This window comes from Lepidochelys olivacea (genome assembly GCF_965140295.1).
Source record: "Lepidochelys olivacea isolate rLepOli2 genome assembly, chromosome: 24".
NCBI classification, from domain to species: Eukaryota; Metazoa; Chordata; order Testudines; family Cheloniidae; genus Lepidochelys; species Lepidochelys olivacea.
The window spans coordinates 17,004,176-17,145,874 of NC_140434.1; the positions used below are offsets into that span (position 1 = coordinate 17,004,176).

The following is a 141,699-nucleotide window of genomic DNA, read 5'->3' on the forward strand; positions in this document are numbered from 1 at the left end:
TCCTTTTCAACAATACAACACAAAACTGTCTCGAACCCCACCCAGTGACCTGGGACAATTACACACCACCCCCTGGGTGCCTCTAAGAATCAGTACTTCCTCTCTCACAAGCACAGAGTTTAAGTGTAGTAAAAACTTTTAATAAAGGAGGGAAGTAACTCAGCATTAATTTGGGAAAACACCGCAACTAGGGTTCATAAACACAAACCATGAGCAAAAGACCCAGCTGCAAGTAGGTTTGGCAGGGTGCTTTGGCCCTCAGGATCTTAAGTCCAGCAAACTCCAAAGTCCCTTTAATGTGCCCATCCCTTCTCTGTACCCCACTCACAGTTGCTGTCCTTGGCCAGTGCAGCCCCAGAGTTCAGAGGTTCAGCCGCAGAGTTCGCCACCCACCCTGGGTGGAAGGTGGGGGCGGGGGGTAAGGAGGCACCTTACATGCTGCACTGCTTGGGCACTCGCTGATTGCCATGCCTCTGCGGGGCTCTGCTCGGGCCCTCTCCACCAGCTTCTGTTGGGAATGGCTAGGGAATGGTGTCCCTAGACTCCGGGGGTGAGCGACGGGATGGATCACTTGATGATTCCCTGCTCTGTTCATTCCCTCTGGGGCACCTGGCACTGGCCACTGTCAGAAGACAGGATACTGGGCTAGATGGACCTTGGCTCTGACCCAGTAGGGCCACTCTTATGTTCTTCTCTGCTGGCCGCTTACTCCATCTCTCCACCAGCCACCTTGCCGGCCACTTTCCCCACCTCTCTGCCAGCTGGCCACTCACCAAGATGTCTTCAGGCCCCACCCCCCACTTAACACAACTGTCAGTGATTTCAGCTGTTTATGGGAGAGCCTCTCTGCTAGTGCACCTGGATAGTCTCTTGCAAGAGAGACACTGTCCCAAAGTAGGTCTAAGACTTAGACCTAGGTATCAGTGATTTCAGCTCTGCAGCATGTAACAAGACTCTCAATTGAGTCTAAATTAGCTCTTTTATTATTCTACAGAGAGAGAATAGGTCAAACACTGTCTGGGACCCAACCCACACCACCAGCTACCTATCCACACCCTCTCTCCACTCACTGGGCTTTGAAACCCATGTCCCCTGCCTAGTGAGTGCTGTTCAGTTGAGGGTGAGTCCCTCCATTGGGGTATGTGAGGTACAGTTCTGCTGCCCTTGGTTCGCACAGCAAGGATACCAATGTTTATTACTCCTTCCCCAATAACAAGGAGACTGGGGATCCAACTCCAGCCAGAACTGATCATTTGGACAAGCAATCCCATCATGCTGAGCGAAGCAGGGTGGGTGTGTCCATGCAAACGAAATCAGCTTCCACATCTCACCACTAGATGTTAGGGGAGAGCTCATGCAGACTCTGCTTACACTTGGAAAGTGGCACCAAGCCTCAGGGGCTCTGCTGGAGGAAAGGGTGAATGTTTAATTGGGGACTACATGAGATGCAACCCCCTGAAGGTGAGCTGCTGTTAATATTCACAAATTGCACTGACGCCCCCGTGCATGGGGCAATTACCTTGAAAAACGGGGCAGGGTTTGTAATGCAAATTTGGGGTCATTTGGTTACCGTTATACAGGCTCCCCCTCCCCGCCACACATGCTGATTGAACATTTTCAGATTGTTATAATGTTCTCGGTGCAAAGCGAGGAGAAATAGCAAAGAGGCCGGATTTCAGGAAACAACAAGCCTGGACGGCCCCTGAGAACAGCTACGCAAAAGGACCGAGGGCCAGTGCGGCCATACTGCAAAAGTGAGTCCGCTCCTCAAGCTGTTTGCACCCGTGTTTAACAGCAATTAGAATCATAGAATCATAGAATATCAGGGTTGGAAGGGACCCCAGAAGGTCATCTAGTCCAACCCCCTGCTCAAAGCAGGACCAATTCCCAGTTAAATCATCCCAGCCAGGGCTTTGTCAAGCCTGACCTTAAAAACCTCTAAGGAAGGAGATTCTACCACCTCCCTAGGTAACGCATTCCAGTGTTTCACCACCCTCTTAGTGAAAAAGTTTTTCCTAATATCCAATCTAAACCTCCCCCACTGCAACTTGACAATTCACCCCCTGTGAGGTACGGCTTCCAGCCGAAATTGAGGGTGAGTAACACACACATTGAGCTGACATGTGGGGGCCTAGAGACATGGCCACTGCTATTTTGATCTAGAAAGGGAGATGTTTGTGTTCTCGTCTCTATTATCGCCTTTGACCTGGTGTCTTCAGCCACAATGGGGCTGAATTGGGACCACTGATGGCGTGTAAGTCCTGTGCTAATAACCAATTCTTCGGGTCTCTGTTTATTCCAAAAAATTGGGAGAGGGGCACTTATTTGGAGATGACCCCAAATTATTATTTTTTGGCAAATGAAAAGGAGGGGGGGATTGTTTCAGTCCGAAGAAAATGGTTTTCTTTGTGAGCTTAGATTTTACACATTTTAAATAAAATTGAAGCACATTTCAAGACAAAGCCATTTTGAAAAAGAAAATAAAAATGTTTCATTTGAAAATGTCTGATTTGTGGTGATTGAGCGAAATAATCTGGCAAATTTTATACTAATTCATGAAATGTTTTGGTGTTACTAAGTTTGATCTAACTGCTAGAGACCACTGCCCTCCCAGAGCTGGGGATTGAACCGAGAAGTCCTTGCTCCTAGCCCCGCCCCCAGACCCCCCTGCCCTCCCAGAGCTGGGGATTGAACCAAGGAGTCCTTGCTCCTAGCACCCCCCCCCGACCCAGACCGCACTCACCTCCCAGCGGCAAGAGAAGAACCCGAGAACTCTGAAGTGAAGTCAACAAAGTTACACTGATTTACACTGGCCGAGGACCTGGCCTGTTCACTCCATGCCTTATTGCCTTACAGGCTTAATATTCCAAAATAATTGGTGATTATTTGTTATGCTTCTCTTTCTGGGGGGGTTCCCAGATGAACACTGTGACGGGGCGCAACTCACCACTGCGGTGCCTCCTGCTGGCTGTCCAGGGAATTAGCGCTGTGCCCTTTTCTGGTGGTGTCTTGCCTGCTGACACCTCTGTTCCTGGACCCACATCACTCCCAGGACCACGGCGTCCTCCTACGGTGACACTGTCCCCTGGCTGCGCCACACTCTGTCCCCCTCTTCCGGGGGGACCTGTAGTCTACTGTCCGGCCACTCCCTTCAGTGGCAAACTGCAGTCCATGATCTAGCCACTTCCTTCAGTGGCTCCAGCACCCTCTTTGCCCGTGTGTCAGGGCCTCAGTCTGCAGATCCCTGCAGCCTGCCAGGAGCTGCCTTTAGCTGCCTGGGTCTCTGCCTGCAGCACTGCTCTGCCCAGGGGGCTTGCTGCCCTCCTCCTGCAAGGCAGCCAGTCCTCCTCCCTTCTCCAGCTCCAGGGAGTGACTCCCACTGCTCTGTTCTGCAGCCCTCCATGCACATGTGATTCCATGGACCTCGCCCTCAAAGCGGAGAATGTTCTCAGTTCCAGGTATGCTGCCCCGAGGGGTCTTGCTTGTAAAAGGCTCGAGCTTCCATAGTTTTTTTTTAAATGGATTGACTTGTAACCCTGGAGTTTCTAGAACTAACTGCACATCTAGAATTCACACGATCCTACTGTTTTTTCAGACATATAGGTGTTTGGAGCCCTTGAAGTACTAGACCATGTCAGATCTGATTGGATTTCAAAACACTGTCACACCTAGAACTCCAGAGGTTTCAGAACTAGCCAAATATCTAGAACTTGTGTGGTACTACTCTGTGTGTGTGTGTGTGTAAGTAGATTGTAATAAATATAAAGGGAAGGATAACAACCTTTATGTATGCATCTGAGGAAGTGGGTTTTCTATCCACAAAAGCTTGTGCTCAAATAAATCTGTTAGTCTTTAAAGTGCCACTGGATTCCTTGCTGTTTTTGTGGATACAGGCTAACACGGCTACCCCCGATACTTGACAACTTTTATGTATGCAATAATATAAAATCCTTCCTGGCCAGAGGTACAGAATCACTTTACCTGTAAGGGGTTAAGAAGCTGAAATAATTTGGTTGGCACCTGACCAAAAGGACCAATAAGGAAAGAAGATACTTTCAAATCTGGGAGAGAGGTTTTGTTTGTGCTCTCTTTGTTTGTTCCCTCTCTGGACAGAGAGAGAAACCAAGGAGATAAACCATCTCCTGAAAAGATACCTGAAATGATACATCTAAACTAACAGAAATTGTAAGTAAAGGCAAGGAAATGCATTAGATTATCTTTTGTTTTAGCTTGTGAATTTTCCCTCTGCTAAGAGAGAGTTTTATTCCTGTTTTCTGTAACTTTAAAGCTGAGCCTAATGGGGAATCCTCTGTGTTTTAAATATTTTTATTTCTCATGTAAAGTTACCTTCCATCCTGATTTTGCAGGTGTGATTCTTTTAATTTTTCTGTAAATAAAATTCTTCTTTTAAGAACCTAATTGATTTTCAGTGTCCTAAACACCCAGGAGTTTGGGTGCTCCTGTGCTCACATTGTAACCAATTGGTTAGCAATTATTCTCAAGCCTCCCCAGGAGAGGGGGTGAAAGGGCTTGGGGGAATATTTTGGGGAAATAGGGACTCCAATTGGCCCTTTTTCCTGGATTTTTGTCTAAATCCCTTGGTGGTGGAAGTAATACCGTCCAAGGACAAGGAAGGATTTGTGCCTTGGGGAAGTTTTAACCAAAGCTGGTAGAAATAAGCTTAGAGGGTCTTTCATGCTGGTCCCCACATCTGTACCCCAAAGTTCAGAGTGGGGAGGGAACTCTGACATAGATATAGATAGATAGATATAAATGCAATAGTACCCCATGAGTTCTTGATATCTGAGTGGTTCTTGAACCTTTTGACAAGTTTTTTGACAACTACTTCTGACAAGTTTTTTAAAACCCAAACTGGTCCTATGTCAGCTAGGACATCATATATGAGGTTTGAAACTAAGATGTTCTGATCCACATCGGACCGATTGAGTTTTAAAATCTTCGCACACCTAGAACTCAAAGGTTCAAGAACCAGCCAAATACCTAGAACTCATAGGACCCTATTGGCTTTTGAAACATACATGGGGTTTAAAAACATAATGTCTAAATCCAGGCCACATCAGATCAGATCACATTCAAAACACTGACAGAGCTGGGACCCAAGAGGTTAACAATTGGCCAGGATTCCTAGAATCTATGAGATCCTATTGAATTTTGAGTCAGTGAGAGGTGGTAAGTGTCATAGTTGTCAGTCTTGTTTTGTTTGAACAGTAAAACACATATGTCTAACTTACCTACAGCCTCCACCCTGAGCTGGTGGTCTATGCAGGCCTGGCTTCCTCAGACACCCCAGTGGGCCCTAGGTGACAACTGGTACGCCACCCTGACAACATCTGCCTGTTCTCTGGATGGATTCAGAGATTCCAAGGCTAGAAGGAGCATGGTGGTCCCCTACTCTGACCTCAGGCAGAACGTCCCTGAATTAGTCCCTGGTTGAATTAGAGCAGATCTCTTAGAAAAACACCCAGTCCTGCCTTAAAAATTGCTAGTGATGGAGAATCCACCAGGCAGGTCTTTTCAAGTCTTTATTGTCCATTGGATCTGCTGGTCTCCAGCCTTGGCCAAAGTTTTATAACTTGGCTGGAGCTGAGAGGTGGGGTCTTCTTGATTTCTTGGATGTTACTTCTTTACCACCCTGAACTGTTCATGGACAGGTGGTTTCTGTGGAGCCGCTCTTTGTCCTGCTGGCTTGTTGTCCTTATTGGCCAATCTTAATCTAAGCCAGAGCCTCCACACACTAAATATCCCAGTGACCGGGTCACGCGGCGGTTGTAAAGTATTTCAGAGCCATCACACAAACTTTACAGAATCTATGTCATTCAAGGAATGCTTGGGAATGATTATACTTATTATATTTTATTTCAGGTAGTTCCAGGAGCCCTAGTCCTGACCCAGCACCCTGCTGTGCTAGGCGCTGTACAAACACAGAGTAAAAAAACAGTCCAGGTCACAGAAAGCTCACAATCTATGGAGATACAATATATAGAGACCTGGCTGGGATGCAGGAGACCTGGGTTTGTTTTCAGTTCTGCCACTGGCCAGACCAAAGGTTCTACTGGGTGTCTTTGACCAAGTCACATCCCCACTCTGTGACTCAACTTCCCCATTTGTATAACCTGGAAGACTGCTACTGATCTCCTTGATAAAGTTCTTTGAGATCTACTGATGACAAGAACTAGAGAAGAGCTAGATATCACTAAAGTAATACACAGATTCTTCTACAATATAGTACACCTACTGGATTAAAAACCATTTAGAAATCTAGAACCACAATGAAAATCTCAGGAAAGAATCTGAAATTAGTTGGATTCTATGTGGTTTGAAAACACTCTTGAATCCAGTGATGTCTTTGGTCCAGTCAGGAATCTAGAACCCATGGACTTTGCGTATGAACACACTGAGAGGCTTAGAATGAAGGAAATTCTAGAGCCACCTAGAGATGCAGAATCCAAGAGCATCAGTTAGGTTACACCACATTGAGAGTCCTAAAAGAAACAAGATTCTGGAGCTGGCTACTGATTTGGTGCCATTGATGGCCATTCAGTATGAAAAAAAATGAGAGACCTAGAACGCATGGGATTCCAGAGAGAGGAGGGAATCTAGAATCCAGGAACACTGCAGGGTTTATAAACTGTGAGGTGCCTGGAACCCATTAGGATTTAGAACCATGAGGAATCTAGAAAGAAATGGGATACCAAATGTTCAACTCTCCCTAAACCTAGGCATTTTCAGTCCATCACCTGTTTTCTGTTCTAGACTTCTGACCCCTGTCTTCAACTAGACTAGGGGAGACTGCTGCTGAGATCATCGACAAAAGCCGCTTTGACCAGCGTGAGAAGAGACGTCCTGAAGACCTGCCAGGATTTCTCCCCCACAAAGAGGTAGAGGATGGGGGTGAAGCAGGATGTGAAGGTATGAATGACCAAGAAAGCACCTGCCACCTACTCTGGCATCTCCTTCTTGTGGAGGTTCAAGCTCTGTTAGAGGTCGTAGGGCAGCCAACCGAGGAAGAAGGAAACCACTGTGGCCACCATGACTTTGAAGGGCTTCCCAGCCCATGCCAGCTTCTTCTCCTTCAACTTCAGCCCTACCAGCCATAGCATCCCATTGTGGTGCAGAAGGGCAGTAGGAAGCCCAGCAGGAACCAGACCATGAAGACGGACAGGTGGACCCATCTTCCCATCCCCTGCAGCTTGTCTCCGTTCCAGTCTCTGGAGAGGGCATAGTTGTTGATGCAGATGATTCTGCCCCCGTCCAGCATGTGGGTCTCCTGGAAAGCCAGGTAGGGAGTGCTGAGACAGAAGGAGACCAGCCACACACCCACAGCCAGCTTCTGAGCCTGGGGCACAGTGTGGTGATTCCAAGACCAGATGGGATGCTGAGTGACGGTATAGAGATCCAGACTGATGAGTGTGAGAAGGAAGATGGAGGTGAACATGCCCATGGAGATGGAGGTGTAGAGAAGCTTGCAAATGGCCATGCTGAAGACCCAGTGGAAACCCAGGAGGATGTAGACAGCGAAGAAGGGGATCAGCAGGGTGAAGAGAAGGTAGCCAGGTGAAGGAACCAGAGGATGGTCACCATCCTCCACATCTTCAGCCCCAGCACCCTCTGGTACAGCTTGTTTCCTATCACATCCACCAGGAAGGTGGGGAAGAGCAACACGGCCGCAGCCAGGTGAGCATTGCTCACAGCTGCTGGGGTCTTGCTGGTATTTGCCCCAGCAATTAGTGGGAGAGGTGTCTTGCCTTGGTCCATGGTGCCCTGGGGAGAGAGAGAAGAGGGATTGGAAGGGACAACAGAGGAGGGGACAAGGGTGAGGGCAAGAGGAAGGGAGAAATAAGAGGGGGTTAGGAAGGCACCATTGGAGAGGATCTCTCTGGGCACCCTCTGGTCCTCCAGAATATCCAGGCTAGATATTCCAAGCAACTGGGCTATAGCCGATGGAACTCACCCCTACAAGGTAGAAATATGGGCCAAGGGAAAGAGGAATAATAGATGTAGGAGGAGTGGGGACGGGGACAGTATAGTAGGTCAAATACACAGCTATTCTGATAATATCACCTTGCTGTGATCTGGAGGATGGGCTGGCTCATAGGGGTGGGGAATGGGATATGGGGCCTTCTCCTCCAGGAGGTGCTGGTTCCAATCTGGCTCCAGGGTGGGGACTGGCTGGCTCAGGGAGGTGGGGGTTGGTTCTGTTGAGCTGGTGCCGGTGAGGGTCCCCTTAGCTCTGTGTCTTCTACATGCTCGCCCGCAACCTGCTCTCTCTGGTTGAGAGAGCAAACCATAAATAAATATGATCATTTGGACACTGTCTTAGCAGATCAAACACCTAAGAAACAGCCATTACTTTAAACCAACCCCCATTTCCCTCTCACAGCTAGGGCTAGAACCCAGTGGGTGGTGTAGTCATGGCCCCATACTGAACTGTAGTAGGTGCTGTGTAAAGATAGAGGAAAAAGACAATTCCTGCACGAGAGAGCTTACTGTCTGAGGAGTCAGGATTGATAGAGACCAGGACTCAGGAGGCCTTGATCCTATTCCTGGCTCTGCCACTAGTGGACTGAGTGACCTTGGCCTCAGTTTCCCCATTTGTAAAAACTGGGAAACTGCTCCTGACCTCCTTGGCAAAGTTCTTTGTGATCTACTGTGGAAAAGCATGAGAGAAGAACTAGCTATTGCGTTTATAATACACAGACTCTCCTATAATACACCACACCAAATGGATTTTAAACCATTTAGAAATCTAGAACCCCCATGAGATTTTTAGATCTATCAAAGAAGCTGGAACCTGTTGGATTCTATATGGTTTAAAAACACTCTAGAATCTACTGGGGTCCTAGCACCAGCCAGGAATCTAGAACCCATGGACCCTATTGAGTGTGAGCAATTTGAGAGACTTAAAGGGAAGATTCCAGAGCCAACCAATGACACAGAACCCAGAAGAATCAGTTAGGTTAGAATACATTGATTCTGTAGCCAGCTAGTGATCTGAAACTCTCAACACCCATTGAGTTTTATAATGTTGAGAGACCTAGAACACATGGGATTCTGCAGATAACAAGGAATTTGGAATCCCAAGGACACTGCTCGGTTTATAAACATTGAGATACCTGGAACCCATCAGGTTTCAGAACCGTCAGGAATGAAGGAACAGGCGGGATGACAAGTTGCCAGTGCTCTCTGACTCCTGGCACTTTCAGGCACTCGTGACCAACCCTGGCAACGCATTCTTGTAAAACAGCAGGCCGTGGCAGAGGTGGTCGGGCAGCCAGCAGAGCAAGAATGACATCACCGCAGTCACCGTGACTTTGAAAGGCTTCCCTCTCCTCACCAACCTCTTCTTCTTTATCTCCAGCCCTGTCTGAACCTGGCATCCCACACTGGTGCAAAGGGGCAGCAGGAAGCCCAGCAGAAACTGCACCCTGAACAGCAGCAGATGGAGAGGTCTCCTCCAGGCCTGCATCTCGGCTCCCTCTCCCTCTCCAGAGAAGGTGTAACTATTCGTCCAGATGACCCTGCCCCCTCCATCTCCAGGAGTTCCAGAAAACCCAGTTAGGGAGCGCTGAGGGCGAAAGAAACCAGCTATACAACCGCGACCAGCTTCCTGACCCAGGTCACAGTGCGGGGATGGCAGCACCAGACGGGGGGCAGTCGAGAGTGCAGCGGTCCAGGCTGGAGAGGATGAGGAGGAAGATGGCAGAGAACATGCCCGGGGAGAGGCAGGCTTTGAGGAGCTCATACATGGCCATGCCGAAGACCCAGCAGGAGCCTAGGCAGAATTGTAAAGAACAGAATTATAAAGCAGGACGTGAGCAGGTTGGTGAGGACCAGATGGAAGATCAGAGGCAGAGGCAGAGGTCATCATTGTCCCCATATTCAGCCCCAGAGCCCACAGGCAGCAACCCCAGCAGGGGGTGCCACACGCAGCTGCCACTTGATTTCCTTTCCCGACCAGCTGGGGGTTGCTCCCATTGGCTGCCGGACTGGTGGGAAGGCAGAGGTGCGGTGAGGGGCCAGACTGGCCGGGAAGAATGAGGTTCCATGAGGGATCAGGCCGGTCAGGAAGGCGGAGGGGCCGTGAGACCCTAAGGAAGAGTAGGAAGAACACAAAGGGGATTAGAGGCAGCAGAGGGTGGGGAGAGAGAGAGACAGACGTGTGCAGCCCGTGCCCGAGCAGCGAGGAACACGCCGTTTCATTCTCCTCCCTGCACAAACCAATGAGGCTGTAGCCGCACACAGGGTAGAACCAGAATCCTGGGTCTCAGCACCTGTATCCCCGAATCTAACTCAGTGCCCTCCCTTCCCCTTCCCTCCCCGAGCTATGGCCAGAACCCAGGAGTCCTGACTCCAGGCCCCCTCAGTCTAGCCCTTTGGACCTCATTCCCCTCCCAGAACTGGGACTAGAACCACTGGTTTCTGGCTCCCCACACAGACCTGCTCTAACCACTTGACCCCTCTGCCCTCCCCTAGCCAGGGATAGTACCCAGGAATCCTGGCTCCCAGCCCCTTTCCCCCCCCCCCAACTCTAACCACGAGACCCCACTCCCCTCAGAATTCAACCTTGGTCTCGTGTACCATGCCGTTGGGGGCTGTTTTCCCAGTAGCGTTGGGTTCCCATTGGGGTTCTCAGGGTCCCAGCTCCGTGGATGGGGCCTGTGTAACGAACACTCTGGGGAGGGCTGGGTGTGACTGAGATTTTATCTAGAATAGGAAGGGGCCGCATTTCACAGGAGTTGTACCCACAACATGTAGATAACACAGGACTCCACACAACTATTGATCTGCTCTAACCACTAGACGCCACCTCCCTCCCAGAGCTTGGAACAGAACCCAGGGTCCTTACTCCCAGTGTCCCCCGCCCCACGTCAAACCACTAGAACCCCCCACCCACTCCTTGGATGGGAGCTGCATCATTTGTGACTCAGACTTTGTTGTGAGCTAACACTGCTGGGTTATTTCTGGGTCGAGTTGTGAGATACAGGCCCTTTCTCTTCATGGGGGCACACCTCAATAGTTGAGCTCCTGGCCAAGAATCTAGTGCATTGCGGGGGGGCCTGGGAACCAGGACTCCTGGGTTCTAGGCCAGGCTCTGGGAGGGAGAGGGGCTAGTTTTAAAGCAATGATTGTTGCTTAGGTGGTTTCTTTGCTAAGACGGTGTCCAATGATCATTTCCGTTCATGGTTTGCAGCTTGTGGATCTCAGAGAGCAGGTGGGGGTGGAGCATGTAGAAGAAACAGAGTTAAGGGGAGTGAACTCAACACACAGGGGAGGGCTCTGGGGTGCAGGGGACAGACACACGGACGCTTTGCTGGCCAAACACACAGCATCTGAGGCTCTCTCTGCGCTGGGTCTGTTTCCACCACCCGCTGCCCAGGTGAGTCAAGACAGTGGGCGGAGGGCCCCATGTTGGGTCTAAAGGGGAATTTTCTTGCTAAGCCCCACTAGAAGCCACAGAAATTTGCTATTGTAAAGGCAAATCGGTGGGACTCCCTGCCACTGGGTATCTGTGGGGTTCCCATGGGGCACTCAATAGACAGAGGTAGTAGGTGAGGTCAGTGACATGGGTAAAGTTTTTCCCCTTATTTCATGTTAGTCTGATGAGTTGATCCCCATTTACAAAGCTCTAAGCCAGCAGTTCTCAACCTTTCCAGACTACTGTACCCCTTCTATTGTGTACCCCCAAGTTTTCCCTCACTTAAAAACTACTTGCTTACAAAATCAGACATAAATATACAGATGTGTCACAGCTACACTATTACTGAACAATTGCTGACCTTCTCATTTTTCCTGTATAATTATAAATTAATTGCAACATAAATGTTGGACTTACATTTCAGTGTATAGTACATAGGGCAGTCTCAGCAAGTCACTGTATGAAATGTTAGTTTGTACTGACTTCGTTAGTGCTTTTTATGTAGCCTGTGGTAAAACTAGGCAAATATCTAGATGAGTTGATGTACCCCCCGACAGACCTCTGCGTACCCTTAGGGGTACACATACCCCTTGGCTGCGAACCTCTGCTCTAAGCCACAAGACCCCAATTTCCTCCCACAACCCAGGAGTTCTGACCCCCACCCCACTCCCAGAGCTGGGCGTAGAACCCAGGAGTCCTGGCTCCCAGCCTGCCCTTCTCTAACCATTAGGCCAGGCTGCAGAGCACAGAGGACACTGTGCTAACAAGGCCGTAAGGGATGCAGTCCCTGCCAGAGGCAATAGCCCAGAGGACCCGGCTGCAGGGCTGGCAGCCCGGCTTGGGGGCAGAGCAGCAGCTCGGTGGATTGTGGTTTCCTGTTGCAATGAGGGTGAGAAGGACCCTGCGCGCTCTCTCGAGTCAGGGTGTAGCAGCAGTTCCTGTGACTGGCAGATGAGCAGAAGAGATGGGGTGGGGGCGGGGTGGCTTTTTCTGCCTTGTGGCAGTGAGTTACACTGGCACCAGCTCCTGCATGCTAGGAGTCAACAGCACCGATCCCCCCTCAACTGAATAGCCCTGATCCCCTGCCCTGGGGCCAGATTAGAGCTGGCCACCCAAGAGTGGAAAGGCCCCGTGGCCCATTCCCTGCTCCCCTGAGCCAGCCACATCACAGCTACATGATATTCTCTGCATAGCTGTATATTTGATCTCCTAGACTGTCCCCTTCCCCACTTCTCCCATGTCTGCTATCCCCCTTGTCCTCCCCTACTGCTCACAGCTCTATCCTGCAGCAGTGAGTTCCACCGGCTATAGCCCAGTTTCTGGGAATATCTACCATGGATATTCTGGAGGACCACAGAGTGCCCAGCGACGTCCTCTCCAGTGTTACCTTACCAGTTACTCACACTGGTATTTCTCCCTTCTCCACTTCCACTCTCCCTTTTGGCCTCCAATGTTGTCCCTTCGAACCCCTCTTCTGTCTCTTCCCAGGGTACCATGGAACAAGATATCACGGCACTCCCACCAACCACAATGGCAAATTCCAGTAAGATCGCAGACACCACGAAGACCCATCACCTGGCCTCTGCTGTGTTGCTCTTCACCACCTTCCTGGTGGGTGTGGTGGGGAACGGGCTGTACCTGTGGGTGCTGGGGCTGAAGATGAGGAGGACAGTGACCACGCTCTGGTTCCTTCACCTGGTCTCCTGCTACCTTCTCTTCACCCTGCTAATTCCGTTCTTTGCCATCTACGTCCTCGTGGATTTCCACTGGGTCTTTGGCATGGCCATGTGCAAGCTTCTCAATGCCTTCATTTCCATGGGCATGTTCTCCTCTGTTTTCCTTCTCACACTCATCAGTCTGGACCGCTACACCCTCACTCACCATCCCATCTGGTCCCGGAATCACCGCACCCTGTCCCGAGCTTGGAAGCTGGTTGTGGGCGTGTGGCTGGCCTCCTTCGGTCTCAGCACTCCCTACCTGGCTTTCCGGGAGACCCAGGTGGTGGACGGGGGCAGAATCATCTGCATCAACAATTACGCCCTCTCCGGAGACCAAAATGGAGCTGAGATGCAGGATCTGGACAGACAGGTCCACCTGGCTGTATTCGTGGTCCGATTCCTGCTGGGCTTCCTGCTGCCCTTCTGTACCATCGTGGGATGCTATGTCCGCGTGGGGCTGAAGATGAAGGAGAAGAAGCTGGCGTGGGCTGGGAAGCCCTTCAAAGTCGTGGTGGCCGCAGTGCTTTCCTTCTTCCTCGGCTGGCTCCCCTACCACCTCTACCATGGCTTGAAGCTCTACAAGAAGGCGGTGCCAGAGTCAGTGACGGGTGCTCTCATGGTCATTTACACCTTGTCATCCTGCTTCAATGCCTCCTTCTCCTCCATCCTCTACCTCTTTGTGGGGGAGAAGTTCTGGCAGGTCTTCAGGAAGTCTCTTCTCACTCTGGTCAAAGAGGCTGTTGTCGATGATCTAGGCAGCAGTACCGCTGAGTCTAGTGAAAGACAGGGGTCAGAAGTCTAGAACACAAAACAGGAGATGGTCTGAAGTTGCCCAGACTTAGGGAGAGTTGAAAACTTGCCATCCCCTTTGTTCCTAGATTCCTGCTTGTTCTGAAACCTGATGGGTTCCAGGTATCTCAATGTTTATAAACCCCAGTGTCCCTGGATTCTAGATTCCCTGCTCTCTCCAGAATCCCATATGTTTTGGGTCTCTCAATTTTTTCAAACTCAGTGGGTCATTAATGGCACCAGATTGCTAGCCAGCTCCAGAATCTTGTTGGTTTTAGGTCTCTCAATGTGTTCTAACCTAATTGACTCTCTTGGATTCTGCATCTCTAGGTGGCTCTGGAATCTCATTTATTGTAAGCCATTCAGTATGTTCAAACTCAAAGTCTACTGAGTCTAGGTCCCTGACTGGATCTAGGACATCACCGGATTCTAGAGTGTTTTCAAACCACATAGAATCCAACAGCTTCCAGATTGCTTGCTAAAAGTTTCATCCTGGTTCTAGATTTTCAAATGGTTTAAAATCCATTAGCTGTAGTATATTATAGAAGAGTCTGTGTATTATAATAGCGATATCTAGGTCTTCTCTAGTGCTTGTCATCAGTAGATCTCAAAGAACTTTAGCAAGGAGGTCAGTAGCAGTCTTCCAGTTTTTACAAATGGGGAAACTGAGGCACAGAGTGGGGAAGTGACTTGGCCAGTGTCACCCAGTAGAACCTTTGGCCTGTCCAGTGGCAGAACCTGGAACAAACCCAGCTCTCCTGTGTCCTGGCCCAGGTCTCTATCCATTCTGGGCTCTCTGGGACATGGACTGTCTTTTTGTTCTGTGTTTGTACAGTGCCGAGCACATTGGGGTCCTGGGCCAGAGCTGGGGCTCCAAGCTCTGCTGAAATAAAGAATAGTAATTATTAATAATTCCCAGGTTTTGCTTGAACTACGTAGTTTCCATAAGTTTTTCTGTGGCAGCTCTGAAATAATTTCCAACACCATGTGACCCGATCACTGGGATATTTTGGGTGGGGAAGCTCTGGCTTAGTTTCAGAGCGGCTGGTAAGGAAAACAAGTCAGTAGAATAAAGAGCTGCTCCAGAGAAACCACCTGCCCATGATCACTTCAGGGTGGTGAAGAGGTAACGTCCAAGCTAATAAGAGTGACACTGTATGGAATATGGGTGATCATTCATAATGTTATGGATACAAAATTCCAATGGAACATACCAGATATACCATGTAAGCTATCAGTGGGAAAGTTATCATTTGATAAATATGATCAGCTTGTTTATGTGTATGTATCATCTTTGTATTGTGAGTTGTAAATATGTGTGGTATATTGATATCTCAGACCTGTGCTGTGTATCTGGGTGACAGCCCCAGACAGCTTGCATCAGCCCTGTCCAGCCCATTGGATGGGCCATGAAGCATTGGCTGGCAGTGTGGCGTTTTGGGTAAGATCCAAACCAGTATTGATCTGGGAATGTGGCTGGCCCTTTGGGGATCAGAAGAACATTTTGTGCAGTGAATAGAATTTTAAGTAACTTCTCACTTTACTGGACCTATTTGCTGACTGGGAGCCTAAGATTGGAATGCAATAAAGGGGGCTGTGGGATTTCTTCTTCTTCTTCTTTCTTTCTTTCTTTTTTTGGCTTCTTGATCACCAGTGTGGCGGATGAGGAGCACAGCTTGTGAGTGGTTGGTGAATCTAACTACAGTGGTAACCACCAGTTTTGGGATAAACTGCTCTCCTTTTTGCTGCCCACCCTGACCTTGGCATTTTCAGTGTGGGCTGCCCTCTGCACCTCTAGTCACAGGTCACAGTAACTGTGAAGATCTCACCTGCCAGCTTGAGCTAAGTTACAAAACCTTGGCCAAGGTTGGGGGGCAGCAGATCCAAAAGATGATAAAGAGTTAAAAAGATCCTCCCGATTCTCCATCACTGGCAATTTTTAAAGCAGGATTGGATGGTATTTCTAACAGGTCTGCTCTAGTTCAAATAGGGACTAATTCAGGGATGTTCTGATTCAGGTCAGACTAGGGGACCACCATGCTGCTTCTGGCCTTAGAATCTCTGATTCTATCCAGAGGTCAGGCAGATCTTGTTGGGGTACTGTACCAATTGTCACCTGGACCCACTGTGGTATCTGAGGAAGCCAGACCTGTGTGGGCCACCAGCCCCAGGTGGAGGGCTGTAGGTAAGTTAGACATGCACATAGCCCATCTGTTTTAAACATCTTTTCCCATTGCTACTGTTCAGAGGAAACAAGACTGCCAAACATGACAGATACCGTCTCTCGCTGATTCAGAATTCAATAGGATCTTATGGATTCTAGGAATCCTGGCCAGTTCTTAACCTCTTGGTCCCAGGTCTGTCAGGGTTTTGAATGCAATCTGATCTGATGTGGGCTAGATTTAGACATCATGTTTTCCAAGCCACTTTATGTTTCAAAAGCCAATAGGATCCTATGCATTCTAGGTATTTGGCTGGTTCTTGAAGTTCTTGGGTTCTAGGTCTGCCAAGATTTAAAAACCCGAAGAGATCCTATGTGGTCTTGAGCATCCTAGTTTCCAACCTCATACCTGACATCCTAGAGCGCATAGGACCCGTTTGGGTTTAAAATTTTTTGGTCAGAGCAAGAACCCAAAAGGTTCAAGAATCACTCAAATGTCTAGAACTCTTGGGATACTATTGTGTTTTTAAATGTGTGTGTGTATACATATACATATGTGTATATATATATAATATACACACACACAACAGTACTGCATTAGTTCTAGATATCTGGCTTGTTCTTAAACCTCTTGGGTTCTATGTATAATAGTGTCTTGAAACCCAATTAGATCTGCCAAGGTCTAGTAACTGAAGGGTTCCAAGTACATGGAATCATGTACTGACTTGAAACACTTTCCAAGAGGCCTGATGTTCACAAAGGGTTCAGCTATTTCTTCTGGAAAATCAGGCCTCTTTAACGGTGTTCATTTGGGACCCCCCCCATAGAAGCATAACAAATAATCACCAATTATTTTGGAATATTAAGCCTGTAAGGCAATAGGGCCTGGAGCGAACAGGCCAGCTCCTCGGCCAGTGTAAATCAATGTAGCTCTGTTGACTTCACTTCAGAGTTCTTGGGCTCTTCTCCTGCTGCTGGGAGATGAGTGGGCTCTAGCAGGTTAGCGTGGGGGGGGGGCTAGGAGCCAGGACGCCTGGGTTCAAACCCCAGCTCTGTGAGGAAATGGTGTTTAGCAGTTACAGTAGACTTACTGACACCAAAACATTTAATGAATTAGTGTCAGATTTGCCAAATTGTTTCACTCAACCACCAAAAAGCTGACATTTTCAAAATAAAACACTGCGATGTTCTTATTCCAAACAGCTTTGCTTGAAATGTGTTTAATTTTTTTATTCATTTAAAATGTGTAAAAACCAAGCTCAGGAAAAAAAAAACATTTCCTTTAGACTGAAACAATCTCCATCCCCACCCCCCACACCTTTTCATTAGCTAATAATAATAATTTGGGGTCATCCCAAATGAGCCCCCCCCCGCACCTCGGCTGTTCAGAACAACTAGAGACCCAAAGAATCGGTTATTGGCACAGGACTTACATGCCATCTGTGGTCCCAAGTCAGCCAAGTCACCAGGACACCAAGTCAAAGGTGATAATAGGGACGGGAACTCAAACATCTCCGTGTTGAGATCAAAACAGCAGTCTCTAGGCCCCCACGTGTCAGCTCAGCGTGGGTGTTACTCACCCTCAATTTCCGCTGGAAGCCGTACTTCGCAGAGGTGTGAACTGCTATTAAACACAGGTGTGAACAGCTCAAGGAGTGGACTCAATTTTGCTATATGGCTGCACTGGCCCTCGGTCCTTGTGCGTGGCTGAGCTCAGGGGCCATCCAGGCTCGACGTTTGGCCTCTTTGCTATTTCCCCTCACTCTGCACTGAGAACATAATAACCATCTGAAAATGTTCAGTCAGCACGTGTGTGTGTGTGGGGGGCTGTATCGCGGGAACTCCTGGACCAAAGGACCCCCAATTTGCATCACAACCCCCCGCTCCATTGCTCAGTGCTGATTTTCAAGGCAGTTGCCCCCTGCATGGAGGCTTCAGTGCAATTTGTGAATATTAACAGCAGCTCATCTTCAGGGAGCTGCGTCTCCTGACGTCCCTGATCAAACGACCGCTCTTTCCTCCCGCAGACTCCAGCAGAGCCCCTGCGGCTTGGTGCCACTTTCCAAGTCAATGCGAGTCTGTAACTGGTTTTCAGAGCGCTGTGAAAAAAAATTAAGAACGGCTCCTTTTCATGCAGCTTTAACTGAGGGCCCCGGATCACAAGCCTCTGAATCTGCCCCACTCACTCTGCCCCGGGCCTTCCTCAGAGACGGCCAATTTCAAGCCAAGCCGAGCGGGCACGTGGATTTCAGAGCACTTGGACTCGTCGGTTCTGACAGGAAAAGGTTTCTCTGTAGGCCCGGCTGCAGGAGCGCCCTTAGCAGATCTGAAATAAGTATCTAAGATTACAAAAATTGTAAGTGAGGGCAAGGAAATGCATTAGATTATCTTTTGTTTTAGCATGTGAATTTTCTCTATGCTAAGAGGGAGTTTTATTCCTGCTTTTTGTAACTTTAAAGCTGAGCCTAGAGGGGAATCCTCTGTGTTTTAAATATTTTTATTTACCCTGTAAAGTTACCTTCCATTCTGGTTTTGCAGGTGTGATTCTTTTCCTTTTTCTGTAAATAAAATTCTTCTTTTAAGAACCTGATTGATTTTCAATGTCCTAAAAACGCAGGGGTTTGGTCTGTGCTTACATTGTAACCACGTGGTTTGTATATTATTCTCAAGCCTCCCCCGGAAAGGGGGTAAAGGAGTTTGGGGGGAATATTTTGGGGAAATAGGGACTCCAAGTGACCCTTTTCCTGAATTTTTGTCCAACTCACGTGGTGGTGGCAGCAATACTGTCCAAGGACAAGGTAGGATTTGTGCCTTGGGGAAGTTTTAACCTAAGCAGGTAGAAATAAGCTTTGGGGGTCTTTCATGTGCGTCCCCACATTTATACCCCAGAGTTCAGAGTGGGGAGGGAACCCTGACATGGCCCCTTGAATCCAACAGCCCTTTCCTCTCTGCACACTTACATCCAAACCTGGGGCATCAGCCTGGCCATACTCATACCAGCCACCTCTGCTGCATCTCTGGGGAACATGGCTCTTTCAGAGCCCTATCGAAGCTCTAGTCCCTTTGGACACGCAACTCCCTCCAATGGGCAGCTGTTGGCATTGGTATTTGCCCTGGAGGTACCGCTGGACCCACATTTCTGTGCATCCCTGGCCCTCCGCGTCCAACTATCTAAGAAGCCAAGCTGGGCAGTAGCGGATTATTCAATGGTGGAACTTGGTGAGATAACTCACATGACTGGAGCACTGTCATGGATGGATATAAACTGTTCAGGAAGGACAGGCAGGACAGAAAAGGTGGGAGAGTTGCATTGTATGGAAGGGAGCAGTATGACTGCTCAGAGCTCCGGTATGAAACTGCAGAAAAACCTGAGTGTCTCTGGATTAAGTTTAGAAGTGTGAGCAACAAGAGTGATGTAGTGGTGGGAGTCTGCTATAGTCTGCTTTCTTCCAGCAACTAACAGAAGTTACTAGATCACAGGCCCTCGTTCTCATGGGGGACTTCAGTCACCCTGATATCTGCTGGGAGAGCAATACAGTGGTGCACAGACAATCCAGGAAGCTTTTGGAAAGTGTAGGGGACAATTTCCTGGTGCAAGTGCTGGAGGAACCATCTAGGGGCAGAGCTCTTCTTGACCTGCTGCTCACAAACAAGGAAGAATTAGTAGGGGAAGCAAAAGTGGATGGGAACCTGGGAGGTAGTGACCATGAAATTGGTCGAGTTCAGGATCCTGACACAGGGAAGAAAGGAGAACAGCAGAATATGGACCCTGGACTTCAGAAAAGCAGACTTTGACTCCCTCAGGGAACTGATGGGCAGGATCCCCTGGGAGAATAACAGGAGGGGGAAAGGAGTCCAGGAGAGCTGGCTGTATTTTAAAGAATCCTTATTGAGGTTACAGGGACAAACCATCCCGATGTGTAGAAAGAATAGTAAATATGGTAGGTGACAAGCTTGGCTTAACAGTGAAATCCTTGCTGATCTTAAACACACAAAAAAAGCTTCCAAGGAGTGGAAGATTGGACAAATGACCAGGGAAGAGTATAAAAATATTGTTCGGGCATGCAGGAGTGAAATCAGGAAGGCCAAATCATACTTGGAGTTGCAGCTAGCAAGGGATGTTAAGAGTAACAAGAAGGGTTTCTTCAGGTATGTTAGCAACAAGAAGAAAGTCAAGGAAAGTGTGGGCCCCTTAATGAATGAGGGATGTCAACCTAGTGATAGAGGAAGTGGAAAAAGCTAATGTACTCAATGCTTTTTTTGCCTCTGTCTTCACGAACAAGGTCAGCTCCCAGACTGCTGCACTGGGCAGCACAGCATGGGGAGGAGGTGACCAGCCCCTGTGGAGAAAGAAGTGGTTTGGGACTATTTAGAAAAGCTGGACGAGCACCATGGACTGAGGCAACATGACTCTCCCACCAACCACTGGGGCGAATTCCAGCCAGACCCCAGCAGCTGTGAGCACCTCTCACCTGGCCTCTGCTGTGTTGCTCTTCCCCACCTTCCTGGTGGGTGTGGTGGGGAACGGGCTGTACCTGTGGGTGCTGGGGCTGAAGATGAGGAGGTCAGTGACCACGCTCTGGTTCCTCCACCTCATGTCCTCTCTCCTCCTACTCACCCTGCTGATCCCCTTCTTCATCGTCTCCCTCCTCATGGGTTTACACTGGGTCTTCGGCATGGTCTTGCGCAAGCTTCTCAACACCTGCATCTCTGTGGGCATGTTCTCCTCTGTCTTCCATCTCACCCTCACTAACCACCCCAACTGGTCCCGGAATCACCGCACAGTGCCCCGGGCTGGGAAGCTGGTGGTGGGCATGTGGCTGGCTTCCTTCGGTCTCAGCCCTCCCTACTTGGCTTTCCGGGAGACCCAGGTGGTGGACGGGTGCAGAATCATCTGCATCAACAATTATGCCCTCTCCGGAGACTGGAATAGAGCCAAGATGCAGGAGCTGGGGAGATGGGTCAACGTGGCCATCTTCATGGTCCGGTTCCTGCTAGGCTTCTTGCTGCCTTTCTGCACCATGGTGGGATGCTATGTCCGCTTGGGACTGAAGATGAAGGAGAAGAAGCTGGCACAGACCAAGAAGCCCTTCAAAGTCATGGTGGCTGCAGTGGTTTCCTTCTTCCTTGGCTGGCTTCCCTACCACCTCCATCATGGCTTGAAGCTCTCCAAGAAGGAGATGCCAGAGTTGGTGATGGGTGCTCTCTTTGTCATTTATACCTTCACATCTTGCTTCAATGCCTGTTTCACTCCCATCCTCTACCTCTTTGTGGGGGAGAAGTTCTGGCAGGTCTTCAGGACATCTCTTCTCACTCTGGTAAAAAGCAGCTTTTGTTGATGGTCTCTTCAGCAGTGCCCCTGAGTCTAGTGGAAGATACGGGTCAGAAGTCGAGAACACAAAACAGGTGGTGGTCTGAAGGTGCCCAGACTTAGGGAGAGTTGAACACTTGGCATCCCAGTTGTTTCTAGATTCCTGAGGGTTCTAAATCCTAATGGGTTCCAGGTATCTCACTGTTCATAAACTCTGCAGTGTCCCTGGATTCTAGATTCCCTGCTCTCTCCAGAACTCCGTGCGTCCAAAGTCACTCAATTTTTTCAAACTCAGTGGGTCATCAGTGGCACCAGATCAGTAGCCAGCTCCAGAATCTTGTTGGTTTTAGGTCTCTCAATGTGTTCTAACCTAGTTGACTCTCTTGGATTCTGGATCACTAGCTGAATCTGGAATCTCATTTATTGTAAGCCTCTCAATGTGTTCAAACTCAAAGTCTATGGGTTCTAGACAGTACCGGATTTACCCTGGCCCCAATGACGGCATAGCGCTGGGCCCAAGCTCAGAAGGGGCCCCATAACACTCATTTCCTCCCTTCTCGCAGCGCTGCAGAAGTGGAGCCTCGGAGGAGCAGGGATCGAGCGTGGGAGCTGAGAACCCACAGGGCCCTGGGAGCTGTAGTTCCTTGGCCAGCTCCCTGCCTAGAGAGCCGGCCCTGGAGCAGGGAAGGAACTACATTTCCCACATTCCCTTGGCAGCTATCAACAGGAAAGTGAGGGGGAGGGAGTGAGGAAGCTGAGATCCCATGCGTTGCAGCTTGCTGTGAATGGAGAGCTGGCTGTTAGAAGGAGGTGGCACTGTGAATGGGGAGCAAGTATGCCCAAGGAGTAGAAGGCTTTGGCCCAGATATCACCCTCAGAAGACTTCCCCAGTCCTGGTGTGACCCCGCCTGGCAGCCCCCAAAGAAGGAATTGGGTGGACTAAATAGACAGTGCACCTCTCTTTTTGAAGCCTAGCAAGGGAGGTCTGTGGACCCCACTGGGAAAAGTTAAAATGAAAAGTAAGGGAGGGGAGGCTCTACTCGAGGACCTGGGTGGCTTTAGATACAGAGCAGGAGGATTTCCACTTCTGAGCCATGGAAGCAGAAATTGACTTTTCCTTTCCAGATTTATCTAATATTCAGAAAGGGAATCTAGCACCTGCCTTTCAGATTTGAACACCCGCAAAATTCAGGGATGCTCAAGCTCAATTTGGGCAGCTGTTACTTCATTTCTCCCAAATCAAATATGCTGATCCACTGTAATTTGCTGTAGAAAAAGTAGGATAAAATTGAGCAACCCATGCTGGAGTCTTCCCAGTGCTCACTAGGACAGGAATTACTATTTTCTACAGCCATTGCCATTTTTTTTTGTGTTGTTTGTTTAAAAAGAAGACCGTGATATTGCAATGGCAAATTCCCCACAGAAACGAAGAGTGGAAGAAAAGAATTTAAAAAGCACCTCAATTTCCCCTCATTTATGACAGGACAGTCTCACAATGTGGATCAGATATCGCCTCCAAACACGCAAGCCGAAAAGGGTTCCACCTGACTGCAGTTCTGAACCAGGGGATCCACAGCTTAATGAGAAACCCTGGGGGCGGAGGGAGCCGTATGTGGCAATGCAGATAGTCATGTAGAGGTGGGTGATCAAAATGAAAAATGTCTCTGAGATTCAGTACCGGGTATACTAGGCCACCAATGGCCCTGCCACACCAGGCCCACACTCGGAGCCCACAACGGCTACATGGGGGCCCACAAATATATTTGGCGCAAGGGCTCACAAAAGGTTAATCCGGCCCTGGTTCAAGATTCCCGACTGGATCTAGGACATCACTGGATTCTGGAGTGTTTACACACCACATAGAATCCAACAGGTTCCAGATTGCTTGCTAAAAGTTTCATCCTGGTTCTAGATTTCCAAATGGTTTAAAATCCATTAGGTGTAGTATATTATAGAGGAGCCTGTGTATGACAATAGCGACATCTAGCTCTTCTCTAGTGCTTTTCATGAGTAGATCTCAAAGAATTTTAGCAAGGTCAGTAGCAGTCTTCCAGTTTTTACAAATGCGGAAACTGAGACACAGAGTGGGGAAGTGACTTGGCCAAGGTCACCCAGTAGAAACTTCGGTCCATCCAGGGGCACAACCGTGAACAAACCCATGTCTGCTATGTCCCAGCCCAGGTCTCTATCCATTGAATCTCCCTAGACCATGAGCTCTCTGGGACAGGGACTGTCTTTTTGCTCTGTGTTTGTACAGTGCCTAGCACAGCGGGGTTCTGGGTGAGGATTTGAGCTCCCAGCGCTACCGAAATAAAAAATAATCATAAATAATCATTCCTGGGCATTGGGGTATGGCATTGGGGGTATGCCAGGCACAGTTCTGCTGCTCTTCGTTCACACAACAAGGATAATAACCCTTTCTTACTCCTGCCCCAATAACAAGGAGACTGGGGATCCAACACCAGCCACAAGTGATCATTTGGGCAAGCAATCCCACCATGCTGAGCACCTAGGCAGGGTGGGTGTGTTCATGCAAATGAGATCCTGCTTTGAGCAGGGGGTTGGACTAGATGACCTCCTGAGGTCCCTTCCAACCCTGATAGTCTATGATTCTATGATTCTATGATCAGCTTCTGAAGTCTTTTTCCACAGCTCAGCACTAGATGTCAGAGGAGAGCTCATCCAGACTCGGCTTACACTTGGAAAGGTGCACCAAGCCCCAGGGGCTCTGCAGGAGTCTGCTGGAGTGAAGGGTGGTCGTTTCATGGGGGACTTCATGAGTTGCAGCCCCCTGATGATGAGCTGCTGTTAATATTCACAACTTGCATTGACGCCCCCATGCATGGGGCAACTGCCTTGAAAAATGACATTCTGCAACGGAGGCGGGGGGAGGGGGAGCTGTAATGCAAATTTGGGGTGATTTGGTTCCCGCGATACAGACTCCCCTTCCTGCCCCCAGCACGTGCTGATTGAACATTTTCAGATGGTTATAATATTTTTGATTCAGAGTGGGGTGAAAAAGCAAAGAAGCCGAATTTCAGGAAACATCGAGCCCGGACAGCCCCTGAGCTCAGCTACGCAACGGGACCGAGGGCCAATGCAGCCGTACGGCAAAAGTGAGTTCGCTCCTCAAGCTCGTCACACCTGTGTTTAATAGCAGTTCACATCTCTGCGAGGTACGGCTTCCACCAGAAATTGAGGGTGAGTAACACCTACGTTGAGCTGACACGTGGGGGCCTAGAGACACGGCCGCTGCTGTTTTGATCTAAACACGGAGATGTTTGAGTTCTCGTCCCTATTATCACCTTTTGACCTGGTGTCTTCAGCCACAACAGGGCTGAATTGGGACCACAGATGGCATGTAAGTCCTGTGACAAGAACCGATTCTTTGGGTCTCTAGTTCTTCTGAAAAATCGGGGAGCGGTTATTTGGAGATGACCCCAAATGATTTTTTTGGGGCAAATTAAAAGGGGGACGGGTTGTTTCAGTCTGAACAAAATGTGTTTTTTGCAAGCTTAGATTTTACACATTTTAAATAAAATTGAAGCACATTTCAAGACAAAGCCATTTTGAAAAAGAAAATCAAAATATTTCATTTGAAAATGTCAGTTTTTTGGTGATTGAGTGAAACAATTTGGCAAATTTGATACTAATTCAATAAATGTTTTGGTGTTACTAAGTTTGCTCTAACTGCTAGAGAGATCACTGCCCTCCCAGAGCTGGGGATTGAACCAAGGAGTCCTTGCTCCTAGCCCCCACACTCTACCCTGCTGACCCCGCTCCCCTCCCAGAGGCAGGAGAAGAACCTGAGAACTCTGACGTGAAGTCAACAGAGCGACACTGATTTACACTGTCTGAGGATCTGGTCTGTTCACTCCATGCCCTACTGCCTTACAGGCTTAATATTCCAAAATAACTGGTGATTATTTGTTATGCTTCTATTTTTGGAGGGTTTCCCAGATGAACACTGTCCAGGAAATTAGCACTGTGTCCTCTTCTGGTGATGTCTTGCCTGCTGTCACCTCTGTTCCTGGACCCACGTCACTCCTAGGACCACGGCGTCTTCCTTCAGTTACACTGCCCACTGGCCGTGTCACATTCTATGTCCCCCCGTCAGAATTATAAACGGAAGGGTAACAACCTTTTTGTATGCAGTAACATAAAATCCCTCCTGGCCAGAGGTACAGAATCACTTTAACTGTAAAGGGTTAAGAAGCTCAAATAACCTGGTTGGGACCTTAACAAAAGGATCAATAAGGACAGAAGATACTTTCAAATGTGGGGGAGGGGGGCAGGGGAGGTTTTTTGGGGGGCTCTCTTTATTTATTCCCTCTCTGGATGGAGAGAGAGACCTAGTAGGTAAAACATCTCCTGAAAAGATACCTGAAATGACACATCTAAAATTACAGAAATTGTAAGTAAAGCAAGAAAATGCATTAGATTATCTTTTGTTTTCACTTGTGAATTTTCCCTATGCTAAGAGGGAGTTTTATTCCTGTTTTTTGTAACTTTGAATCTGAGCCTAGAGGGAAATCCTCTGTGTTTAAATCTTTTTATTACCCTGTAAAGTTACCTTCCATCCTGACTTTGCAGGTGTGATTCTTTTACTTTTTCTTTAAATAAAGTAGTTCCTTTAAGAACCTGTTTGGTTTTCAGTGTCCTAGGGACAAAAGGTCTGGTCATTACTCACATTATTCTCAAGCCTCCCCAGGGCAGGGAGTGAAAGGGACTGGGGGAATATTTTGGGGAACAAGGAACTCCAAGTGACTCTTTTCCTGAATTTTTGTCTCAATCACTTGGTGGTGGCAACAATACTGTCCAAGGACAAGGAAAGAATTTGTGCCTTGGGGAAGTTTTAACCTAATCTGGTAAAAATAAGCTTAGGGGATCTTTCATGTGGGTCCCCACATCTGTACCCCAGAGTTCAGAGTGTGGGACCTGTAGTCTACTGTCCGGCCATGCCCCTCAGTGGCAAACTGCGGTCCATGGTCCAGCCACTTCCTTCAGTGGCTCCAGCACCCTCTTTGCCCTTGTGTCAGGGCCTCAGTCTGCAGATCCCTGCAGCCTGCCAGGAGCTGACATTAGCTTCCTGGGTCTCTGCCTGCAGCACTGCTCTGCCCAGGGGGCTTGCTGCCCTCCTCCTGCAAGGCAGCCAGTCCTCCTCCCTTCTCCAGCTCCAGGGAGTGACTCCCACTGCCCTCCATGCACATGTGATTCCATGGACTTCGCCCTCAAAGCGGAGAGTGTTCTCAATTCCAGATATGCTGCCCCGAGGGGTCTTGCTTGTAAAAGGCTCTAGGTTCTATAGTTTTTTTTTTTAAATGGAGTGGCTTGTAACTCTGGAGTTTCTCCAACTAGCCAGATATCTAAAATTCACAGGATTCTACTAGGTTTTTTTCAGACATATAGGTGTTTGGAACCCTTGAGGTACTAGACCATGTCACATTTGATTGGATTTCAAAACACTGTCTCACACCTAGAGCTCTAGAGGTTTCAGAAGCAGCCAAATATCTAGAACTCGTGGTACTACGCTGAATGTGTGTGTGTGTATAGATAGATATAGAGAGTTATAGACATATAGATATATAAACCCAATAGTATCTCATGTGTTCTAGATATTTGAATGGTTCTTGAACCTCTTGAGATCTAGGTCTGACAAGTTTTTAAAAACCCAAACTGGTCCTATGTCAGCTAGGACATCATATATGAGGTTGGAAACTAGAATGTTCTGGACAACATAGACCCTATTGGGTTTTAAAATCTTGGCAGACCTAGAACCCAAAGGTTCAAGAACTAGCCAAATACCTAGAACTCATAGGATCTTATTGCCTTTTGAAACGTGCAGGGAGTTTGAAAACATGATGTCTAAATCTAGCCCACATCAGATCAGATCAGATTGAAAACACTGATGTAGCTGGGACACATGAGGTTAAGAACTGGCCGGTATTCCTAGAATCCATGAGATCCTATTGAATTTTGAATCAGCGAGAGGTGGTGTCTGTCATGGTTGTCAGTCTTGTTTTCTCTGAACAGTAAAAGACATATGTCTAACTTACCTAAAGCCTCCACACTGGGCTGGTGGCCTACGCAGGCCTGACTTCCTGAGACATCCCAGTGGGCTCTAGGTGATAACTGGTGGAGCACCCCAACAACATCTGCCTGACCCCTGGATAGATTCAGAGCTTCCAAGGCCAGATGGAGCGTGGTGTTCTCCTTTCTGAACTCCTGCAAAACGTCCTTGCATTAGTCCCTGGTTGAACTAGAGCCGATCTCTTAGAAAAACAGCCAGTCCTACCTTAAAAATTGTCAATGATGGAAAATCCATCAGGAGGGTCTTTTTAAGTCTTTATTGTCAATTGGATCTGCTGGCCCCAAGAGTTGGCCAAAGTTTTGTAACTTGGCTAGAGCTGGCAAGTGGGAACTTCTTGGTTACTTGGAAGTTACCTCTTCACCACCCTGAAATGTTCACGGGCAGGTGATTTCTCTGGAGCCACTCTTTGTCCTGCCAGATTGTTTTCCTTACCAGCTGCTCTTAAACTAAGCCAGAGCCTCCACACACTAAATAGTGTGACCAGTGACCAGGTTATGCGGTGGTTGTAAAGTATTTCAGAGCCGCCACACAGACCTTATGGAATATAAGTAGTTCAAATAACATCCGGGACTGATTATTACTTTTTATTTTTTATTTCAGGTAGTTCTGGGAGCCCCAGTCCTGGCCCAGGACCTGGCTGTGATAGGTACTGTACAAGCAGAGCAAAAAGACAATCCATGTCCTAGATATCTCACAATCTAAGGAGATGCAATGGGATAGAGACCTGTGAAGGGATGCAGGATACCTGGGTTTGTTCCTGGTTCTGCCACTGGAGAGACCTTGGTCAAGTCACTTCCCCATTCTGTGTCTCAGTTTCCCCATTTGTAAAAACTGGAAGACTGCTACTGACCCCCTTGGTAAAGCTCTTTGAGATCTACTGATGGCAAGCACTAGAGAAGAGCTAGATATTGCTATTATAATATACAGACTCTTTTGTAATATACTACACCTTATGGATTAAAAACCATTCGGAAATTTAGAACCACGATGAAAATTTTAGGAAACAATCTGGAACCTGTTGGATTCTATGTGGTTTGAAAACACTCTAGAATCCAGTGGTGTCCTAGGTCTAGTAGGAAATCTAGAACCCATGGACTTTGAATATGAACACACTGAGACTCTTAGAAAAAAGGAGATTCCAGACACAGACAGAGACATCTAGAGATGCAGAATCCAAGAGAGTCAGTTAGGTGACAGGTTTCAGAGTAGCAGCCGTGTTAGTCTGTATTCGCAAAAAGAAAAGGAGTACTTGTGGCACCTTAGAGACTAACCAATTTATTTGAGCATGAGCTTTCGTGAGCTACAGAGCTCATGCTCAAATAAATTGGTTAGTCTCTAAGGTGCCACAAGTACTCCTTTTCAATTAGGTGAGAACACATTGAGTGATATAAAACAAACAAGATTCTGGAGCTGACTCCTGATCTTGTTCCATTGATGACCCACTGAGCTTGAAAAAATTGAGAGACCTAGAACAGATGGGATTCTCGAGAGAGAGCAGGGAATCTAGAATCCAGGGACACTGCAGGGTTTATAAACAGTGATATACCTGGAACCCATCAGGTTTTAGAACCATAGGAGATCTAGAAACAAAGGGGATGCCAAGTTTTCAACTCTCCCTAAGTCTGGGCACCTTCAGGCCATCTCCTGTTTTGTGTTCTCGACTTCTGACCCCTGTCTTCCATTAGACTCGGGGGCACTGCTGCTGAGATCTTCGACAAAAAACGCTTTGACCAGAGTGAGAAGAGACAATGTGAAGTCATGGCAGAACTTCTCCCCCATGAAGAGGTAGAGGATGGGGGAGAAGGAGGAATTGAAGCAGGACGTGAAGGTGTAAATGACCAAGAGGGTGCCCATCACTGACTCTGGCACCTCCTTCTTGTAGAGCTTCAAGCTGTGATAGAGGTGGTAGGGCACCAGTCGAGGGAGAAGGAATCCACCATGGGAGAAGGAATCCACCATGGCCACCATGACTTTCAGGGGGTTCCCAGCCCACGCCCGCTTCTTCTCCTTCTTCTTCAGCCCCACGCAGACGTAGCATCCCATGATGGTGCAGAAGGGCAGCAGGAAGCCAGCAGGAACCATCCATGAAGATAGCCAGGTGGACCCATCTGCCCAGGTCCTGCATCTTGGCTCCGTTCCAGTCTCCAGAGATGTTGTAATTGTTGGTGCAGATGATTCTGCCCCCATCCACCACGTGGGTCTCCCAGAAAGCCAGGTAGGGAGCACTGAGAGCAAAGGAGGCCAGCCACACGCCCACAACCAGCTTTCCAGCCTGGGGCAGGGTGTAGTGATTCCGAAACCAGACGGGATTGTGAATAAGGGTGTCGAAGTCCAGGGTGATGAGGGTGAGAAGTAAGGAGGTGAACATGCCCAGAGAGAGGTATGCATAGAGGAGTTTGCACATGGCCATGCTGAAGACCCAGTGGAAACCCAGGAGGATGTAGAGGGTGAAGAATGGGATCAGCAGGGTAAAAAGAGGTAGCAGGAAACCAGGTGGAGGAACCACAGTATGGTCACCCTCCTCATCTTCAGCCCCAGCAACCACAGGTACAGCCCGTTCTCCACCACACCCACCAGGAAAGTGGTGAAGAGCAACATGGCCACGGCTAGGTGAGTGGCGCTCAAAGGTGCTGGGGTCTGGCTGGAATTCGTCCCAGTGGTTGGTTGGAGAGTCGTGTTGCCTCGGTCCATGGTGCCCTGGGGAGAGACAGAAGAGACGGGGTTAGAAGGGACGACAGACTAGGGTAAAAGGGAGAGTGGACGACAAGGAAGGGAGAAACACCAGAGAGTTAGGAACGTAACATTGGAGAGGACCTCTCTGGGCACCCTCTGGTCCTCCAGACTATCCAGGCTGGGTATTCTCAGAGCAACTGGGAAATGGCCAGTGGAACTCACTGCTACAAGACAGAGCTACGGGCCACCCCTTGCACTGAGCGTTCTGTGCCCAGGATTTTTGCAATATCAGCACCCTCGTACGGCCCTTTCCTTCCTAAGTGGGAGCAAGGACCCTGGCGTAATAGGGAAATGGATGGAGCCAGTTGGACACGTCAGCCATTTATCACCAGGAATTGCAAACCAGGTCAGGTTCCTTTTCAAAAATTTAATGCAATTTTTGTTGTTGTTAATGGAAAAAGTGGAAACTGGATTTTTTCAGGTTTCAGAAACTAACTGGGGTCAAAATTTGGGAGTTTCAGTAAATGTTTTGGGGGATGGATAAAAAATGGCAGTTCTGGTAAGAGAAAACGTGGGGTTTGAGTCAAATGTTCAGTTTTTATAAACTCTTTTAAGCCCAAATCTCAGGTTTTGAAAATGGATTTTTGGTAAGGGAAAAAAACCCAATCAGATTCCAATAACTGTATTTGGGGTTTGATTCAAAACTGTCAGTTTTGATGAAAACCATTCGGAGGCTTCGTAAACGTCTTGAGTTTACAGAAAACAGCTTTTAGCACAAGCTTCGATTATTGAAAACTGGTTTTCGGGGAAAAAAACAGTGATTTTTATGTTTTAAAAAATCCACTTGCCAGGCTGGCTGTTTGGTTAAAAACAAAACAAGTTCAAGGTTTTTTAAAAAACGATTCTTTTTAAACTGCAAACTCAACACTTTTACCCCCCAAATTTAAAAGTTTGTACATTTTAGGTCAGATGTTAGGAAACACTTTCTAATTCTCATGGGGGAGAAGCTCTGGAATTGGCTTCCAGGGGTGGTTTTGGGATCCCCATCACTGGAGGGTTTTAAGAACAGCTGGACAAACACCTGGTGGCTTTTCTGGAAGATGCTCTTGGCAAATTAGAGTGATTGGGCTCAGTATGGGGGGACTAATTGAGAACCCCTAGCCTGGGCTGTGCCGGAGACGAGACTGGAATGATCTAGGGGCCCGTCTGGCTTCCAGACAGACAGATTTATGAATGAGCAGCGGCAGGAGGCTGAGAGTTCAGAGCAACTTTGCCCTCAGGTCAGAGCCCTCTCCATTGGGTTCTCTTCTCTCTGGGGATAAATGCGTGTGACATCTGGCCAGCACAGATCTGAGTGTAACTGGCACACGTGAGGCTCAGGAGGCTGGGGGCAGGTAACGGGAAGGGGAACTGCCATCTGGTTGATGCAGAAAACCTCAAAAGCTGAAGTGGTTTCACAAAGGCACACGCCTAACCCAGCAGGAGAAAGTGCCGTGCGTCTGTGCCTGGAAGGGGCTTTCCACCTGGCAGCCTTGGGCCTTCTTAAGGGTTGGGACTCAGAACCCCTGGGTTCTATTCCTGCCTTGGGGGATGGGATCTAGTGGTTCAAGCAGGGGGAGCTGGGAATCAGGCCCCCGGGGTTCTATTCCTGCCTCGGGGTATTGGGTCTAGTGGCTAAAGCTGGAACACCCAAGAACAGAGAAACTGCTCAATGGGCCCATCTACCCCGGCGCCCTGTCTCTAGCAAAGCCCAGCTCCTTCCGAGGAAGGTGCAAGACACCCCCTAGTGGATGAGGATGGAATAATCTCCCTGTGGGGGAAATTCTCTGCCAGGCCCTTATTCCTAGGGGTTAGAATCATAGAATAGAATATCAAGGTTGGAAGGGACCTCAGGAGGTCATCTAGTCCAACCTCCTGCTCAAAGCAGGACCAATCCCCAATTTTTGCTCCAGATCCCTAAATGGCCCCCTCAAGGATTGACCTCACAAGCCTGGGTTTAGCAGGCCAATGCTCAAACCACTGAGCTATCCCTCCCCCTGGTTCCTGCTCTAAGTAGGTGGGTCTAACCCCTTTCCAAGCATCTTGCTCCGAGTTTTAACTCCTGGCTCTAAAGGCTCCGCTTGTCCTCATTACTCATAGGTAAGGCTACATTTTAGCCATGGGTATTTTTAGTAAAAGTCATGGACAGGTTACTGGCAGTAGACAAAAATTCAGGGTCTGTGACCTGTCCATGATTTTTACTATATACCCCTAACTAAAACTTGGGGCCTGGGGTGCTGTGGGGGGGCGGTCTGGGGGTGCCGCGGGTGCTCAGGGAGTGGCCCAGTACCACCACTGGTGCTGAGAGGGTGGGGGCAGTAGCACACAGCCCAGGACCCCCATGAGTGTTGGGGAGTGGGGTTGGTGGGGCTGGCAGGGTCCCTACTTGGTTTCGACCAGCATATGTCTGCAGCTCCTAGGGGGAGGGGCGGCCGGGGTGCTCCACGCCCTGCTCCCACCACAAGTGCTGACTCTGCAGCTCCCATTGGCTGGAAACTGCATCCAATGAGAGCTGCAGGGGTAGTGCCTGCGGGCACGGGCAGCACACTGAGCCCCCTGGCCCCTCCGCCTAAGAGCTGCAGGGACATGCCGGTGGGAACCGAGGAGCCCACCCCCCCCAGGTAAACACCACCCCTCATCCCAACCATCTGCCCCAGCCCTGAGCCCCTTCCCACACCCAACCTGCTGCTGCTGGCCCAGGGGCTGGACTCTGCCCAGTCCTCCAATTAGTCTAGGTCAGTCTGGACCCTATCCCTACCCTCCAGCATATCTACCTCTCCTGCCAGCTTAGCGTCACCTGTGAACTTGCTGAGGGTGCAGTCCATCCCCTCATCCAGATCATTAATGAAGATGTTGAACAAAACTGGCCCCAGGACAGGCCCCTGGGGCACTCCCCTTGATACCGGCTGCCAACTAGACATTGAACCGCTGATCATGACCTGCTGAGCCTGACAATCTAACCAGCTTTCTATCCGCCTTATACTCCATTTATCCAATCTATACTTCTTTAACTTGCTGGCAATAATACTGTGGGAGACCATATCAAAAGCATTGCTAAAGTCAAGATATATCACGTTCACTGCTTTCCCCATATCCACAGAGCCAATTATCTCAGTAGATCTCAAAGAACTTTGCCAAGGAGGTCAGTAGCAATCTCCTGGATTTGACAAATGGGGAAACTGAGGCACAGAGTGCAGAAGTGTGTTGGCCCAGGGCACTTAGTCTGCCAGTGGCAGAGCCAGGAATAGTACCAAGGCCTCCTGGGACCTGGTCCAGGTCTCTATCCACCCTGACTCTTTAGATACTAAGCTCTCTCATGCATGTACTGTCTTTTTCCTCTCTCTTTGTACAGTGCATAGCACAGTGGGGTTTGGGGCCATGACTACACCTCCCACTGGGTTCTAGCCCTGGCTCTGGCAGGAGAATGGTGGCTAGTTAGAATCGTAGAATCATAGAATATCAGGGTTGGAAGGGACCTCAGGAGGTCATCTAGTCCAACCCCCTGCTCAAAGCAGGACCAATCCCCAATTAAATCATCCCAGCCAGGGCTTTGTCAAGCCTGACCTTAAAAACTTCTAAGGAAGGAGATTCTACCACCTCCCTAGGCAACGCATTCCAGTGTTTCACCACCCTCCTAGTGAAAAAGTTTTTCCTAATATCCAATCTAAACCTTCCCCACTGCAACTTGAGACCATTACTCCTTGTCCTGTCCTCTTCCACCACTGAGAATAGTCTAGAACCATCCTCTCTGGAACCACCTCTCAGGTAGTTGAAAGCAGCTATCAAATCCCCCCTCATTCTTCTCTTCTGCAGGCTAAACAATCCCAGTTCCCTCAGCCTCTCCTCATAAGTCATGTCTTCCAGACCCCTAATCATTTTTGTTGCCCTTCGCTGGACTCTTTCCAATTTATCCACATAAAGCTCTGGCTGTTTCTTAGGTGGTTGCTCTGCTAAGACAGTGTCCAAACTATCATTTCCATTTATGGTTTGCAGCTTTTCTATTTAGAGAGCAAGTTGGGGCGGAGCATGTATTAGACACAGAGTTAAGGGGAGTGAATTCAAAACACAGGGCAGTACTGAGGTGGGGACAGACAAAGGGACGCTTTGCTGGGCAAAGACACATCACCCGAGTCTCTGCGCTGGGTATGTTTCCACCACTTGCTGCCCAGGTGAGTCAAGATGATAGGCAGAGTCCCCCTCATTGGGCCTGGAGGGTAATTTCCTTGTAAGACCACCTAGAAACCACAGAAATTTGCTATTATAAAGGCAAAGCAATGGGATCCCTGCCACGGGGTATCAGTGGGGTTAGCCTGTGAGACTCCCTGCTACTGGGTAGCATTGGGGTTAACACAGGGCACTCAATAGACAGAGGTAGTAGGTGAAATCTGTAACGTGGGTGAATTTTTTGCTCGTTTCATGTTAATCAGATGAGGTGTTCTCCATTTGCAGAGTCTAAGAAACAGGATCCCACGTCCCTCCCAGAGCCCAGAAGTCTTGGCTCCCAGCCCCTCCCGCATTCTCTAACCATTAGGCCATTCTCCAGAGCTAATAAGTCTGTGAGGGGGGGAAATCCCAGACAGAGGTAGAGGTCTCTGGTGCAGGGCTGGCAGCCGGGCTGGGGTCAGAGAAGAAGCTCGGTGGATTAAGGCTTCCTGTATTACAATGAGGTGAGAAGGATCCTGCACGCTCTCATGAGTCAGGGTGTAGCAGCAGTTCCTGTAACTGGCAGATGAGCACAAGCGATGGGGTGGGGGGGGCAGTTTTGTATTCCTTGCAGCAGTGAGTTCCACCGGCACCAGTATGCTAAGAGTCAACAGCACCGATCCCCACCTAACTGATTAGGCCTGATCCCTTGCCCTGGGGCCATATTAGAGCTGTCCATCCTAGAGTGGAGGGGCACCATGGCCCATTCCCTGCTCCCCTGAGCCAGCCAAACATCCATATCACAGCTACATGGTATTCTCTGCATAGCTGTATATTTGATGTACTAGAGTGTCCCCTTCTCCACTCCTCACATGGCTGCTATTCCCCTTGTCCTACCCTACTGCTCACGGCTCTAACCTGTGGCAGTGAGTTCCACTGGCTATAGCCCAGTTTCTGGTAATATCCAGCCTGGATAGTCTGGAGGACCACAGGGTGCCCAGTAACATCCTTTCCAATGTTACCTTCCTAACCCACTCTGGTATTACTCCCCTCTCCCCTTCCACTCTCCCTTTCACCTCGCTGTCATCCCTTCCAACCCCTCTTCTGTCTCTTCCCAGGGTATCATGGCTCTCCCACCAACCACAGTGGCAAATTCCACCAAGACAACAGAGACCATGAAGACCCCTCACCTGGCCTCTGCTGTGTTGCTCTTCATCACCTTCCTGGTGGGTGTGGTGGGGAACGGGATGTTCCTGTGGGTGCTGGGGCTGAAGATGAGGAGGACAGTGACCACACTCTGGTTCCTCCACCTGATCTCCTGCTACCTCCTCTTCACCCTGCTGATCCCCTTCTTTGCCGTCTACGTCCTCCTTGATTTCCACTGGGTCTTTGGCATGGCCACGTGCAAGCTTCTCAATGCTTTCATTTCCATGGGCATGTTCTCCTCTGTCTTCCTTCTCACACTCATCAGTCTGGACCGCTACACCCTCACTCACCACCCAATCTGGTCCCGGAATCACCGCACCCTGTCCCGAGCTTGGAAGCTGGTTGTGGGCGTGTGGCTGGCCTCCTTCGGTCTCAGCACTCCCTACCTGGCTTTCCGGGAGACCCAGGTGTTGGACGGGGGCAGGATCATGTGTGTCAATAAATACAACATCTTCGGAGACTGGAATGGAGCCGAGATGCAGGACCTGGTGAGACGGATCCACCTGGCTATCTTTGTGGTCCGGTTCCTGCTGGGCTTCCTGCTGCCCTTCTGTACCATCGTGGGATGTTATGTCCGCATGGGGCTGAAGTTGAAGAAGAAGCTGGTGTGGGCTGGGAAGCCCTTCAAAGTCATCGTGGCCGCGGTGGTTTCCTTCTTCCTTGGCTGGCTGCCCTACCACCTCTACCACGGCTTGAAGCTCTACAAGAAGGAGGTGCCAGAGTCAGTGATGGGCACCCTCTTGGTCATTTACACCTTCACGTCCTGCTTCAATGTCTGCTTCACCCCCATCCTCTACCTCTTTGTGGGAGAGAAGTTCTGGCAGGTCTTCAGGACGTCTCTTCTCACTCTGGTCAAAGCTGCTTTTGTCGATGATCTCGGAAGCAGTGCCCCCGAGTCTAGTGGAAGACAGGGTTCAGAAATCAAGAACGAAAAAGAAGAGATGGTGTGAAGGTGCCCAGACCGAGGGAGAGTTGAAAACTTGGCATCCCCTTTGTTCCTAGATTCCTGCTGGTTTTGAAACCTGATGGGTTCCAGGTATCTCAATGTCTATAAACCCCTCAGTGCCCTTGGATTCTAGATTCCCTGCTTTCTCCGGAATCCCATACGTTCTAGGTCTCTCAATTTTTTGAAACTCAGTTTGTCATCAATGGCACCAGATTGCTAGCCAGCTCCAGAATCTTGTTTGTTTTAGATCTCTCAATGTGTTATCATAGAATTGACTCTCTTGGATTCTGTATCTCTGGCTGGTTCTGGAATCTCATTTATTGTAGTTTTTCAATGTGTTCAAACTCAAAGTCAGTTCAGTCTAGGTCCCTGACTGAATCTAGGACATCACTTGATTTCAAACCACATAGAATCCAACTGGTTCTAGATTGTTGCTAAAACTTTCATCTTGGTTCTAGATTTCCAAATGGTTTAACATCCATTAGGTGTAGTATATTATAGAAGAGTCCGTCTATTATATTAGTGATATCTAGCTCTTCTCTAGTTCTTGTCATCAGCAGATCTCAAAGCACTTTAGCAAGGAGGTCAGTAGCAGTCATCCAGTTTTTACAAATGGGGAAAATGAGGCACAGAGTGGGAAAGTGACTTGGCCAAGGTCACCCAGCAGTCCAGTGGCAGAACTAGAACAAACACAGGTCTCCTGCATCCCAGCTGAGGTTTCTTTCAATTTCATTGCCTTACGCGATGAGCAGTTTGGGACTGGTTCTGTCTTTTCACTCTGTGTTTCTACAGCGGCTAGCACAGCGGGGTTATGACCCAATCACTGGGATATTTCGTGTGGGGAGGCTGTGGCTTAGTTTCAGAGCAGCTGGTAAGGAAAATAAGCCAGTAGAATAAAGAGCTGCTCCAGAGAAACCACCTGCCCATGAACTGTTCAGGGTGGTGAAGAGGTAACATCCAAGCTAATAAGAGTGACGCTGTATGGAATATGGGTGATCATTCATAATGTTATGGATATAAAACTGTACTGAAACAAACCAGATATGCCATGTAAGCGATCAGTGGAAAAGTTATCATTTGATAAATATGATCAGCTTGTTTATGTGTATGCATCCTTTTATATCGTGAGTTGTAAATATGTGTGGTATATTGATATGTCAAATCTGTGCTGTGTATCTGGGTGACAGCCCCAGACAGCTTGCATCAGCCCTATCCAGCCCGTTGGATGGGCCATGAAGCATTGGCTGGCGGTGTTGTATTTTGGGTAAGATCCAAACCAGTATTGATCTGGGACTGTAGCTGGCCTTATGGTGATAAGAAGAACATTTTGTATAGTGAATAGAATTTTAAGTAACTTCTCACTTTACTGGACCTATCTGCTGACTGGGAACCTAAGATTGGAATGCAATAAAGGGGGCTGTGGGATTTCTTTCTTTTTTCTTTGCTTCTTGATAACCAGTCCGGTGGATCAGGAACAGAGCTTGTGAGTGGTTGGTGAATCTAACTACAGTGTTAACCACCAGTTTTGGGAGAATCTACTGTCCTTTTTGCAGCCTTCCCTGACCTTGGCATTTTCAGTGTGGGCTGCCCTCTGCATCTCTGGTCACAGGTCACAGTAACTGTGACAATCTCACCTGCCAGCTCCAGCTAAGTTAAAAAACCTTGGACAAGGCTGGGGGGCAGCAGATCCAAAAGATGATAAAGAGTTAAAAAGATCCTCCCTGGTCGATTCTACATCACTGCAATTTTTAAAGCAGGACTGGAGGGTATTTCTAACAGGTCTACTCTAGTTCAATTAGGAACTAGTTCAGGGACGTTCTGCATCCAGCCAGACTAGGGGACCACCATGCTACTTCCGGCCTCGGAATCTCTGATTCTATCCAGCGGTCAGGAGAGGTTGTTGGGGTGTTGTACCAGTTGACACCTGGACCCACGTGGGTATCTGAGGAAGCCAGGCCTGTGTGGGCTGCCACTGCCAGGTGGAGGGCTGTAAGTGTGTTTAGACATGTGCATAGCCCCTCTGTTTAAAAATCTTTTCCCATTGCTACTGTTCAGAAAAAAACAGAAGTCTCCTTCCGGCTCGAAGGAGAATTCCATTTCGGGGAGGGATAGCTCAGTGGTTTGAGCATTGGCCTGCTAAACCCAGGGTTGTGAGCTCAATCCTTGAGGGCGTCATTTAGGGATCTGGGGCAAAAATTGGGGATTGGTCCTGCTTTGAGCAGGGGGTTGGACTAGATGACCTTCCGAGGTCCCTTCCAACCCTGATATTCTATGATTAAGATGGCCAGACATGACAGATACCACCTCTCACTGTTTCAGAATTCAATAGGATCTCATGGATTCTAATAATCCTGACCAGTTCTTAACAGCTTGGTTCCCAGGTCTGTCAGTGATTTAAACATGATCTGATCTGATGAAGGCTAGATTTAAACATCATGTTTTCCAAGCCACTTTATGTTTCAAAAGCCAATAGGTTCCTATGCATTCTAGATATGTGGCTTGTTCTAGAACCTCTTGGGTTCTAGGTCTGCCAAGATTTAAAAACCCAAAGAGATCCTGTGTGGCCTGGAGCGTCCTAGTTTCCAACCTCATATATGACGTCCTAGACCACATAGGACCAGTTTGGGTTTAAATTTTTTTGTCAGAGCAAGAACCCAACAGGTTCAAGAATCACTCAAATGTCTAGAACTCTTGGGATACTATTGTGTTTTGAAATGTGTGTGTGTGTGTGTGTATACATATACACATATACAAACATGTGTGTATATATATATATATATATATATACAGACACATGGTAGTAGCGCATTAGTTCTAGATATTTGTCTAGTTCGTAAACCTCTTGAGTTCTAGGTATGACAATGTCTTGAAACCCAATCAGATCTGACATGGTCTAGTACCTGAAGGGTTCAAAGCACAGGGAATCATGTTCTGACTTGAGACACTTTCCAACAGGCCTGATGTTCACAAAGGGTTCAGCTCCTTCTTTTGGAAAATCAAGACTCTTTAAGGCTGCTCATCTGAGAAACCCTCCAAAAATACAACCATAAAAATAATCACAGATTATTTTGGAATAGGGCATGGAGTGAACAGGCCAGATCCTCAGCCAGTGTAAATCATTGTAACTCCATTGACTTCACTTCAGAGTTCTTGGGCTCTTCTCCTGCCACTGGGAGATGAGTAGGGTCTAGCAGGTTAGTGTGGGGGGATAGGAGCCAGGACTCCTGGGTTCAAACCCAGCTATATGAGGAAATGGTGTTTAGCAGTTACAGTAGACCCCAAAACGTTTAATGAATTAGTGTCAGATTTGCCAAATTGTTTTGCTCAACCACCAAAAAACTGACATCTTCAATATAAAACATTTCAATTTTCTTATTCAAAACAGCTTTGCTTGACATTCTTTAAATTATTTTATCAATTTAAAATGTGTAAAAACCAAGCTCAGGGAAAAAAACCCATTTTGTTCCTATTAAAACAATTCCCACCCCTTTTTCTTTAGATAATAATAATAATTTGGCATCATTCCAAATGAGTCATTCGCCACCCCGACGCCTCGGTTGTTCAGAAGAACCAGAGACCAAAATAATCGGTTATTGTCACAGGACTTACACGCCATCTGTGGTCCCAATTCAGCCCTGTTGTGGCTGAAGACACCAGGTCAAAAGGTGATAATGGGGATGAGAACACAAACATCTCCATATTTAGATCAAAACAGCAGTGGCTGTGTCTCTAAGCCCCCATGTGTCAACTCAGCGTGGGTGTTACTCACCCTCAATTTCCGCTGGAAGCCGTACCTCGCAGAGGTGTGAACTGCTATTAAACGCAGGTGCGAACAGCTTGAGGAGTGGATTCACTTTTCACTATGGCCGCATGGCCCCTCGGTCCCATTGCGTAGCTGAGCTCAGAGGCCATCCAGGCTTGACGTTTCTCAAAGTTCGGTCTCTTTGCTATTTCCCCTCACTCTGCACTGAGAACATTATAACGATCTGAAAATGTTCAATCAGTACGTGGGAGGGAGGGTATCACGGGAACCTCTGGACCAAATGACCTCAAATTTGCATCATAAACCCCACCCTGCCTCCATTGCTCAGTGCCGGTTTTCAAGGCAGCTGCCCCCCACATGGGGAAGTCAGTGAAATGTATGAGTATTAACAGCAGCTCATCATGCAGGGGGCTGCATCTCGTGACATCCACAATTGAACGACCACCCTTTGCTCCAGCAGACTCCAGCAGAGCCCCTGTGGCTTGGTGCCACTTTCCAAGTCAATGCGAGTCTGCAACTGGTTTTCAGAGCGGTGTGAAGAATTTAAGAACGGCTCCTTTTCATGTGGCTTAAACTGAGGGCCCCGGATCATGACCCTCTGAACTTGCCCTGCTCACTCTGCCCCGGGCCTTGCTCAGAGACGGCCAATTTCAAGCCAAGCCGAGCGGGTGGGTGGATTTCAGAGCACTTGGGCTCGCCGGGTCTGACAGGAAGAGGTTTCTCTGCAGGCCCGGCGGCAGGAGTGCCCTTAGCAGATCTGCTGTGGGAGGACTCGGGCTCCCAGGCCTTGGGCAGTTCTCAGCTCAGTGTCTGCAGCACCTGGTTGCAAGTGGCCCCCTGAATCCAACAGCCCTTTGCTCTCTGCACACTCATGTCCAACCCCGGGCCATCAGCCCGGCCACACATGCCAGCCATCTCAGCTGCATCCCTGGGGTGCGGGCCTCTTTGAGAGCCCTGTCAAAGCTCTATTCCCTGTGGACACATGACTCCCTCCAAGGGGTGATGGGTGGCGTTGGTATTTTCCCAGAGGGTACCACTGGACCTCATATTTCTGTGCATACCCGGCCCTCTGTGCCTAACCGGTCTAAGGAGCCCAACTGGGCAGTAGCGGATTATCCAGTGGGCTGACGGGGTCTGTGCCCAGGGGCTCTGGACAATTGGGAGCCCCTGGAAAAATGAATGCCGCACCCCAGCGGAAATCCCAGAGCCCTGGCAGAAGCACTGGGTGGGCAAAGCGGGGGAAACACCCGTGGCCCGACACCACTCCCTGGCAGAAGCGCCGGGCAGGGTGGGGAAAGCCCCAGTGCTCAGATCCCCGCTGCAGCCCTTGGACTGCAGGGCTCTTGCTCCCTTGTCGAGGCCTCAGCTTTAGTGGTCAGAGCAGGGGAGGGGTGACTCAGGATATCTGGGTTCAAGCCTCAGATGGGGGAGGGAAGTGGGGTCTAGGGGGTTAGAGAAGCTGGGGGGCTGGGAACCAGGGCTCTGGGTTCTATCCCTGGCCAGTGGAACTCATTGCTACAAGATGGAAAAAGCCACCCCACCCCACCCCGTCTCTTGTATTCATCCGCCTGTCACAGGAACTGCTGCTACACCCCGACTCGTGAGAGCGTGCAGGGTCCTTCTCAGCCTCACTGTAACACAGGAAGCTTCAAGCCACCGAGCTGCTTCTCTACCCCACAGCCGGCCTGCAGCTCTGCACCAGGGACCTCTGGGCTATTGTCTCTGTCAGGGACTGCAGCCGCCCTCCCCAGGCCTCGTTAGCACAGTGTCCTCTGTGCTCTGCAGACTGGCCTAATGGTTACAGCTGGGGAGACTGGGAGCCAGGACTCCTGGGTTCTATTCCTGGCTCTGGCAGGTGAGTCAGGTCTAGTGCGTTAGAGCCGCAGACTGGGAGGCAGGACTCCTGGGCTGTGGGAGGGACATGGGCGGGGGGTCCTGTGGCTTAGAGCTTCGTAAATGGGGACACCTCATCTGATTAACCTGAAACAAGAGAGAAAAATTCACCCATGTCACAGACCCCACCTGCTACATCTGTCTATTGAGTCCCCCTGTTAACCCCATTAATACCCAGTGGCAGGGAGTCCCCCTGGTTTGCTTTATTAATAGCAAATGTTTGTGGCTTCTGTGTAGGATTAGCAAGGAAATTGCCCTTCAGACCCAGTGAGGGGCCCCTGCCCATTATAGAAGTATAGAATATTAGGGTTGGAAGAGACCTGAGGAGGTATCTAGTCCAATCCCCTGCTCAATGCAGGACCAACACCAACTAAATCATTCCAGCCAGGGCTTTGTCAAGACGGGCCTTAAAAACCTCTAAGGAAGGAGATTCCACCACCTCCCTAGGGAACCCGTTCCAGGGCTTCACCACCCTCCTTGTGAAATAGTGTTTCCTAATATCCAACCTAGAGCTCCCCCACTGCAACTTGAGACCATTGCTCCTCGTTCTGTCATCTGCCACTACTGAGACCAGCCAAGCTCCATCCTCTGTGGAACCACCCTTCAGGTATTTGGAGGCTGCTACCAAGTCCCCCCCTCACGCTTCTCTTCTGCAGACTAAACAATCCCAGTTCCCTCAGCCTCTCCTCATCCGTCATGTGCCCCAGCCCCCTAATCGTTTCTGTTGCCCTCCACTGGACTCTTTCCAATCTGTCCAGACTGTCCCCTTCCCCACTCCTCCCACATCTGTGTTCCCTCTTTTCCTCCTCTGCTTCCTACACATCTACCCTGTAGCAGTGAGTTGTGGCCCATCATCTTGACTCACCTCAGCAGGGCAGGACCCAGCGCAGAGAGAGACTCAGATGGTCTGTGTTTGCCCAGCAAAGCGTCCGTGAGTCTGTGCTTTCCTGGGTGTTGAGGTCTCTCCCCTTAACTCTGTGTCTTCTACACGCTCCGCCTCTGTTTGCTCTCAGAGATAGAGAAGCTGCAACCCATAAATGGAAATGATCATTTGGACCCTGTCTTAGCAAAGAAACCACCTAAGAAACTGCCATTGCTTTAAAACTAGCCCCCGCTTCCCTGACAGAGCCAGGGATAGAACCCAGAGCCCTGGTTCCCAGCCCCCCAGCTTCTCTAACCCCCTAGACCCCACTTCCCTCCCCCATCTGAGGCTTGAACGCAGATATCCTGAGTTACCCCTCCCCTGCTCTGACCACTAAAGCTGAGGCCTCGACAAGGGAGCAAGAGCCCTGCAGTCCAAGGGCTGCAGCAGGGGTCTGAGCATTGGGGCTTTCCCCACCCTGCCCGGCGCTTCTGCCAGGGAGTGGTGTCGGGCCACGGGTGTTTCCCCCGCCTTGCCCACCCAGTGCTTCTGCCAGGGCTCTGGGATTTCTGCTGGGGTGCGGCATTCATTTTTCCAGGGGCTCCCAATTGTCCAGAGCCCCTGGGCACAGGCCCCATCAGCCCATTGGATAATCCGCTACTGCCCAGTTGGGCTCCTTAGACTGGTTAGGCACAGAGGGCCGGGTATGCACAGAAATGTGGGGTCCAGTGGTCCCCCCTGGGAAAATACCAACACTACCCATCACCCCTTGGAGGGAGTCATGTGTCCAAAGGGAATAGAGCTTTGACAGGGCTCTCAAAGAGGCCCGTGCCCCAGGGATGCAGCTGAGGTGGCTGGCATGTGTGGCCAGGCTGATGCCCCGGGGTTGGACGTGAAAGGACAGGGCTGTTGGACTCAGGGGGCCACTTGCAACCAGGTGCTGCAGACGCTGAGCTGAGAACTGCCCAAGGCCTGGGAGCCCGAGTCCTCCCACAGCAGATCTGCTAAGGGCACTCCTGCCGCCGGGCCTGCAGAGAAACCTCTTCCTGTCAGAGCCGGTGAGTCCAAGTGCTCTGAAATCCACCCGCCTGCTCAGCTTGGTTTGAAATTAGCCGTCTCTGAGCAAGGCCCAGGGCAGAGTGAGCGGGGCAAGTTCAGAGGGTCGTGATCCGGGGCCCTCAGTTAAAACCGCATTAAAAGGAGCCGTTCTTAACCTGCATGCTAGGAGCCAGCAGCACCGATCCCCACCTCCTTGAGTCCGCCAGTCCCTTCCCTGGAGACAGATTGGAGCTGGCGTCTGCTAGGGAGGAAAAGCCTCGTTTCCCGTTAACCACCCTTCTGAGCCAGCCCATCTTCCAGATCACAGCGACATGGCATTCTCAGCATAGCAGTGTGTTTGACTGACTAGACTGTCCCCATCCCCACGTCCTCGCAGGCCTATCCCTCTTTCCCTCCTCTGCAGCCCATAGCTCTACCTTGTAGCAGGGAATTCCACCACCTACAGCCCTGTTGCTGAGACTGTCGCGCCTGCATATTCTGGACGACCAGAGGGTGCCTAGAGAGATCCTCTCCAATGGTACCTTCCTAAATCCCTCTTATCTCTCCCTTTCTTTTGCCCTCGCCCTTTCCCCCTCCTCTGTCGTCCCTTCTAATCCCTCTTTTCTCTCTCCCCAGGGCACCATGGACCAAGGCAACATGACTCTCCCAACAGCCACTGGGGCAAATTCCAGCCAGACCCCAGCAGCTGTGAGCGCCTCTCACCTGGCTGCGGCCGTGTTGCTCTTCCCCACCTTCCTGGTGGGTGTGGTGGGGAACGGGCTGTACCTGTGGGTGCTGGGGCTGAAGATGAGGATGATGGTGACCATGCTCTGGTTCCTCCATCTTGTCTCCTGCTACCTCCTCTTCACCCTGCTGATCCCCTTCTTCATCGTCTCCCTCCTCATGGGTTTCCACTGGGTCTTCAGCACGGTCATGTGCAAGATCCACAACACCTGCATCTCCATGGACATGTTCTCCTCAGTCTTCCTTCTCACCCTCATCAGCCTCGACCGCTACACCCTCACTCACCATCCCATCTGGTGCCGGCATCACCGCACCGTGTCCTGGGCTGGGAAGCTGGTTGTGGGCGTGTGGCTGGCATCCTTTGGTCTCAGCGCTCCCTACCTGGCTTTCCGGGAGACCCGGGTGGTGCACGGGGGCAGAACCACCTGCATCAATAATTACACCCTCTCCAGAGACTGGAACGGAGCCGAGATGCAGGAGCTGGGGAGATGGATCCACCTGGCTGTTTTTACAGTCCGGGTCCTGCTGCGCTTCCTACTGCCCTTACGCACCATTGTGGGATGCTATGTCCGTGTAGGGCTGAAGATGAAGGAGAAGAAGCTGGCATGGTCTGGGAAGCCCTTCAAAGTCATGGTGACCACGGTGGTTTCCTTCTTTCTTGGCTGGCTGCCCTACCACCTCCACCGTGGCTTGAAGCTCTCCAAGCTCTCACCTGGAATACTGGGCGCAGTTCTGGTTTCCCATGTTTTAAGAAGGATAAATTCAAACTGGAACAGGTACAGAGAAGGGCTACTAGGATGATCAGAGGAATGGAAAGCTTATTTTATGAAAGGAGACTCAAGGAGCTTGGCTTGTTTAGCCTAACCAAAAGAAGGTTGAGGGGAGATATGATTGCTCTCTATAAATATATCAGAGGGATAAATACCGGAGAGGGAGAGGAATTATTTAAGCTCAGTACCAATGTGGACACAAGAACAAATGGATACAAACTGGTCATCGGGAAGTTTAGACTTGAAATTAGACAAAGGTTTCTAACCATCAGAGGAGTGAACTTTTGGAATAGCCTTCCAAGGGAAGCAGTGGGGGCAAAAGACCTATCTGACTTTAAGATTAAACTCGATAAGTTTATGGAGGAGATGGTATGATGGGATAACATGATTTTGGCAATTAATTGATCTTTAAATATTCATGGTAAATAGGCCCAATGGCCTGTGATGGGATGTTAGATGGGGTGGGCTCTGAGTTGCTACAGAGAATTCTTTGCTGGGTATCTGGCTGGTGAATCTTGCCCATATGCTCAGGGTTCAGCTGATCTCTATATCTGGGGTCGGGAAGGAATTTTCCTCCAGGGCAGATTGGAAGAGGCCCTGGAGGTTTTTCACCTTCCTCTGTAGCATGGGGCACGGGTCACTTGCTGGAGGAGTCTCTGCTCCTTGAAGTCTTTAAACCATGATTTGAGGACTTCAATAGCTCAGACATAGGTGAGAGGTTTTTCACAGGAGTGGGTGGGTGAGATTCTGTGGCCTGCGTTGTGCAGAAGGTCAGACTAGATGATCATAATGGTCCCTTCTGACCTTAATAACTATGAATCTATGAAAAAGAAGGAGGTGCCAGCGTTGGTGATGGGTGACGTCTTGGTCATTTACACCTTTACATCCTGTTTCAATGCCTGCTTCACCCCCATCCTCTATCTCTTCGTGGGGGAGAAGTTCTGGCAGGTCTTCAGGAAGTCTCTTCTCACTCTCGTCAAAGCAGCTTTTGTCAACGATCTCGCCTGCAGTGCTGCCGAGTCTAGTGAAAGACATGGGTCAGAAGTCGAGAACACAAAACAGGTGATGGCCTGAAGCTGCCCAGAGTTAGGGGGAGTTGAAAACTTGGCATCCCAGTTGTTTCTAGATTCCTGATGGTTCTAAATTCTAATGGGTTCCAGGCATCCCACTGTTCATAAACTCTGCAGCGTTCCTGGATTGTAGATTCCCTGCTCTCTCCAGAATTCAATGTGTTCTAGATAACTCATTTTTTTCAAACTCAATGGGTCATCAATGGCACCAGATTAGTAGGCAGCTCCAGAATCTTGTTTGTTTTAGAACTCTCAATGTGTTCTAACCTAATTGACTCTCTTGGATTCTTCATCACTAGCTGTCTCTGGAATCTCATATCTTGTAAGCCTCTCAGTGTGTTCAAAGTGGAAGACTATGGGTGCTATATTCCAGACTGGATCTACAACATCACTGGATTCTAGAGTGTTTTCAAACCACATAGAATCCAACAGGTTCCAGATTGTTTCCTAAAAGTTTCACTGGGGTTCTAAATTTCCAGATGGTTTAAAATCCATTTGGAGTAGTATATTATAGAAGAGTCTGTATATTACAATAGCGATATCTAGCTCTTCTCTAGTATTTCTAATCAGTAGATCTCAAAAGAAGTTTAGCAAGGAGATCATTAGCAGTCTTCCAGTTTTTACTAATGGGGAAACTGAGATACAAAATGGGGAAATGACTTGCCCAAGGTCACTCAGTAGAACCTTCGGTCCATCCAGTGGCACAGCCATGAACAAACTCATGTCAGCTGTGTCCCAGCCCAGGTCTCTATCCATTGAATCTCCTTGGATTGTGGGCTTTCTGAGACCGGGTCTTTTTGCTCTGTTTGTACAGTGCCTAGCATAGCGGGGTTCTGGCTCAGGATTTGGGCTCCCAGCACTACCAAAATAGAAAATAATAATAAATAATCATTCCCGTGTGTTCCTGGAACTACATAAATTCTGTACATTTTGTGGGACAGCTTTGACATAATTTACAAAAACCGCATCACCTGCTCACTGGAATACTTAGTGTGGGGAGGCTCTGGCTTAATTTAAGAGCAGCCAGTAAGGAAAACAAGCCGGCAGAATGAAGAGTGGCTCTAGAGAAACCACCTGCCCTTGAACATTCAGGGTGGTGTAGAGATAACGTCCAAGCTAGTAACTGTGACGCTGTATGGAATGTGGGTGACAATTCATGATATTATGGACACCAATATTAAGAAATTGCATGAATCATGTAAGGTATGCATGGATAAGGTATAATTTACTAAATATGGGAAGCTTGTTTATATGTGTGTGTCATCTTTGTATTGTGAGTTATAGCCATGTGTGGTATATTGATATCTCCTATTTGTACTGTGTATCTGTGTGACACCCTGTAATAAATATAAAGGGACGAGTAAACAGCTTTAAATCCCTCCTGGCTAGAGGAAGAACCCTTTCACCTGTAAAGGGTTAAGAAGCTAGGACAACCTTGCTGGCACCTGACCAAATTGACCAATGAGGAGACAAGATACTTTCAAAGCTGGAGGGTGGGGGGAAAACAAAGGTTCCCTCTGTCTGTGTGATGTTTTTTCCAGGAACAGAACAGGAATGGAGTCTTAGAACTTAGTAAGTAATCTAGTTAGAGATGCGTTAGATTCTGTTTTGTTTAAATGGCTGATAAAATAAGCTGTGCTGAATGGAATGGATATTCCTGTTTTTGTGTCTTTTTGTAACTTAAGGTTTTGCCTAGAGGGATTCTCTATGTTTTGAATCTGATTACTCTGCAAGGTATTTACCATCCTGATTTTACAGAGGTGATTCTTTTTACCTTTTCTTCAATTAAAATTCTTCTTTTAAGAAACTGAATGCTTTTTCATTGTTCTTAAGATCCAAGGGTTTGGGTCTGTGTTCACCTATGCAAATTGGTGAGGATTTTTATCAAGCCTTCCCCAGGAAAGGAGGTGTAGGGTTTGGGAGGATTTTGGGGTGAAAGACGTTTCCAAGCGGGCTCTTTTCCTGTATATATTTGTTAGATGCTTGGTGGTGGCAGCAATAAAGTCCAAGGGCAAAAGGTAAAATAATTTGTACCTTGGGGAAGTTTTAACCTAAGCTAGTAAAAATAAGCTTAAGGGGTTTTTCATGCAGGTCCCCACATCTGTACCCTAGAGTTCAGAGTGGGGAAGGAACCTTGACACACCCCCAGACAGATTGGCATTAGCACTGCCTTGTCTGTTCAATGGGCAATCAGCTGTACAGTAAACCCATTGAGAGAACCCAGGGGCTGCGCCTCTGAGTCATCAGGACTTGTAGGGACATGCCTGAGGACAGGGGACTCCAAGAAATTTTCCATATCTATATGCTGGGAACTTGTGTTTGGGACAGAGGATGTACCCAGCATTTAAGAAGGCAGCTGTATCTTCTCCATTTTGTCTTCAATCCTGCTTTTGACCTCTGGAGTAACTTCTCTACAAACTTCAGAGTAGCAGCCGTGTTAGTCTGTATTCGCAAAAAGAAAAGGAGGACTTGTGGCACCTTAGAGACTAACCAATTTATTTGAGCATAAGCTTTCGTGAGCTACAGCTCACTTCATCGGATGCATTCCTGCATCTCTGAACAAAGGACTGAATGACCCATCCAAGCTTTGGTTGTGTTCCAGAGGGGCTTTTCAAGCAAGTGAATTCACCAATGCTGCTGAGAACCTGGTATATGGACTCTGAAGCCTCTGTGTGTATCTGATTGTTTCGACCATTTAACAACTCTCTCCTTGTTCTTTTCTTTTTGTTTATAGTAAAACCTTTGGTTTTAGATGCTAAAGGATTGGCTGGCAATGTGGTATTTTGGGTAAAATCCAAACCAGTATTGATCTGGGAATGTGGCTGGCCCTTTGGGGATCAGAAGAACTGTCTGTATAGTGAATAGAGTTTTAAGTAACTTCTCACTTTACTGGGCCTATTTGCTGATTGGGATCCTAGATTGGAATGCAATAAAGGGGGCACTGTGATTTCTTTCTTTCTTCTCGGCTTGTTGATGACCCATGTGGGGGATCAGGAGCACAGCTTGTGACTGATTGGTGACTCTAACTACTGTATTAACCACCAGGTTTGGGATAAACTGCTCTCCTTTTTGAATCCTGACCTGAACTTGGGATTTTCAGTGTGGGCTGCCCTCTGCACCTCTGGTCACAGGTCAGAGTAACTGTGAAGATCTCACTTGCCAGCTCCAGCCAAGTTACAAAATCTTGGCTGAGGATGGGGGCCAGAGATCCAAAAGATGATAAAGACTAAAAAAGACTCACCCTGATGGTTTCTCCATCACCAATAATTTTTAATGGTGAGCTGGATGGTATTTCTATCTTGTCTGCTCCAGTGCAACCAGGGGCTAATTCAGGGATGTTCTGCCGCAGGTCAGACTAGGGGACCTCCATGCTCCTTCAGTCCTTGGAATATCTGATTCTACCCAGAGGTCAGGCAGACCCATTGTCGGGGAGCTGTACCAGTTGTTTCCTGGACCCACTGGGCTGTCTGAGGAAGCCAGACCTATGTGGGCCGCCAGCCCTGAGTGGAGGCTGTAGGTAAGTTAGACGTGCTTAACTCCTCTATTTAAAAAAAAAATTTCCATTCCTACTGCTCAGATGAAACAAGACTGCCAACCGTGACCGGTAACACATCTTGCTGATTCAAAATTCAATAGGATCTCATGGATTCTAGGAATCCTGGCCAGTTCTTAATATCTTCGGTCTCAGGTCTGTCAGTGTTTTGAATGCGAACTGATCTGATGTGGGCTCGATTTAGAGTATCTTGTTTTCCAAGCCACTATATGTTTCAAAAGCCAATAGGATCTTATGCATTCTAGATATGCGGCTGGTTCTTGAGCCACTTGTGTTCTAGGTCTGCCAAAGCTTTAAAATCCAAACTACTCCTATGTGGTCAAGAACATCCCAGTTTCCAACCTCATATATGATGTCCTAGACCGCATAGGGTCCTAGACCCCGGAGCCAGCAGCAGCAGTTTGGGTGTGTTTGGGAGGGGGCTTAGGACTAGGAGAAGGGGGTGAGGGATGTGGAGGGGTGTGCTTGCTTTGGGATGGGGGGCTTCCTGTCTCCCACTGGCATGGTCCTGCAGCTCCTAGGCAAAGGAGGGGCCAGAGGACTCCATGCACTGCATGCATCCACAGGCTCTACCCCTGAAAATCCCATTGGCTGTGGTTCCTGGCCAAGGGGAGCTGCCTAGCTGCAGATAGTGGTGGGAGCAGCTTGCGGAGCCCCCTGGCTCCTCCGCTGCCTAAGAGCAGCAGAGACATGTGGAGCCAGGTAGGGAGCCCCTGCCAGCCCTGCCTCCCCCCCAGCACCAGATGGGGTCCTGGGGCATGTGCTGCTGCCCACCCCACCCCCAGCACCAGAGGGATCCAGGGCCACCTCCCCAAGCACCTGCAGCACCTCTGGAAGACCCCCCGCAAGAGCGCCCACGGCCCCCTGCCCAAGCTTTAGTTAGGGGTATATAGTAAAAGTCATGCACAGGTCATAGGCCATGAATTTTTGTTTACTGCCTGTGACCTGTCCATGACTTTTACTAAAATTACTCATGACTAAAATGTAGCCTTAATTATAACCCCCTAGGGTCCAAAGGCTTCTAGATTCCTGTTTGGTTCTAGAACGCTAGAGCTGCCATGGGTAGAAATAGTATAAAACTCCATGTGAGCCCAAGAGGCCTATATTAGGCTGACTCTGGAACTGTGTAGTTTTGGATGTCAAAATGCTTTTCAACCGCATAAAAGTCCATGCATTCTAAATCTATCACTGTTGGTAGATCCTTATGGATTCCAAGTTTCTTAAAGCCTGGTAGGGTCCCTTGGGCTCTAGATTCCTGGTCAGTTCCAGAATCTTGCACTTGGGGATATGGCTTTTATACCCGGTGGTATTTCACAGGTTCAGAATCCTGGCATTCTAGAACCTCAGGGGTTCGACCGCTCTCAAACTTTAAAAACCAGTCTTTCTCGAACCTTGTTCATCCCAAGCACCTGGTGTTAAAACTGATTTCATGGTGGGGTAACTCCCTTCCCCCCTCCCGCCAAATGGAATAACCAAATGTCACTGGTTACTTTGGGGCATGCAGAAAATGGGTCAGATTGTGAGCTGATGTAAATTAGCATAGCTCAGCTGAGCTTATTTCGGGACTCCTGAGTTCTGTCCCCAGCTCTGGGAGGTGAGTGGGGTCTGGTGTGTTAAAGCATCCTAAATTGGGAATGGTTCATCTGATAGACTTCAAACAAGATAGAGGAGTTTATCTTTGTTAGAGACCCCACATGATACCCCCCTGCATTGAGTCCCATGATGTCACCCATGAATCCTTCGCGGGGGAGGATGGGGGTTACAAGAATATCCCCATTCTGGTGTGCATATTCTAGATCCCCAGCACAGGTTGTGAGAGGACTTAAATGAAAGCCAGTGTTACATTGCTGTGAAATGTATGCACAGATACTATGGCAGGAGTTACGTATGGTTCTTCTGTAGTGCAGCAGAGGTGGAGAGATGGGGTTTCTGCCAGCCAAAAGAAATTTATTCTCTGGGCTTTCAGTTGGCCATGTAGATTTGGCATCGTGAGCCAACACAGTGGGAGGCTATCTACATGGAAAGGAGCACCCATGAAAAAACCAATCCAGGCCGTGTGCAAGGACACCAGATTTTGGGGGATACAAGCAGAAGGCAAGAAGACACCCCTTTTTTTCTGCATCAAGGACATCAACCAGGGATCTCAACCAGGGTTGGTCAAAAGGTTGCGAACATTTGGGGTGAGAGAAACTTCCTTTGGCCTGGTAAGTGAAATCTCTAAGAAGTGAGTTGTGATTTTGCTTTGTCTGTGACCCCTTTGTTCCTGTTACACTCCCTTGCTGGCTATTCCATCATGCCCCTTGGATAACAAACGTATGCCTGTTTTGACTATAAACACATCTCAGCCCTGTGATGTTGAGTTGAACCCTACCAGCCAGTGTGGGCACTCGTGGAGGGTAAGAAGATGACCCACAGTCCTGGGTATTCCAAAAACTCAGACTTGGGTTACTCCACTAATACCCAGTGGCAGGGAGTCCCATGGGTTAAGCCTGATAATACCCAGTGGCAGGGAATCCCACAGGTTAATGCCAGTAGTACCGAGTAGAGTCTATCACAGGGTGGCCGGTCCTTATGGGGAAATGGGGTTTAGTCCACCTGAGGGGAGAGAGACCTTGAACTGTGAGCCAGCTCCAGGAGGGAGGGCTGGGGACTCCTTACCTATGGAGATAGAAACAGTGAACTAGGCTCAGGGCCCAGAAGGCCAATGTGTGTCTGGAGGAAATAAATTGGACCCCAGAAGAGGAATGTTTTTACCCCTTTTGATATTAATACAAGGTAAACTGAGGCAAGGTACTGCAGCACAACCTCTGACCTCAAGGAGGCACTCAGGAGGAAGGCACCCTGTTAGAGCATCCTCTGGATTGACACCACTCTTGTTCAGTGGCAGGGGGACCCTTCGGCTGATGATGCTTGTGTTCAGTGGCAGGGAGCTCCACAGGTTAACCCTAATGATATCAAATTTCTGTGGCTTCTTATATTCATAGAGTCTAAGGTCAGAAGTGACCATTGTGACCATATAGGAAGTCTGACTTCCATATAACACAAGCCAGAGAACTTCCCCAAACTAATTCCTACAGCAGATCTCTCAGAAAAATACCCAACCTTGATCATAAATAGCCAGTGATGGTGAATCCACCGCAAACCTCTCTCAATGGTAAATTCCCCTCGCTGTTAAAGATAAGCACCTTATTTCCTGCCTGAATTTGTCTAACATCAGGCTCCAGCTACTGGGTCATGTTAGACCTTCCTCTTCTAGACTGATGAGCCCACGGTCAAATATTTGCTCCCCATGGAAGTACTGGCAGATGGGTATCAGGTCCCCGCTTAACTTTCTCTTTGTTAAGCTACAGAGATGGAGCTCCTGGAGTCTCTCAGTCTAAGACTGTGTCTACACTGGGGGCAGTGTATAGAATTCCACATCTCAAAGGGAATTAAAACACTCCCCTTCTCGGGGCCAATTGATTAGGCCTGTGGCAGGGTGGACGAGGCCCTAAGGCCCCCTGCTGGAGGCCTTGCAGCCCTGCCACATCCTGACCCAGAAAAGGGCAGTGCAGAGGGTCCTCCAAGCTGCCTAGAGTGGCTGTGTGGGACACAGCCAATCAGAGAGGCTGCAGGGAGCAGCCAATCCAGGCCCAGCAGGCCCATATAAAAGGAACTGAGTGAAGTTCTTTGCTGGAGCTGGAGGAGTGTGGCTGGCCTGGGTGAGCTACAGGACCTTGGACAGAGCCCTGCTGGCAGAGACCAGGGGGAGCGAGAAGGAGCTCTGGGCTGGCTGCTGAGACTCAACCAGGACATGGCCCTGTGGTGTGGGTGAAGAATGAGCTGGGGATCTGGGGAAGTGTGACAACAAGGGTGAACTGTGGGGGGTGGGGACTAATTGGCAACCCCAGGAGTTCTGTAAGTCAGGACTTCTGGGTTCTTTACCTGGCTCTGGGAGGGGAGTGGGGTCTAGTGTTTAGAGCAGGTGGAGGGGCCGGTAGCCTGGTCTCCTGGGTTCTATTCTGTTTATAAGATGGATTGTCTTTGTCTGGGTGGTGAAGAAGATACTGTTCTTCCACTGCTGAGGCAGAAGGGTTCCTGTATCTCTGCCTGCCCCCTTTCTCCAAACTCTTTCTGTTTCTCTCTCCTACGCCAAGGATCTCCCCGGCCCTGACACTGCTATCGAGCCCCGCACCAGCACGGGAGCCATCTCTGGCCACCCCCAGGGAAGGTGGGAGGGGAAATCAGCTCACAGCTGCGAGTTTTCCTCTTTGCCATCATCCTGCCATAGGGGGCTGGATCTGCGGGGGCTGGGGCTGAAGATGAGGAGCACGGTGACCAACCAGTGGTTCCTCTGCCTGGTTCTCAGCCCCCTGTTCTTCTCCTATTGTATACCGGTGTTTGCTGCAGTTCTGAGGGATCCAGCACCCCCTACAGGGGAAAGGCCCTGTGTCTCTTTCCCCACCGCCCTGAGTCAGCCAAGCATCCAGATCAGAGCCACATCATTTTCTCTGTGTGGTTCTGAGTTTGACCCTGTAGACTGGAATGTGCTTCATGCAAAAGGTCTCTTGCAAAAAGTATCATTACAAAGCTTATAATTTACGGCATGTGGTCATCCTATTTGTATGTATGTATCATTCTTGTGTCTGAAACTAGAAATATAACTCTGAGGGCCTATTGTAGTTATGCAAAGTGTGGGCCATTAATGGTGGCTTGGAATCTTGACGGCTCCCATCATCCAGGACAATTGACTGTGGATGGCTCTGTTTGTTTGCAGGCCTTTCTGTAAGTCAGGCTGGGAGGAATGGAGGCTTGGGGGGTCTCACAGGACATGTGACCATGTCACTTGGTACTGGAATCCATCTTAAACCTGGTGCTTCTCCATTTAGAAGGAGGGGTGGGGACCCAGAGAAACAAAAGATTCCCACCTTGTGCCAAAGCTATGTACTGGGGTGAAACAGAACAAAGCCGGCTGCAGTCATGAGAAATCCCCTACCTACCACCTGAGCTGGAACAAGGATTGTACAAGGGGAAAGAAATGTGCCCAGACTAGGAAAGTGTCTAGTCTTTGATAGAAGCTTATTGAAACATCTCTGAGAGTGAGATTTTATCTGTATCCAGTTTTCTTACTGTATTAGACTTAGTCTTGCGTGTTTTATTTTATTTTGCTTGGTAATTCACTTTGTTCTGTCTAGTATCAGGGGGTAGTCGTGTTAGTCTGTATCCACAAAAACAACAGGGAATCACCAGACTCCCTGTTTTTGTTCTGTCTGTTATTACTTGGAACGAGTTAAATCCTGCTTTTTGTATTTAATAAAATCACTTTTTACTTATTAATTAACCCAGAGTATGCATTAATACCTGGGGGTGGGGGGCAAAGAGCTGTGCATATCTCTCTATCAGTGTTATAGAGGGCAAACAATTTATAAGTTTACCCTGTATAAGCTTTACACAGGGTAAAATGGATTTATTTGGGGTTTGGACCCCATTGGGAGCTGGGCATTTGAGTGTTGGAGACAGGAACATTTCTTAAGCTGTTTTCAGTTAAGCCTGCAGCTTCTGGGGGACATTGTTCAGGTCGGGGTCTGGGTCTGTAGCAGGCTAGTGTGTCTGGCTCAAACAGGCACAGTTCTGGAGTCCTAAGCTGGCAGGGAAAACGGGTTAGAAGTAGTCTCCGCATATCATTTGGCAGTGCCCAAGGAGGTTCTGTGATCCAACCCATCACAGTGCCCACACGCAGGACCATTCCATATGTCTACGACTGCATTTCTAACAACCCTTCCTTGCTTCTGGATTCTCTTGTTTTCACGGCTCTTGATGGCAGGCTTTTATTGGCAGCCAGACTTCCTCCAGCCCGTGACAGGAGGTCTGGGCGCTTACAAAAGGCGGATTTACACGGCAACATATGCACGTGGTTTTTTGGCTCACCTGGCCTTTTCGATTGTCGTGCCATGGTTTCAGCTGCCTGCCATACGGCCCCCAGCACATTCAAGGGGTTCAATTCGTCTCTGTCACCGCCCTAGCTCACGTCGAGTCTGACACCATGCCACACACATCCTTAAAGCGGGAGTCCCATACTTATCCACATTCACACGATAATGCTGCCAGTTTTAGACCGATGTAGGACTGAGTTATATTTTCCCTGCCTGGCGGACTCCCAGTGCAAAATTCCTGCCTCTGGGCTATGAATGCTTCTCCACTATGCACAGTGTGCCCCCCCATTATTCCTTAAGAGTTGTATATTTTTCTCTGCCACATTATCAAATTGAAACCTGTTCAATTTCCTCTCCTGCCTGCCACCTGGGCAAACCAAGCTGTTTGCAGACATTCATCTATTTGTCTGCACGTTGCCCAGCTCAAATCATGGCTTCCACTTTCTCTGGTTCTCTGAGGTTCAAGAAGGACAAGTGCAGAGTCCTACACTTAGGACGGAAGAATCCCATGCACTGCTACAGGCTGGGGACCGACTGGCTAGGCAGCAGTTCTGCAGAAAAGGACCTGGGGATTGCAGTGGATGAGAAGCTGGCTATGAGTCAGCAGTGTGCCCTGGCTGCCATGAAGGGCAATGGCACATTGAGCTGTATTAGTAGGAGCGTTGCCAGAAGATCGAGGGAAGTGATTATTCCCCTCTATTCGGCACTGGTGAGACCACACCTGGAGTATTGTGTCCAGTTTTGGGCCCCCCACTACAGAAGGGATGTGGACAAACTGGAGAGAGTCCAGCGGAGGGCAACAAAAATGGGGTCTGGGGCACATGACTTACGAGGAGAGGCTGAGGGAACTGGGGTTATTTAGTCTGCAGAAGAGAAGAGTGAGGGGGGATTTGATAGCAGCCTTCAACTACCTGAGGGGTTCCAAAGAGGATGGAGCTCGGCTGGTCTCAGTGGCGGCAGATGACAGAACAAGGAGCAATGGTCTCAAGTTGCAGTGGGGGAGGTCTAGGTTGGATATTAGGAAACACTATTTCACTAGGAGGGTGGGGTAGCACTGGAATGGGTTCCCTAGAGAGGTGGGGGAATCTCCATCCTTAGAGTTAGTTGAGGCCCGTCTTGACAAAGCCCTGGCTGGGATGATTAAGTTGGTGTTGGTCCTGCTTTGAACAGGAGGTTGGACTCCTGAGGTCTCTTCCAACCTTGATATTGTATGATTCTCTCCATATTGCCATCCTCAAATGTTCAAAAATCCTGAGTTGGGCTGTCCAAAAATCACAAGATCATGTAAACATACTTGATTTGGGGTTTATTTATTTGCCTTCTACCTTTTGAGCCTTTAGGGGGCACTGGGGTCACATTTGGAAACTTCCTCCACCGCCACGAAAGTTAGAAACTTCCTTTTTCTTTCAAGAGGGAAGGCTGAAATAATTACAGATGCATTGAGGCCAGAACCTGGGGCTTTAAGGAAAACAATACTGGTTATGTGACACATGACAAAACCATGACAGTTTGCAACACTGGTTTTTTTGAATGCTGATGTTACTGGAGATGTTAGTTGGCCAGTTCTTGTTTGTTCTCCTCTTTTCTTTTTGTTTTTTTCTGACACCACTGCAACAATTGTTGCCAACTAGCTATTATAAGAAAAGCCGCCATCCCACATCTGCATGGTTAAGTCACGCTTTGTTGTTGCTGGATCTTGTTCACACACACACACGCCAACCAGTATTGATCTGGGAATGTGGCTGGCCCTTTGGGGATCAGAAGAACATTTTGTGTAGTGAATAGAGTTTTAAGTAAATTCTCATTTTACTGGACCTCTTTTGCTGACTGGGAGCCTAGACTGGAATGCAATAGAGGGGGCTGTGTGATTTTTCTTTTTTCTTGGCTTCTTGATAACCAGTGTGGGGGATCAGGAGCAAGCTTGTGACTGGTTGGTGAATTTAACCTCTGTATTAACCTCCGGTTTTGGGACAAACTGCTCTCCTTTTTGAAGCCTGCCCTGACCTTGGGATTTTCAGTGTGGGCTGCCCTCTGCACCTCTGGTCACAGGTCAAAGTAACAGTGAAGGTCTCACTTGCCAGCTCCAGCCAAGTTACAAAACCTTGGCCAAGGCTGGGGGCCAGCAGATCCAAAAGATGATAAAGACTAAAAAAGACCAACCCGGTTTCTCCATCACCAACAATTTTTAATGCAGGACTGGATGGTATCTCTAACAGTTCTTGGGCAGTTCTGCGCTCAGGGTCTGCAGCACCTGGTTGCAAGCAGCCCCCTGAATCCAACGGCCCTTTCCTCTCTGCACACTCTCGTCCAACCCTGGGGCATCAGCCCGGCCACACTCATGCCAGGCGCCGTGGCTGCATCTCTGGGGCATGTGCCTCTTTGAGAGCCCCGTTGAAGCTCTAGTCCGTTTGAACATGCAACTTCGTCCAATGGGCAGTGGGTGGCGTTGATATTTGCCCAGGGGGTATTGCTGAACTCCACATTTCTATTAATCCCTGGCCCTCCAAGCCCAACTGGTCTAAGGAACCTGGCTGGGCAGTAGCGGATTATCCAATGGACCGATGGATCCTGTGCCCAGGGGCTCTGGTCAATTGGGGGCCCCTGGAAAAATTGATGTCCCACTCCAACGGAAATCCGAGAGACCTGGCAGAAGCACTGGGTGGGGTGCGGGAAGCCCCAAAGCCCGGACCCCCACTGCAGCCTTCGGACTGGAGGGCTCTTGCTCCCTGCCGAGGCGTCAGGGTTAGTGGTCAGAGCAGGGGAGGGGTGACTCAGTGGGAGGGGAGTGGGGTCTAGTGGGTTAGAGAAGCTGGGGGCCTGGGAGCTAGGGCTCCTGGGTTCTATCCCCGGCTCTGGCAGGGGAGTGAGGGCTAGTTTTAAAGCAATGGCTGTTTCTTAGGTGGTATCTTTGCTAAGACAGTGTCCGAATGATCATTTCCATTTATGGTTTGCAGCTTCTCCATCTCAGAGAGCAGGCGGAGGTGGAGTGTGTAGAAGACAGAGTTAAGGGGAGTGACCTTAATACACAGGGAAGCACAGACTCACGGATGAATTGCTGGGCAAACACAGACCATCTGAGTCTCTCTCTGTGCTGGGTCCTGCGCTGCCTAGGTGAGTCGAAACAATGGACAGGGGCCCCTCGTTGTGTCTGAAGGGGAATTTCTTTGCTAATCCTACCCAGAAGCCACAGACATTTGCTATTACCAAGGCAAACTGTGGGACTCCCTGCCACTGGGTATTAGTGGGCTTAGCCTGTGGGATTCCCTGCCACTGGGTATTAATGGGGTTAACATGGGGACTCAATAGACAGAGTTGTTAGGTTAGATCTGTGACCTGGGTGAATTTTTCTCCCTTGTTTCATGTTAATCAAATGAGGTATTCCCCATTTATGAATCTCTAAGCCACGGGTCACTCCCACAGCCCAGGAGTTCTGACCTCCCACCCCTTCTCAACCCCTCCCCACTCCCAGAACTGGGGATAAAACCCAGGGGTCCTGGCTCCCACACCCCCTTCTCCAACCATTAGGCCATTCTGCAGAGCACAGAGGTTGCCAGTCTAACAAGTCTGTGAGGGGCACATTCTGGGACAGTGGCAATAGCCCAGAGGTCCCTGGTGCAGAGCTGCAGCCCGGCTGTGGGGTAGAGAAGCAGCTCGGTGTCTTGAGGCTTCCTGTGTTACAGTGAGGCTGAGAAGGACCCTGTGCGCTCTCATGAATCAGGGTGTAGCAGCAGTTCCTGTGACAGGCAGATGAGAACAAGGTGGGTGGGGGTGGGGTGGCTTTTTCTACCTTGTAGCAGTGAGTTCCACAGGCATCAGCTCCAGCATGCTAGGAGCCAACAGCACCGATCCCCACCTCCCTTGGCCAGCCAGTCCTAGGCCCTGAAACCAGATGAGAGTCGGTGCCTCCTAGTGGGGAAAGGCCCTGTGTCCCATTCCCTGCCCCACTGAGCCAACCGTCCCTCCAGGTCACAGCCAATGTGATGTTCTCTGCATAGCTGTAACTTGATCTATTAGACAATTGTCTCCTTCCTCACTCGCCGCACATCTGCTGTCCCTCTTTCCCTTCCCTGCTGCCCACAGCTCTATCTTGTAGCAGTGAGTTCCTCTGGCCATGGTCTGTTGCTGAGAATACCCAGCCTGGACATTCTGGAGGACCAGAGGGTGCCCAGAGAGGTCCCCTCTGTTATTTCTCCCTTCCTCTTCTTCCACTCTCCCTTTTCCCCTCCTTTGTCATCCCTTCCAACCCCTCCTCTGTCTCTCCCCAGGGCACCATGGACCGAGGCAACATGACCCTCTCACCTGTAACCTGGACAAACTCCAGCCAGCCTCCAGCATCCATGAAGAGCACTAACCTGGCCATTGCTGTGTTGCTCTTTGCTACCTTCCTAGTGGGTGTGGTGGGGAATGGGCTGTACCTGTGGGTGCTGGGGCTGAAGATGAGGAGGACGGTGACCACGCTGTGGTTCCTCCACTTGGTCTCCTGTTCTCTCCTCTTTACCCTGATTCTCCCTTTCTTCACTGTCCATGTTCTCCTTGGTTTCCACTGGGTCTTCGGCATGGCCATGTGCAAGGTCCTCAGTGCCTGCACTCACCTGGGCATGTTCTCCTCTGTCTTCCTCCTTGCCCTCATCAGCCTGGACCGCTACACCCTCACCTGCCACCCAGTCTGGTCCCGGCGTCACCGCACCATGTCCCGGGGCAGGAAGATGGTCCTGGGTGTGTGGCTGGCCTCCTTCACCCTTAGTGCTCCCTACCTGGCTTTCCAGGAGACCTGGGAGAAGGAGGGGGGCAAGGTCATTTGCACCACTTATTACATCCTCTCCAGAGACCAGGACAGAGCTGAGATGCAGGCCTGGAGGATACACATGTATGTTGTGCTGTTCGTGGTCCGGTTCCTGCTGGGCTTTCTGCTGCCCTTCTGCATCATCGCCGGATGCTACGGCCGGATGGGGCTGGAGATGAAGGAGAAGGGGCTGGCACGGAGCAGGAAGCCCATCAAAGTCATGATGGCCGCGGTGGTGTCCTTCTTCTGTGGCTGGCTGCCCTACCACCTCTACCAGAGCTTGACGCTCATCAGAGATGTGCCACAATCATTGACTGATGCCTTCCTGCTTGTTAGCATCATCATGTTCTGCTTCAACGTCTGCTTCACTCCAGTCCTCTACCTCTTTGTGGGGCAGACGTTCCATCAGGTGCTCAGGACGTCCCTCTTCGCTCAGGTCAAAGTGGCTTTTCATGAGGATCTCGACAGCGATGTGTCTGGCCCAGATTCTAGAGGGAGAACAGGCGAGAAGCTAACTGCATGGAAGTAGAGAAAAACTTGAAGTCCTGCAAGATCTAGATACCTGTTAGTTTTTAACTGATTGGGTTCTAGGTATCTCAATATGTCCCAACTGAATAGAGTTTCTTTGGGTCTAGATTCGCAGCTGGCTCTAGATTCTCTTGTGTTCTATGTCTCGTGGCATATTATAATTGAGGCTCAGAGTCTGTCACGGAGGTCATGGATTCCGTGACTTTTTGTGAGCTCCGTGACTTCTACAGCGGCCGGTGCTGGCCCAGGGGCTGCCTGAGCCGGGTATCCCCTGGGCCAGCAGCAGCGGTTTGGGTGTGTGGGATGGGACTCAGGACTAGGGGAAGGGGTGGCGGATGCCGGGAGGGTACTTACTTTGGGATGGGGCCTTCCTGGCTCCCACTGGCATGGCCCTGCCACTCCTAGTCAGAGGAGGGGACAGGGAGCTCTGCACTACCTGCACCAACAGGCTCCACCCCTGGAGATCCCATTGGCTGTGGTTCCTGGCGAATGGGAGCTGTGCACCTGTGGATTGTGGTGGGAGCAGCGTGCGGAGCCCCCTGGCCCCTGTGCTGCCTAGGAACTGCAGAGACACACAGAGGGGGGTAGGGAGCCGCTGCCAGCCCTGCCTCCCCCCCAGCATCAGCAGGGATCCCAGGCCAGCTCCCCCAGCACCTGCAGCACCTCTGGAATGCCCCCCCCCAAGAGCACCCGTGGTCCCCTGCCCAAGCTTTAGTTAGGGGTATATAGTAAAAGTCATGCACAGGTCATAGGCCATGAATTTTTGTTTACTGCCTGTGACCTGTCCATGACTTTTACTAAAATTACTCATGACTAAAATGTAGCCTTAATTATAACCCCTTAGGGTCCAGAGGCTTCTAGATTCCTGTTTGGTTCCAGAAAGCTATCGCTGCCATGGATAGAAATAGTATAAAACTCCATGTGAGCCCAAGAGGCCTATATTAGGCTGACTCTGGAACTGTGTGTAGTTTTGGATGTCAAAATGCTTTTTCAATTGCATAAAAGTCCATGTATTCTAAATCTATCACTGTTGGTAGATCCTTATGGATTCCAAGCTTCTTAAAGCCTGGTAGGGTCCCTTGGGCTCTAGATTCCTGGTCAGTTCCAGAATCTTGCACTTGGGGATATGGTTTTTATACCCGGTGGTATTTCACAGGTTCTAGAATCCTGGCATTCTAGAACCTCAGGGGTTCGACCGCTCTCAAACTTTAAAAACCAGTCTTTCTCGAACCTTGTTCATCCCAAGCATCTGGTATTAAAACTGATTTCATGGTGGGGTAACTCCCTTCCCCCCCTCCCACCAAATGGAATAACCAAATGTCACTGGTTACTTTGGGGCATGCAGAAAATGGGTCAGATTGTGAGCTGATGTAAATCAGCATAGCTCAGCTGAACTTATTTCAGGACTCCTGAGTTCTGTCCCCAGCTCTGGGAGGTGAGTGGGGTCTGGTGTGTTAAAGCATCCTAAATTGGGAATGGCTCATCTGATAGACTTGTGTTCAATGGCACAGAGTCCCCTAGGTTCATGCTGCTTGTGTTCGGTGGCAGGGAGTCCCACAGGTTAACCCTAATGATATCAAATTTCTGTGGCTTCTTATATTCGTAGATTCTAAGGTCAGAATTGACCATTTTAACCTTATAGTCTGACTTCCATATAACACAGGCCAGAGAACTTCCGCAACTAATTCCTACAGCAGATCTTGCAGAAAAATGCCCAACCTTGATTTAAAATAGCCAGTGAAGGTGATATGATACAGTGAAAATGATACAGTGAAGGTGAATCCACTGCAAACCTCAGTCAATGGTCCCAATGGTAAATTCCCCATGCTGTTAAAGACATGCACCTCATTTCCTGCCTGAATTTGTCTAACGTCAGCCTCCAGCTACTGGATCATGTTAGACCTTCCTCTGCTAGATTGATGAACCCACGGTCAAATATTTGCTCCCCATGGAAGTACTGGCAGATGGGTATCAGGTCCCCGCTTAACTTTCTCTTTGTTAAGCTCCAGAGATGGAGCTCCTGGAGTCTCTCAGTCTCAGACTGTGTCTACACTGGGGGCAGTGCATAGAACTCAACATATCAGTCCAAAGGGAATTAAAACACTCCCCTTCTGGGGGCCAATTGATTAGGCCTGTGGCAGGGTGGACGAGGCCTTAAGGCCCCCTGCTGGAGGCCTTGCAGCCCTGCCACATCCTGACCCAGAAAAGGGCAGTGCAGAGGGTCCTCCAAGCTGCCTAGAGTGGCTGTGTGGGACACAGCCAATCAGAGAGGCTGCAGGGAGCAGCCAATCCAGGCCCAGCAGGCCCATATAAAAGGAACTGAGTGAAGTTCTTTGCTGGAACTGGAGGAGTGTGGCTGGCCTGGGTGAGCTACAGGACCTTGGACAGAGCCCTGCTGGCAGAGACCAGGGGGAGCGAGAAGGAGCTCTGGGCTGGCTGCTGAGACTCAACCAGGACAAGCCCCTGAGGTGTGGGTGAAGAACATGCTGGGGCTCTGGGGAAGTGGCCCCGGGAATTGTAGCAGTGATACAGTTTATTTAAAGGCACAAGGCAGATGGCTGATATCGATCCGGTCCCTAGGCTGGGCTCTGGAGTCGTGAGTGGGCTGGGATCCCTCCACCCACTAGCCACTCGGAAAGTGGGCTGGACTCTTTGTGTACCCCAGAAGGTGGAACTGAACTCTTTTAGTGGCCTAGCAGGAGAGCTGGGGCCAGAAAGGCCCAGAGAAGGCAAAGACATCGCCTCCTGGGAGGGAGCCCTGGGGCACCACTCCATACCAGAGCAGGGACAATTTGAGAGAGCCCAGAAGGAGCTGGGGAGCCAGTTTGAACCAGGGTGCTGTGATGGACTGAGGAGCGAGTCCAAGGAGAGAGCTGCAGATAGAGACATTCCAGAGGGCACTGAAACAGGCCTCTGTTGGACTTGTACCCTGGCCAGAGTTTGATTTGTATTTCACAAACAGACTGTGTGTGACTTCTCCGGAGGGCTGAGTTGCTGAGGACTCACCACAAAGCTCTGATCCGGGGGTGGGGGGGCACTGGTGATAGGCCACTGCCACCCCGTTCCAAGGCCTGACACGCATCAGGCCTCCAGACAGCAACAAAAGACTCTGGCAGCGGGACACTACACTGCTAAAGTGAGGTGTGGAGGACACCGCATGCAGGTGCAGAGAGCTGCATTGGGTATATATCCCAAAAATCTGGGGTGTCTTTACTAACCTATGCTGGGCCTCCCAGTCCCCATGGCTGCTTACACCTGGGCGAGCTGTCCAGGCAGCGTTCGTACTCTGTGTGCTCTTGTAAGCTGCGTAAGGCAGGTTTTCCACCCTTTTAATCCTTCTCTTGGCTCTTCTCTGACCCCTCTCCAATTGATCACCATCCCCCTAGGATTGTGGGCACCGGAACTGGACACAGGATGCTAGCAGGGCTCTAGTACATCCAATCGTCTAGATCCTAGCAGGGAGTTTCTGGGGGTCAGGACTTCTGGGTTCTTTCCCGAGCTCTGGGAGGGGAGTGGGATCTAGTAGTTAGAGCAGGGGGCTGGGAGTCAGAACACCTGGGCTCTGTCTGAGCTTGTGGGAGGAGGGGAGTGGCCTCTAGTAGGTTAGACCAAGGTGGCCTGGGGCCAGGACTCCTGGGTTGTATCCCCAACTCTGGGAGTGGGTGGAGTCTGGTGGTTTGAGCGGTGGGGTGGCTGGGCATTGAGAAAAGAGAAGTGAAGGTTCCTGTTTCACCTACATGTTCTTGCTAAGTCCCTTGGTGAAGGAATTCATGGAAAGGCTGCCACTTCCTCTTCTAGCTTAAAACCCTCAGTGACTCAGAGCTTTCCCTGGCGCGTCCGTTGCACAGACCCTGGCCATGGAGCTGGGACCCAGAGACCCCCGACGGGAGCCCAACACGACTGGGAATAGAAACCCCCAGTTGCATGGTATGTGACAACAAGGGTGAACTGTGGGGGGTGGGGTCTAGTTGGCGACCCCAGAGGATCTGCAAGTGCGGAGTCCTGGGTTCTTTACCTGGCTCTGGGAGGGGAGTGGGGTCTAGTGGTTAGAGCAGGAGGGAGGCGCCGGTAGCCCGATCTCCTGGGTTCTATTCTGTTTATAAAGTGGATTGTCTTTAGCTGGGTGGTGAAGGAGATACTGTTCTTCCACTACTGAGGCATGAGGGTCCCTATATCTCTGTCTGCCGCACTTTCTCCAAACTCTTTCTGTTCCTCTCTCCTACTCCAGGGATCTCCCCGGCCGTGACACTGCTATCGACCCCCGCGCCAGCACGGGAGCCATCTCTGGCCACCCCCAGGGAAGGTGGGAGGGGAAATCAGCTCACAGCTGCGAGTTTTCTTCTTTGCCATCATCCTGCCATAGGGGGCTGGACCTGCGGGGGCTGGGGCTGAAGATGAGGAGCACGGTGACCAGCCAGGGGTTCCTCTGCCTGGTTCTCAGCCTCCTGTTCTCCTCCTATTGTATACCGGTGTTTGCTGCAGCTCTGCTGGATGCAGCGTCCCCTGAGGGGAAACTCTCCATGTCCCTTTCCTCACGCCCCTGAGTCAGCCAAGCATCCAGATCAGAGCCACATCATTTTCTCTGTGTGGTTCTGTGTTTGACCCTCTAGACTATTTTCCCCTTCTCTGCTCCTCCCACTTGCATTGTCCTCCTTTCCCCTCTCCACCTGCCATCCAGTCTTGTAGCAGTGAGTTCCAGCAGTGAGGAAGGGTGCTGCAGAGTGAGCTCTGGCCACAAGGGGGCACTCGGGTAGCAGGCACCCTGTTACAGAGACCCAAGGGTAAATGCCACTCGTGTTCAGTGGCAGGGGATCCCATGGGTTAACCCTGATCGTGTCCAGTGGTGGCAGGTACCTTGAGTTAATGGCACCGGTGTCTAGTGGCAGGGGGTCCCCTGGCTTAGCCATCTTGAGGAATAGATCTTGTGATTGCTTTTCTGCTTCAGTGAGGGAAAACATCTATTTGGGACTTTCCCTTTCCTGAGTTGCACACTGGCAAAATGATTGTGTTTGCCACACCTCGGGCATCCGTGCCCACACGCAGGACGGTTCCATATGGCTACGACTGCATTTCTAACAACCCTTTCTTGCTTCTGGCTTCTCTTGTTTTCACGGCTCTTGATGGTAGGCTTTTATGAGCAGCAGGATGCCCTCCAGCCCGTGACCGCAGGTCTGGGCGCTTACGAAAGGCGGATTTACACTGTAGCGTACGCACGTGGGTTTCTGGCTCACCTGGCCTTGTCGATCATCTTGCCGTGGTTTCAGCTGCCTGCTGTACGGCCTCCAGCTCATTCGAGGGGTTCAATTCGTCTCTGTCACTGTACTAGCTCACGCTGAGTTTCACACCCTGCCACACACAGTCCTAATGCGGGAGTCCCCCGTGTCTCCACATTCACAAGATCACGCTGCTGGTTGTAGATTAATGTCGGACTGATTTATACTTTCCCCGTCTGGCTGACTTCCAGTGCAAAATTCCTGCCTCTCGGCCCACTTCTCCGCCCTGCACAGCCCCACCCCTTCTTCCTTAAGGCTTGTATATTTTTCTCTGCCACATTATCAAATTGAAAAGGAGGACTTGTGGCATCTTAGAGACCAATCAATTTATTTGAGCATAAGCTTTTGTGAGCTCCAGCTCACTTCATCGGATGCTGTAGCTCACGAAAGCTTCTGCTCAAATAAATGGGTTAGTCTCTAAGGTGCCACGAGTCCTCCTGTTCTTTTTGCGCATACAGACTAACACGGCTGCTCCTCTGAAAATTATCAAATTGAAACCTGTTCAGTTTCCTCTGCCACCTGGGGAAACCGAGCTGTTTGCAGCTGTTTGTCTCTTTGTCTGCACGCTGCCCCGCTCAAATCATGGCTTCCACTTTCTCCGGTTCTCTGGTGAGGTTCAACAAGGACAAGTGCAGAGTCCTGCACTGAGGACAGAAGAATCCCAGGCACCGCTACAGGCCGGGGACCGACTGGCTAAGCAGCAGTTCTGCAGAAAAGAACCTGGGGATTACAGTGGACGAGAAGCTGGATATGAGTCCCCAGCTCTGGGAAGCCCCAATTCCTGGACCCCCTCTGCAGCCCTGGGACTGGAGGATTCTTGCTCCCTGCCGAGGCCTCAGGGTTAGTGGTTAGAGCAGGGGAGGGTGACTCAGGACATCTGGGTTCTATCCCTGGCTCTGGCAGGGGAGTGGGGGCTAGTTTTAAAGTAATGCCTGTTTCTTAGGTGGTCTCTCCGCTAAGACAGTGTCCAAATTTATTCATTCATTTCCATTTATGGTTTGCAGCTTCTCCATCTCAGCGAGCAGGTGGACGTGGACCGTGTAGAAGACACAGAGTTAAGGGGAGAGACCTCAACACCCAGGAAAGCACAGACTCACGGACGCTTTGCTGGGCAAATACACACCATCTGAGTCTCTCTCTGCACTGGGTCCTGCGCTGCCCAGGTGAGTCGAGACGATGGGCAGCTCCCCTCATTGGGTCCGAAGGGGAATTTCTTTGTTAATCCTACCTAGATGCCACAGACATTTGCTGTTACCAAGGCAAACCAGTGGGACTACCTGCTACTGGGTATTAATGGGGTTAACATGAGGACTCAATAGGCAGAGGTAGCAGGTGGGGTCTGTGACATGGGTGATTTTTCTCTCTTGTTTCAGGTTAATCAGATGAAGTGTTCCCCATTTACGAAGCTCTAAGCCACAGGACCCCCCCCCCGTGTCCCTCCCACAGCCCAGGAGTCCTGCCTCCCAGTCTGCGGCTCTAACGCACTAGACCTGACTCACCTGCCAGAGCCAGGAATAGAACCCAGGAGTCCTGGCTCCCAGTCTCCCCAGCTGTAACCATTAGGCCAGTCTGCAGAGCACAGAGGACACTGTGCTAACGAGGCCTGGGGAGGGGGGCTGCAGTCCCTGACAGAGACAATAGCCCGGAGGTCCCTGGTGCAGAGCTGCAGCATGGCTGAGGGGCAGAGAAGCAGGCTGGTGCATTGTGGCTTCCTGTGTTACAATGAGGGTGAGAAGGAGCCTGCATGCTCTCGAGTCAGGGAGTAGCAGCAGTTCCTGTGACAGGCAGAAGAGTACAAGAGGCGGGGAAGGATGGTTTTTTTTCCCCACCTTGTAGCAGTGAGTTCCACTGGCCCCAGCTCTTGCATGCTAGGAGTCAACACCCCCTATCCCTACCTCCCCGACCATGCTAGTCCCAGGCCCTGAAGCCAGATCAGAGCCAGCGCCTGCTAGTGGGAACAGGTCTCATGTGCTGGGCAGGAGTCTGCTTGGGAAATGGGTGACAAATTGGTTGGGGAGTTCATGAGATGCAGCCCTCTGAATGTGAGCTGCTGCTAAGATCCAAATCACACTGACACCCCCGTGTGTAGAGCAGCTGCCCTGAAAACCGGCACTCTGCAGTGGAGGCTGGGGTGGGGTTTGTGTGGCAGATGTGGGAGCGTTGGGTCAAGGCGCTCCCAGGATTCAGCCCCTCTCCCCAAAATATGAGCCGATTTCTCGTTTTCAGATTGTCAGGACGTTCTTGGTGCAGAGCCGGGGAAAAACCGAAGATTCAGGTCTTCCTGAAAGGCAGAGCACGTACAGCCCCTGAACTCGGCTATTGAACGAATGGGGGCTGGGACTGGTACAGAAATATTTCAGACGTTGCTCCGCTACTAAAGTGTTTGCACTTTGGCTCACAGGCAGTTCACACCTCTGCTGGCTGTGGCTCGCACAGGAACTCTCCAGTGAGTGACACACGCCCTGAGCTGTGCGCTGACGGGGGGCGGACCACAGGCACCGTTCTTAGTCTTTGCACCTAGAGATGAGGCGTGTGACGTTGTCCTCCCCCATCTTAGCACATCCAACCTGCCGTTTGTGAGCTGTCCCAGCTGGCTGGGCATTACTGGGGCTTTTTAGCTAGAACAGGAGGATGCAGCCTTTCACGGGAATCAGTTCACAATTCGATGCAGGGGTAAAACGTAGAGAATGCAGGAATCCTTGCTTTTATTCTTCACCTACCCTAACCACTGGACCCCACTTCCCTGCCAGGGATAGACCCCAGGAATCCTGATTCCCAGCATCCCCTGCTCTAACCACTAGATGCCACTCCCTACCCAGAGCTGCAGATAGAACCCAGGAGTCAAAGCTTCCAACACCCCTACCCACTCTAACCACTAGATCCCACTCCCCTCCTAGAGCCAGGGATAGACCCCAGGAATCCTGGCTCCCAGCCCCCGCTGCTCTAACCCACCAGACCTTACCCCCCAACCAGAGGCAGTAGAAGTACTCAGTAGTTCTGAAGTGAAGTCAACAGATATACACTGTGTGACGAAGTGGGACTGTTCTTAATGTTTCCTCCGAATATTGTGGGGGTGCCTCAGTTTCCCCTATGTAGTTCTTAAGTATCTAGGTGGTGGGGTAAGGATGTATGATCATTGCAGAGCCCTAGAGGGCAGGTGTGTACAGGGGTCTGGACCCAGAGAATGGCCGACACCCTGTTTCCTGGCAACTGATGGCCTGGCCCTCCCCCCCTTGCAAGGTGAAAGCTGAAGGGTTGGAGAACAAAGGAATCAGGTGGCCACCTGGCCCAGGAAAGGAACAAAGCCCAGAGGAGGGGGGGCTGGGGGGAGTTTCAGTTTGGGGCTGGCTGGGACATGGAGTGAAGGGCAGACGTGGTTGTCTGGCTCACTGCCCCCCAAAATGGACCCAGCTGAGGGGTCCTGTTCTCTGCACCTACAAGCTCTGTGTAAGACCATGTTCCTGTCATCTAATAAACCTCTGTTTTACTGGCTGGCTGAGAGTCACGTCTGACTGCGGAGTCGGGGGCAGGACCCTCTGGCTTCCCCAGGAGCCCCGCCTGAGCAGACTCGCTGGGGGAAGCGCACGGAGGGGCAGAGGATGCTGAATGCTCCGAGGTCAGACCGGGAAGGTGGAAGCTGTGTGAGCTGTGTGTCCTGAAGACAGGCTGCTCACAGAAAGGAGACTTCCCCAGAGTCCTGACTGGCTTCATGGGGAGCAGTTCCAGAGCATTGCCCAGGGACTCCGTGACAACTGGTGGGAGCGGTGGGATGTACTGCACCCTGTGGGTGGCGCTTCCTGCAGTAAGTGACGGGGGAGCAGTAAAACGAAGGGGAACTGACGAGGACCAGGCGTGCTGAAGGCTGAGAGAGGAGTGGTTTCGGGGGGCGGTTAACCCCTGGGAGTGTGTGACCAGCGAGAAGAACTGTGCAGTAACAGGGTCCCCCGGATTGCAGTGAGCAGTCTCAGGGGCAGAGGAGTCTGCAGCTCGACCCTGGCAAAGAGGGGGTGACCTCGAGAAGGGCTGGCACACTAGGGGTTCTCCCTGGAAACCGTGGGGAGCTGAGAGCACACAGGCCTGTGAGTCCACAACAACTTGGGAGGAGCGGAGTGATGGCCTGTCCCCGTCTCCTTAAGAAGGACATTGTAACCCTGTGCAGAAAGAGAGGGTCGCGCATTGGAAAGTTCACCAAAGCAGAGTTAATCGGGCAGCTGGAGGGGGATGAACGCTCTAAGGAACAGATTCCTGACCCCAAATGGGGCTACAGCAGGATCTGGGAGCAGCTGGAGTGGGAGCCAGGCACCCCCAAGACTCCTGTCCCCGACCAGACGGGGGTCTTCACGATCGGGTTCCCCATCTAGGGATCAGAGACGGACGGGATTGAAGCTGAGTCCAAGAGAGCAAGAGGACCGTGGGAGACAGCGAGAGCCCGAGAAAGAGCTGCAGAAGCAGCAGCAGCATGAACTGGCGGTGGTGGGGTGGAGAGGCCTAGGGGACCTCCCCGGGGTGAGTGGGGATAGACCCCGGGGGGCCAGTTCCGCAGGGAACCTCGAGACTAAATTGCTGCCCCTAGTTAAGGGGGGGGGTGTGGATGCCACCTCACTGCCTTTGAGCAGGCTGGCGATTTGAATGAAGGGGACCCTGCGGAAAAGCCCCGGTGTCTAGCTCCCTTGCTGGGTCCCAAGGCCGCAGACTCCGTCAACCAGAGGGGTGGGGAGGTGGACAGGCTCCCACTCCTGACCCCAACCTATCTGTCTGTGTGGAGTTCCCTGGGGCCAGGCCCCGCGGACCCCCAGTGGGAGCGGAAGGGGATGGTCAATGGGGAGACATTCCTGGGGTGGCGAGATCCTGGGACAGAGACAACTGTTGTCAGGCCCTGGGTGGTGCAGCCTGAGATGCTGAGGGGCTGTGTGAGCTGGGTGAGGGTCCCAGGGACGAAGCCCCTCGCCCTGCCTATGGCCCAGATCCCGGTGCAGACCCAGGAGGGGTGGGGCTGGCTGGTCGTTGGGGTTCTCCAGGACACCAGCTGTGAGACCCTGTTGTGGGGTGACTGTGTCTGTTTGGGACAGGATCCAGGCCCTGTTCCTGTAACTGCCAAGGGTTTGAATTTGAATCCAGGGAACCAATCGGCAGAGAGGGAATGGTCAGTGAAAAGGCAGATGACCTGGCTGGCAACAGGGAGGAGCCGCTAGGCTTGGGCTACCTGCCTGCCTGTAACCAGACCCCTGGGGCTGAGTGGGACAGAGAGATGCTTCCTGCCCTCTTGCACACCGGAGAGGGGGCTCACGCTGGCTCTGATGCAGTGAGGAAAGCAGCGAGCTCGCTGCCTACCCCCACTGGGACAGCAAGGGCAGTGCTGAGCACAGTGGGAGCTGAGACCCCAGCTGAGTGGGGGGAGACACAGGCCGGGCAGGGGATCTGTGGGGAGTGGCAAGGTGCTGGGTAAGGAAAGTCTGGATGAGCCTAGGCAGCCTTGTGATCTGATGGCTGTGTCCAGTCAGCAGGGTGGGAAGGCGAGGAGAGTGGAAGATGAGAGTCCCTGGACCTTACCTGTTAGCTGGGTGGAGAATTGTGACAGTGAAGGAAATGTGCCTGTGTCTGTCTGGGGTATTGACTTGCCTATGGAGGGAGCTACCCCGGTCTCCAAGCAGTTGTCTCTGACCAGCCTTGTGTGCTGGGACAAAGGGAATGAGATCCCAACCTGTGTGTCTGGTAAAGGAGAAAGTGTGTCCAGCTCTTCTTGGTCTGTGGAGCAAACAGAACGGGCCTTTCAGCCTGTGATGGTTGAGGGTCGTGCAGTTGTCTCAGAGCTGGTTCTGGATTCAGCTAAAGCCCAGGAAGGGAAGGGTCCTAAGTTTCTATCTGCTCGGGAGAATGGCCCTGTAACTAGGTCGCATCCAGTTAGGGTCTATGTAAAATCCCAGAGACCAGACAATTCTGGTGTTTGTATTTTGCCTGTTGCTAGTGTGTTGTTGGGAAAGGGTGGAGCAACTCTGTCTAATCAGGGTGAGATCCTAGCCAGGGCACAAGGAGAGCATGAAGGTGTGTGATTGTGTTACCTACTGAGGGTGTGGAAACCTGTAGCAAGAAGGAAAAGATTCCTGAACTTGTGTGTGGCAAAGGGAAGGAGAATGCTTCTAACCTTTTATCTAGGAAGTCTGTACGTTGGCCTGAAAGGGGATTGTGTAGGAATCTGCCTGATGGGCCAGAGGTAATTCTGGATGTAAGGGAGACCCAGAAAGAGTCTGTTGTTGCTCAGGAAAGTGTTCCTCTAGAGCAAGCCCTTGGTAAAGAGGGTAAGAGCAGAATTTCTGGGAGGGGTGAATTGTTGCATAGAAAAGCCTTTGGGAAAGGAATTCTCATGGAGTCTTTGCAAGCAGTTTACTGCAACTGAAGGGTGTGAAAGTGATTTAATCAAGAAAGTTTCAGTTCCTAACAGCCAGAAATTTTCTGTTGTGAATGGATCCACTGACTGTCCTGTTGAAAGACCCAGTGTGGAGAGCTTTGAGAAGGTCTCAGATGAAGTGAACGCTGTTAAGAAAGTTAAACAGTCCGATAACTAATTGGCTGAGTTTGGCCAGCTTGTTGGGGAGAAGACCCAATCCCAGTTTGACCCCCTGGGGTTTTGGGGTGGCCAAAGGGCATGGGCTGCAGAAACCTTCCCACATGCGGCCTGCTAGTGCTATCGACCACCCCCGACCTAAGGGAGGGCTTGAAACTGGAAGGGCCTGGTGTAACTCCTACCAAGGAATGGGAGAGATGCTGGGGCATCCATGGGAACGTTGGTGGCTTCGAACTTCCCCAGGTCACCGGGTAAAGTGACCCCGCTCAGTTCGATCTCGAAGGTGGGGAGATGTGACGAAGTGGGACTGTTCTTAATGTTTCCTCCGAATATTGTGGGGGTGCCTCAGTTTCCCCTATGTAGTTCTTAAGTATCTAGGTGGTGGGGTAAGGGTGTATGATCATTGCAGAGCCCTAGAGGGCAGGTGTGTACAGGGGTCTGGACCCAGAGAATGGCCGACACCCTGTTTCCTGGCAACTGATGGCCTGGCCCTCCCCCCCTTGCAAGGTGAAAGCTGAAGGGTTGGAGAACAAAGGAATCAGGTGGCCACCTGGCCCAGGAAAGAACAAAGCCCAGAGGAGGAGGGGCTGGAGGGAGTTTCAGTTTGGGGCTGGCTGGGACATGGAGTGAAGGGCAGACGTGGTTGTCTGGCTCACTGCCCCCCAAAATGAACCCAGCTGAGGGGTCCTGTTCTCTGCACCTACAAGCTCTGTGTAAGACCATGTTCCTGTCATCTAATAAACCTCTGTTTTACTGGCTGGCTGAGAGTCACGTCTGACTGCGAAGTTGGGGTGCAGGACCCTCTGGCTTCCCCAGGAGCCCTGCCTGAGCGGACTCGCTGGGGGAAGCGCATGGAGGGGCAGAGGATGCTGAATGCTCCGAGGTCAGACCCAGGAAGGTGGAAGCTCTGTGAGCTGTGTGTCCTGAAGATAGGCTGCTCACAGAAAGGAGACTTCCCCAGGGTCCTGACTGGCTTCATGGGGAGCAGTTCCAGAGCATCACCCAGGGACTCCGTGACACACTGCTTTACACAAGCTGAGACTCTCGCCTGTTTACTCCATTGCCTTATTGACTTTCAGCTTAGTCTCCCGAATTTTTTTGCAATTTTTTGTGCTTCTAGTTTTTGGGATGTTTCCCAGCTGAGCACCCTTAAAGAGACATGATTTTCGACAGGGAAGGTGCTTGACACTTTGTGAACATCAGACCACTCAACTCGGAAACACCCAAAACCTTGAAGCTCCAAGAATGACCAGCCACTTTGGCAAACTTAGATCCCCAGCCCTTTGCACAAGAGTCTTGTGCCATAAAACTCCAAGTAACACTCCTTCCAGAGCTGGGACCTTCCCTAGATGCCCAGTGTGACAGGTTGCCCCATTAGGATATCACCAGATGTGCTGAGATACCACTGAGCCTGCCTGTTATGCCAACCTGGGCACCCTTTTTACCGGTCTTGCTGAGCCAAGCGATTAAGCTTCCTCCAGCACACACACAGGCAGGGCCACACCAAACTGCAGAACAAAACAGACACTGAGATCAGCTCTGGGAAGCCTCAGCTTAAGGGACTTGCCCCAGCACTCAGGTATCCACCTCCCTTGGAGTGCAGACCCAAAGGTATATTATGAAATCCACCTCCTCCCTCAATGTGGAGGAGGGTATGCACAGCCTCTTCCCCCCACCCGCCCCGCCCAGTCAGTTATGAAATGTACAAATTGAGTTATATTATGAACAAGAAATAAGTTTATTAACTACAAAAGGTGAATTTTAAGTGAATATAAAAGACCAAACAAAGCAGATTCCTGAGCAAATAAAACAAAATAAGCTCAATATACTTAAGAAACAGGTTACAAATTTCAGAGTAACAGCCGTGTTAGTCTGTATTCGCAAAAAGAAAAGGAGGACTTGTGGCACCTTAGAGACTAACCAATTTATTTGAGCATGAGCTTTCGTGAGCTACAGCTAAATAAATTGGTTAGTCTCTAAGGTGCCACAAGTACTCCTTTTCTTTTTGAGCTTACAAATAGTAACCTGTAATTTCTTATCCTAAATGTTCTTTTTGGCTGGTTTCAAAGTTTCTGTGGTTCAGAGTTTCAGTTACATTTCTTTTCAGATTGGACCCCTCTCTGTCTGGACTCTCCCCGCCCCGCCTTCCCTTCAGGTGGCTTTACCGGTCTTTCTTCTTGGGCAGAAAGGCCGTAGAGAGGAGGAATTACGTTTGCCTTCCTTTCGACCCTTAAATAGGATTTACATGATGTGGGAATCCTTTGTTTCCCAAACTTGACCCCCTCTTGCCTTCCGGTGGAAAGTTACAAAAAGTCCCAGGTAATGTTTAGCATCAGGTGTCAAGACCACTGACGTAGTAGTGTCACAGTTAGGTCCCTGGAAGCCTCCCAGGAGGGAGAGAGATTAGTATCTTCATAGCTTAGTTGTTCCTTCCTGATGGCTTATCACATTTGATGGCCTGTCGTCTGGCAGGTGTCTTCCGAATACACACCCAGATCCAAAGAATCTGGAACCTGTTCAATTCTATATGGTTTGAAAACACTCCGGAATCCAGTGGGATCCTAGCTCCAGTCAGGAATCTGGAACTCATGGACCCTATTGAGTGTAAACACATTGAGAGATTTAAAACAAAGATTCCAGAGCCAGCCAATGATGCAGATCCCATGAGAATCAGTTAGGTTCGAATACATTGAGAGACCTAAAACAAATGAGATTCTGGAACCAGCTAGTGATCTGGAATACCCTTGAACACACACTAAGTTTCATAACATTGAAAGACCAAGAACAAATGAGGTTCAAGAGGTGGATAATAATCTAGATTCTTTAAAGACCTATTGATGTTGAAAAGATTGAGAGACCTAGAACACATGGGATTCTGCAGGTGACAAGGAACCTGGAATCCCAAGGACACTGCTCGGTTTATAAATATTGAAATACCGGGAACCCATCACATTTTAGTTCAATCAGGGATGAAGGAACAGGTGGGATGACAAGTTTCCAGTGTTCTCTTACTCCAGGCACTTTCAGTCCATCTCCAGTTCTGGTCCCTCAACTTCTGTCCCTTATTTCCCACTGGGCTCAGGTGCTTCGCTGCTGAGATCATCAATGAAAGCTGCCTTGACCAGAGTCATGAAGGACATCCGGAGCACCTGCCAGAACATCTCCCCCACAAAGATGTAGAGGACAGGGATACAGAAAGTGTTGAAACACGTCAGGAGGGTGTAAATAAGCAGGAAGGTGCTCGTGAATGACACCAGCAACGCATTCTCGTAGAGCAGCAGGCCGTGGCAGAGGTGGTAGGGCAGCCAGCAGACGAATGACACCACGGCAGTTACCATGACTTTGAAAGGCTTCCTGCTCCGCGCCAGCCCCCTCTTCTTCATCTACAGCCCCGTCCAGCCATGGCATCCCACGTTTGTGCAGAGGGGCAGCAGGAAGTCTATCAGGAACTGCACCCTGAACAGAACAAGATGGAGACGTGTCCTCCAGGCCTGCGTCTCGGCTCTGTCCCCCTCTCCAGAGAAGGTATAACTATTCGTGCAGACAACCCTGATCCCTCCATCTCCAGGAGCTCCCGGAAACCCAGTTAGGGAGCACTGAGGGTGAAGGAGATCAGTTGCGAACAGCTTCCTGACCTGGGCCACGCTGGGGTGATGCCGGGACCCAACAGGGCAGCAGGGGAGAGTGCAGTGGTCCAGGCTGGTGAGGGTGAGGAGGAAGATGCAGAGACCATGCGCAGGGAGAGGCAGGTGTTGAGGAGCTCGCACATGGCCGTGCCGAAGACCCAGTGGAAACCCAGGCAGAGGTAGACGCGAACAGAGTTATAAAGCAGGGCGTGAGCAGGTAGGGGAGCACGAGATGGAAGGAGAAGAGGGAGGTCACCATCATCCTCGGCCCCAGAACCCACAGGCACAGCCCACAGCCAGCAATCCCAGCAGGGGATGCCACAAGCAGCTGCCACTTGACTTCCCTTCCCGACAAGCTGGGGGTTGCTCCCATTGGCTGCTGGGCTGCCTGGGAAGGTGGAGGAGCCATGAATTGTGGGATGGCCAGGAAGGGGGAGTTGCCATGAGGGGCTGGGCTGCCTGGGAAGGTGTAGGAGCTGTGAGGGGTCGGGCTGTCTGGGAAGGCGGAAGGGCGGTGAAGGGCCTGGCAGTGGAGGGGCTGGGCCAGTCGGGAACTGGAGGGGCCGGGTTGGGTGGGAAGTGGAGTGACCATGATGGGTCAGGCCAGTCAGGAAGGTGGAGGGGCCGTGAGGAATCAGGCTGGTCGGGAAGGCGGAGGGGCTGTGAGGGTTCGGGCTGCCCAGGAAGGCGGAGGTGCCATGAGAGACCTGGCTGGTTGGGAAGGCAGAGGGGCCGTGAGACCCTAAGGAGGTGTGGGAAGAACACAAAGGGAATTGGAGAAGAGGGAGAGAGCGACAGAAGTGTGGAGCCCTAACGCTGACAATCCCTGCATTTCATTCTCTTCCCTGCACAAACCGGCAAGTCCCCCAGCCCGATACAGGGAGAACCAGGAGTCCTGGCTCACAAAACCCATGCCCCCTGATCTATCTCACTGGACCCCATCCCTTCCCAGAGCCATGGATAGAACCCCGAAGTCCTGGCTCCCACCCCACTCTAACTCACTAGATCCCATTCTCCACACACAACTGGGGATAGAACCCAGGAGTCCTGGCTCCCAGTTAGCCACTCTAACCACTAGATCCCACTCCCCTCAGAATTCAACCTTGGTCCTGTGTACCATGCCATTGGGGGCTGTTTTCCCACTAGCGCTGGGTTCCTGTCGGAGATCTCAGGGTCCCAGCTCCGAGGATGGGGGCCTGTGTAACAAACACTCTGGGGTGGGCTGGGTGTGACTGAGATTTTATCTAGAACAGGAAGGGGCCGCATTTCACATGAGTTGTCTCACCCAGGGACGTACCCACAACATGTAGATAACATAGGTCCCATCACAGCTATTGACCTGCTCTAACCACTAGACCCCACCCCCCATCCCAGAGCTGAGGACAAATCCAGGAGTCCTGGCTCCCAGTCCCCCCGTCCCCACTCCAAACCACTAGACCCCCCACTCCTCGGCTGGGAGTTGCATCATTTGTGACTCAGCGTTTGTGTTGAGCTAACAGCGCTGGGTTATCTCTGGATTGTGGTGCAGCCCGTATCAGGAAAGGACTTGTGCAAAATACAGGCCCTTCCTCTTCACAGGGGCACGCCTCAATAGATGAGCTTCTGGCCAAGCATCTAGTTCATTACAGCAGGGGGGCTCGGAGCCAGGACTCCTGCGTTCTAGGCCAGGCTCTGGGAGGAAGTGGGGACCACTTTTAAAGCAATGGTTGTTGCTTAGGAGATTTCGCTGCTAAGACAGTGACGGATGATCATTTCCATTCATGGTTTGCAGCTTGTGGATCTCAGGGAGTAGGTGGGGGTGGAGCATGTAGAAGACACAGAGTTAAGGGGAGTGAACTCAACACACAGGGGAGGGCTCCAGCGTGCTGGGGACAGACTCACGGACGCTTTGCTGGGCAAACACACACCATCCAAGTTTCTCTCTGCGCTGGGTCCTGCGTTCCCCAGGTGAGTCGAGACGATAGGCAGAGGCCCCTGGTTAGGTCTGAAGGGAAATTTCCTTTCTAAAACCACCTAGAAGCCACAGAAATTTGCCACTGTCAAGGAAAACCAGGAGGACTCCCTGCCACTGGGTATGAGCAGGGCTAGGCTGTGAAACTCCCTGCCACTGGGTGTCAGTGGGGATAGCCCAATAAACTCCCTGCCACTGGGTAGCACTGGGGTTAGCCTGGAGCATTCAACAGACAGAAGTAGGAGGTGAGATCTCTGACATGGGTGAATTTTTCTCTCCTTTTCACCTTTAATCTGATGAGGTGTTTCCCACTTATGAAGCTCTAAGACCACGGACCCCACATCCCTCCCACAGCTCAGGAGTTCTGACCCCCATCCCCGCACCCCATTCTAAGAACCGAGGAGAGAAACCAGGAGTCCCAGCTCCCACCCCCCTTCTTTAACCATTAGGCCATTTTGCAGAGGAGAAAGAACTCCAATCTAACAAGGCCATGGGGGGCGCTGTCCCAGGTAGAGGTAAGAACCCCGAGGTTCTAGACCCAGTTGGGAATCTAGAACCCATAGACTTTGAGTTTGAACACATTGAGAGGCTTACAAGAAATGAGATTCCAGAGCCAGCTAGTGATTCAGAATCCAAGAGAGTCATTTAGGATAGAATACATTGTGCAGGGCTGGCAGCAAGGCGGGGGGCAGAGAAGTAGGTCAGTGGATTGAGGCTTCCTGTGTTATAATGAGAATGAGAAGGACCCTGCCCACTCTCACAAGTCAGGGTGTAGCATGAATTCCTGTGACAGGCAGATGAGCACAGAAGGTTGGGAGTGGGGTGGCTTTTTCCAGCTTGTAGCAGTGACTTCCACCATCACCAGGTCCTGCATGCTAGGAGTCAACAGCACCAATCCCTCCCTCCCTGAGCCAGCTAGTCCCTGCCCTGGAGACAGGTTGGAGCTGGCGATTGCTAGGGAGGAAAGGCCCTGTGTCCCATTCCCCACTCCTCTGTGCCAGCCCGTCATCAAGATCACAGCAATGTGGTATTTTCAGCTTCGCTGTGTATTTGACCTACCAGATTGTCCCCTTTCCCCACTCCGTCCAAGTCTGCTATCCCTCTTTTCCTCCTCTGCGGCCCATAGTTCTGCCTTGTAGCAGGGAGTTCCACCGGCTATAGCCCAGTTGCTGAGAATACCCAGCCTGGATATTCTGGAGGACCAGAGCGTACCGAACTATGTCCTGTCCAATAGTGTGTTCCTAACCCCCTCTGTTATTTCTTCACTCCTCCTCTTCCACTGTCCCATTTCCTGTCTTTTGTCATCCCTTCCAACCCCTCTTCTGTCTCTCCCCAGGGTACCATGGACACGACTCTCCCACCAACCACTGGGGAAAATTCCAGCCAGACCCAAGCAGCTGCGAGCTCCGCTCACCTGGCCTCTGCAGTGTTGCTCTTCACCACCTTCCTGGTGGGTGTGGTGGGGAACGGGCTGTACCTGTGGGTGCTGGGACTGAAGATGAGGAGGACGGTGAACACGCTCTGGTTCCTCTCCCTGGTCTCCTCTCACCTCCTTCTCACCCTGCTGATCCCCTTCTTCATCGTCTCCCTCCTCATGGGTTTACACTGGGTCTTCGGCACAGCCATGTGCAAGATCCTCAATACCTGCATCTCTCTGGGCATGTTCTCCTCTGTCTTCATTCTCACCCTCATCAGCCTGGACCGCTACACCCTCACTCACCACCCAATCTGGTGCCGGAATCACCGCACCGTGCCCCGGGCTGGGAAGCTGGTTGTGGGCGTGTGGCTGGCCTCCTTCTGTATCAGCACTCCCTACCTGGCTTTCCGGGAGACCCGGGTGTTGGACGGGGGCAGAATCATCTGCATTAACAATTACACCCTCTCCAGAGACTGGAATGGAGCCGAGCCACAGGGGCTGGGGAGACAGGTCCATGTGGCTGTCTTCACAGTCCGGTTCCTGCTGGGCTTCCTGCTGCCATTCTGTATCATCACGGGATGCTATGTCCATGTTGGGCTGAAGATGAAGGAGAAGAAGCTGACGTGGGCTGGGAAGCCCTTCAAAGTAATGGTGGCCGCGATGGTTTCCTTCTTTCTTGGCTGGCTACCCTACCACCTCTACCACGGCTTGAAGCTCTCCAAGAAGGAGGTGCCAGAGTCAGTGACAGACACCCTCTTGGTCATTTACACCTTCACGTCCTGCTTCAATGCCTGCTTCACCCCCATCCTCTATCTCTTTGTGGGAGAGAAGTTCTGGCAGGTCTTCAGGACGTCTTTTCTCACTCTGGTCAAAGCGGCTTTTGTCGACGATCTCGGCAGCAGTGCCTCCGAGTCTAGTGGAAGATATGAGAACGCACAACAGGTGTCAAGGTTCCTTCCCCACTCTGAACTCTAGGGTACAGATATGGAGACCTGCATGAAAACTTCCTAATCTTACTTTTACCAGCTTAGGTTAAAACTTCCCCAAGGTACAAACTATTTTACCTTTTGCCCCTGGACTTTCGCTGCCACCACCAAACATTTAACCGGTATTATTATTATTAGGAAAGAGTCCGTTTGGAAACGTCTTTCCCCGCCGCAAAATCCTCCCAAACGTTACCCCCCGCCTTTCTGTGGAAGGTTTGATAAAAATCCTCACCAATTTGCATTGGTGAACACAGACCCAAACCCTTGAATCTTAAGAACAATTAAAAAAAACATTCAGTTTCTTAAAAGAAGAATTTTAATAGAAGAAAAAGTAAAAAAGAATCACCGCTAAAAAAGAATCACCTCTGTAAAATCAGGATGGTAAATACCTTACAGGGTAATTAGATTCAAAACAGAGAGAATCCCTCTGGGCAAAACCTTAAGTTACAAAAAGACACAAAAACAGGAATATCCATTCCATTCAGCACAGCTATTTTCTCAGCCATTTAAAGAAAACAGAATCTAACGCATCTCTAGCTAGATTACTTACTAAGTTCTAAGACGCCATTCCTGTTCTGTCCCCGGCAAAAGCATCACACAGACAGAGAGAGGCTTTGTTTCTCCCTCCCCCCAGCTTTTGAAAGTATCTTGTCTCCTCATTAGTCATTGTGGTCAGGTGCCAGCGAGGTTATCCTAGCTTCTTAACCCTTTACAGGTGAGAGGATTTTTCCTCTGGCCAGGAGGGATTTTAAAGGTGTTTACCCTTCCCTTTATATTTATGACAACAGGTTATGGCCTGAAGATGCCCAGCCTTAGGGAGAGTTGAAAACTTGGCATCCCATTTGTTTCGAGATCCCTGATCGTTCTAAATCCTAATGGGTTCCAGGTATCTCACTGTTCAAACACCCTGCAGTGTCCCTGGATTCTAGATTCCTTGCTCTCTCCAGCACTCCATACATTCTAGGTCCCTCAATTTTTTCAAACTCAATGGGTCATCAATGGCACTTTTGTAGTGGTAATCAGGGTGGCTCATTTCAAACAGTTAACAAGAAGGTGTGAGGAACAGTAGGGGCAAATTAGCATGAGGACATTAGTTTTCTGGGTTTTTTTAGTTCTTGTAGTGACTCATCCACTCCCAGTCTTTATTCAGGCCTAGTGTGATGGTGTCCAGTTTGCAAATTCATTCCAGTTCTGCAGTTTCTCATTGAAGTCTTTTTTTGAAGTTTTTTTGTTGAAGGATTGCCACTTTTAAATCTCTTATTGAGTGTCCAGGGAGGTTTGCTGGTTTTTGAATGTTAGAATTCTTGACATGTGATTTGTGTCCATTTATTCTTTTGCATAGAGACTGTCTGGTTTGGCCAATGTACATGGCAGAAGGGCATTGCTGGCACATGATGGCATATATCACATTGGTAGATGTGCAGATGTTCACCATCACATTAGGCCTTAATAAAGACTGGGAATGGATGAGTCACTACAAGAAATATATCTTCCCATTTTTTTTACATTCACTGCACCTGATGAAGTGGGTTTTAGCCCACGAAAGCTAATGCCCAAATATATCAGTAGAACCTTCGGTCCATCCCCTGGCACAACTGGGAAGAAACCCATGCCTGCTGTTTCCCACCCCAGGTCTCTATCCATGCATCTCCTTAGATTGTGAGCTCTGGGGGACAGGAACTGTCTTTTTGCTCTGTGTTTGTAAAGCGACTAGCACAGTGGGGTCCTGGGCCAGAACTGGGGCTCCCAGCTGTACCGAAATAAATAATAATAATAAATAATCATTCCCAGGCGTTCCTTGAACTACATAAATTCTGTGAGTTTTGTGGGGCAACTCAAACATAATTTAGAAACACCACGTGACACACTCACTGGGATATTTCGTGTGGGGAATCTCTGGCTTAGCTTAACAGCAGCTGGTAAGGAGAGCAAGCCAGCAGAATGAAAAGCGGCTCCAAAGAAACCCCCTGCCCGTGAACATTCAGGGTGGTGAAGAGGTAACGTCCAAGCTGTATGGAATGTGGGTGATCACTTCTAATATTATGGATACCAATATTACAAATTTGCATGAATCAGACCACATATGCCATGGAAGGTATCAGTGGAAAAGGAATAATTTGCTAAATATGGTAAGCTTGTTTATATGTATGTGTCGTCTTTGAATGATGAGTTATAAATATGTGTGGTACATTGATAGCTCCAACTTGTGCTGTGTGTCTCGGTGTAACCCCCAGACAGATTGGCATTAGCACTGCCTAGTCTGTTCGATCAGCTGTACAGTAAACACATTGAGAGAAGCCGGGGGTTCGCCTCTGAGTCAGCAGGACTTGTAGGAACATGCCTGTGGGCAGGGGACTCCAAGAGCTTCTCCATACCCCCAGGCTGGGAACTTGTGTTTGGGACAGAGGATGTACCCAGGATATAAGAAGGCAGCTGCATCTTCTCCATTTTGTCTTCAATCCTGCTTCCGACCTCTGGAGTAACTTCTCTGCAAACTGCAGCTCTGAACAAAGGACTGAATGACCCATCCAAGCTTTGGTTGTGTTCCAGAGGGACTTTACAAGCAAGGAAACTCACCAATGCCTTATTGAGGTATAAAAGAAAGAATCAAAATCACTGTCTGCCGGTGTAAGGGCCGTTTCTCCCCATGACAATCTGAGGCCCTGTTCTTAGGCTAAGGCCTTTGGCTAAGCAGCAGGGGCAGCCCCAAGCTGGGAAGCGACCGATCACCTCCTCACATTCCAAACTAGTCAACCTGGGGCTGTTCAGAAGGTGATCCGATTTATCACCTCCAGAGAAAGGGAAGAGCCTAGAAGATGTAAAAGGAAATTTAGGTTGATAGTTTTCTGTCTGGTAAGAACTCACTTATCAACAGACGCAGCTGGGAAACCCTTATGTCTTTAGAGATGTAGTTGTGAAATCCTCACTTCTGTATTGTTTTGTCATTATAGTTCCCACTTTGCTGTTGTTTATTTACATGGTCTCTGTCTGGTTCTGTGATTGTTTCTGTCTGCTGTATAATTAATTTTGCTGGGTGTAAACTAATTAAGGTGGTGGGATATAAATGGTTAGCTAATTATGTTACAATATGTTAGGATTGCTTAGGTAAATTTCAGTAGAATGATTGGTGAAGGTATAGCTAAGACTATTACTATATAAATTAGGGGCAAACAGGAAGTAAGTTGGGATTCGAAATAAGGAGAAAGGAACTTGGATTTAAGCTTGCTGGAAGTTCACCCCAATAAACGTTGAATTGTTTGCACCTTCGGACTTCGGGTATTGTTGCTCTCTGTTCATGAGAGAAGGACCAGGGAAGTGAGAGAGTGAAGGAATAAGCTCTCTAACAATGATTATTACTTACTATATTTTATTTCAGGTAGTTCTGGAAGCCCCAGTCCTGGCCCCGGGCCCTGCTGTGCAAGGTTCTGTAAAACACAGAGCAAAAAGGGAGTCCCTTCCCAAGAGAGCTCACTGTCTAGGGAGGCAGGGTAGATCGCGACCAGGGCTGGGTCTCAGGAGGCCTTGGTACTATTCCTGGCTCTGCCACTGGCCATCTGGGTGACTTTGGCCCAGTCACTTCCACCATCACCAGCTCCCGCATGCTAGAAGTCAACAGCACCGATCCCTGCCTCCCTGAGCCAGCCAGTCCCTGCCCTGGAGACGTACTGGAGCTGGCGTCTGCTAGGGGGAAATGCCCCGTGTCCCATTCCCCACCCTTCTGAGCCAGCCCATCATCCAGATCACAGAGACATGGCATTCTCAGCATAGCTGAGTATTTGACCTATCAGACTGTCCTCATTCCGCACTCCTCGCACGTCTGCTATCCCTCCTGTCCAATAGTGTGTTCCTAACCCCCTCTGTTATTTCATCATTCCTGCTCTTCCGTTTTCTCCTTTCCCCTATTCTGTCATCCCTTCCAACCCCTCTTCTCTCTCCCCAGGGCACCATGGACCGAGGCAACACGACTCTCCCACCAACTGCTGGGGCAAATTCCAGCCAGACCCCAGCAGCTATGACCTCCGCTCACCTGGCCTCTGCTGTGTTGCTCTTCCCCACCTTCCTGGTGGGTGTGGTGGGGAATGGGCTGTACCTGTGGGTGCTGGGACTGAAGGTGAGGAGGATGGTGACCATGCTCTGGTTCCTCTCCCTGGTCTCCTCTCATCTCCTTTCAGAGTAACAGCCGTGTTAGTCTGTCTTTGCAAAAAGAAAAGGAGTACTTAGAGACAGTCTCTAAGGTGCCACAAGTACTCCTTTTCTCATCTCCTTCTCACCCTGCTGATCCCTTTCTTCATTGTCTCCTTCCTCATGGGTTTCCACTGGGTCTTCGGCATAGCCATGTGCAAGATCCTCAATACTTGCATCTCTGTGGTCATGTTCTCCTCTATCATCCTTCTCAGACTCATCAGCCTGGACTACTACACCCTCACTCACCACCCCATCTGGTGCTGGAATCACTGCACCGTGCCCCAGGCTGGGAAGCTGGTTGTGGGCATGTGGCTGGCCTCCTTCTGTGTCAGCGCTCCCTACCTGGCTTTCCGGGAGACCCGGGTGTTGGACGGGGGCAGAACCACCTGCACCAATAATTATGCCCTCTCTGGAAACTGGAATGGAGCCGAGATGCAGGACCTGGGCAGATGGGTCCACCAAGCTGTCTTCATAGTCCAGTTCTTGCTGGGCTTCCTGCTGCCCTTCTGCACCATCACAGAATGCTATATCTGTGTGGGGCTGAAGATGAAGGAGAAGAAGCTGGCATGGCCTGGGAAGCCCTTCAAAGTCATGGTGACCGTGGTGGTTTCCTTCTTCCTCGGCTGGCTGCCCTACCACCTCCACCGTGGCTTGAAGCTCTACAAGAAGAAGGTGACAGAGTCAGCATCAGGCGCCCTCTTTGTCACTCATATCTTCATGTCCTGCTTCAATGCTGGTTTCAACCCCGTCCTCTATCTCTTTGTGGGGGAGAAGTTCTGGCCGGTCTTCAGGACATCTCTTCTCACTCTCGTCAAAGCGGCTTTTGTCGACGATCTCGGCAGCAGTGTCTCTGAGTCTAGTGGAAGACAGGGGTCAGAGGTCGAGAACACAAAACAGGTTATGGCCTGAAGATGCTCAGACTGAGGGAGAGTTGAAAAGTTTGCATCCCCTTTGTTCCTTGATTCCTACTGGTCCTAAATCCCAATGGGTTCCAGGTTCTAGATTCTAGATTCCCTGCTCTCTCTCCAGAATTCCATGAGTTCTAGGTCACTCAATTTTTTCAAGCTCAATGGGTCATCAATGGCACCAGATCAGTAGCCAGCTCCAGAATCTTCTTTCTTTGACATCATTCAATGTGTTCTCACCTAATTGACTCTCTTGGATTCAACGTCACTAGCTGGCTCTGGAATCTCATTTCTTGTAAGCCGCTCAGTGTGTTCAAACTCAAAGTCTATGCGTTCTAGATTCCCAACTGGATCTAGGACATCACTGGATTCTACAGTGTTTTCAAACCACATAGAATCCAACAGGTTCCAAATTGTTTCCTTAATGTTTCATCATGGGTCTAGATTTCCAAATGGTTTAAAATATAAATGATTTTATATTTTATATTATATTTTATATAAAATTTTTATATTATAGAAGAGTCTGTGTATTACAGTCGCAATATCTCGCTCTTCTCTAATGCTTGTCATCAGTAGAGCTCAAAGAAGTTTTCCAAGGAGGTCAGTAGCAGTCTTTCAGTTTTTACAAATGGGGAAATTGAGACACATAGTGGGGAAGTGACTTGGCCAAAGTCACCCAGTAGAAACTTCGGTCTTTCTAGTGGCACAACCGGGAACAAACTCATGTCTGCTGTGTCCCACCCCAGGTCTCTACCCATGCATCTCCTTAGATTGTGGGCTCTGTGGGACAGGGACTGTCTTTTCACTCTGTTTGTACAGTGCCTAGCACAGTGGGATTCTGGCTCAGGATTTGGCCTCCCAGAACTACCGAAATAAAGAATAATAATAAATAATTATCCCCGGGCATTGCTTGAATTACATAGATTCTGTACATTTTGTGGGGTGGCTCTGACATATTTTATAAACACCACGTGCCAACTGTGACAGATAACACCTCTCGCTGATTCAAAATTCAGTCGGCTCTCATGGATTCTAGGAATCCTGGCCAGTTCTTAACATCTTGTGTCTCAGGTCTGTCCATGTTTTGAATTTGAACTGATCTGATGTGGGCTAGATTTAGAGCATCATGTTTTCCAAGCCACTGTATGTTTCAAAAGCCAATAAACTCCTATGTATTTTAGATAATTGGCTGGTTCTTGAACCCCTTGTGTTCTAGATCTGCCAAAGTATAAAAATTCAAACAGATCCTATCTGGTCTAGGACATTCTAGTTTTCAACCTCATATATGATGTCCTAGACCAGTGGTCTCCAAACTTTTTTGATCACGCGCCCCCAGGAAAAAAAATTGCAGCAGGCATGCTGCTGAAGAAAAAAGGTGGAAGAGCTGCTACGTAGAAGAGCTCCTCCCACCATGCACCCCCAGGGATTGTCTTGTGCACCCCATGGGGTGCACGCACCCCACTTTGGAGACCACTGCCCTAGACCACATAGGACCAGGTTGGGTTTTAAAAAAACTTTGGCAGACCTAGAACCCAAGAAATTCAAGACCCACTCAAATGTCTAGACCTCATGGTGTACAAATGGGTTTTTAAATGTGTGTGTGTGTGTGTGTAATACACACACACACACACACACAGACTAGTATCACATGAGTAATGCTAAGATTATGTCACGGAGGTTATGGAAACCGTAACTCAGTGATGTCAGTGACACTGGGGGCTTTGCAGCTGACCCGCCGCTGCCGGCAGCGGGGGACTCCGCGGTAGGCAGGGGACCCTCCAGCAACTGCCCAGCCACTGTGGTTGGCGGTGACCCCTGAGCTGCCGAGCCACCACCGCTGGCAAAGGTCCCCCCTGAAGTGTCTCAGCTGCTGAGAGCAACCAGGGCCCCTCGCAGCTCCCAGCTGCCACCTCTGGTGGCAGAGGGACCCCGGAGCTGCTCAGTGGCTGTGGGCGGGGGGACCCCCACAGCTCCAGCCCCTCAGGGTGGCAGGGGGATCCCTCCCAGCTACTGGGCAATGGGGCTCCTGCAGCTTCCAGCCACTGCGAGGGGTGAGGGCAGGGTGTTGGACCCTCCTCCCTCCCCATTTTGTCAGGGATGTTTTTAGTAAAAGTCAGGGACAGCTCACAGCTTCCACGATACTTTGTTTATTTCCCATGGTCTGTCCGTGACTTTTACTAAAAATATCCATGACAACATCGTAGCCTTACGCATTGGTTCTAGATATTTGGCTAGGTCTTGAACCTCTTGAGTTCCTGGTGTGACAATGGCTTGAAACCCAATCAGACCTGACCTGGTCTAGTACTTCAAGGGATCCAAGCACTTATATGTTTCAGGATGCCATGAATTCCAGATATGTGGCTAGTTCTCGAAACTCCTGGGTTCCAAATCAGTCCAGGACTCCAATCCCCATTACCACCGATTATTCAGAGCAACCAGAGACCCAAAGAATCGGTTATTGGCACAGGACTTACATGCCATCTGTGGTCCCAATTCAGCCCCATTGTGGCTGAAGACACCAGGTCAAAGCTGATAATAGGGACAAGAACTCAAACATCTCCATGTTGAGATCGAAACAGCAGCGGCTGTGCCTCTAGGCCCCCACGTGTCAGCTCAACGTGGGTATTACTCACCCTCAATTTCCAGTGGAAGACGTAGCTCACAGAGGTGTGAACTGCTATTAAACACAGGTGTGACCAGCTTGAGGAGCGGACTCACTTTTGCTATCCGGCTGCACCGGCCCTCGGTCCTGTTGCGTAGCTGAGCTCAGGGGCCGTCCAGGCTCGGCGTTTCCCAAAGTTCGGCCTCTTTGCTATCATCTGAAAATGTTCAATCAGTGCAAACAGGGATGTGGGGGGCCATATCGTGGGAACCCCTGGACCAAATGACCCAAATTTGCATCACAAACCCCCTTCCCGCCTTCACAGCTGAGTGCCGGTTTTCAAGGCAGTTGCCCCCCCGCCTGGGGGATTCAATGCAATGTGTGCATATTAACAGCAGCTCATCATCAGGGGGCTGCATCTCGTGACACCTGCAATCGAACGACCGCCCTTTGCTCCCGCAGACTCCAGCAGAGCCCCTGCGGCTTGGTGCCACTTTCCAAGTCAATGTGAGGCTGCAACTGGTTTTCAGAGCGGTGTGAAAAAATTAAGAACGGCTCCTTTTCATGTGGCTTAAACTGAGGGCCCCGGATCACGACCCTCTGAACCTGCTCCACTCACTCCGCCCCGGGCCTTGCTCAGAGACGGCCAATTTCAAGCCAAGCCGAGCGGGCGGGTGGATTTCAGAGCACTTGGGCTCACCGGGTCTGACAGGAAGAGGTTTCTCTGCAGGCCCGGCGGCAGGAGTGCCCTTAGCAGATCTGCTGTGGGAGGACTCGGGCTCCCAGGCCTTGGGCAGTTCTGAGCTCAGCGTCTGCAGCACCTGGTTGCAAGCGGCCCCCTGAATCCATCATCCCTTTGCTCTCTGCACACTCACATCCAACCCCGGGCCGCCAGCCCGGCCGCACTCATGCCAGCCACTGTGACCGTGTCTCTGGGACACGTGCCTCTTTGAGAGCCCTGTTGAAGCTCTAGTCCCTTTGGACACGCGTCTGCCTGGGGGTTCCGCTGGACCCCACATTTCTGCGCATCCCTGACCCTCCGTGCCCGACCTGCCTAAGGAGCCTGGCTGGGCAGTAGCGGATTATCCAATGGGCTGATGGGGTCTGTGCCCAGGGGCTATGGCCAATTGGGAACCCCCAGAAAAATGGATGCCGCACCCCAGCAGAAATCCCAGAGCCCTGGCAGAAGGACTGGGTGGGCAAGGCGGGGGAAAACCCTGCATGCCAAGACCACTCCCCAGCAGAAGCACCGGGCAGGATGGGGGAAGCCCCAGCACCCAGACCCCTACTGCAGCTTTGGGAGAGGAAGGCTCTTGCTCCCTATTGAGGCCTCAGGGTTAGTGGTCAGAGCAGGGGAGGGGTGACTCAGGATATCTGGGTTCAAGCCTCAGATGGGGGAGGGGAGTGGGGTCTCGGGGGTTAGAGAAGCTGGGGGGCTGGGAACCAGGGCTCTGGGTTCTATCCCTGGCTCTGTCAGGGAAGCCGGGGCTAGTTTTAAAGCAATGGCAGTTTCTTAGGTGGTTTCTTTGCTAAGACAGGGTCCAAATGATCATTTCCATTTATGGGTTGCAGCTTCTCTATCTCTGAGAGCAAACAGAGGCGGAGCGTGTAGAAGACACAGAGTTAAGGGGAGAGACCTCAACACCCAGGAAAGCACAGACTCACGGACGCTTTGCTGGGCAAACACAGACCATCTGAGTCTCTCTCTGCGCTGGGTCCTGCCCTGCTGAGGTGAGTCAAGATGATGGGCAGAAGCCCCTCGTTGAGTCTGAAAATGAATTTCTTTGCTAAATCTACTTAGAAGCCACAGACATTTGCTATTACCAACTCAAACCAGCTCTAGATCCTAGCAGGGAGTTCTGAGGGTCAGGACTCCTGGGTTCTTTCCCGAGCTCTGAGAGGGGAGTGGGATCTAGTAGTTAGAGCAGGGGGCTGGGAGTCAGGACACCTGGGCTCTGTCTGAGTTTGTTGGGGTGGAGGGGAGTGGCCTCTAGTAGGTTAGACCAAGGTGGCCTGGGGGCCAGGACTCCTGGGTTGTATCCCCAACTCTGGGAGTGGGTGGAGTCTGGTGGTTTGAGCGGTGGGGTGGTTGGGCATTGAGAAAAGAGAAGTGAAGGTTCCTGTTTCACCTACATGTTCTTGCTAAGTCCCTTGGTGAAGGAATTCATGGAAAGGCTGCCACTTCCTCTTCTAGCTTAAAACCCTCAGTGACTCGGAGCTCTCCCTGGCACGTCCGTTGCACAGACCCTGGCCACGGAGCTGGGACCCAGAGACCCCCGACGGGAGCCCAACACGACTGGGAAAAGAGAGCCCCCAGTTGCACGGTATGCGACAACAATGGTGAACTGTGGGGGGTGGGGTCTAGTTGGCGACCCCAGGGGATCTACAAAGTGCGGAGTCCTGGGTTCTTTACCTGGCTCTGGGAGGGGAGTGGGGTCTAGTGGTTAGAGCAGGAGGGAGGCGCCGGTAGCCCGATCTCCTGGGTTCTATTCTGTTTATAAAGTGGATTGTCTTTAGCTGGGTGGTGAAGGAGATACTGTTCTTCCACTACTGAGGCATGAGGGTCCCTGTATCTCTGTCTGCCCCCATTTCTCCAACCACTTGGTCCCTCCCTCCTATGCCAAGGATCTCCCCGGCCCTGACACTGCTATCGACCCCCGTGCCAGCACGGGAGCCATCTCTGGCCACCCCCAGGGAAGGTGGGAGGGGAAATCAGCTCACAGCTGCGAGTTTTCTTCTTTGCCATAATCCTGCCATAGGGGGCTGGACCTGCGGGGGCTGGGGCTGAAGATGAGGAGCACGGTGACCAGCCAGGGGTTCCTCTGCCTGGTTCTCAGCCTCCTGTTCTCCTCCTATTGTATACCGGTGTTTGCTGCAGCTCTGCTGGATGCAGTATCCCCTGAGGGGAAACTCTCCATGTCCCTTTCCGCACCCCCTGAGTCAGCCAAACATCCAGATCAGAGCCACATCGTTTTCTCTGTGTGGTTCTGTGTTTGACCCTCTAGACTATTTTCCCCTTCTCTGCTCCTCCCACTTGCATTGTCCTCCTTTCCCCTCTCCACCTGCCATCCAGTCTTGTAGCAGTGAGTTCCAGCAGTGAGGAAGGGTGCTGCAGAGTGAGCTCTGGCCACAAGGGGGCACTCAGGTAGCAGGCACCCTGTTACAGAGACCCACAGGTAAATATCTCTTGTGTTCAGTGGCAGGGGGTCCCATGGGTTAACCCTGATCGTGTCCAGTGGTGGGAGGTACCTTGAGTTAATGGCACCGGTGTCTAGTGGCAGGGGGTCCCCTGGCTTAGCCATCTTGAGGAATAGATCTTGTGATTGCTCTTCTGCTTCAGTGAGGGAAAACATCTATTTCATAGAATCATAGAATATGAGGGTTGGAAGGGACCTCAGGAGGTATCTAGTCCAACCCCCTGCTCAAAGCAGGACCAACACCAACTAAATCATCCCAGCCAGGGGTTTGTCAAGCCTGACCTTAAAAATTTCTAAGGAAGGAGATTCCACCACCTCCATAGGTAACGCATTCCAGTGTTTCACCACCCTCCTAGTGAAAAAGTTTTTCCTAATATCCAACCTAAACCTCCCCCACTGCAACTTGAGACCATTACTCCTTGTTCTGTCATCTGCTACCACTGAGAACAGTCTAGATCCATCCTCTTTGGAACCCCCTTTCAGATAGTTGAAAGCAGCTATCAAATTCCCCCTCATTTTTCTCTTCCGCAGGCTAAACAATCCCAGTTCCCTCAGCCTCTCCTCATAAGTCATGTGTTCCAGTCCCCCAATCATTTTTGTTTCCCTCCGCTGGACTCTTTCCAATTTTTCCACCTCCTTCTTGTAGTGTGGGGCCCAAAACTGGACACAGTACTCCAGATGAGGCCTCACCAGTGTCGAATAGATGGGAATGATCACGTCCCTCGATCTGCTGGCAATGCCCCTACTTATACATCCCAAAATGCCATTGGCCTTCTTGGCAACAAGGGCACATTGTTGACTCATATCCAGCTTCTTGTCCACTATAACCCCTAGGTCCTTTTCTGCAGAACTGCTGCCGAGCCATTTGGTCCCTAGTCTGTAGCGGTGCATGGGATTCTTCCGTCCTAAGTGCAGGACTCTGCACTTGTCCTTGTTGAACCTCATCAGATTTCTTTTGGCCCAATCCTCTAATTTGTCTATGTCCCTCTGTATCCTATCCCTATCCTCCAGCATATCTACCTCTCCTCCCAGTTTAGTGTCATCTGCAAACTTGCTGAGGGTGCAATCCACACCATCCTCCAGATCATTTATGAAGATATTGAACAAAACCAGCCCCAGGACCAACCCTTGGGGCACTCCAGAGAGGTCTGTTCCAACGGTGCCTTCCTAACCCCCTCTTATTTCTCCCTTCTTCCTCTTCCCCTCCCCCTTTTCCCCTTCTCTGTCATCCCTTCCAACCCCTCTTCCGTCTCTCCCCAGGGCACCATGGACCGAGGCAACATGACTCTCCCACCAACTGCTGGGGCGAATTCCAACGAGACCCCAGCAACCACGAGGGCCACTCACCTGGCTGCAGCCGTGTTGCTCTTCACCACTTTACCAGTGGGTGTGGTGGGGAACGGGCTGTACCTGTGGGTGCTGGGGCTGAAGATGAGGAGGACGGTGACCACGCTCCTGTTCCTCCACCTGGTCTCCTGCTACCTCCTCTTCACCCTGCTGATCCCCTTCTTCGCCATCTACATCCTCCGGGATTTAGACTGGGTCTTTGGTACAGCCATGTGCAAGCTCCTGAATGTCTGCCTCTCTATGGACATGTTCTCCTCTGTCTTCCTTATCACTCTCATCAGTCTGGATCGCTACACAATCACCTGCCACCCCATCTGGTCCCGGCATCACCGCACTGTGGCCCAGGCATGGAAGCTGGCTGCATGTGTGTGGCTGGCCTCCTTCGCTCTCAGCACTCTCGACCTGGCTTTCTGGGACACCCATGTGAATGCGGGCAGGATCATCTGCATTAGTAATTACACCCTCCCCAGGGACAGGAATGGAGCCGAGACGCGGGACCCGGGGAGACGGATCCACCCAGCCGTCTTCACAGTCCATTTCCTGCTGGGCTTCCTGCTGCCCTTCTGCACCATCGTGGGCTGCTATGTCCGCGTGGGGCTGAAGATGAAGGAGAAGGGGCTGGCACAGAGGGGGAAACCCTTCAAAGTCATGGTGGCTGCGGGAGTGTCCTTCTTCCTCTGCTGGCTGCCCTACCACCTCTACTATGGGTTGATGTTCTACAGTAATGTGCAGCAGTCAGTGACAGACAGCTTCCTGGTCATTTCCATCATCATGTTCTGCTTCAACGTCTGTTTCACCCCAGTCCTCTACCTTTTTGTAGGGGGGACGTTCCAGCAGGTGGCAAGGATGTCTCTGTTTGCTCTGGTCAAAGCACCTTTTGATGAGGATCTCAGTAGTGCTGTGTCTGGAACAGAATCTAGTAGGAGACATGGGCCAGAAACTGACACCATGGAAATGGAGAAAAACTTGGAATCTTGTGGGTTCTAGAGACTTGGATATTCTGGACATGAGTTCCAGGTGTCTCGATGTTTTAAAACTGAATGGAGTCCCTTGGGTTCTAGATTCCTAGCTAGCCCCATAATCGTGTGTGTTCTATGTTTCCTGGTGTGTTTAAAAAACCCAGTAGGGTCCAGAAGGTTCCAGTTCCCTGTTTGGTTCTAGAACCCAGATGGTGCCATGTCTACACATGGTTTTAATCTCTATAGGATCCCATGGGTTCTAGATTACAGGCTGGCTCTACAACCCTGTGTATTTTTTATATGTCCAAATAGTTTTGCATAGCATAATATCCCATGGGTTCCAGATCTCTCAATGTGCCAAGGCCAGGTAGGGACTTGTGGGGTCTAGGTTTCTCACTAGTTCTAAAATCATGATTTATGAATGATTTAAAACTCTGTGGTATCTTGTGGGTTCCAGAATTCTGGCTGTTTCTAGAAACTTCTGTGCTCTCAAAATGTTAAAACCTGATCAGATACCATTTGTTCTAGAATGTCGTCAGTTCTAAAGCCAGTCAATGTAGTAAAACTGATTTAATGGTGGGGTTCTAGGCTCCTGTCTGCTTGTATAACCTCATGGTTGTAGGTCTATCAATGGTTTTTAATATCCAGAACAGTGATCTTATTAAAAGAAATATCTAAAATATCTAAAATAGAGAAGATGCTCTGTTCTGCTGACAAAGTGCATGAACCAATGATCTCTCCTTCTAGAGCTGTGTTTTTGCAGAAGTCCAAGTTCTGTGTCTTCATTGCAGGAGATTCTTATCAAAACACGAAGGGCTGCAGACCTCTGCTTTCTAAAGTGCTTTTCAGGGGTTATTGTTCTCGGAAAACCTGGCCCCTGTAAGTGGTGTCAAGATGGGCACCCCCTCCCCAGCCATGGAGACACTGAAAATCACTAGTTTGGGAAATTGATTCCCCAAATCTAGTGGGGGCATGGAGTGAACAAGCCAGATCTTGTATTGATGTAAATCAATATAGCTCGGGTTTCAGAGTAACAGCCGTGTTAGTCTGTATTCGCAAAAAGAAAAGGAGTACTCATGGATTCTATTCCCAGCTCTGTGAGGGGAGAGGGGTTTACTGGTTGGGGGCAGAGATGGGGTGCAGGACTCCTGGGTTTCATCCCCAGCTTTGGGAGAGTTGTAGGGTCTACTGCAGGGGTGGCCAACCTGACCAAGAAGGAGCCTGAGAAGGAGCCAGAATTTACCAATGTACATTGCCAAAGAGCCACAGTAATACGCCAGCAGCCCCCCATCAGCTCCCCACCCCTGCTCCTAGCACCTCCCACCCACTGTCAGCCGCGGCAATCAGCGCCACCCCCACCCTCCCTGTACCTCCCGATCAGCTGTTCTGTGGCGTGCAGGAGGCTCGGGGCGGGGGGAGAAGTAATGGCACGGCGGGCTCAGGGGAAGGGGCGGGAAGGGGTGGAGTGGGGGCGGGGCCTGTAGCAGATCCAGGGGTTGAGCAGTGAGCACCCCCTGGCTCACGGGAAAGTTGGCGCCTGTCACTCCAGCCCTGGGGCCAGTGCATATACAAGGAGCCGCATCTTAACTTCTGAGGAGCTGGATGTGGCTCTGGAACCACAGGTTGGCCACCCCTGGGCTAGTGGGTTAGAGCAGGGGGAGCTGGGAGCCAGGACTCCTGGGTTCTTGCCCAGCTTTGGCAGGGTTGTAGGGTCTAGTGGTTGGGGGGGGGGAGGCTGGGACCCAGGACTCCTGGGTTCTATCTTTGGCTCTGGGAGGGAAGTGGTGTATTCCGTGCTTTGACCTCTCCAGCTCATCGCTCCCAGCAACACGCCGAGGACCAGCGTCGGTTACAACAGCCCCGCCCCGCTTCCCTGTAACACTGGCTTTGTGCAACACCCTGCAGCGGTGAGATGAGCCCAGAAGTCGCTTTTGCAAGCTGGTGTTCGAACACTTCCCCCCTGCATCCCCATCCTGCTGCAGGCAGAGCCATGGGCAAGGGGAGCTGCTGGCCACCTGCTTGCTGGGGTCCAGAAATGGGCTGGTCTTAGATCGGCCAGTGGGGTCCGCTGAGGCGGTGGTGTGGGGAGCTGGGATCTACACAGGGCATGGGGCAGGGGGAAGAGGAACTGGGATCCAGCTCGGGGACAAGGTGGGATCTGCGCAGGGCAAGGCCAGGTCAGGGATCTGCAAGAGGCCATCTGCCCTGTGCAGTGCAGGTTGGGAAACTGCTGTGGTGGGAACCAAGATCGTAGTCTGGGTCCTTCCGCCAAGCTCTGGAAGGGGAAGTGCCCGTCGCTCAGAGGAGCGGCTCAGACGCGGGACCCAACCCCACGAGGGAGCTGAGCTGCTCCGGGCTATTGACTGCTCCGGCAGTGATAGGGGAAAAGGTCACTCCGCTCCCCTGGTGCCCACCCAATACATAGCCAGGTAAGCTTTGATTCCCTTTGAGCAAAGAGGGCTGGGAGTCAGGACTCCTGGGTTCTCTCCCTGGCTCTGGGAGGGGAGTGGGGTCTAGTGGTTAGAGCATGGGGTGATGGTGGCTGGGAGCCAGGACTCCCGGCTCTGGGAGAGGAGTGGGGTCTAGTAGTTAGAGCATGGGGTGGTGGTGGCTGGGAGCCAGGACTCCCGGCTCTGGGAGAGGAGTGGGGTCTAGTGGTTAGAGCTCTTATAACAGGCTCGTCCCCTGGCAGTTCCCGGGTTTTGTGCACTGGTGCACTTTGAACAACTGGGCGGTGCCCCCTTCCAGCGAGGGGTGGGGGCAGGGGTGGGCTCACACCCTTGGGGTCAGGATCTGGTAATCTAGGCCCGAAGCGGGGAAGTTGTGGTGGCAACTTTGAGACCGCAGAGCCGTGTGGTTTCCCAACACCTCTTCCGGGACCGGGGTGCGGGTGGGGGAGTGTGGATGGGGGAGGGGGATAGAGTTTGGGGGGAGGAGCAGCATGATGGGGGAATGAGGGGGCCAGGAGGTTGGGGAGCTGGGGGATGAGGGGTCAGGGGCATGGAGCAGTGGGGTGGGGGGGACTTGGGGGTTAGCAGGAGGGACTGGGAGTCCAGGGGAAGGGGGGGATTTGGGGGAGGTGGGGGATGGGTGGAGGTGTGAGGCGGCTGGGGCCAGAGGAGAGGTGGCAGTTTGGGGGAATGAGGGGGTCCTGTGGCCAATGTCTCACTGGTCCTCTTTCACAACCCGCCCCCCCGCCCCAGTACCCTCCCTCGCCTCCTAGCCATGAACGGCTCCTGTGCTCCCCCCAACGCCACGGGGGCTGTGGAGGACACCATGCGGCACATCGCCATCGGCACCAATGCCCTGGTTTTGGGGCTGGGCCTGGCCGGCAATGGGCTGGTGATCTGGATCACCACGGCTGGCCGGGCCGGGCCGCCCACCTTCCCCTCGGCCTGCTACCTCCACCTGGCCGTGGCCGACCTGCTCTTCTCCGCCGGGCGCATCCCCGCCATCGTCCAGGAGGCCTTAAGGTCCCGCTGGCCCTTCGGCCGAGCTCTCTGCAAGCTCCACTCCTTCGCTCGCTACTTGGTTGTCTTCGCCGGCGTCTTCGTGCTCACCCTCATCAGCCTCCACCGCTGCCTGCTGGTGGCTCAGCCCGTCTGGGTCCGGAACCACTGCAGGCCCCGGCTTGGGTGTTGGCTGATCGCTGGGGCCTGGTTCCTGGCCATCTGCTTCAGCGTCCCTTACCTGGTGCTCAGGGACGTGGAGACCAGACACGGGGAGTCCTTCTGCGTCTACCGGAGAGACCTGCGGCTTTTTGCCGAGATGCCCCTGAGGTTGAGCCGGTTCCTGGGCGGGTTTCTGGTCCCTTTCGCCATCATTGCCACATCCTACGTGGTCTTGACTTGGAAGCTGAGGAGAAGAAGCTGGGAGGGCTCCCGGCGGACCTCTGCCTTGGTGCTGGCCGTGGTGGCTCTCTTCTTTGTTTGCTGGTTGCCCCATCACATCCTGGTGCTGCTCAGCACGTACCAGGCGAACAAAGAGGTCTGGGGCGTGGCGCTTAAGCTGGCCAACGCCTTGGCCTACCTCCACAGCTGTCTCAACCCTGTGCTGTATGGGCTGGTGGGGTACGTCTGGAGCAGGGGGCGCCGGAGGGGCTCCTTCCTGGGCATCTTCCGCAGGGCCCTGGCTGAGGAAGAGGAGGGATCGGGTGCAATGGAGGCGTCGCAGAGCACCAGACGGACTAGCTGAGAGAGGAGGACTTGGGACCCCTGGGTTCGATCTCCAGCTCTGGGAAGGGACCAGAAGCTGGTGGATTAGGGCAGGGTGAGCGAGGAGTCAGGACTCCTGGATTCTATTTGCCAGGTCTCCCATTATTTCCTTGTGTGTGTGAGCTAAGGCCAATCTCTGAAACTGTCTCTCGCCTTCTGCTTCAATTTCTTAATCCATAAAATAGGGGTAGTAATCCTTCTGTTGTCTATTTAGACTGTAAGCACAATGGGGCATGGACCGTCACTCACTGTGGGTCTGTGCAGTCCCGGGCACAATGGAGGGCTCTGATCTCATTCAGGATCTGTCTATGTTGGGGATCAGGAGACAGATTCATCAAAACTGTAAGTCTTCGTGTGAATGACTCAGTTTTTTGGAGTTTCTTGACTCAAAAAAGTTTTGGAAGAAAACTTTCAAAGTTGTCGCCAGCTCATGTTTTAAAATGTCCAAAGTGAAAATTCCACCTTTCTGGTCCCAAATGCTTTTTTCTTTTTTAAATTTAGGATAACTTGTGTTTTTTAAAAAAAAATGTTTTCAGATGGTCAAAATTTAAAATGAAACATTGAAATGATCAAATCAAAATATTTGGATCGACTCAAATTGAAATTTGGTTCAAAAGGACAAAGAGTTCCCAGAAAAAGACAGGGTCCCGGGGTGCCCTGTCCCCCTCAGTGTAATTCCTAGTGTGGGTAGATGTACCTGAGATAGCTTCGATGGAGGTAGCATGCTTAAAATAGACGATTTAGCCACAGCTGCAGGGGCTGGCTGCCCTGAGGATGTACCTAGTGTCTGGGACAGGATCACACTGCTGGGGCTACGCTGCTAGTGGGTGGCGGGGGAGTGTCTCCCCGAATTGAGAATCTCACTTCCAGCTTCAGTGTCGACGGAGCCCAACTGGTAGAAGGTAGGTGATGGCTGAAGCGCTGCCAAGGGAGATGGTTCATAATTTCCCAATGGAACAGCTTCCCATCAGAAAACACGGATTTGAGAACATGGAGACGTTTCGGGGGGTGTCAATTTTTGTCGGAATTTTTGAAGCAAAATTATCAAAATGTTAAGGCCGAAGCATTTTATTTTGTCTTGATTGTGTTGATTTTTATATCATTAATATCAAAGGAGGGTTGGCAGGATTCACATTTTATTGGTTTATAACATCGTTTGTTTTTAAGCACACTCTTTAGACCGTTTTTGATCAACTTCACCTCTCACAATCGCAGGGAATTATGGGGAGGGAGGTGAGACAATAACTATTTAAGAGCAGTAGCAAATGGGATTCACAGCTTTATAACCGTTCAAACACAAATCATCAACATCACATGACAGAATATACAAAGTAAATCGCCTTCAACCAAACTCAAAGAAGGTCACAAGTGGGGTTTTTCTTACTTTGACCATCTGTAAATTTCAATGATTATGGATGAAAATATGTTTTGGTGTGTGTGCAGTGAAATTGACGCTTACCGACAATGGCCGATAAAAATTGAATCCTTCCCAGCCTAAATAAATTACATCTTCATAGACTCATAGATTTCAAGGCCAGAAGGGCCCGTTGTGATCATTTAGTCTCACCTCCTTTGTAACGTAGGCCAGAGAACTGTCCTGAATTGATTTGTAGTTGATCTAGAGTGGATCTTTCAGGGAAAAAAAAGTCCCATCTTGATTTAAAAATGGCCAATGATGGAGAATCCACCATGACCCTTGGTAAACTGTTCCAATGTTGAATTGCCCTCACTGTGAAAAATGTACACCGTTATATATTGGACTGGGATTCAGGAGACCGTGGTTTTATTCCAACCTCTGCCCCTGGCTGACTGCGTGACCTTGGGGAAAGTAGTCACCAGTCTATACATCCGTTTCCCAGACTAAGGAGGGACCTGGTAACAGTTCTCAGTGGTGGGAAGGGCTGTTATAAAGAGGCCATGGATCAATTGTTCTCCATGTCTACTGAAGGTAGGACACGAAGCAATGGGCTTAATCTGCAGCAAGGTTGGTGGAGGTTGGATATTAGGAAAAACTCTCTCAGGGCAGTTCAGCTCTGGAATCAGCTCCCAAGGGAGGTTGTGGAATCCCCGTCACTGGAGGGTTTTAAGACCAGGTTGGACAAACACCTGTCAGGTTTTGCTATTTCTGAAACAACACTGGGTTTGGGGGAATTTTGAAATTTGAAATTTCAGCTTTGGATGAAAGAAAATTGGGAACTGTCAGAATTTCCCATGGGATGCAAATTCCAACCGGCTCCTGCCACCAACCCGAAAGGATGAAAAATCATGAGCTCAGCCCCCCCCCAATCACAAGATTGGCTTAAAAATCATGAGATTTGAATAATAATGATGGGTTTGAGGTCCTTTTATTGGATTTCTGGTTCTTTTGGATTCATGTTTTCCAGCTCCTCATCTCAAACTATGAGGGCTAAAACCTGATTGTTTGTTTGTGGTAGTGAGGGCTGAGATTTTCCCCAGTCACATGCCTCCAGCAGCTGGGGATTTCAGATGAAATATGAGGGTCTGGTTTGTTCACATAGCTGGATCTTGTAAAGAGTTAACAGTCACTGAGTTTACACAGTCTTTCAGGTAAAGCATTATAAGCAGCCGCTTGTGACAGACTTGGTTTTGTCTGCAAGTGAAATCTCAGACTCAACTTTTTGCCAATGTTTTGTTGGGCTAAAGGGCAGCTTGTAAACATATGAAGGTGTTATGGCTGGTGGCACATAAGCTACATTACCCAGGTAGACCAAATCAGGACAGTTTCATTGTCTTGAATCTGGCCCACTGACACCAATGGAGATTCAGCCGATTGACCCCAGATGGGGATCTGGCCCCATTAAGTCCAATGGAGCAATGTTGATATCAGCCAGTCTCTTGCCCCAGGGTTAGATCAATGCTTGTGCCCCCTAGAGAGGAAAGGCCCCATTCACCACCCCCTTGAGCCATCCAGTCCCCACCCTGGGACTGGATCGGTGCCAGCGCCTGCTAGAGGGGACAGTCCCCATGTCCCATTACTCCCCCGTGAGCCAGCCAGTCCCTGCCCTGGGGCCGGATACGAGCTAATGCTCCCTAGAGGGGAAAGGCCCCATGTCCCATTCCCTGCACCCCTGAGCCAGCCTGGGGCACTGAGGACACACGGCGAGAAATTAACAGGTTGTTGCTATCTGCAGGTGCCAGAGGCCAGCTGGGTTTCAGTCGTTCGGCACCGTCTGTGCCGACCGGGAGTTGGGTTACAGGCGCTGAACAGGTAAAGGTCGTTGTCTTAGCATCTCGTGGCTGGCTTTAAATCCACATGACCAGAAAATCCTCTAGACGCTGCCTCGCCGAATGACCTTCAGCCGCCCCCTTTGTTCAACCTCATTTCTACCTTCTAGGTGCTAAACCAGCCCTGGGCTCCCCCCTCCCCTAGCTCTGTCGGTGCCTTTCACTCCTGACCTGCAGCCCCCTGCTAGTCCAGCCCTGCGTCCATAGGCCCCTTACCCTGTAAATGTCAGTGTGATAATGTATCGTCTGGGACCAGCCCCCGTGTAGGACAAGACCTGAATTGCACATATGCTGCTATCTACTGGCCAGATGGTTTTACTGCCATTGTCAGCCCTGGGCCTTTGGATAACAGTCTACAGCAAAAAGAAAAGCACGAAAGCTTCTGCTCAAATAAATGTATTAGTCTCTAAGGTGCCCCAAGTCCTCCTGTTCTTTTTGCGGATACAGACTAACACGGCTGCTCCTCGGAAACCAGTCTATAGCAGAGGTTCTCAACCAGCGGTTCGTGTACCACTAGAGGGGCCTCAATCCATCTAGATATCTGCCTAGATTTACAACAGGCTACATAAAAAGCACTAGCAGTCAGTGGAAACTATAATTTCATACAGGCCATGACTTGATTAAGCTGCTCTATATACCAGTGGTTTTCAAACTGTGGGTCGCGACCCATTTCTGAGTCACGGAATGGAAGGCGCTGGGTCGCGGCGGCTCTGGTCAGCACGTTAAAAGTCCCATCGGCGGTGCTGCCCGGCTAAGGCAGGCTAGTCCCTACCTGTTCTGACACCACGCTGAGCTCAGGAAGCGGCCAGCAGCAGGTCCGGCTCCTAGGTGGGGGAACCACGGGGCTCCACGCGCTGCCCCTACCCTGAGCACGGGCTCCGCACTCCCATTGGCCGGGAAAGGACCAATGGGAGCTGGAGGGGGGTGGTGCTTGCAAGCGAGAGATGCGCAGAGCAGCTTGCGCAGCTCCGCCGAGGAGCTGGACCTGCTGCTGGATGCTTCGGGGGGCGCAGCGTGGTCCACAGTGCCAGGAGAGGCAGGAAGCCTGCCTTAGCACCCGTGCTGCGCCGCTGACCAGGAGCCGCCCGAGGTAAGCTCGTTCCCCAACCCCAGTTCCCTGTTCCAGCCCTGAGGCCCCCCCCCAAACCCAGAGCCCCATCCTGCACCCCAAGCCCCTCATCCCTGGCCCCACCCCAGAGTCTGCACCCCAGAGCAGAACCCTGACCCTCTCTCGCACCCCAACCCCCTGCCCCAGACCAGAGCCCCCTCCCACACTCTGAACCCCTCATTCCCAGCCCCACCCTGCAGCCCTCACCCCCGCACCCCAACCCCCTGCCCCAGACCAGAGCCCCCTCCCACACTCTGAACCCCTCATTCCCAGCCCCACCCTGCAGCCCTCACCCCTGCACCCCAACCCTCTGTCCCAGCCCTGAGCCCCTCCCAAACTCCTCATTCCCAGCCCCGTCCTGCAGCCCGCACCCACCCACACCCCAACTATCTGCCCCAGCCCTAAACCCCTCCCACACCCCAAACCCCTCATTCCCAGCTCCACTGGGTCACGGGCATCAACAATTTTCTTCAACTAGGTCTGCAGAAAACAAATTTGAAAAGCACTGCTATCTAGTATACACTGAAATGAAAGTACAACATTTATATTCCAACCGATTTATTTGATAATTACATGGCAAAACGAGGAAGTAGATTATCTGTCAGTAGGAGTGTACTGTGACACTTGTATTTTTATGTCTGCTTTTGTAAACAAATAATTTTTAAGTGAGGAGAAACTTGGGGGTACACAAGACAAAGGAGAACCCTGAAAGGGGTACAGTAGTCTGGAAAGGTTGAGAGCCACTGGTCTATAGGGTCTTTTCCCACGGAGATGTGGCCACCTCTGGGGTGGAGCGTGGGGGCTGTTGAAAAAGGTGACAGGGAGGAATGGGAGAGGGGCTGCTGTGGGGAGTAGGGTGGGGTCAGGATTTCTGGAACAATTTGTACAGTGAGGGGGCTGAGAGCCGCTGAACCAAACTGTAAACCCTGTATATGATGGGAACCAGTTCAAGCCAGGGGGTGCAGCACCTATGGGGGGGACAGGGAAAGACCTGGGGAGGCTGTTTTGGGGACTGGGGTGGGCAGCAGGGACGGATCTTGGGGGCTGCTTTGTGTGGTGGGGGCAGGGAGGAATCTGGGGTTCGGGGCAGAGACAGATCTAAAGAGGCCATTGTGGATTTCACCCTAGCATTGAAGCTGGAAGGTTTAATCTCACTTTCTTACCTATGTCCTGGGGGAATCAGATACGGCATCTCAGAATTGATTCCCCCAACACACACACACCATGTGCAGCTCCGCCTCCCCTCCCTCCCCCATGAACTCTGTCTGGGGGCAGGAAGTTGTCCTCTTGGGCGGGGGGGAAGCACTGAGGGGGTGGCTCAGTGGGGGAGGGAGATGCTCAGAAAGAGGAGTCTGCCAAGCCTCCAAATCTCCAAAAATCTATATATTTTGTTAAAATGACAGATTCATACATTCCAAGGCTGGAAGGGACCAGTGTGAACATCTCATCTAGGGCGACCAGACAGCAAACGTGAAAAATCGGGACGGGGCGGGGGGCAATAGGAGCCTATATAAGAAAAAGACCCAAAAATCGGGACTGTCCCTATAAAATCGGGACATCTGGTCACCCTAATCTCATCTGACCTCCCAGTTCACACGGGCCAGAGAACTGCCCCCAAACAATTCCTAGAGCAGAGTTTTAAAAAAAAACATCCCTACTTGATTTAAAATTGCCTGTGATGGAGGATCCACCACGACCCTTTGGAAATTGCTCCAATGGTCAGTTACTCTGACCATTAAAAATTTACCGCTCATTTCCAGTCTGAATTTGCCTAGGTTCAACTTCTGTTCACTGGGTCATGTTAGACCTTCCTCTGCTAGATTGAAGAGCCCATTATTAAATATTTGTTCCCCACGTAGGTACTTATAGACTATGATCAGGTCACCCCTTCACCGTCTCTTTGTTAAGCTAAATAGATTGAGATGCTTGTGTCTCTCATTCCAAGGCAGGTTTTCGAATCCTGTAATAATTCTCGTGGCTCTTCTCTGCAAAAGGCCAAATAATAATTGCGAAAAAAGACAACTTTGGGGTCAAGAGGAACCTACGGGTCCCAGTGAAATGAATTCTTTCTTCATGGAAATATCGAAAATTCCATTCATTTCCCTATTAGGCCAGTTCCGGCCCCGAGTTGTCAGTGGTTTGGGGGTTGCGTGCACATTGCCGGTACCTCAGAAACTCTTCCTCCATGGTGAGGTAGAAGATGGGATTGAGGCAGCTGTTGAAATACTCCAGGACACCAGCAAAAGTGCTTTCTATGACCAGGAAATACAAAGGGTATTTAGTTGAGATCTGCAGGAAGGAGAAGACGTGATATGGCAGCCAGCAGAAGAAAAAGGTTGGGATCAAGCCAAGAAGGATTTTGAGTGGCTTGGTGGATTGGATCAGCTTGTTCCTTCTTGGCTTGGCAGCTAGAATGATGTAGAACATTGGGATCAAGATCAAGGCTAATGGGATCAGAAACCCGACCAGGAACTGGATCACAACGGCAGCCTTCACCCTCTCTTCCTCCAGTCGGAAATTCATGCTGGTGCTGGCAGGTGAGAGGAGGGATTCCCAGAGATCACCGTACCGCAAGCTGAACCCAAGAGACAGGGCCCATATGCCCAAAACCATCATGACAGCTAGCGGGGGTGTGCGGTGGTTCCAGGCCCATGCAGGGCGTGCTACGAGGATGCAGCGATCAGCACTGAGAGTCGTGAGGAGGAAGGCGCTGGAGAACATGTATAGGGAGGTGACGGTGCTGCTCAGGCTGTTGGCCCAGTCTAAGTCCAGGATGAAGATGGAGGTGAATTTGAGAAGTAGGAAGATGATAAAGATGAAATCAGCCATGGCCCGGTTCCAGAACCACACGGCACTGGCCGTCCTCTCCACACGGCAGCCAGCGATGAAAAGGACGTAGCCGTTCAACAGCACCCCGGCGAGGAAGGCCACACCACACAGCACCAGGAAGAGAACTGGGAGGAACACCATTCTCAGAGGAGTTGCGGTCACAATATCCCCTCCTCGTCCTCAGGGCTCAGCAAGGGCAGCACAGACGTTGTACTGAGTAAAGGAAGGAAGAGCAATGAAACAGGCTCCAGGAGAGGACATGGACAGAGAGAGAGCTGTGGAGTTTATAATCTCCTCAGAGTTTACAAGTTCCCCAGATTCTGAGCCAGACTCAGTTAGGATCAAATCCTTGTAGGCCAATGGTACCAATGATTCGAAGACCTTAGAAGCATAGAGCCAGAGGGCTAGATGGGGACCGCAAAAGTCATTTTGTCTAACCCCCTGCCAACATGCAGGATTTGTGTCTAGTCTCTGCCTGAACTTTTTTTGTTTTCACATAATATCATTTTTTCGACTCAACCAAATATTAAAAATAACCCCCACGTATGCTTATTACTGAAAAGTTGGATTTGTAGGTAAGGGAAGCTTCGCAATGAGGGGGGTGGTCCAAGATGCAAAGACAGATATAGGAGAGACACCCCTCCGCAGCCTCACCAAAATTCCCAAATAATTTTCTTGCTGTTAGTTTCCCATAGGAGCTGGTTATTCCCATCTTGGTTAAACAAAAAAGTTAATGAATGATCTTTTCCCCTCCACTTTTTTTGAAATAATGGAATTTTTGAAAATGAGTCTTCTCCAGCCCCCCTTCATACTGAAGTGGAGTTTTTGTGTGGTTTGGGCCATTTGCGGGGGCCGGAGTGAGTTAGTGGAGCAGGCAAAATCCCCACCGAAAGAACCCCCCTGTGAAAACCTCCGGTGATGGAGAGCAACTCCCCAGGAGGAGAAAAGTAGGATTGAAACAACAACGAAAATGAAAAAGGCGACAAAACACCAGAGGAAGAAGAGACCAGTTACAAGATTCAAAAAAATTTTTTTTAAAGGAAGGATACTGCAAGAGTCAATTTTAGTGGATAGACAGGGAATTCGGACTCCTGGGTTCCATCCCAGACTCTGCCACTGAACTGCTTGGGGAGCCTGGACAAGCACGTCATGGCTCTGTGCCTCAGTTTCCCCTCCAAACATTTGTCTGTTTAGAGAGTGATCTTGCTGTGGCCAGGCCCGTTTCTCCCTGTGGGTCTGTGCAGAACCTGGCACGATGGGGTGCCCGAGCTTGGTCATGGTCTGTGCAGCACCCAGTGTGACTGGGGCCCCTGACCTCTGACAAGAGGACCCACAAATAATTTCAACCGGTTCTAACCGGAGTGGATGATGGGAGAGGATGGGGGAGCTGGAAGGGGGCAGATCCAGGATGAAGCAGTGTGGGGAGCGGGACAGAATGAGATCCAGTGGGGCAGCTGGAGGGTTTACCTCATTTCCTTACCTGTGACTTGGGGGGATGCAGCGTCTCAGAGTCGACCCCCTTCCTAGGTCCCCGATGTGATGCCTGCAGCTCTCCCAGACTGGCTCAGCTCAGAGCAGGAAGCCGCTCATGTGGAGGCGTAACTGGCGGTGGGGAGGGGTGGGGGGACATAATGGGTGGAGATCACATGATGTGCCTGTGTCCGAATATGTCTGCAAAGCCAGGAAGGCCTCCGGCACCCATAGCTACGTGCAGATGTTATGCTAACCACAAGCTCCTGCCCAGGCCCTAGCCAGGTGTCTGCATTCAGCTGTTCACATCCGTGGGCAGGGCCCCCAGCGGGGAACAGGGGGTGAGACAGCCACGTCCAGCTGACTCCCCTAGGTGAGGTCCCTGGAGCAGAGACGCCAGCTGGGACTTTGCCCTCCAGCCCCTCCTGGCTAGAGAAAGAAAACAGAGCCCAGCTGGGAGTCAAATGCTTGAGATTCTCAGCCCTGTCTTTGCTGCAGGGAACCCACCCCTCAGCCTGGGCCACGTTACAGACCAGGCAACACTAAGGAAACCCTCACTCTGTGTTAGAGACCACACAAACCACAGCCCGGCCTCCAACCTGCCTTCCTCTCTCGTCATTTGCCTGGAGGCCTCAGGCGTGGGGACACTTTTCAGCTCAACGTGACCTCCCAGAGCCAACAGGGCTCCAGCCACCCTGGGATGCACCAACAAGGGAGTCTCAATTAGCAGCAGGGAGGTGATTTTCCCCCTGGATCTGGCCCTGGTGCAACCACAGCTGGGATGCTGTGTCCGGAGCTGGTGCCCACCCTTCAAGAAGGATGCTGAGCAGCTGGAGAGGGGTCAGAGAAGAGCCACGAGAAGGATTAATGGACTGGCCCCCCAGCTTGGCAGAGAGAGACTCCAGGAGCTCAGTCAGTTCAGTTGCTCAAAGGACACATCTGCACGGGGAAGGCTGCACAGTGAAGACACTGTCTGTGCTGACGGGAGAGCTTCTCCCATCGGCGTCCTTAATCCACCCTCCCACCTTCCCGAGAGGGGGTCGCTGTGTTGACGGGAGAAGCACTGTCTACACCGGACGTTAGGTCGGTATAACAGCATCACCCAGGGGGGGTGGGTTTTCCAGACATGCGAGCGATGTAGTTATACCAACATCAGTTACTAGTGTAGACCAAGCGAAAGGGAAGGTGACGGGGTGACTTGATTGCCAGTTTCTGACCCGCACCTGAATTGCACGTATGCTGCCATCTACTGGCCAGGTGCTTTTACTGCCATCGTCAGCCCTGAGCCTTTGGATACCAGACTACAGCAGTGGTTCTCAACCAGGGGTATGTTTGCCACTGGGGGTATGCAGAGGTCTTCCAGGGGGTACATCAACTCATCTAAATATTTGCCTAGTTTTACAACAGGCTACATAAGAAGCACTAGCCAAGTCAGTAGAAACTAAAATTTCATACGACTTGTTTTTTACTGCTCTATCTACTGTCCACTGAAATGTAAGTAGAATATTTATATTCCAATTGATTTATTTTATAATTATATGGTAAAATGAGAAAATAAACTATTTATCAATACTAGCGTCCTGTGACACTTGTATTTTCATGTCGGATTTTGTAAACAAGTATTTTTTAAGTGAGGAGAAGCTTGGGGGCACACAAGACAAATAAGAATCCTGGAAGGGGTACAGCCATCTGGAAAGGTTGAGAGACACTGGTCTATAGTGTCTTTTCCCACTGAGATGGGGCCACCTCTGGGGTGGGGCATGGGGGCTGTTTATACAAGTGACAGGGAGGAATTTGGGATGGGGGGCTTCTGTGGGGAGTGGGGGGGTTCCTGGAACAGTGTGTATCGTCGGGGTGCTGAGAGGTCACTGAATCAAACTTTAAACCCTATGTATGATGGGAACCACTTCAATTCAGGGTGTGTGGCACAGATGGGGGGGTAGTGATGGATCTGGGGGGGCTGCTGTGGGGGTGGGGTGGGGGCAGGGAGTTACCTGGGGTAGAGCTTGGGGGGGCAGAGACAGATCTGGAGGGACCATTGTGGATTTCACCATAGCATTGAAGGTTTAATCTCACATTCTTACCAATGTCCTGGGTGAATCAGACACAGTGTGTAACAGAATATCAGGGTTAGAAGGGACCTCAGGAGGTCATCTAGTCCAACCCGCTGCTCAAAGCAGGACCAACACCAACTAAATCATCCCAGTCAGGGCTCTGTCAGAATTGATTCCCCCAACACACACACACCACCTGCAGCTTCCTCTCCCCCTGCCCACAGACTCTGGAGGGAAGGAAGGAAGGGGTAGGAAGGGGGTAGGAAGCTGTCCTCTGGGGGGGAAGCACAGAGTGGGGTGGCTCAGTGGGGGGTGGGGGATGCTCACAAAGCAGAGTCTGCAAAGCCTCCGAGGTGGCCAGCTTTGCGCAAGCCTCAAACAGCTCGGCTCAGCTCTGGGGCCGCTTGTGACAAAGAGTCTGAGATCCCGTCTGCAGAGCCGGTCGCCCACATCTGGGGCAGCCCCAGCCCCAGAGCAGGAGCTGAGCTGCGACTGCATCGTTGCAAAAATTCAGCCCGTTCACACCTGAAAACACACCAGACTCAGCTTGGGCCCCTGAAGTGCCGCTGGGTTGGGAGTGATTCGTGGGTGGGCCCTGCCGCCCTTCACCCCCAGTCACCCCACGAACGTCCTTGAGAGACCCTGCCAGGTGGCGAGTGGATCGTGAATCTCTCACTTCGTTGGCTGTGAGCCACACGACATAGAGTCTGCTCGTGACTGGCTGGGGGATTGGTTGGACGCTGGAGAACGGCCAGCGACAGAGCAAAGGGTGAAAGCTGCATGAATTTTGGCCAGGAATATCAGGATTCATTGGTTTAGAAAGCCCCTGTGATGGGGTTCCCAGAGTGCAAGCTGGACTGTGGGACTTCTGAGCCCTCTGTCCCACCAACCTGGGGTATCCCTCTCACACTGTGACACTGTGTCAAGCTGCAAACTTCTGGCAGGCCCTGTACTTACACAGCCATCCCCAGGCAGGGATACACCCAGCTGAGTTCCATGAATGACCTCCCAGCCACTCATGAAGCACCAATAAGGAGGCTCCAGTCAATTCCCCTGAGCTCACTGGCCTTGCAGCCCAGAAAAGTACCATCCTGCATTGGTCAGAAGCCTGGGAAGTGGAAGTTCATTACCCAGTCAGTGCCTTCCCGGTGTGGAGAGCACAAACACCAGCCTTTGTAAACTGAGCTGAGATTTCCCAAGCGCTTCAACCAAACACACAGCTTTAGGTAGAATATAAAACAGGTTTATTAACTACAGACTGATTTTAAGTGATTATAAGCAGGGAGTATGGAGATCGCAGTTGATTGCACAAGAAATAAAAGGAAATTCACAGTCTGAGTTCTACAAACTAAATAGGATTTGAATCGGTGTCTCACCCTGGCTGATGGTACAAGCTGTTGACAGTTCTTCAGTACACAGGCTGGGATTGTCTTCCAGCCCGATACCAAACTTTCCCAGTTCCAAGTCTTTGTCCTCCATACGTGCTTCCAGGTGTTGAGTTATGGGGGGAGTGAGGCCAAGTGGTGATGTTACTTCCCCTCTTTTATAGTTTCTTCCAGCTTGCTGGAAATATATTTTGCTATGACTTGGGTCAAATAGTCTCTATTATCTAAGTGTTCTCTCTGAGAAATCTCTATTTTATACAGTTTCTGAGACAGTGGATTCTTGGATGGGTGCTGATGAGCCATTAACGCTGTCTGGGTCCTCCATGGTGATATCTGAAAGGCTGGTTGTGGGTGTTCCCAACATCACAACTCATTTCAGGAACAGACACATAGTGAAACTTCACAACTCCCCATACAATGACAGCACATACAATTCAACAGGACATTAATAATCAACAGATCAAGACATTTTTAATAATACCTCACAAGGCAGTGTACCTCACTTTGTTCATATTTATATGACCGTGGTGAATATGGGGGTTCCAGGGTGCTGTTTTGAGGTACAGCGTGCCACAGCCACCCACATTTTATTTACAGTCCCCAATATTTTTAACACCTCCTCACTCCATTGGCTTCCAAAACAGAGCTGGATATTTCTGGTTTTCCAAAACATTTGGTGGAGTTTTGCAGGGTCACCAACTCTTACAATTTGGTTGCAGAATTCACCATGCTTCTTGTTTTCCTCCAAACCCCGGATCCTGGAATCAGAGTAGGTGGAAATTTCAGCTTTATTTTCTATTTTTTTTTAGGTAAGTTTCCAGCTTTTGTTGTTGCAGAGAAAAGCTTGAACTGGTGCAAAAAATTTCATAAAGCAAAGTAAAAGAAGCGTCGACAGACAAAAAGACATGCATTAAAAAGTGGAAGTTAAATCCTATTGAGGAAAATAGAAAGAAGCATAAACTCCGGCAAGTGAAAATATAATTAGAAAGGCCAAAAAAGAATTTGAAGAACAGCTAGCCAAAGACTCAAAAAGGAAGGCAAAATGTTTAAGTACATCAGAAGCAGGAAGCCTGCTAAACAACCAGTGGGGCCACTGGATGATCGAGGTGCTAAAGGAGCACTCAAGGACGATAAGGCCATTGCGGAGAAACTAAATGAATTCTTTGCATCGGTCTTCACTGCTGAGGATGTGACAGAGATTTCCAAACCTGAGACATTCTTTTTAAGTGAAATTGTATGATACAAAACTACTCAATATAGTAAAGTCCAAAGCAGACTGCGAGGAGCTACAAACGGGTCTCACAGCAAAGTACCTACGGGCCTAAACATTTTTAAAAATAGGATTTAGACACTTTTGACAATGTTACCCTTTTTTTCAATGACCCGTTGATCTTCAACATACACAGGAGAGAAAGCTCGACTGAGAACAAAGATGACATGATGAGAAGAATAATAACACAAAGACGCAGAAAAGGACAGACCATAAAGAACCAACCACTCCAAAATGATCTAAAAATGAACAAAACCAAAAATCTGTATATTTCATTAAAATTATAGATTCAGAGTTTCCAAGGCTGGAAGAGACCACTGTGATCATCTCTTCAGACCTCCCCGATCACACGGGCCAGAGAACTGCCCCAAAATAATTCCTAGAGAAGAGTTTTAGAAAAACATCCCAGCTTGATTAAAAATGGCCAGTGATGGAGGATCCACAAGGACCCTTGGGAAATTGCTCCAATGGTCAGTTACTTTGATTGTTACAAATTTACACCTCCTTTCCAGTCTGAATTTGTCTAGGTTCAACTTCTATTCACTGGATCATGTTAGACCTTCCTCTGCTAGACTGAAGAGCCCGTGATTAAATATTTGTTCCCCACGTAGGTACTTACAGACTGTGATCAAGTCACCCCTTCAGCTTCTCTTTGTTAAAGAAAATAGATTGGGCTCCTTTTGACGCTCACTCCAAGGCAGGTTTTCTAATCCAGAAATCTTTCTCATGGCTCTTCTTTAAGTAACAGCAAAAAATTCAATTGCTAAAAAAGACAATTTTAGGATCAAGAGGAAGTTATGGGTCCAGCGAACAAAATTCTTTCTTCATGAAAATATCAACAATTCCATCTGTTCCTCTATTCATCTGGCTCCGAGTTGTCAGTGGTTTGGTGGTTGCGTGTACATTGCCAGTACCTCAGAAACTTTTTATCCATGGTGAGGTAGAAGATGGGGTTGAGGCAGATGCTGAAATATGTGAGGACACAAGCAAAAGTGCTTCCTGTGTTCCAAACAGTCCAAGGGTACATAGCTGAGATCTCCAGGAAGGAGAAAACAATATATGGCAGCCAGCAGAAGAAAAAGGTCGGGATTAAGCCAAGAAGGATCAAGAAGGACTGGATCAGCCTGTTCCTTCTCAACTTGGCAGCTAGAACGATGTAGAATGTTGGGATCCAGATCAAGGCTAATGGGATCAGAAACCCGACCAGGAATTGGATCACAACGACGGCCTTCACCCTCCCTTCATCCAGTCAGACATTCATGCTGGTGCTGCCAGGTGAGTGCAGAGATTCCCAGAGATCACCGTACCGCAAGCTGAAACCAACAGACAGGGCCTACATGCCCATAACCTTCTTGAAAGCCAGGAGGGGCATGCAGTGGTTCCCGGCCCACTCAGGGCATGCCACGAGGATGCAGCGATCGACACTGAGGGCGGTGAAGAGGAAAGCGCTGGCAAACATGTGGAAGGAGGTGACAGTGCTGCTCAGCCCCTTGGCCGAGTCTAAGTCCAGGATGAAGATGGAGGTGACTCTGAGGGGCAGGAAGATGATGAAGATGAAATCTGCCACGGCCCGGCTCCAGAACCATATGGAGCTGGCCGTCCTCTCCACACGGCAGTTGGTGACAAAGAGGACGTAGCCGTTCAATGGCAGTTCAGCGAGAAAGGCCATGCCACACAGCACCACAAAGAGAATTGGGAACACCATTCCTGGAAGACTTGCAGTCACAATATCCCCTCCTTTGCATCAGGGCTAGGCGGGGCTGTGCAGAGGTTGTACTGAGCAAAGGAAGGAAGAGAAATGAAAGGGCTCCAGGAGGGGACAAGGACAGAGTTTGGTTTCTACAAAACTAAACGTTTAAAAAACACACCCCTTTGCTTCTTGATGAAAAGTTGGATTTCTAGGCAAGGGGAGGTGGACAATGGGGATATCCAGGATGCAGAGGCAGAGATATCAGAGACCACACCAAAGCTTCACTAAAATTCCCAAATAATCTTCTTTCTGTTAGCTTCCCGAAGGAGCTGATTATTCCTGTCTTGGTTAAAAAAAAAAAGATTGTTTCCCCCCTTTTTTTAAAATAATGGAATTTTTGGAAGTGAATCTTCTCCCACCTGCCTTCATTTTGAAGTGGAGTTTTTGTCTGGTTTGGGCCATTTTGGGAGGTGAGTCAGTGGAGCAGGCAAAACCCCATCGAAAGATTACCCTCTGTGAAAACCTCTGGTGATGGAGAGCAACTTCCCAGGACAAGAAAAGTAAGATTGAAATGACAACAACAAAAAAGCCGTCAAAACACCAGAGGAAGAAGAGACCAGTAACAAACCAAAAGACCTTTTTTTAAAGGAAGGATATTGCAAGAGTTTGTTTTAGTGGACAGATATGGAGTCAGGACTCCTGGGCTGCATCATAGACTCTGCCACTGAACTGTTTGAGGAGCTTGGATAACTCACGTCATGGCCCCATGACTCTGTTTCCCCTCCAAACATTTCTCTGTTTAAATGTGAGGTTGCTGTGACCAGGCCTGTTTCTCCCTGTGGATCTGTGCAGTGCCTGGCATGATGGGACCCCCGAGCTTGGTCAGGGTGTGAGCAACATCCAGCATGATGGAGGCACCTGGCCTCTGACAAGAGGACCCACAAATAATTTCAACTGGCTCTATCTGGAGTGGATGAGGGGAGGGGATGGGGGGAGACCCAGGGGGCAGTGATGGGGGGAGAAAAATGAGATCCAGTGGGGCAGCTGGGGGGTTTACCTCATTTCCTTACCCGTGTCTTGCGGGGATGCAGCATTTCAGAGTCGACGCCCCTTCCCAGGTCCCCGATGCGACAGCTGCAGCTTGCCCAGAGCAGAAAGCCGTTCATGTGGGGGTATATCTGGCGGGGGGATGGGGGGAACAATGTGGGGAGATCACAGGATGTGGCCGGGTCCGAGCATGTCTGCAAGGCCTCAAAGGTCTTCATCAACCACAGCTACATGCAGACATCACACGAACCACAAGCTCCCCCGACCCTGCTGGGCCCTAGCAAGGTGTCTATATTTGGCTGTCCACATCCGGCGGCAGGCGGGCAGGGCCCGTATCGGAGAGCAGGGGTGAGATAGCCACGTCCAGCTGACTCCCCCGGGCGAGCTTCCAGGAGCAGAGACACCAGCTGGGACTCTGCCCTCCAGCCTCTCCTGGCTGGGGAAAGCGAACAGAGCCCCCCGGGAGATGGATGCATGAGATTCTCAGCCCGGCCTTTGCTGCTGGAAACCCACCCCTCGGCCCGGTCATGTTATAGGCCAGGCAACACTAAGGAAACCCTCGCTCTGTGCTAGAGACCACACAAACCACAGCCCGGCCTGCAACCTGCCTTCGTCTCTCGTCATTTGCCTGGAGGCCTTAGGTGTGGGGTCACTTTTCAGCTCAGTGTGACCTCCCAGGGCCAACAGGGCTCAGGCCGTCCTAGGATGCATCAACAGGGGAATCTCGATTATGAGCAGGGAGGTGATTTTGCCTCTGGATCTGGCCCTGGTGCAACCACAGCTGGGATCCTTTGCCTGGTTCTGGTGCCCACTCTTCAACAAAGGTGTTGAGTAACTGGAGAGGGGTCAGAGGTGACCCACGAGAAGGATTAAAGGACTGGACCCCAGCCTTGGTGGAGAGAGATTCCAGGAGCCTAGGTGCCAACTCTTCCCGGAGCCGGTGGGTGCTCGCCCCCGTTCCCGCCCCCGACTCCACCCCTGCCCCACCCCCATTCCAACCGCTTCCCAATGTCCCCACCCCAACTCCGCCCCCTCCCTGCCCCATTGGACTCCTCCCCAAATCCCTGCCCCAGCCCCACCTCTTCCCAGAGTGCCCTGCGTTCCCCCTCCTCCCCCCTCCCTCCCAGAGCTTGCCACCACGAAATAGCTTGTTTGCGACGACAAGCACTAGGAGCTGGGGGAGAGGCGGGGACGCAGGTGGAGGATGGGGTGGGGAGCTGCTGGTGGGTGCAAAGCACCCTTCAATTTTTCCCCGTGGGTGTTCCCGTCCCGGAGCCTCCACAGAGTCGGGGCCTATGTCCACGAGCTCAGTCAGTTCAGTTGACCAGAGGGTACGTCTACACGGGGAAGGCTGCACCGATGCAGCTGCGGCGCTGTAGCGGCTCGGTGAAGACGCTGTCTGTGCTGACGGGAGAGCTTCTCCCCTCGGCGTCGTTAATCCACCCCCCCGAGAGGCGGGAGCGGTGCTGACGGGAGAAACGCTGTCTACACCGGGCGTTCGGTCGGTGTAACAGCGTCACCCGGGGGTGGGGGTTGGAGGGTTCCACACCCCTGAGCGTCGTAGTTATACCAACATCCGTTACTAGCGTAGACCCAGCGAAAGGGAAGGGGACGGGGTGACTCGATTGCCAGTTTCTGACCCGCACCTGACTTGCATGTGTGCTGCCATCTACTGGCCAGGTGCTTTTACTGCCATCGTCAGCCCTGAGCCTTTGGATACCAGTCTGTAGCAGTGGGTCCCAACCAGGGGTACGTGTACCACCGGGAGTACACAGAGATCTTCCGTGGGGAACATCAGCTCATCTAGATATTTGCCCAGCTTTACAACAAGGTACAGAAAAAGCGTTAGCGTAGTCAGCAGAAACTAAAATTTCATACAATGGCTTCTTTCTACTGCTCTACATACTGTCCACTAAAATGTAAGTACGATCTTTTTATCCCAATTTATTTATTTTATACTTATAAAATGAGAAAGTAAACTATTTATCAGTACCAGTGCGCCGTGACACTGGTATATTTGTGTCTGATTTTGTAAACAAGTCATTTTTAAGTGAGGAGAAACTTGGGGGGACACAAGACAAATGAGAATCCTGAAAGGGGTACGGTAGTCTGGAAAGGTTGAAAGCCTTAATCTATAGGGTCTTTTCCCACTGAGATGTGGCCACCACTGGGGTGGGGCATAGGGGCTGTTTATACAAGTGACAGGGAGGAATTCAGGGGGGGGGTTGCTGTGGGGAGTGGGGTGGGGTCAGGGTTGCTAGAACAACTTGTATAGTGGGGGTGCTGAGAGCCACTGAATCAAACTGTAAAGCCGGTGTACGATGGGAACCACTTTAAGCAAGACGATGCGACACCTATGGGGAGGGGAAGGGAGAGATGTGCGCAGGCTGCTTTGGGGACCAGGGTGTGGAAGCCAGAAAGGATCTGGGGAGGCTGCTATGGGGAGCGGGTTGGAATCTGGGGGGCTGCTGTGGGGGTGGATTGGGTGCAGGAAGGAACCTGGTGCAGGGGATGGGGGGGCAGAGACTGATCTGTGGGGGAGGGAGGGCATTGTGGATTTCACATTAGCATTGAAGCTGGAAGGTTTAATCTCACTTTCTTACACACCACCTGCAGCTACCACCCCCCCCATCCCCGTGGACTCTGTCTGAGGGCAGGAAGCTGTATTCTCAGAGTAGGTGGGAGAGCACGCATGGTGGGCAGTTCAGTCAGGATGGGAGATGCTCACAAAGCGGAGTCTGCAAAACCTCCAAGGCAACCAGCTCCTCACAAGCCTCAAACAGCTCAGCTCAGCTCTCAGGCCTCTTGTGACAAAGAATCTGTGATCCCATCTGAAGAGACGGTTGCCCACATCCGGGGTACCCACAGCCTGAGCAGGAGCTGAGCGGCAGCCACATCGTTGCAAAAATTCAGGCCATTCACACTTGGAGAACCAGCAGACCAAGCTTGGGCCCCTGAAGTGCCACTGGGTCAGGAGTGATTAGTGAGTGGGTCCTGCCACCCTTCTCCCCCGGTCAGCCCTTGAAAGTCCTAGAGAGACCTTGACAGGTGGCGAGTGGATCATGAATCTCTCTCTTCGTTGGCTGTGAGCCACAAGACATAGTGTCAGCTGTACAATTGGCTGCTGGATTGGCTGGACGCTGGAGAACAGCCAGCAATGTAGTGAAGGGTGAAAGATGCATGAATTTTGGCAGGGAATATCAGGATTCATTGAGACATTGGTTTTAAAAGCCACTGTGACGGGATTCCTGGCATGCAAGCTGGACTGTGGGACCACTGAACCCTCTGTCCCACCAACCTGGAATGTTCCTCTCACATTGTGATGCTGTGTCAAGCTACAAACCTCTGGCAGGTCCTGCACTTACATACCATCCTCATGCAGGGGCACACCCGGCTGAGTTACATGAATGCTTCTCCCAGCCACACATGAACCATCAATACAGAGGCTCCAGTCAATTACCCCAGGCTCCCTGGCCTTGCAGCTCAGAAATGTACCATCCTGCATTGTTCAGAAGCCTGGCCAGTGTAAGTTCATTACCCAGTCCACCCCTCCCTCAATGTGGAGAGGACACGCACCAGCCTTTGTCAACTGCGCTGAGATGTCCCAAGCACTTCAACCAAACACACAGTTTTAGGTAGAATAATAAACAGGTTTATTAACTACAGACAGATGGATTTTACGTGATTATAAGCAGTGAGCATAGAGATCAAAGCTGGTTACCTAAGAATAAAAGTAAATTCACAGTCTGAGTTCTATAAACTAGACAGGATTTGAATCAAGTCGTGTCTCACCCTGGCAGATGGTACAAGCATGTGACAGATCCTCAATACACAGGCTAGGCTTGTCTTCCAGCCCGATACCAAACTTCCCCGGTCAAAGTCTATGTACTCCAGACGTGTTTCCAGGTGTTGAGTTGTGGGGGGAGTGAGGCAAAGTGGTGATGTCACTTCCCCTCTTTTGTAGTTTCTTCCAACTCCCTGGGAATATATTTTGCTATGACTTGGGTCAAACAGTCTCCATTGTCTCCATTCTCTCTCTGAGAAATCTCCATTGTATACAGTTCCTGAGATAGTGGATTCTTGGATGGGTGCTGATGAGCCATTAACGCTGTCTGGCTCCTCCATTGTTGTACCTGAAAGGCTGGTTGTGGGTGTTCCCCAACATCACAACTTATTTCACTAACACACACATAGCAACTCCCCATACAGTGACAGCACATACAATTCAACCAGATATTAATAATCAACAGATCAAGACGTTTTTAATGATACCTCACAAGGCAGACTTTGTTCATATTTATATGACAGTCATGAATATGGTGGTCCCAGGGTGCCGTTTTGAAGTACACAGTGACAGACACACACTTTATTTTAAAGTCCCCAATATTTGAAACAGCTCCTCACTCCATTGGCTTCCAAAACAGAGCTAGATAGTTCTGGTGTTCTGAAATTTTGGCAGAGTTTTGTACTGTCACCAACCCTTACAATTTGGTTGCGGCGTTCACTGTGCTTCTCATTTTCCTCCAAGCCCCAGATCCTGGAATCATATGATTAGGTGGGAATTTGAGCTTTTGTTTCTGTTTTATTTTTTATTTTTTAGCAAGTTTCTGACCTTCATTGTTGCAGAGAAAAGCTGGAAATTGCCCCCAAAAAATTAGGAGGCAAAAAAGAAGAACCTAAATGTCTTTTTGTTAAAACTCATCTCATGATGCTTTATGAGGCAGCTCATGAGGTTTGAGGCTTGGCAATGAAGACACAGGACTAGGTTTTTAAGGTTGGTTAAGGGAGTTAGATGCCAAATTTTCATTGAAGTCAATAGGAGTTAAGCACCTAACTCATATACGTGCTTTTGAAAATCTCAGCCATAGAAGCCTAAATGAATTCAATGACATCAAGTAATTGCAGACAGCTAAAAAGTGACAGTTTTTAAAAGTGATAATATACAAATGCTAGAAGTCTAAATAATAAGATGGGTGAACTAGAGTGCCTTTTATTAAAGAGGAGATTGACATCATAGGAATCACAGAAACTTGGTGGAATGAGGATAATCAGTGGGACACAGTAACACCAGGGTACAAATTACATTGGAAGGACAGACCAGATTGTGCTGGTGGGGGATTGGGAATATATGCGAAAAAACCATAGAGTCAAATGAAGTAAAAATCTTAAATTAACCAAACTGTAGCAAGCAATCTCTATGGATAGTAATTTGATGCTCTAATAATAAGAACATAGCAGGGGTGATATACTACCGACCACCTGCTCAGGATGGTGATACTGACTGTAAAATGTTCAGGGAAATTAGAGAGGCTATAAAAATAAAAAACTCAATAATAATGGGGAATTTCAACTATCTCCATATTGACAGGGTACATGTCACTTCAGGACAGGATGCAGAGATAAAGTTTCTTGACACCTTAAATGACAGCTTCCTGGAGAAGCCAGTCCTCGAACCCACAAGAGGAGAGGCAATTCTTGAGTTAGTGCTAAGCAGAGAACAGAATCTAGTCCAAAGAGAGAATATAACTGAACTGCTTGGTAATAGTGACCATAATATAATTAGATTTAACATCCCTGTGGCAGGCCAAAGACTGAAAAAGTAATAGCAAAAAATTATTTAAGTAATCAGAACCAGGAAGCCTGCTAAAAAATCAGAGGGGCCACTGGACGTTTGAGATGTTAAAGGAGCACTCAAGGACGATACGGCTATTGCGAAGAAACCAATTGAATTCTTTGCATCAGTCTTCACAGCTGAGCATGTGAGGGAGATTCCCAGAGCTGAGCCAATCATTTTAGGTAAAAGGAACTGTCCCAGGAATTGTCCCAGATTGGGGTGTCATTAGAGGAGGTTTGGGGACAAATTAATAAACTAAACAGTAATAAGTCACCAGGACCAGATGGGATTCACCAAGAGTTCTGAAGGAACTCAAATGTGAAATTGTAGAACTGCTAACTGTGGTATATAAATCAGCTTCTGTACCAAATGACTAGAGGACAGCTAATGTGACACCAGTTTTTTAAAAAGGCTCAACAGGTGGTCCTGGGAGTTACAGGCCGGTAAGCCAGACTTCCGTACCCGGCAAACTGGTTGAAACTATAGTAAAGAACAAATTAGTCAGACTCATAGATGAACGTGATTGGTTTGGGAAGAGTCTGACTCATAAACAATCTGGAAAAGGGGGTAACAGTGGGCAGGGACGAAATTTGCAGATTATATAAAACTACTCAATATAGTTAAGTCCAAAGCTGACTGCGAAGAGTTACAAAGGGACCTCACAAATCTGGGTGACTAGGCAACAAAATGGCAGATGAAATTTAATGTTAATAAATGCAAAGTAAGGCACATTGGAAACCATCATCCCAACTATACATATACAACGATGGGGTCTAAATTAGCTGTTACCACTCAAAACAGAGATCTTGGAGTGATTGTGGACAGTTCTCTGAAAACATCCACTCAATGTGCAGCGGCCGTCAAAAAAGCGAACAGAATGTTGGAAATCATTAAGAAAGGGACAGATAAGAAGATTGAAAATATCATATTACCTCTATATAAATCCATCTAAAAAAAGATATATTGGCATTGGAAAAGGTAAAGAAAAGGGCAACCGAAATGATGAGGGGTATGGAACGGATTCCATATGAGGATAGATTAATAAGACTGGGACTTTTTAACTTGGAAAAGAGACGACTAAGAGGCCTATAAAATCCTGACGGGTGTGCAGAGAGTAAATAAGGAAGTGTTATTTACTCCTTCTCATAACACAAGGACTAGGGGTCACCAAATGAAATTAATAGTCACCAGGTTTAAAACAAACAAAAGGAAGTATGTCTTCACACAACACACAGTCAACTTGTAGAACTTTTTGCCAGAGTATATTGTGAAGGCCAAGACTATAACAGGGTTAAAAAAAGAACTAAATAATTTCATGGAGGATAGGTCCATCAATGGCTACTAGCCAGGATGGGCAGTGATGGTGTCCCTAGGCTCTGTTTACCAGAAGCTAGGAATGGGCGACAGGGGATGGATCACTTGATGATTCCCTGTTCTGTTCATTCCCTCTGGGGCACCTGGCATTGGCCACTGTCAAAAAACAGGATACTGGGCTGGATGGACCTTTGCTCTTACACAATATGGCCATTCTTATTTTATGTATCATTGACTCTCAGCAAGGTTCCAAGGGCCTAAACACTAAAAAATAGAACTTAGACCCTTTTGAAAATGTTACCCTTTCTTTCATAGATCCATTGATCTTCAACAAACACAGGGAAGAAGAAGAGCTGGAGCCCCACTGGCAGCAAAAATGACATGATGAGAAAAACAAGGACATGAAGACATAGAAAAGGACGTATCGGTGGGAAGGATAGCTCAGCGGTTTGAGCATTGGCCTGCTAAACCCAGGGTCAGTTACTCTGACCATTACAGATTTACACCTCCTTTCCAGTCTGAATTTGTCTAGGTTCAACTTCTGTTCACTGGATCATGTTAGACCTTCCTCTGCTAGATTAAGGAGCCCGTTATTAAATATTTGTTCCCCATGTAGGTACTTACAGACTGTGATCAAGTCACCCCTTCACTGTCTCTTTGTTAAGCTAAATAGACTGCGCTCCTTGAGTCTCTCATTATGAGGCAGGTTTTCTAATCCAGAAATCATTCTTGTGGCTTTTCTATGAATAAGGCCAAAAAATTCACTTGCTAAAAAAGACAATTTTGGGATCAAGAGGAAGTTACGTGTCCCAGTGAACAGAATTCTTTTTCCATAGAAATATCAACAATTCCATCCATTCCCCTATTCAGCCAGCTCCGGCCCTGAGTTGTCGGTGGTTTGGGGGTTGCGTGCACGATGCCGGTACCTCAGAAACTCTTCCTCCATGGTGAGGTAGAAGATGGGGTTGAGGCAGCTGTTGAAATATGACAGGATACAAGCAAAATTGCTTTCTGTGACAAGAAAAGGCAGGGGGTACTTAGGTGAGATCAGCAGGAAGGAGAAGACGTGATACGGCAGCCAGCAGACGAAAAAGGTCGGGATCAAGCCAAGAAGGATCTTGAGTGGCTTGGTGGACTGGATCAGCCTGTTCCTTCTCGGCTTGGCAGCTAGAACGATGTAGAAGGTTGGGATTAAGATCAAGGCTAATGGGATCAGAAACCCGACTAGGAACTGGATCACAAAGGCAGCCTTCACCCTCCCTTCATCCAGTGGGACATTCATGCGTATACTGGCCGGTGAGAGCAGGGATTCCCAGAGATCACCATACCGCAAGCTGAACCCAACAGACATGGCCCACAGGCTTATAACAATCATGAAAGCCAGGAGGGGTGTGCGGTGGTTCCGGGTCCACTCAGGGCGTGCCACGAGGATGCAGCGATCGACACTGAGGGCCGTGAGGAGGAAGGCACTGGAGAACATGTGGAGTGAGATAACGGTGTTGTTCAGTATCTTGGCCAGGTCTAAGTTCAGGATGAAGATGAATCTGATTGGCAGGAAGACGATAAAGAGGAAATCGGCCATGGCCCGGTTCAGGAACCACACGGCGCTGGCCGTCCTCCCTGTACGGCAGCTGGTGACAAAGACGACGTACCCATTCAATGGCAGCCCGGTGAAGAAGGCCACGGCACTCAGCACCAGAGAGAGGATTGGGAACACCATTCTCAGGAGAGTTACCGTCACAATATCCCCTCCTTCTCCTCAGGGCTTGGCGGGGGCAGCGCAGACGTTGTACTGAGCAAAGGAAGGAAGAGCAATGAAATGGGCTCCAGGAGAGGACAAGGACAGAGCAAGACACCTGCAGAGCTTATATACTCCCCCAGTCCTGAGCTGAACTCAGACAGGATCAAATATTTTTAGGCCAATCATGGTACCAATGATTCAAACACCTTAGAAGCATAGAGCCAGAGTGCTAGAAGGGGACCCCAAGGGTCATCTAGTCTATTCCCCTGCCAAGATGCAGGACTTATGTCTATTCTCTGCCCAAACATTTTGTTTTAACATAATATCGGTTTTTTTTGACTAAACGAAATATTAAAAAAAAATCCAGCTTCTTGCTGAAAAGTTGGATTTCTAGGAAAGGGGCAGTGGACAATTAGGGTGGTGGCGGACCAGAATTCAGAGACGGAGAAAGGAGAGACCCCTTCCCCCCCGTTTTGGTTTAAAAAATAAAATTAATGAATGATCGTTTCCCCCCTTTCTTTTGAAATAATGGAATTTTTTAAAGTGATTCTTCCCCCTCTCCCCCTTCATTTTGAAGCAGAGTTTTTGTGTGGTTTGGGCCTTTTTAGGAGGGTAAGCTAGTGAAGCCGGGTGGGCAAAATCCCAACCGAAAGAACCCCTCCCTGTAAAAACCTCAAGTGATGGAGAGCGGCTTTCAAGGAGGAGAAAAGTAACATTGAAACAACAACAATGACAAAAAAAGCAACCCGGTAAAACACAAGAGGAAGAAGAGACCAGTAACAAGCCAAAAGGAAGGATATTGCAAGAATCTATTTTAGTCTTTAGATGGGGAGTCAGGATGATTGGGTCCCATTCCAGACTCTGCTTGGGGAAGTTGGAGAAGTCATGTCATGGCCCCATGACTCAGTTTACCCTCCAAACAGTCATCTGTTCAGAGTGTGAGTTTATTGTGCCCAGGTTTGTTTCACCCTTTGGGTCTGTGCAGTGCCTGGCACGATGGGGCCCCCGATCTCAGTCAGTGTCTATGCACTGCCTGCTGTGATGGGGCCCCCGACCTTGGTTGGGGTCTGTTCAGCACCCAGCACGATGGGGGACCGTGACCTCTGACAACAGGACCCACAAATAATTTCAACTGGCGCTATGCGGAGCCGATGAGGAGAGGGGATGGGGGCAGCAGGAAGAGGGGAGATCCAGGAGCTAGTGGGGGTGGGGGTAGAATGAGATCCAATGGGACAGCTGAGGGGTTTACCTCATTTCCTTACCCGTGTTTTGGGGGCACGCAGTGTCCCAGAGTCAACCCCTGTCCTAGGTCTCCAACGTGATGCCTGCAGCTCGCCCAAGCTGGCTTAGCCCGGAGCAGGGAGCTGTTCATGTGCGGATATATCTGAAAGGGGGGGACAATGGGTGGAGCTCACAGGACATGGCTGGGTCCGATCACATCTGTAAAGCCTGGAAGGCCTCTGACACCCACTGCTACATGCAGACATCCCGAGAACCACAAGCTCCCCCCTGCTGGACCCTCGCCAGGTGTTTGCATTTGGCTGTCCACATCCGGGGGCGGATGGTGGGGCCCCAGCAGAGAGCAAGGGCTGAGACAGCCACTTCCAGCTGACTCCCCCCGGCGAGCTTCCAGGAGCAGAGACGCCAGCTGGGACACTGCCCTCCAGCCCCTCCTGGCTGGGGAAAGTGAACAGAGACCCACTGGTGGTGGGACGCGGGAGATTCTCAGCCCTGCCTTTGCTGCAGGGACCCCACCCCTCGGCCTGGGACACGTTACAGGCCAGGCAACGCTAAGGAAACCCTCGCTCTGTGCTAGAGACCACACAAACCACAGCCTGGCCTGCAACCTGCCTTCGTCTCTCGTCTTTTGCCTGGAGGCCTCAGGCGTGGGGACACTTTTCAGCTCAACGTGACCTCCCAGGGCCAACAGGGCTGCAGCCATGCTGGGATACTTGAACAGGGGAATGTCACTTAGGAGCAGGGAGGTGATTTTCCCTCTGGATCTGGCCCTGGTGCGACCACTGCTGGGATCCTGTGTCCGGTTCTGGCGCCCCCCTCCCGCCCCCCCAAGAAGGATGTTGAGCAACTAGAGAGGGGTCAGAGAAGAGCCACGAGAAGGATTAACGGACTGGCCCCCGGGCTTGGCAGAGAGAGACTCCAGGAGCTCAGTCAGTTCAGTTGATCAAAGGGCACGTCTACACGGGGAAGGCTGCACCGATGCAGCTGCGGCGCTGAAGCAGCCCAGTGAAGACGCTGTCTGTGCTGACGGGAGAGCTTCTCCCATCGGTGCCGTTAATCCACCCCCCCGAGAGGCGGGAGCGGTGCTGATGGGAGAAGCATCGTCTACACCAGGCCTTAGGTCAGCATAACAGCATCACCGGGGGTGGAGGGTTTTCCGCACCCCTGAGCGACGTAGTTATACCAACATCTGTTACTAGTGTAGACCACGCGAAAGGGAAGGGGACGGGGTGACTTGATTGCCAGTTTAGGACAAGCACCTGAATTGGACATCTGCTGCCATCTAGTGGTCAGATGGTTTTACTGGCATCGTCAGCCCTGAGCCTTTGGACAACAGTCTATAGCAAAAAAGAGAAAGAGGAGGACTCGTGGCACCTTAGAGACTAACAAATTTATTTGGGTGTAAGCTTTCGTGGGCTAAAACCCACTTCATCAGATGCATGCAGTGGAAAATACAGTGAGAAGATAGATAGATAGATACAGAGAATGTGAAACAAAGGGGGGTTGCCATACCAACTGTAACGAGACTAATCAATTAAGATGAGCTATTATCAGCGGGAGAAAAAAAACTTTTGCCGTGATCATCAGGATGGCCCCTTTCAAACAGTTGACAAGAAGGAGAAATGGGCCATCCTGATGATGGCCGCCTCTGGGGTGGGGCATGGGGGCTGTTTAGACAAGTAACAGGGGGGCTGCTGTGGGGAGTGGGATGGTGTCAGGGTTGCTGGAAAAATTTGAACAGTGGGGGTGGTGAGACCCACTGAATCAAACTGTAAATCATATATATGATGGGAACCACTTCAAGCCAGGGGGCTGCAGCCAGAGGGGCAGGGAGAGGTCGGGGGGGGGAGAGAGGGAGGGGATTGTGGATTTCACCCTTGCGTTGAAGCTGGAAGGTTTAATCTCACTTTCTTACATATGTCCTGGGTGAATCAGACACAGCATCTGTCATAAATATAAAGGGAAGGGTAAACCCCTTTGAAATCCCTCCTGGCCAGCGGACAGCTCCTCTCACCTGTAAAGGGTTAAGAAGCTAAAGGTAACCTCGCTGGCACCTGACCAAAATGACCAATGAGGAGACAAGATACTTTCAAAAGCTGGGAGGAGGGAGAGAAACAAAGGGTCTGTGTGTCTGTCTATATTCTGTCTTGGCTGGGGATAGACCAGGAATGGAGTCTTAGAACTTTTAGTAAGTAATCTAGCTAGGTACGTGTTAGATTATGATTTCTTTAAATGGCTGAGAAAAGAACTGTGCTGAATAGAATAACTATTTCTGTCTGTGTATCTTTTTTGTAACTTAAGGTTTTGCCTAGAGGGGTTCTCTATGTTTTGAATCTAATTATCCTGTAAGGTATCGACCATCCTGATTTTACAGGGGGGATTTCTTTATTTCTATTTACTTCTATTTTTATTAAAAGTCTTCTTGTAAGAAAACTGAATGCTTTTTCATTGTTCTCAGATCCAAGGGTATGGGTCTGTGGTCACCTGTGCAAATTGGTGAGGCTTTTTATCCAACATTTCCCAGGAAAGGGGGGTGCAAGTGTTGGGAGGATTGTTCATTGTCCTTAAGATCCAAGGGTCTGGGTCTGTAGTCACCTAGGCAAATTGGTGAGGTTTTTACCAAACCTTGTCCAGGAAGTGGGGTGCAAGGTTTTGGGAAGTATTTTGGGGGGAAAGACGCGTCCAAACAGCTCTTCCCCAGTAACCAGTATTAGTTTGGTGGTGGTAGCGGCCAATCCAAGGACAAAGGGTGGAATATTTTGTACCTTGGGGAAGTTTTGACCTAAGCTGGTAAAGATAAGCTTAGGAGGTTTTTCATGCAGGTCCCCACATCTGTACCCTAGAGTTCAGAGGGGGAGGAACCTTGACAGCATCTCAGAATTGATTCCCTTAACACATACACAACACCTGCAGCTTTCCTCCCCCCCCGACACGGAGTCTGTCTGGGGGCAGGAAGCTGTCCTCAAGGGGGAGGGAGCATGCGGAGTGGGAGATGCTCATAAAGCTGAGTCTGAAAAGCCTCCAAGGCAGCCAGCTCTGTGCAAGCCTCAAACAGCTCGGCTCAGCCCTGGGGCCGCTCGTGGGGAAGGGTGTGAGATTCCGTCTGCAGAGACGGTCGCCCACATCCGGGGCAGCCCCAGCCCCAGAGCAGGAGCTGAGCTGCTGCTGCATCATTGCAAAAATTCAGCCCGTTCACACCTGGAAACACACCAGACCCAGCTTGGGCCCCCCAAGTGCTGCTGGGTCGGGAGTGATTCATGGGTGGATCCTGCCACCCTTCACCCCCAGTCACCCCTCAAATGTCCTGGAGAGACCTTGCCATGTGGTGGGTGGATCGTCAATCTCTCACTTTGTTGTCTGTGAGCCACACGACATAGAGTCTGCTCGTGACTGGCTGGGGGATTGGTTGGACGCTGGAGAAGGGCCAGCCACAGAGCAAAGGGTGAAAGCTGCATGAATTTTGTCCGGAAATATCAGGATTCATTGAGACATGGGTTTAAAAAGCCAATGTGACAGGGTTCCCAGCATGCAATCTGGGCTGTGGGACCGCTGAGCCCTCTGTCCCACCAACCTGGGGTATCCCTCTCACACTGTGACACTGTGTCACGCTGCAAACCTCTGGCAGGTCCTGCACTTCCACAGCCATCCCCAGGCAGGGACTCACCCAGCTGAGTTCCATGAATGACCTCCCAGCCACTCATGAACCATCAACAGGGAGGCTCCAGTCAATTCCCCCCGGCTCCCTGGCCTTGCAGCCCAGAAATGCACATTCTTGCGTTGGTCAGAATCCTTGCAAGTGTAAGTTCATTACCCAGTCTGTGCCTCTCCTGATGTGGAGAGCACAAACACCAGCCTTTGTAAACTGAGCTGAGATTTCCCAAGCACTTCCATCAAAACACACAGTTTTAGGTAGAATAATAAACAGGTTTATTAACTACAGACAGATGGATTTTAAGTGATTATAAGCGGTGAGTGTAGAGATCAGAGTTGGTTACACAAGAAATAAAAGTAAATTCACAGTCTGAGTAAAATAAATTAGACAGGATTTTAATCAAGCCATGTCTCACCCTTTCAGATTGTACAAGCAGGTGACAGTCCCTCAATACACAGGCTGGGCTTGTCTTTCAGACCAATACCAAACTTCCCCAGGTCAAAGTCTTTGTCCTCCCGACATGTTTCCAGGTGTTGAGTTGTGGGGCGAGTGAGGCCAAGTGGTGACGTCACTTTCCCTCTTTTATAGTTTCTTCCAGCTTGCTGGAAAGATCTTTTGCTATGCTAACGCATAGGTGCTTTTCAAAATCTCATCCATAGAAGCCTAAATCAATTCAATTACATCATGTAATGGCAGACAGCTAAAAAGTGACAATTTTTTAAAGTGCTTATATACATATGCTAAAAGTCTAAATAATAAGATGGGTGAACTAGAGTGCCCTGTACTAAATGAGGAGATTGACATAATAGGCATCACAGAAATGTGGTGGAATGAGGACAATCAATGGGACTCAGTAATACCACTGCATAAATTATATCAGAAGGACAGACCAGACCGTGCTGCTGGGGGAGTGGCACTATATGCAAAAAAAGCATAGAGTCAAATGAATTAAAAATCTGAAATGACCCAAATTGTACCATAGAATCTCGATGCAGAGTAATTCCATACCTGAATAATAAGAATATAGCAGTAGAGATATACTACCGACAACCTGACCAGGATGCTGATCGTGACTGTGAAATATTCTGGGAAATTAGAGACATTAGAACAAAAACAACTCAATAAGAAGGGGGGATTTCCACTATCCCCAGATTGACTAGAGACATGTCACCTCAGAATGGGATGAGGAGATAAAGTTTCTAGACACCTTAATTGACGGCTTCTTGGAACAGCTAGTCCTGGAAACGACAAGAGGAGAGGCAATTCTTGATTTAGTGCTAAGTAGAGCACAGGGTCTGGTCCAAGATGTGAATATAACTGAACTGCTTGGTAATAGTGATCATAATGGCTGTATTTTAAAGAATCCTTATTGAGGTTACAGGGACAAACCATCCCGATGTGTCAAAAGAATAGTAAATATGGCAGGTGACCAGCCTGGCTTAACAGTGAAATCCTTGCTGATCTTAAACACAAAAAAGAAGCTTCCAAGGAGTGGAAGATTGGACAAATGACCAGGGAAGAGTATAAAAATATTGCTCGGGCATGTAGGAGTGAAATCAGGAAGGCGAAATCACACCTGGAGTTGCAGCTAGCAAGAGATTTTAAGAGTAACAAGAAGGGTTTATTCGGGTATGTTAGCAACAAGAAGAAAGTCAAGGGAAATGTGGGCCCCTTACTGAATGAGGGAGGCAACCTAGTGACAGAGGATGTGAAAAAGATAATGTACTCAATGCTTTTTTTGCCTCTGTCTTCACGAACAAGGTCAGCTCCCAGACTGCTGCACTGGGCAGCACAGCGTGGGGAGGAGGTGACCAGCCCTCTGTGGAGAAAGAAGTGGTTCGGGACTATTTAGAAAAGCTGGACGTGCACAAGTCCATGGGGCCGGATGCGTTGCATCCGAGAGTGCTAAAGGAGTTGGCGGATGTGATTGCAGAGCCATTGGCCATTATCTTTGAAAACTCATGGCGATTGGGGGAAGACCCGGACGACTGGAAAAAGGCTAATGTAGTGCCCATCTTTAAAAAAGGGAAGGAGGAGGATCCTGGGAACTACAGGCTAGTCAGCCTCACCTCAGTCCCTGGAAAAATCATGGAGCAGGTCCTCAAGGAATCAATTCTGAAGCTTTTAGAGGAGAGGAAAGTGATCAGGAACAGTCAGCATGGATTCACCAAGGGCAAGTCATGCCTGACTAATCTAATTGCCTTCTATGATGAGATAACTGGCTCTGTGGATGAGGGGAAAGCAGTGGACGTGTTGTTCCTTGACTTTAGCAAAGCTTTTGACATGGTCTCCCACAGTATTCTTGCCAGCAAGTTAAAGAAGTATGGGCTGGATGAATGGACTATAAGGTGGATAGAAAGTTGGCTAGATTGTCTGGCTCAACGGGTAGTGATCAATGTCTCCATGTCTAGTTGGCAGCCGGTATCAAGTGGAGTGCCCCAAGGGTCCTGGGGCCGGTTTTGTTCAATATCTTCATTAATGATCTGGAGGATGGTGTGGATTGCACCCTCAGCAAGTTTGCAGATGACACTAAACTGGGAGGAGAAGTAGATATGCTGGAGGGTAGGGATAGCATACAGAGGGCCCTAGACAAATTAGAGGATTGGGCCAAAAAAAATCTGATGAGGTTCAACAAGGACAAGTGCAGAGTTCTGCACTGAGGACGGAAGAATCCCATGCACCACTACAGACTAGGGACCGAATGGCTCGGCAGCAGTTCTGCAGAAAAGGACCTAGGGGTTACAGTGGACAAGAAGCTGGATATGAGTCAACAATGTGCCCTTGTTGCCAAGAAGGCCAATGGCATTTTGGGATGTATAAGTAGGGGCATTGCCAGCAGATCGAGGGACGTGATCGTTCCCCTCTATTCGACACTGGTGAGGCCTCATCTGGAGTACTGTGTCCAGTTTTGGGCCCCACACTACAAGAAGGAGGTGGAAAATTTGGAAAGAGTCCAGTGGAGGGCAACAAAAATGATTGGGGGACTGGAACACATGACTTATGAGGAGAGGCTGAGGGAACTGGGATTGTTTAGCCTGCAGAAGAGAAAAATGAGGGGGGATTTGATAGCTGCTTTCAACTACCTGAAAGGGGGTTCCAAAGAGGATGGCTCTCGACTGTTCTCAGTGGTAGCAGATGACAGAACAAGGAGTAATGGTCTCAAGTTGCAGTGGGGGAGGTTTAGGTTGGATATTAGGTTTAGGTAGGAAAAACTTTTTCACTAGGAGGGTGGTGAAACACTGGAATGCGTTACCTAGGGAGGTGGTGGAATCTCCTTAGAAGTTTTTAAGGTCAGGCTTGACAAAGCCCTGGCTGGGATGATTTAATTGGGGATTGGTCCTGCTTTGAGCAAGGGGTTGGACTAGATGACATCCTGAGGTCCCTTCCAACCCTGATATTCTATGATTCTATGACAATATAATTAAATTTAACATCCCTGTTGCAGTGAAAACACCACAGCAGCCCACCATGGTAGCAGTTAATTTCAGAAAGGGGAACAACGCAAAAATGAGGAAGTTAGATAAACAGAAATTAAAAGGTACAGTGCCAAAAGTGAAATCCCTGCAAGCTGCATGGAACCTTTTTATCAACACCATGTTAGAAGCTCAAATGTATACCCTAAATTAAAAAACATAGTAAGAGAACCAAACAAGTGCCACCATGGATAAACAACTAAGTAAGGAAGCTTTGAGAGGCAAAAAGGCATCCTTTAGAAACTGGAAGTTAAATATTATTGAGGAAAATAGAAAGGAGCATAAACTCTGGCAACTGAAAATATAATTAGGAAAGAAAAAACGATTCGAAGAACTAGCCAAAGACTGAAAAAGTATTAGCAAAAAATTATTTAAGTACATCAGAAGCAGGAAGCCTGCTAAAAAACAAGAGGGGCCAGTAAGAGCTAATTTAGACCCCATCGTTGTATATGTATAGTTGGGATTATGGTTTCCAATGTGCATTACTTTGCATTTATCATCACTGAATTTCATCTGCTATTTTGTTGCCCAGTCACCCAGTTTTGTGAGACACCTTTGTAACTTCTTGCAGTCCTCTTTGGACTTAACTCTCTTGAGTAGTTTTGTATCATCTGACAAATTTGCCACCTCACTGTTTACCCCTTTTTCCGGATAGTTTATGAATATGTTGAACAGCACTGGTCCCAGTACAAAACACAAGCGCCTGTTAGAATATAGAAATTCAGGCCTGCCCCGTACAGGTCTATTCTTTAAGAGCTTAGGTGTATTTTTATCACTTAGCTAGTTACAGGGGTATAAAAACAAAGAATGAAAATCACAGTCTGCCTGTGTCTGGGCCTTCTCTCACTGGGATAGCCTGAGGCCTTGTTCTTAGGCTACGGCCTTTGGCTAAGCAGTAGGGGCAGCCCTAAGCTGGGAAGCAAACAGTCACATCCTCACATCCCAAACCAGTCACATTGAAATAAGGTGCTATTGGGCTGTTAGGAAGACGATCCTACCTTGATAGTGTCTGTCAAGGTTCCTTCCCCACTCTGAATTCTGGGATACAGATGCGGGGACCTGCATGGAAGACCCCCTAAGCTTATTTCTACCAGCTTAGGTTAAAAACTTCCCCAAGGCACAAAATCTTTGCCTGGGACTAGGGTACGCTGCCACCACCAAGCGTACTAACAAAGAACCAGGGAGAAGGACCACTTGGAGTTCCTCTTCCCCCAGCAATGCCCCCAAGTCCTTACACCCCCTTTCATGGGGAGGCTTGAGAATAAACAAATTGAGCACAGACCAGCTTGGGTTTCTTAGGACCCTAAAAACCCAATCAGATTCTTAAAAAACAGAACTTTATTAGAAGAACAAAACAAAGATAAAAGAAACACTCTGTAAGATTAAAATGGAAGATAATCTCACAGGCAGTCAGATTCCAAACATAGAGAATCCCTCTAGGCAAAACCTTAAATTACAAAAAGACACAAAAACAGGAATACACATTCCCTCCAGCACAGCGAATTTACAAGCCAAAACAAAGAACACATTTTCTAGCTAGATTACTTACTAACTTTACAGGAGTTGGAGGGTTTGCATCCTTGATCTGTTCCCGGCAAAGGTATCACACAGACAGACAAAAGCCTTTTTCCTCCCCTCCAGATTTGGAAGTATCTTGTCCCCTCATTGGTCATTTTGGGTCAGGTGTCAGCGAGGTTACCTTAGCTTCTTAACCCTTTACAGGTGAAAGGATTTTGCCTCTGGCCAGGAGGGATTTTATAGCACTGTATACAGAAAGGTGGTTACCCTTCCCTTTATATTTATGACAGTGTCCATCTCCACCAGATAAAGAAACAGATCTTAATATGGTTAAAGAAAACTTAGTTTGATGGCATCCTGTGTGGCAAGAAATCACTTAACAATGGTTGTGGTTATGAAACCCTCTTTTCTGAATGCTTTATCTTTATGCCCTGCACTTTTCTATTCTTAATCTGTCTGGTTCTCTAATTGTTTCTATCTTTTGTATAATTAATTTTACTAGGTGTAAATTAATTAGGGTAGTGGGATACAATTGGTTAGAGAATGATTTTACAATCTGTTAGGATTGGTTAGTTAAATTTCAGTAAAATAATTGGTTAAAGTATAGCTGAGAATGTTACCATATAAACTAGGGTCAAACAGGAAGTGGGGGGGTTAGGGAAATTGGAATCATGCTTGCTGGACAGTAACCCCAATAAACATCCCATTGTCTGCACTATGGACTTCTGGTCTTTTGCTGCTTGCTGTCTGTGTGACAAGAACCAGGGAAGTGGGAGTGTGAAGGGAACACCCTCTAACAGCTCCCCTCCTGCTGCTGGTCCTTAGCAAGGTGTCTGCATTTGGCTGTCCACTTCTGTGGGCAGGCGGGCGGGACCCACATCAGAGAGCAGGGGCTGTGACAGCCATATCCAACAGACTCCACCGTGTGAGGTCCCAGGAGCAGAGACGCCAGCCGGGACTCTGCCCTCCAGCCCCTCCTGGCTGGAGAAAGTGAACAGAGCCCCGCTGGGAGTGGGATGCATGAGATTCTCAGCCCTACCTTTGCTGCAGAGAACCCACCCCTCGGCCCCAGGCCACATAACAGGCCAGCCAACACGAAGGAAACCCTCGCTCTGTGCTAGAGACCACACAAACCACACCCCGGCCTGTAACCTGCCTTCGTCTCTCGTCATTTGCCTGGAGGCCTCAGGTGTGGGGACACTTTTCTCAATTAGGAGCAGGGAGGTGATTTTCCCTCTGGATCTGGCCCTGGTGTGACCGCCGCTGGGATCCTATGTCTGGTTCTGGTGCCCACCCTTCGAGAAGGATGTTGAGCATCTGGAGAGGGGTCAGAGAAGAGCCATGAGAAGGACTAATGGACTGGACTCCAGGCTTGACAGAGAAAGACTCCAGGAGCTGAGGCTGTTCATTTTATCAAAGGACACGTCTACACGGGGAAGGCTGCACCGATGCAGCTGCGGCGCTGTAGCAGCTCCGTGAAGACGCTGTCTGTGCTGACGGGAGAGCTTCTCACATCGGCGTCGTTAATCCAGCCCCCCCAAGAGGCAGTAGCTGTCCTGATGGGAGAAGCATTGTCTACACCGGGCGTTAGATCAGTATAACAAAGTCACCCGGTGGTGGTGGGTTTCCACACCCATGAGCGACGTAGTTACACCACGATCAGTTGCTAGTGCAGACCAAATGAAAGGGAAGGTGACACGGTGACTTGATCGCCAGTTTCAGACAAGCAACTGAATTTCATGTATTTTTCCATCTACTGGCCAGGTGGTTTTACAGCCATTGTCAGCCCTGAGCCTTTGGATAACAGTCTACAGCAGTGGTTCTCAACCAGGGGTACATTTACCCCTGGGGTTACGCAGAGATCTTCCTGGGGGTACGTCATCAGCTCATCTAAATATTTATCTATTTTACAACAGGCTACATAAAAAGCACCAGCATGGTCAGTACTAACTTAAATTTCATACAATGACTTTTTTATACTGCTGTATATACTATCCATTGAAATGTAAGTACAATATATATATTCCAATTCATTTATTTTACAATTATATGGTAAAATGAAAAAAGTAAACTATTTATCAGTACTAATGTGCTGTGAAACTTGTGTATTTATATCTGATTTTGTAAGTAATCAGTTTTAAAGTGAGGAGAAACTTGGGGGTGCACAAGACAAATGAGGATCCTGACAGGGGTACAAGTAGATTGTGATTCTCTTGATTCAGTGGCTGCCAGACACATGACATTGTGTTTGCTCCGCAACTGGTTGGTGGATGGGTTGGAATCTGGAGAATGGCCAGCAATGCAGCGAAGGGCGAAAGCTGCATGAATTTTGACTGGGAATATCAGGATTCATTGAAACACTGGTTTAAAAAGTCACTGTGAAGGGGTTCCTGCTGTGCAATGTGGACAGTGGGACATCTGAGTCCTGTGCCCCACCAACTGGGGGTACCCCTCTCACACTGTGATGCTGTGTCAGGCTGCAAACCTCTGGCAGGTCCTACACTCCACAGCCATCCCCAGGCAGGGACACGCCCTGCTGAGTTCCATGAATGACCTCCCAGCCCCTCATGAACCACCAATAGGGAGGCTCCCGTCAATTCCCCCCAGCTCCCTGGCCTTGCAGCTCAGAAATGTACAGTCCTGCATTGGTCAGAAGCCTGGCAAGTGAAAGTTCATTACACAGTCTGCGCCTCCCGTGATGTGGAGAGCACAAACACCAACTTTGGAAACTGAGCTGAGTTTTACCAAGAACTTCAATCAAAACACACAGTTTTACGTAGAATATAAAAGCAGGTTTATTAACTACAGACAGATTTAAAGTGATTATAAGCAGCAAGCATAGAGATCACAGCTGTTTACACAACAAGTAAAAGTAAATTTGATGTCTGAGTTAAATAAACTAGACAGGATTTGAATCAAGCCATGTGTCACGCTGGCAGATGGTTCAAGCAGGTTACAGTTCCTCAGTTCACAGGCTGAATACCAAATGGAGGTATCAGTTCCTCAATATCCAGTTCCTCAATATCCAGCTGGATACCAAATTGCTACAGTTCAAAGTCTCCATTGTCTACATGCTCTCTCTCAGAAATCTCTATTTTATACAGTTCCTGAGATAGTGGATTCTTGGATGGGTACTGGTGAGCCAGTAACGCTGTCTGGCTCCTCCATTGTCGAACCTGAAAGGCTGGTTGTGGGTGTTCCCAACATCACAACTCATTTCAGGGACAGACACACAGCAAAACTTCATAACTCCCCATGCAATGACAGCACATACAATTGACAAGGATATTAATAATCAACAGATCAAGACTTTTTTAATGATACCTCACAAGGCAGACTTTGTTCATATTTATATGACCGTGGTGAATATGGGGGTTCCAGGGTGCTGTTTTGAGGTACAGAGTGCCACATCCACCCACATTTTATTTAAAGTCCCCAATATTTTATACACCTCCTCACTCCATTGGTCTCCAAAACAGAGCTGGATATTTATTGTTTTCTAAAACTTTTGGTGTATTTTTGTTTCAGTTTGGTTGCGGCATTCGCCATGCTTGTCCTTTTCCTCCAAACCCCAGATCCTGGAATCGGTTGATTATGTGGCAATTACAGCTTTCTTTTCTTTTTTTTTAAGTTTCCAGCCTTCGTTCTTGCAGAGAAAAGCTTGAAATGTGCCCCCCGCAAAAAAAATCGTAAGGCAAAAAGAGAAGAAACCCAAATGTCTTTCTTTTCAAACAAATCTCATGATATCTTAGGGGGTTGCTCATGAGTTTTGAAGGCTTGGGTTTGGCAATGAAGAGACAGGACTAAATTTTAAAAAGTGGTTAAGGGAGTTAGGTGCCAACAGGAAGCTGTTTATGTGGGGATATATCTGGGAGGGTGGGGGCAATGCGGGAGATCACAGGACGTGGCTGGGTCCAATCATGTCTGCAAAGCCTGGAAGGCCTCTGGCGCCCACTGCTACACGCAGACGTCTCATAAATCACAAGGTGTCTGCATTTGGCTACCCACATCTGGGGGCAGGCGGCAGGGCCCCCAGAAGAGAGCAGGGGTTGAGACAGCCATGTCCAGCTGACTCCCCCATGTGATGTGCCAGGAGCAGAGACACCAGCTGGGACTCTGCCCTCCAGCCCCTCCTGGCTAGGGAAAGTGAACAGAGCCCCACTGGAAGTTGGCCACATGAGATTCCCAGCCCTGCCTTTCCTGCAGGTTACACACCCCTCGGCCTGGGCCACGTTACAGGCCAGCTAATGCTAAGGAAACTCTCGCTCTGAGCTGGAGACCACACAAACAACAGCCCAGCCTCCAACCTGCCTTCGTCCCTCATCATTTGCCTCGAGGCCTCAGGTGTGGGGACACTTTTCAGCTCAACGTGACCTCCCAGAGCCAGCAGGGCTCCAGCCACCCTGGGATGCATCAACAGGGGAGTCTCGATTAGCAGCAGGGAGGTGATTTCCCCTCCGGATCCAGCCCCGGTGCGACCGCTGCTGGGATCCTGGTTCCGGTTCTGGCGCCCACCCTTCAAGAAGGATGTTGAGCAGCTGGAGAGGGGTCAGAGAAGAGCCACGAGAAGGATTAACGGACTGGTCCCCGGGCTTGACAGAGAGAGACTCCAGGAGCTCAGTCAGTTCAGCTGATCAGAGGACACGTCTACACGGGGAAGGCTGCACCAGTGCAGCTGTGGCGCTGTGGAGGCTTAATGTAGAAGCTCAAGCCAAGGGTAAGGGTAAGGGGTGACTTGATTTCCAGTTTAGGACAAGCACCTGAATTGCACGTCTGCTGCCATCTACTGGCCATGCGATTTTACTGCCATCGTCAGCCCTGAGCCTTTGGATACCAGTCTATAGCAGAGGTTCTCAACCCGGGGTATGCATACCACTTCGGGTACGCAGAGATCTTCCAAGGGGTACATCAGCTCACCTAGATATTTGCCTAGTTTTACAACAGGCTACATAAAAAGCACTCGCATAGTCCGTAGAAACTAAAATTTCATACAATGACTTGTTTATACTGCTCTATATACTGTCCACTGGAATGTAAGTGCAATATTTAAATTCCAATCAATTTATTTTATAATTATATGGTAAAATGAGAACGGAAACCGTCCATCAGTACGAGCGTGCTATGACACAATAGCACACTTTTTAAGTGAGGAGAAACCTAGGGGTTTACAAGACAAACGAGACTCCTGAAAGGTTTCAGAGTAACAGCTGTGTTAGTCTGTATTCGCAAAAAGAACAGGAGGACTTGTGGCACCTTAGAGACTAACCAATTTATTTGAGCATGAGCTTTCGTGAGCTACAGCTCACTTCATCGGATGCATTCAGTGGAAAATAGAGTGGGGAGATTTATATACACACAGAGAATATGAAACAATACCTCCTCCCACCCCACTGTCCTGCTGGTAATAGCTTATCTAAAATGATCATCAAGTTGGGCCATTTCCTGCACAAATCCAGGTTCTCTCACCCCCTCACCCCCCTCCCAAAAACCACACACACAAACTCACTATCCTGCTGGTAATAGCTCATCCAAAGTGACCACTCTCCCTACAATGTGCATGATAATCAAGGTGGGCCATTTCCAGGGGGTGAGAGAACCTGGATTTGTGCAGGAAATGGCCCAACTTGATTATCATGCACAGTGTGTAGAGAGTTGTCACTTTGGATGGGCTATCACCAGCAGGAGAGTGAATTTGTGTGTGGGGGGGCGGAGGGTGAGAAAACCTGGATTTGTGCTGGAAATGGCCCAACTTGATGATCACTTTAGATAAAAAGAAAAGGAGTACTTGTGGCACCTTAGAGACTAACCAATTTATTTGAGCATGAGCTTTCGTGAGCTACAGCTCACTTCATCGGATGCATGCCGTGGAAACTGCAGCAGACTTTATTTATACACAGAGAATATGAAAAAATACCTCCTCCCACCCCACTGTCCTGCTGGTAATAGCTTATCTAAAGTGATCATAGATAAGCTATTACCAGCAGGACAGTGGGGTGGGAGGAGGTATTGTTTCATATTCTCTGTGTGTATATAAAGTCTGCTGCAGTTTCCACGGCATGCATCCGATGAAGTGAGCTGTAGCTCACGAAAGCTCATGCTCAAATAAATTGGTTAGTCTCTAAGGTGCCACAAGTCCTCCTTTTCTTTTTACTCCTGAAAGGGGTACAGTAGTCTGGAAAGGTTGAGAGCCACTGGTCTATAGGGTCGTTTCACACTGAGATGTGGCCACCTCTGGGATGGGGCATGGGGGATGTTTATACAAGTGAGAGGAAGGAATTTGGGGGGGCACTGTTTTGGGGAGTGGGTAGGGTAGGGAACAGGGTTCCTGGAACAATTTGTATAGGGGGGGTGCTGAGAGCCATTGAATCAAACTTTAAACCCTGTATATGATGGGAAACACTTAAATCCAGGGGATGCAGCACGGACTGGGGGGTCAGGGAGAGATCTGGGGAGGATGCTTTAGAGAGCAGGTGGGGGGGCCGAAAGGGATCTGGGGAGTCTGCTATGGGGAGCGGGGAGGGATCTGGAGGGTGCTGCTGTGGGGGGTGGGATGGTGGCAGGAACCTGGGGTAGGGCTTGGGGGGCAGAGACATATCTGGAGAGGCACTGTGGATTTCACCCTAGCAAGGAAGCTGGAAGGCTTAATCTCACTTTCTACCTATGTCCTGGGGGAATCAGACACGGCATCTCAGAATTCATTCCCTCAACACACATACACCACCCACAGCTTCCCCAACACGGACTCTGTCTGGTGACAGGAAGCTGTCTTCTTGCGGGGAGAGCACACGGGGGTGGGGGTGGGGGTAGCTCAGTGAGGGTGGGGGATGTTCACAAAGCTGAGTCTGCAAAGCCTCTGAGACAGCCAGCTCCATGCAAGCCTCAGAAAGCTCGGCTGAGCTCTGGGGCCTTTGTGATGAAAGGTCTGAGATCCTGTCCACAGAGAGGGTCGTCCACATCCGGGGCAGCCACAGCCCAAGAGTAGGAGCTGAACTGTGGCTGCATCATTGCAAAATTTCAGCCCATTCATACTTGGAGACTCACCAGACCCAGCTTGAGCCCATGAAGTGCCGCTGGAACCTGCCGCCCTTCACCCCCGGTCACCCCATGAACATTCTGGAGAGACCTTGCCAGGTTGTGAGTGGATCATGAATCTCTCGCTTCATTGGCTGTGAGCCACATGACAGTGTCTGCTCCACGACTGGCTGGGGGATTAGTTGGATGCTGGAGAACGGCCAGCGATGTGAAAGCTGAGTGAATTTTGGCCAGGCATATCAGGATTTATTGACACACTGGTTTAAAAAAAACACTGTTTCGGGGTTCTCGGAGTGCAAGCTGGACTGTGGGACTTCTGAGCCCTCTGTCCCACCAACCTGGGGTATCCCTCTCACACTGTGATGCTGTGTCAAGCGACAAACCTCGGGCAGGCCCTGCACTTCCACAGCCATCCCCGGGCAGGGACACACCCAGCTGAGTTCCATGAATGCTTCTCACAGCCACTCATGAACCATCAATAGGGAGGCTCTAATCAATTCCCCCCGGCTCCCAGGCCTTGTGCCCCAGAGCTGTACCGTCCTGTCCTGGTCAGAAGCCTGGCCAGTGTAAGTTCATTATTCAGGCGGCGTCTCCCCCGATGTGGAGAGGACATGCATCAGCTTTTGTAAACTGAACTGAGATTTCCCAAGCCCTCAGGCAATCCCCATGGGTCAAGCAGTCTCCATTGTGTACACTTCCTGGACTAGTGGATTCTTCCCTTGACGGGTGCTGATGAGCCATTAATGCTATCTGGCTCCTCCATTGTTGAACCTGAAAGGCCGGTTCTGGGTGTTTCCAACATCACAACATATTTCAGTAACAAACACATAGCAAAACTTCCTAATTCCCCATACAATGACAGCACACACAATTCAGTAGGATATTAAAATTCAACAGATAAAGACTTTTTAATGATACCTCACAAGGCAGACTTTGTTCATATTGATATGACAGTGGTGAATATGGGGATTCCAGGGTGCTGTTTTTAGGTATAGCGTTCCACAGCCACCCACATTTTATTTAAAGTCCCCAATATTTTAAACACCTCCTCACTCCATTGACTTCTAAAAAAGCTGAATATTACAATTTGGTAGCGGCATTCATCATGTTTCTCATTTTCCTCCAAGCCCCAGATCCTGGAATCAGATAATTAGGTGGAAATTTCAGCTCTTTTCTTTTCACAAGTTTCTGGTCTTCGTTGTTGCAGAAAAAGGCTTGAAATGGCCCCAAAAAATCAGGAGGCAAAAAAGAAGAACCCAGATGTCTTTCTTTTCAAACCAATCTCATGATATTTTAGGAGGTGGCTCATCAGCTTTGAAGGCCTGGGCTTGGCAATGAAGAGACAGGACTACATTTTTAATAG

The 141,699-nt window shown here is 50.0% G+C and overlaps 4 protein-coding genes and 9 pseudogenes across 13 annotated transcripts; 9 read left to right on the top strand and 4 right to left on the bottom strand.

Annotated features, from left to right (window-relative positions):
* Positions 1–6,800: 6,800 nt before the first annotated feature.
* Positions 6,801–7,776, bottom strand: LOC311512470 (putative G-protein coupled receptor 33 pseudogene; annotated as a pseudogene). The gene has a single exon. The product of its transcript is annotated as a putative G-protein coupled receptor 33 pseudogene (transcript).
* Positions 7,777–12,931: 5,155 nt separating this feature from the next.
* Positions 12,932–13,957, top strand: LOC311512086 (putative G-protein coupled receptor 33 pseudogene; annotated as a pseudogene). Its single transcript has one exon. The product of its transcript is annotated as a putative G-protein coupled receptor 33 pseudogene (transcript).
* Positions 13,958–20,511: 6,554 nt separating this feature from the next.
* LOC311512087 (putative G-protein coupled receptor 33 pseudogene) lies at positions 20,512–21,444 on the top strand (annotated as a pseudogene). The gene has a single exon. The product of its transcript is annotated as a putative G-protein coupled receptor 33 pseudogene (transcript).
* Positions 21,445–29,139: 7,695 nt separating this feature from the next.
* LOC311512088 (putative G-protein coupled receptor 33 pseudogene) lies at positions 29,140–30,201 on the bottom strand (annotated as a pseudogene). Its single transcript has one exon. The product of its transcript is annotated as a putative G-protein coupled receptor 33 pseudogene (transcript).
* A 5,285-nt stretch (positions 30,202–35,486) lies between these two features.
* LOC311512471 (putative G-protein coupled receptor 33 pseudogene) lies at positions 35,487–36,518 on the top strand (annotated as a pseudogene). Its single transcript has one exon. The product of its transcript is annotated as a putative G-protein coupled receptor 33 pseudogene (transcript).
* An 8,194-nt stretch (positions 36,519–44,712) lies between these two features.
* Positions 44,713–46,658, top strand: LOC311512153 (putative G-protein coupled receptor 33; the record flags this gene model as incomplete). The annotated part of the gene is made up of 2 exons (XM_084613211.1): positions 44,713–45,519; positions 46,416–46,658. The coding sequence occupies 2 exons, from the start codon at positions 44,713–44,715 to the stop codon at positions 46,656–46,658; spliced, it is 1,050 nt and encodes a 349-aa protein (XP_084469337.1).
* A 13,732-nt stretch (positions 46,659–60,390) lies between these two features.
* LOC311512472 (putative G-protein coupled receptor 33 pseudogene) lies at positions 60,391–61,431 on the top strand (annotated as a pseudogene). The gene has a single exon. The product of its transcript is annotated as a putative G-protein coupled receptor 33 pseudogene (transcript).
* Positions 61,432–78,640: 17,209 nt separating this feature from the next.
* LOC311512691 (putative G-protein coupled receptor 33 pseudogene) lies at positions 78,641–81,234 on the top strand (annotated as a pseudogene). The gene is made up of 2 exons: positions 78,641–78,838; positions 80,179–81,234. The product of its transcript is annotated as a putative G-protein coupled receptor 33 pseudogene (transcript).
* A 4,316-nt stretch (positions 81,235–85,550) lies between these two features.
* Positions 85,551–86,339, top strand: LOC311512473 (putative G-protein coupled receptor 33 pseudogene; annotated as a pseudogene). Its single transcript has one exon. The product of its transcript is annotated as a putative G-protein coupled receptor 33 pseudogene (transcript).
* Positions 86,340–91,128: 4,789 nt separating this feature from the next.
* LOC311512744 (putative G-protein coupled receptor 33 pseudogene) lies at positions 91,129–95,069 on the top strand (annotated as a pseudogene). The gene is made up of 2 exons (XR_014714638.1): positions 91,129–91,261; positions 93,395–95,069. The product of XR_014714638.1 is annotated as a putative G-protein coupled receptor 33 pseudogene (transcript).
* A 2,596-nt stretch (positions 95,070–97,665) lies between these two features.
* Positions 97,666–98,634, top strand: LOC311512475 (N-formyl peptide receptor 2-like; the record flags this gene model as incomplete). The annotated part of the gene is made up of 1 exon (XM_084613688.1): positions 97,666–98,634. The coding sequence occupies one exon, from the start codon at positions 97,666–97,668 to the stop codon at positions 98,632–98,634; it is 969 nt and encodes a 322-aa protein (XP_084469814.1).
* A 6,480-nt stretch (positions 98,635–105,114) lies between these two features.
* On the bottom strand, positions 105,115–105,978 carry LOC311512075 (chemerin-like receptor 1; the record flags this gene model as incomplete). The annotated part of the gene is made up of 1 exon (XM_084613107.1): positions 105,115–105,978. One exon carries the CDS (start codon positions 105,976–105,978, stop codon positions 105,115–105,117), a length of 864 nt encoding a protein of 287 aa, XP_084469233.1.
* A 16,565-nt stretch (positions 105,979–122,543) lies between these two features.
* On the bottom strand, positions 122,544–123,401 carry LOC311512089 (chemerin-like receptor 1; the record flags this gene model as incomplete). Its single annotated transcript, XM_084613115.1, has 1 exon — positions 122,544–123,401. The coding sequence occupies one exon, from the start codon at positions 123,399–123,401 to the stop codon at positions 122,544–122,546; it is 858 nt and encodes a 285-aa protein (XP_084469241.1).
* Positions 123,402–141,699: the final 18,298 nt, after the last annotated feature.